At 35.3% G+C, this 104844-nt stretch overlaps 14 protein-coding genes, 1 long non-coding RNA gene and 2 pseudogenes across 23 annotated transcripts; 10 read left to right on the plus strand and 7 right to left on the minus strand.

Moving 5' to 3' along the window:
* The first annotated feature begins 2376 nt into the window (after positions 1-2376).
* On the plus strand, positions 2377-4705 carry LOC125577257 (annotated as a pseudogene).
* Positions 4706-15764: 11059 nt separating this feature from the next.
* LOC106424125 lies at positions 15765-17428 on the plus strand (annotated as a pseudogene).
* Positions 17429-17638: 210 nt separating this feature from the next.
* Positions 17639-20830, plus strand: LOC106424124. Its single transcript, XM_022690608.2, has 2 exons — positions 17639-18474; positions 18558-20830. The coding sequence occupies exon 2, from the start codon at positions 19160-19162 to the stop codon at positions 20828-20830; it is 1671 nt and encodes a 556-aa protein (XP_022546329.2). The 5' UTR covers positions 17639-18474; positions 18558-19159.
* A 2092-nt stretch (positions 20831-22922) lies between these two features.
* On the minus strand, positions 22923-26653 carry LOC125577264. Of its 2 annotated transcripts, XR_007315623.1 has the most exons (10): positions 26055-26653; positions 25875-25973; positions 25344-25793; positions 25213-25269; positions 25062-25142; positions 24931-24987; positions 24622-24839; positions 24454-24535; positions 23935-24321; positions 22923-23803 (listed from the first exon to the last, which is right to left on the minus strand). XR_007315623.1 is itself a non-coding variant. In XM_048738533.1 (9 exons), the coding sequence occupies exons 1-9, from the start codon at positions 26142-26144 to the stop codon at positions 24139-24141; spliced, it is 1317 nt and encodes a 438-aa protein (XP_048594490.1). In that variant the 5' UTR covers positions 26145-26653; the 3' UTR covers positions 22923-24138. The 2 variants fall into 2 exon arrangements, 1 of the variants encoding a protein (XP_048594490.1); XM_048738533.1 differs by having other exon boundaries at positions 22923-24321.
* Positions 26319-27826, minus strand: LOC125576943. The gene is made up of 3 exons (XM_048737492.1): positions 26951-27826; positions 26454-26867; positions 26319-26357 (listed from the first exon to the last, which is right to left on the minus strand). The coding sequence occupies exons 1-3, from the start codon at positions 27824-27826 to the stop codon at positions 26319-26321; spliced, it is 1329 nt and encodes a 442-aa protein (XP_048593449.1).
* Positions 27827-28639: 813 nt separating this feature from the next.
* LOC106424123 lies at positions 28640-35188 on the minus strand. Of its 3 annotated transcripts, XM_022690021.2 has the most exons (19): positions 33679-35188; positions 33188-33589; positions 32947-33087; positions 32814-32861; positions 32668-32736; positions 32505-32579; positions 32340-32408; positions 32123-32272; positions 31961-32032; positions 31811-31882; positions 31610-31744; positions 31443-31511; positions 31263-31349; positions 30826-31185; positions 30314-30742; positions 29925-30178; positions 29756-29837; positions 29248-29632; positions 28640-29151 (listed from the first exon to the last, which is right to left on the minus strand). In XM_022690021.2, the coding sequence occupies exons 1-19, from the start codon at positions 34528-34530 to the stop codon at positions 28886-28888; spliced, it is 4017 nt and encodes a 1338-aa protein (XP_022545742.2). In that variant the 5' UTR covers positions 34531-35188; the 3' UTR covers positions 28640-28885. The 3 variants fall into 3 exon arrangements, with proteins under 3 accessions (XP_022545742.2, XP_022545743.2, XP_048594489.1); XM_022690022.2 differs by lacking the exons at positions 31961-32032; positions 32123-32272; positions 32340-32408; XM_048738532.1 differs by lacking the exons at positions 31811-31882; positions 31961-32032; positions 32123-32272.
* A 219-nt stretch (positions 35189-35407) lies between these two features.
* LOC106424206 (protein YIP4b) lies at positions 35408-37893 on the plus strand. The gene is made up of 3 exons (XM_013864961.3): positions 35408-36075; positions 37206-37280; positions 37384-37893. Exons 1-3 carry the CDS (start codon positions 35566-35568, stop codon positions 37642-37644), a joined length of 846 nt encoding a protein of 281 aa, XP_013720415.1. The 5' UTR covers positions 35408-35565; the 3' UTR covers positions 37645-37893.
* Positions 37894-38420: 527 nt separating this feature from the next.
* Positions 38421-40301, plus strand: LOC106424100. 2 transcript variants are annotated; one of them, XM_013864843.3, is made up of 6 exons: positions 38421-38728; positions 38922-39036; positions 39130-39633; positions 39718-39817; positions 39905-39933; positions 40017-40301. In XM_013864843.3, the coding sequence occupies exons 1-5, from the start codon at positions 38646-38648 to the stop codon at positions 39922-39924; spliced, it is 822 nt and encodes a 273-aa protein (XP_013720297.1). In that variant the 5' UTR covers positions 38421-38645; the 3' UTR covers positions 39925-39933; positions 40017-40301. The 2 variants fall into 2 exon arrangements, with proteins under 2 accessions (XP_013720297.1, XP_048594491.1); XM_048738534.1 differs by lacking the exons at positions 39905-39933; positions 40017-40301 and having other exon boundaries at positions 39718-39891.
* Positions 40302-40731: 430 nt separating this feature from the next.
* On the plus strand, positions 40732-42035 carry LOC106359805 (probable small nuclear ribonucleoprotein F). Its single transcript, XM_013799436.3, has 5 exons — positions 40732-40889; positions 41106-41193; positions 41297-41334; positions 41461-41525; positions 41758-42035. Exons 1-5 carry the CDS (start codon positions 40884-40886, stop codon positions 41825-41827), a joined length of 267 nt encoding a protein of 88 aa, XP_013654890.1. The 5' UTR covers positions 40732-40883; the 3' UTR covers positions 41828-42035.
* An 858-nt stretch (positions 42036-42893) lies between these two features.
* LOC106361150 (NADPH--cytochrome P450 reductase 2-like) lies at positions 42894-46705 on the minus strand. Its single transcript, XM_022690030.2, has 15 exons — positions 46273-46705; positions 46134-46193; positions 45748-45824; positions 45611-45668; positions 45462-45545; positions 45327-45363; positions 45169-45238; positions 44899-45084; positions 44723-44815; positions 44436-44658; positions 44129-44364; positions 43954-44050; positions 43644-43871; positions 43338-43574; positions 42894-43262 (listed from the first exon to the last, which is right to left on the minus strand). Exons 1-15 carry the CDS (start codon positions 46630-46632, stop codon positions 43182-43184), a joined length of 2127 nt encoding a protein of 708 aa, XP_022545751.2. The 5' UTR covers positions 46633-46705; the 3' UTR covers positions 42894-43181.
* Positions 46706-51439: 4734 nt separating this feature from the next.
* LOC106361152 (VIN3-like protein 2) lies at positions 51440-54595 on the plus strand. The gene is made up of 3 exons (XM_013800859.3): positions 51440-51641; positions 51818-51891; positions 52503-54595. The coding sequence occupies exons 2-3, from the start codon at positions 51873-51875 to the stop codon at positions 54455-54457; spliced, it is 1974 nt and encodes a 657-aa protein (XP_013656313.2). The 5' UTR covers positions 51440-51641; positions 51818-51872; the 3' UTR covers positions 54458-54595.
* A 242-nt stretch (positions 54596-54837) lies between these two features.
* On the minus strand, positions 54838-57763 carry LOC125577266. Of its 3 annotated transcripts, none has more exons than XR_007315625.1 (4): positions 57517-57763; positions 56011-56803; positions 55162-55910; positions 54838-55058 (listed from the first exon to the last, which is right to left on the minus strand). It is a non-coding gene; the product is annotated as an uncharacterized LOC125577266 (long non-coding RNA). The 3 variants fall into 3 exon arrangements; XR_007315626.1 differs by having other exon boundaries at positions 54838-55545; positions 55758-55910; positions 57517-57730; XR_007315624.1 differs by having other exon boundaries at positions 54838-55910; positions 57517-57723.
* A 5863-nt stretch (positions 57764-63626) lies between these two features.
* Positions 63627-69317, plus strand: LOC106361151 (ATPase 2, plasma membrane-type). 2 transcript variants are annotated; one of them, XM_013800858.3, is made up of 8 exons: positions 63627-63799; positions 65405-65524; positions 65612-65848; positions 66205-67339; positions 67422-68101; positions 68176-68349; positions 68583-68947; positions 69042-69317. In XM_013800858.3, exons 1-8 carry the CDS (start codon positions 63761-63763, stop codon positions 69133-69135), a joined length of 2844 nt encoding a protein of 947 aa, XP_013656312.2. In that variant the 5' UTR covers positions 63627-63760; the 3' UTR covers positions 69136-69317. The 2 variants fall into 2 exon arrangements, with proteins under 2 accessions (XP_013656312.2, XP_048594493.1); XM_048738536.1 differs by lacking the exon at positions 63627-63799 and adding an exon at positions 65169-65319.
* Positions 69318-70026: 709 nt separating this feature from the next.
* Positions 70027-71580, minus strand: LOC106359801 (transcription factor bHLH146-like). Its single transcript, XM_048738537.1, has one exon. The coding sequence runs from the start codon at positions 70683-70685 to the stop codon at positions 70203-70205; it is 483 nt and encodes a 160-aa protein (XP_048594494.1). The 5' UTR covers positions 70686-71580; the 3' UTR covers positions 70027-70202.
* Positions 71581-76072: 4492 nt separating this feature from the next.
* Positions 76073-82167, minus strand: LOC106361144 (villin-4-like). 2 transcript variants are annotated; one of them, XM_022690024.2, is made up of 22 exons: positions 81922-82167; positions 81146-81256; positions 80954-81053; positions 80803-80871; positions 80483-80719; positions 80233-80410; positions 80021-80153; positions 79771-79933; positions 79548-79695; positions 79198-79454; positions 79050-79118; positions 78899-78967; positions 78665-78802; positions 78443-78571; positions 78217-78364; positions 77979-78130; positions 77761-77889; positions 77604-77669; positions 77172-77511; positions 76836-77077; positions 76615-76762; positions 76073-76530 (listed from the first exon to the last, which is right to left on the minus strand). In XM_022690024.2, the coding sequence occupies exons 2-21, from the start codon at positions 81199-81201 to the stop codon at positions 76649-76651; spliced, it is 2937 nt and encodes a 978-aa protein (XP_022545745.2). In that variant the 5' UTR covers positions 81202-81256; positions 81922-82167; the 3' UTR covers positions 76073-76530; positions 76615-76648. The 2 variants fall into 2 exon arrangements, with proteins under 2 accessions (XP_022545745.2, XP_048594495.1); XM_048738538.1 differs by having other exon boundaries at positions 79548-79933.
* A 7332-nt stretch (positions 82168-89499) lies between these two features.
* LOC106359807 (GDSL esterase/lipase At4g30140-like) lies at positions 89500-92244 on the plus strand. Its single transcript, XM_013799438.3, has 5 exons — positions 89500-89898; positions 90269-90393; positions 90470-90694; positions 91566-91809; positions 91889-92244. The coding sequence occupies exons 1-5, from the start codon at positions 89646-89648 to the stop codon at positions 92092-92094; spliced, it is 1053 nt and encodes a 350-aa protein (XP_013654892.2). The 5' UTR covers positions 89500-89645; the 3' UTR covers positions 92095-92244.
* A 2237-nt stretch (positions 92245-94481) lies between these two features.
* Positions 94482-96975, plus strand: LOC106359808 (GDSL esterase/lipase At4g30140-like). Its single transcript, XM_048738539.1, has 5 exons — positions 94482-94872; positions 95322-95446; positions 95516-95740; positions 96279-96522; positions 96603-96975. The coding sequence occupies exons 1-5, from the start codon at positions 94620-94622 to the stop codon at positions 96806-96808; spliced, it is 1053 nt and encodes a 350-aa protein (XP_048594496.1). The 5' UTR covers positions 94482-94619; the 3' UTR covers positions 96809-96975.
* The last annotated feature ends 7869 nt before the right edge of the window (positions 96976-104844 follow it).

The raw sequence follows: 104844 nt of genomic DNA on the forward strand, positions 1-104844 counted from the left end.
TTCGACGGCGTAATCTGAACATTACCTGGTAACTAGGTAACCAGTATCCTGACTTGACTGTATAGATTCCAGAGTCGTTGTAATGCCATCCTAAAAAATCATGTTCTGCTTTGGAACAAAGTTTTAAGGATAGTATTACCTCTGCATCCTCTTGTGTAACCTGTGATCTGATTCTTTCTTCATTCCATCCAGTTCCTGAGGTATTAATCCATTGTTAAACGAGGCATGGTTGAGGTTCACCATGTAAAGGTTTTGGAGGCATCTTTCTTCTTTTGTTATAGTTTGGCTAGTGGTTTTATTAAGAGTGTAATGTCATTTTATCTGGATCGAATTATATTTTTATGCAACAATCTAAATGTGTAATATGCCATGTTTTCATACTTCATGGGGAAATTATAATGTTAGCACAAAAACAATAATAATAAATTAGCATTCGGACAAATGATATTAGTGGAAAAAATTTCCTATATATTAATAGAGAAACATTTAAAAAGTTATAACATGTAGTTTGTACTAATTAAAAAAGTGTTATGCTCAGTTGTCACGTAATTTGAATGCTAATTTTGTTTACGTGGTGGCGGTTTGAGAATCAATTGAGAATTTTGTTAGTCCAAAATTAAATTGCTAAGGAATGTTTATTATATAGTATGTCAATTATGGAGCATTCATTTATCAAATTGAAGTTATTATATATTCTTTCCTTAACTAAAACTTACGGAATTACCTAACGTAATTATGATATATATATATATATATATATATATATATATATATATATATATATATATATATATATATATATATAAATTAATGATTTTAAATAATAAAATTTTGCTAACAATCTGTATACTTTCTATCACTTTTGCTTAATTATTTATTATTAAAATAAATTACATAATTATATTAATCATATAATAAAATTTAGATTTTTTTGTATATGTTATATTTTAAAATTTTCAAAACGAGTATAAAGTATTAAAACTGTTAAAAGTCTCACAAAAACTTTTGTCACCAAGGTTTAATTTTTTTTCTATAATAAGATACAATGTTTATAAAATCATATGAAGAAATAATTTTATTTAATAGGTAATTATGTTAATATATATATATATATATGTTTCATATCGTTTAAATTAAACTATACATCATATGAAAATACATATTTTAATTTTGAAATCTTCATTCTTTTTTTAAATGATTATAAATTATTGAAACCACTAAACATTCCACAATTAAAAAAAATCGTTGGTGTAAACTTTTGTTACACAAATATGCAAATAATCATAAAATCATATGAGTACTAACCTCATTTAATATATATTCATATTAAAATTATACTATATATCTATGTTAATATCATTTAAATTTAATTATATATCATATACGATAGATAAAATTGATTATTTTGATTTACTTACCCTAAAATGATTGTGAATAAACAAGAGCGGTCGTTTAATTTATATGTGCACGCTAATTTATTACATAATTGTAACTAATTTCTTAGTTATTTAATATATAATTATTATTTTATTATTTCATAATATGCATAAAACATAAAATAAGTAATAAATATAAAATATTTATTCTGAACAAGGTACAAATCTTAACTTAAGTATGTATCTCTTTAATAATTTTAAGTCTTAAATATTTTCTAAATCTCATGCCAAAACAAAATAACGAAATGAAAATAAACTCAAAAATCAATATTTATATCGAGTAATAACCAAAAATAAAAAAAAAAGACACAAAAATGGGAAAAATATTGAAGATAGATAGGATTGGCACGTCAACGTAAACTTTCATAAAAAATTAACTTTTAATTTGCTAAATCATTATATAAAACCGACTTGACATAGTTTCATTGTAACTAAATAGTTGGCCTGAGATTCTTCGGTCAAAACGTTAGGTTATTATGCGATAAGTGATTTTTTGACCTAAAATATTTTTAAAAATGAGATCAGCCCATCATTAAACAAATAATGTAATTAACAAAAAAAATTAAAAGAAATTATTTAAGGGCCAAAAATATTAATTCGATCAAAATATATATATTTTTTCATAAATATTTCTCAAATAATTTTCATATAAAATCACCATCCGCTTCTTATCCTAGTATATTATTAAGATGTAAATATTTATATATCTGAACCCTCTATGCGGTCGGGAGGGTTTGCGCTCATGACAAAAGCCGAAGCCGTGTTGACAAGATGACTTCATTACTTTCAGTGACCAACATATAATACGCAAATTATATATGTACATTATTTTCTCTGGTCTGTAACAATAAACGAGTAATGAAATTATATTTTATTGGATTCTTCTTCTAACAACCAAATAAGAGTTCGTATGAGCCAACAAGAATACAGCACACACTATCAACTAATCAAACCCATGAAACTTCCTTCTCTTTTTTTCCTTGCCATTTTCTAGCAGCTATATAAACTCATATCACATACCTCAGTTTCAATCAACAAATACATCTAAAATATCATCAATACCTATAAAACATGAAGTTTTCTTGCGGCACAAGATTTGCATTCTTGGTTCTCTTTCTCTTTGCAGCACAATCTGTGGCTGTCTACGCGGGTAGCTTCCACAAAGATGTGAAAATACACTGGGGTGACGGACGTGGAAAGATTCGGGACAGAGATGGAAAGCTTCTTTCTCTCTCACTCGACAAATCCTCCGGTTCAGGTTTTCAATCCAACCAGGAGTTTCTATACGGTAAAGCCGAGGTTCAAATGAAACTTGTCCCTGGTAACTCTGCTGGAACTGTCACAACATCTACGTAAGTAACATAAAATTTTGAAAGCATCCTTTCGCATCTTTCCCTATTGGCTTGATTACAAATAATTGATTAGTATGTTGGTGTTTTATGATTACTTTATGTAGCTTAAATCGCCCGGAACTACTTGGGATGAGATCGATTTTGAGTTCTTGGGAAACATAAGTGGACATCCATATACTCTTCATACTAATGTTTACACACAAGGCTCTGGAGAAAAAGAACAACAGTTTCATCTATGGTTTGACCCAACCGTTAACTTTCACACTTATTGCATCACATGGAATCCCCAAAGAATTATGTAAGAATATCCATCCATCCCTTGTACATTGATCTTATATGGACTATAGCCTCATGAACTTATTGCTAAGGTTCATGGACTTCCAACTAAAATCAATGGAAAATTAGTAGAATATCACATGTCCTTAGATATAATTCTAGGTCTCAATACATTTTTTTCAATGTTGGATTCCTAATGATTCTGTTTAATTTGTTTCCTCTCTTCTAGTTTTACAGTTGATGGCATTCCTATTAGAGAGTTCAAGAACACCGAATCCATGGGAGTTCCTTTCCCAAAGAACCAACCAATGAGGCTCTATGCGAGCCTTTGGGAAGCCGAGAATTGGGCCACGAGGGGAGGATTGGAGAAAACAGATTGGTCAAAAGCTCCTTTCACTGCTTTCTACAGAAACTACAATGTGGAAGGATGTGTTTGGGCTAATGGTAAATCATCTTGCCCCGGGAATTCTCCATGGTTCACTCAAAAAGTTGATTTTGAAGGCCAGAAAAAAATGAAATGGGCACAGAGTAAGTACATGATCTACAACTATTGCACCGATAAGAGAAGGTTTCCTAGAGGTGTTCCTGCAGTGTGCACTTAAATTGTTTGTTCTTTTGATTCGTGAATATGTTACTTGGGATTGTCATTGTTACTGGAAAGAGTCTTATCTATTATTTTCATTTATTTGTTGCTCATATTATGTGTGTGTGGTGATTGTGTAAGATTTTTTAAAGTAATAAAAAATAATAAATTATGGAAACAAGAGTATTCGCTACTAAAACTTAATGAAACTTTAAATTGTTTGACTGGATTTGTAAGATTCTTAAACATTAAGAGAGGTTTAATCTACAACAATGCTTGAGAAGAACATAACGGGGACAATCCAAATTTCAACACATTATTCTGAGGTGTTTTATTGCTCACCAAAAGAAAACATTTTTAGGCTTGGTTTCAAGCTTGTTCGTAGAAATGGCTTAACTTAGCAGTAAGATAGAAATGGATTGGCTTAGCAGGTCCTAACTTTTTGGTGGCTAGAAGCGAATAAAAAAAAGGCTGGTTCATAATTTTTTTTTACTAATTGTTTTTAAATAACTAAATAAAAAGTCTTAAACAAAAACGTTTAAAAACATGAAAACCAATACATTACTGCTGAAACGTTAGACGTTAAACGTGGTATATATGCTCATACTCGATCCTTACCAAGAAGAGTTTACGAAGAGAAGATCCACTATAGATCGCGAACACTAACTGTAGTCAGAACCGTAGCTCACCCTTGTAAAAGAAGGCAAGAGCCATGGAAAAACTCCATTGCTAGTCGGTATACTCAATTTGGCAGGAAAGAAATGTTCATCGAATGCGAGAACGTAAGTTAACTCCAGCTCAGCTGCTCAAGTTATCTCGTTTTATATACAATATACTATAAGAAGAATATTGTGGAAAATTATTTAACAAATATAAAAATCCTGTATTCTCAGATTATAAAAACGAGATTAGTACTAATTATTATTACCCGTCCATAATTATCACTGAAATTTCCCCAGCGGCTGTTGAGCTTATTATTGTTTTTGAAATTGTTGGTTCTCGCAATGCAAACCCATATATATCCACCTGAAAGTTCAAAAGTTTTCTAGGTCAGACTCTTCTCGGATTGGCTGTTAGATGATAAACAAAATATTAAGAAGTTGATTTTTAGTGTTTAGGCAAGAATATATACAATAAAAACTTTATATAATTAATACTCGATAAACTAATAAACACAATAAATTAATAAATTTATTCGGTTCCAAATTAGACCGGTTCAAAATATGACACAAATCGATAAGTAATAAAATAATCATTTTAGGAAAATTCTATGTAAATATATAGTCCCATTAAAATCACAAATTAAGAATTTATATATCTATATTTTGTTTAGTTATCTCTATTTTTAATATTTTAATAGATTTTAATAATATTTAATAAAATATATCTAAATCAAATTTAAATTCTCTGAAACATATTTTATATATACTAAATAATATAATAACAACAATATGAAAGATTTCTAAAATTTGATTAAAGTATATATGGTAAAATCAACTATTTCTTATTTTACATAAAATATATTCCAAAATATAAATATCTATATAAGGAAATTTTTATAAATTAATATAATCCCATAGTTCTAGCATTATAGAGTTTTTATTCTATATATATAGAATAATAAATGAAATTTGTTGATGATTATCCATTGAAATAGTTATGGACATATGTGGATAATAACAATATTGATAGTTAATTAGTGAAGATTAGAGTACAGAAAAGTGATATCGTAGTAAGTAGTAACATTATTATTATATTATTATTGGCCATAATCAATTATGAAAAGGACTTGGAGACTTTCTTTTTCTTCGAGTACTTGGAGACTTTATGTCTTTATAGGACAAACCAAAATAATGGGTGTTAATTGCTAATTGCGCTTATCCCTTGAGATCAGCTGGTTAAATGAAAATGACATCCAGCCAATGGTTTTAGGGAAAAAAAAACATACGAGGATATTTGGTTAGGCACACAGTGTGTTCTGTAACAAATGTCGATGAATAATTTGGTTCTAAATAATTGTGTGGTTATGTGGCGTGACTACACTCTCGCTTCTATATTTTGCATTCTTTGACGAATGCATCGTCATCAGTCATCACTCTTCAGTCTCATCTTCTTTGACACTTCACCAATATAGAAAACATCTAAACGTTTAAACATGTAATGGTGGTGATAAATACGACCTGGAAGGCTGGAACATTGATTGATCCCGGAATTGACAAGACCATACATAGCTGTCCGAGTTATGGGTTCGTTAAAATGAATTATATAGTGAACTGAATTAACAGTGAGATTAGGCCCCTGATTAAGAATTCTGATGAGCCATCACACTAAGAAATTAATTTCGTAATGGTACAGCTGTAAAGCTTAGTAGGACCAAGTTGATGTTTGGTTAGGCAGTCCAAATCAAAATTTCCATATCGATCTCATCCAATGATTCCTATTCATATGTGTATATATAGCTTTAGTTACGTAGCTACCCCATCTTAGTTCTTATGGTCCATACTATATATTACTTAGGTATTCAAAACTCAAAAGTATATACTATTATTAAAAACTAACCTGTCTTTCGCACTTAACTCAAATCATGTCAGTGTAATAATGAAATTGAATTTGTTTAACAAATGTTACTGTTTTATTAGTGGAGTTTTTTTCTGCAAATACTTTTCATTAGTGGAGTTCGTATATCATGCTTTCTATTAAAGAATTTTAAGCGATGGTTCTATAATGTGAGTAGCTTGACATTCAATCTCAAGTTATCAATATAATAAATATACAAAAATTATCAGGATATATTTCTTTGAGTTAGAGATACTTCTCGTCGACCCAAATTAACTAGTTATTCAAAAGTTGTAACAATTACATTTGTCGATAACCTATAGTTTTATGATATGATTTGGCAATGATATGAAAACTCAATATGAAAATTTGGAAAATGACCATTTATTAGTAATTTTGGCGTGGAAACAGAAGACAAAATTAGCAAAAAAAATTATTGAGATACTGATCGTTACTTGTTCGTTAAATCGAACGAAAGAGGAGGAAACTAGCTTTGGTGCTTGAAGAAAAATAGAAAAGAGCAGTTGAGATTGGACCAGTCATTTCCAATAAATATTAATTAATTGTTCTATTTTAATTCAGCTGTATTTTTTGTTGAGTCCTTTTTTCATATAATATATCAATTATCATATAATTTACAGAATTAGAAAGTTAAATTAGACTTATAGGCATGGTTGCACATATTGATTAGAAATTTTTATTTATTTATTTGTTGCATGGAACATCTTTATCTAGTCCCTTCATTAATTAGTGACCAACCAAAAGAAATTGTCCTTTTTGTTTAAAAAGAGAGAAAAATAAAGCGTGTCTATTGCACTACAAGAAAACAGCGGTATTCTGACGGACGATCCGACGGAAAATGAATTCCTCGGAATATACCGAGGCATTTCCGAGGCAATTCCGAGGAAATACAAAATTTTGCTTCCTCGGAATTCCGTCGGAATATTCCGACGGAATTCCGAGGAAAACACATTTCGTCGGAATATTCCGACGGAATACCGAGGAAACTAGTATTCCTCGGAAAAAACCGATGAATTCCGAGGAAATATTATAGACGTTAGAGAGCCGTTGGAGAGCCGTTGGGGGATTTTAAAAATTCCGAGGAAATTCCGACGAACTAGCCGTTTGCATCGGAATTCCGTCGGAATTTCCTCGGACCGTCGGCAGGATTTCACCTATAAATACAAGCACCCCTCTTCCTCTTCATTCACACCATATCTTCATCCTCCCTCTCACTTTCTTTACACACGAATTTGATTCATAAAAAACATGTCTTCTTCCAATTATTTTCGTTCTTGGATCGATCGACCTCATTTGGATCCGAACACGAGATTGCTTACGGAAGAATACCAACAAGGTATAACCGAATTCATGGGGTTAGTTCACCGACAACCGGAAGCAAAAACAGGTATGTTAAGATGTCCTTGCTCTAATTGTAAAAATAAAAAAGTTATTAAAGAATGGGATGTTTGGACTCATTTATATTTGAGTGGGTTTACACGAAGTTACAAAATTTGGTATCATCATGGAGAAACTGATTATGAACTTGGTAGTACTAGCGAACCTCAGCCACCGGTTAGATTAGAAGATCCAATTAGAACGGATGTAGATTACGGTGTAGGTACTGAGCAGATGGTAAATGATCATTTTAGAGGGGAAGATTTACCCAATGCCGAAGCTAGGAGATTTTATGATATGTTGGATGCTGGAAAGCAACCATTGTACGAAGGTTGCAGAGATGGTCATTCAGCTTTATCATCTGCTACAAGATTGATGGGCATTAAGACGGATTATAATTTGGCTGAAGACTGTGTGGATGCGATTGCTGATTATGTAAAAGGTATTCTACCTGAAGATAATGTAGCTCCTGGCTCATACTACGAGGTTCAGAAACTCGTAGCTGGTCTTGGTTTATCGTATCAGGTAATAGATGTATGCAGAGACAACTGCATGATTTATTGGAGGGCGGATGAACAGCGGGTTTCATGCAAATTTTGTGGGAAGCCTCGTTATAAAGATACGAGTGGAAGAATTCCAGTACCATATAAAAGGATGTGGTATTTGCCTTTGACGGAAAGGTTGCAGAGGCTGTATCTGTCTGAACGCACAGCGCAACCAATGAGATGGCATGCGGAGCACTCAACAGATGGTGAGATCAGACATCCTTCAGATGCAAAAGCGTGGAAGCATTTCCAATCAAAGTATCCCGACTTTGCGTATGAGAGAAGAAATGTCTACCTTGGATTATGTACTGATGGTTTCAGCCCGTTTGGCAAGAGTGGAAGACAGTATTCTCTATGGCCAGTCATTCTTACACCATACAACCTACCCCCAAACTTGTGCTTGCGACGAGAGTTTTTGTTCCTCTCGATTCTCGTTCCCGGACCAGAGCATCCTAAGAGATCACTTGATGTGTTTCTTCAGCCACTAATATATGAGTTGCAACAACTATGGACTCAAGGTGCTGAAACATACGATGTTTCGTATAAAGAAAACTTTCAAATGCGGGCAGTACTAATGTGGACAATAAGTGATTTTCCAGCATATGGTATGTTATCTGGATGGACAACGCATGGAAGGCTATCATGTCCATATTGTCAAGATAACACTGATGCTTTCCAACTAAAACACGGAAGGAAAACGTGTTGGTTTGACTGTCACAGGAGATTTCTACCACCAGATCATCCATATCGTAGAAGTAGGAATTTGTTTACGAAGAACAAGAGGGTGTTTGACAGTCCACCTCCGGAAATTCGTGGGAAAGATTTGAAGACACAACTTAGAGATTTTGGTGCAGAAAGAACGCCAGACGTCGGTGGACATGAGCATTTTCCGGTAGATGGTGTTGGAAACCTACATAACTGGCACAAAAAAAGTATTTTTTGGGATCTGCCATACTGGGAGGATCATCTACTAAGGCATAATTTAGATGTCATGCATATCGAGAAGAACTTTTTTGACAACCTGATGAACACGATCCTTAATGTTCAAGGTAAAACAAAGGATAATTTGAAGTCAAGACTGGATTTAGTCGATATATGTGCTCGTTCAGAACTTCATGTTGATGAGAGTGGTAGGGCTCCTTTTCCCATATACCGACTTGATGCAGCGGGAAAGGATGCGTTCTTTGATTGGATTTCAAACGATGTGGAATTTCCAGACGGTTACGCATCTAATTTGCGTAACTGTATCGACAGAAAGGAAGGAAAGTTTACTGGCTTGAAAAGCCATGATTGCCATGTAATGATGCAGCGTCTCCTTCCGTTTGCCTTCAAGGAACTATTACCACGAAATGTTCATGAAGCAATTGCAGGGATAAGTGGTTTCTTCCGCGATTTATGCACAAGATCAGTGACTCTTGAAGGTATTGAAAATTTGAAGACTAACATAGCTGTGATTCAGTGCAACCTTGAGAAGATATTTCCTCCCTCATTTTTTGATGTTATGGAGCATCTTGTTATTCACCTGGTAAGAGAATTGGAGCTTGGTGGTCCTGTGCAGTATAGATGGATGTATCTGTATGAGCGGTATATGTTCCATTTGAAGAAGATGGTGAAAAATTTAAGTAGGGTGGAAGGGTCTATAGTCGCACAGATGATCAATGAAGAAACTTCAAACTTTGCCGAGTACTACTTTCCAGCAGAAGTTCAGACCAAAAACAGAAGACCTGCTCGGCATGATGATAGAGGCGAACGGGCAACATATCATTGGAAGGTTCCAGACATTTTCACAGACGTTGGACGACTTAGCGGAAAACCAAAAGACCGTCGACTTACTGATCAGGAGCGCAGTCATTTGCAAACATATTTACTCACCAACTGCGAAGATGTTCTTCAATATGAAAGGATTTTCATGGCAGAAAAGCGGTTAGAATATAGATACGCCACAGAGGACGAACTAGAAGAAATGAAGCAGAGAGAATTTGGTGGATGGATGTTTACCTATGTGAGTGATGGTTTGGCCAGAGGTGAAACATTTGACGATTGGATACGCGAGATGGTCGTTGGACCAAACTTTGTTGTGAAGTCATATCCGAGATTTTGTACTCGAGGATATGCATTCACAACTCAGAAGAGGAGACGTTCGAGTACGACTTACGATGCTGGTGTTTGTTCTGCATCAGGAGATGATGTATACTACGGACACATAAATGAGATTTTGGAAATCAAGTATTTGGGCATGGTTGGATTGCGCTGTACTGTTTTCTATTGTGACTGGCACGACAACACTCCAGATCGAGGTGTGAGAACAGATGCATTTGGTGTTACATCAGTAAATTCAAGACGGAAGCTGCAATATTATGATCCTTTCATTCTTGCTTCTCAGGCCGATCAGGTTTGTTATATCAAGTACCCCCGGGTAAGGAACAGAGATGATCCATGGGTTACTGTTACAAGACTCAACCCGAGAGGCCGAGTTCAGGGAAGTTCTGAGCTGGAAGACCCACTACAACCAAGCACATCCGGCAACTTAAGTGCAGCAGAAGATTTAGGTGGAGTTGGCCTTGTAGTCGATTTAACTGACTTCGGAGAAGAAGCCGCCGTTCACGAAGAGGATGAACCAGTGATTGGAGAGTTTCACCAAGATCCAGATTCAGATTCATCTGGTGATGACGACTCGGAAGAAGACTAGCCTCGACCTTTTTTTTTTTTTTTTTAAAGGAAAATTTCGAGGAAATTCCGAGGACAGATAGGTTTTCCTCGGAATTTCCTCGGAATAGATCTTCTCGATTGAAAACCCCAAGTTCCTCGGAATTCTGTCGGAAAATTCCGAGGAAATTCCGAGGAAATTCCGACGAACATAAGGATTTCCTCGGAATCTCCTCGGTATATTCCGAGGAAAATCCGAGGAACTGGGGGTTTTAAATCGAAAACAACGTTTTACGGATTGAATAACACGTATATAACCTTCATTAAGTGTCATAACCAGATTATGATGTTTGGAACTATGAACTTTGGTGTTTTATCCAATAACAAACACTTTTACGATTGCATGAACGAAAACCACACAACGTAAGAGAAACACTTATACACTTTAATAAACGGTAAAGGGAATACTTAGAATTATTTTTGAAATTGTGTTATTTCATGGTTTATGATCATCTATACAAAGAATCCTCAATGGTATGCATTATAATTGTATAAGAAATGAAATACGGCGAAAATAATCGATGTTTTAAAACCCCAAACCCTGGTTCCTCAGAATTTCCTCGGAGATTACCGAGGGTATTCCGAGGAAACTGGATTCGTCGGAATATTTTCATCTAACCGGGTAAACGAAGCCGCCAAATATTTCGGGAAAATTGAATCATAGAATTCCGAGGAAATTCCGACGGAAGTATAAAATATTTCCGAGGAAATTCCGACGGATATTTTCCGTCGGACGCCTCATAAGATTAGGGCGAGCCCGATCTTCTTCCCCATTTCTCTCTTTCTCTCCGCGCCGCTGCACATCTCCTCTCGCGATTCCGGCGATTTCCGGCGATTCCACCGTTCTCTCTCCCGTTTTTCCGGCGATTCTCCCCTAATCCTCCCCCATAATCATGTAAGAACCCTATCCCACTCTTTTAGGTTAGATTTGTATGGTTTTTAAGTAGATTTGATGATTTTGGAATGAGATTTATAGATTTTGTTAGGGTGAATGGTAGATTTGTGTAAAATGGAGTTTGATTATGTATTTCACTTGATTTGAATTTTTTTTTTAGTTTTTATCAATTTTGTGGTTATAAAAATCGAATTTGAAATTATATATATATATATAAAACTTTTTTTAAGATTAAAAATCATTTATATAATATTTAAAAACATTTTTTTTGTATTTTATATGTAAAATATAAATTTATATATTTATTAAACATTTTTAAAATTTTTAAACTATTTTTTATTTATTAAAACTTTTTTTAATTAAAACTGTTTTTTTTAATTAAAATTATTAGAACTAATTTTTAAATATGTTTTTTTTTAATTTACAGGTCTAATGATGATCAGATCCGGCCTCGCCAGCGTCGTAGCCGGGGTGGTATGGGGAGCCAGTCTCGGGGTTCTTCCAGCCATGTTCAGGATTCCGTTTCGCCCCACAGCTCATACCAAACATCTCCCTCTCCATTACTCGCTCCTGCTGCTCCCTCTCCCGCTGCTGCACCCGCTCCTGGTCCCGCTGCTGCACCCGCTCCTGGTCCCGCTGCTGCACCTGGTCCTCTGGGAGTGATGAGGGTTGCGGAGTTGGTTCGACAGCCCGGTCGTGACCATCTTCCCTATCTCACTGAGTATCCACATGGACATGGTCAAACATGGTAATTTAAACTTTTATTTTTTAAACTATTTTTAATTTTTAAACTATTTTTTTATTAATAATTTATTTTTTTTGTTAGGTTCAACCGATCCGGGAACGGGATCAGCGCATGGATCAACCGTATGATGTACTCGGCCCTCGACAGCGGACATCCGACTTTCACTCACTTCCCTGTCGAGAAGCAGCATCTGTGGTTTCAGCAGTTTGCGGTAAGTATTCTAATTTTTAAATTATATTTTTTATATTATTAAAACTATTTTTTGTAATTATTAAACTATTTTCTATATTTATTAGACATTTTAAATATTATTAAAACTTATTTTTGTAATTATTAAACTAATTTATATATTTATTAGACATTTTAAATATTATTAAAACTTATTTTTGTAATTATTAAATTATTTTTTTAATTATTAAACTATTTTTTATTTATTAAAACGACGATTTTTGTAATTTTTAAACTATTATATTTTTGTGCTTAAAAACTATTTTTAAACTATTTCAGCAAGAATTCAACTGGAATGCCGATGATACGCTCTCTATCTATCACCATTTTGTCCATAAAGTTATGGACAACTATGGGAAGCAGATGTACGAGTGGAAGAAGAAGTGGGAAGTAAACAAGGTAGTTTTTAATTTATTAACAATTTTTAATTTATTAAACTATTTTTAAAATTATTAAACTTTTTTTTTTTAAATTAAAAGGTCCCAAAGTCGATGAACGGCACGGTCTGGAAGGAGTTGTGTGCGCATTGGGATAAAGAAGAGACGAAAGAAACTTCTTCCACCAACTCCAACAACCGCAGGAGCGACCGTAAAGGAAAGGGCATCTACAAGCATAACTTGGGTGCTCAATCTATTGCCACTCTGGCGGATCGCATGGTAAGCTCAACCGCTTTTTCTTCAATTATTTAAGTTTCAGAATTTTATTTTTTTTGCATTTTCAAATCTCTAATGTTTGTCTAATTTATTTTTTTTCAAGGCGGAAGAAAATGAAGGCCACCCAGTTGATGATCTCGCCCTTATGAAAAGGGCGTATACCAACAAGAAGACCGGCCAGATTGATGATGGTCTTGTGAGGGACGTGGTCGACCTGGTCCAGACTCAGGTGTATGACGAAGTGTCTCAGCTTCAAACCGATGATGACGATTCGACGGCCTCGACCAACTTGTCTCGGGTTCGAATCAACGAAATCGTTGAATCGGTAAGTTTTTTTTTTTAAAAGTTCAATTTAATTATTTCTTGATTTTTATTTTATCATCAATTTAAATTATCTTAACTTCGTTTTATTTATATTTCAGTCGGTTCCAAAGAAAAAGGGACGTTTGGTCGGTTTGGGTCGTCGCTCCCGGTCGGCTGCTCCTTCTTCTGCACCACATGCGTATGTTGATCCAGAAGTTCTTACGGCTCAGCTGAAGGACAAGGATGATCGGATATCTGCGTTGGAGGCTCAGATGGCAGCTCAACAGGCGGGCTATGAGACCCAGAAGAGGCTGAACGAGCAGATGATGGACATGATGAAGAGGATGTACCCGAACGAGACGTTCCCGAACATTCAAGACCCGTAGTTTTTTTTTTTCCAAAAACTCTGAATGTTTTATTTAAATTTGAATATTATCTACTATGTTTTATTTTATGTTTTATTCAATTTTAATTTTAAATTTTAAAAATTTTAATTTTTTTCCAAAAAAAAATAATTTTTAAAAAAAATAAATTTTTTAAAAAAATAATTTTTTTCAAAATTCCGAGGGAATGGAGGTCCTCGGATAATTCCGAGGAACTTTTATCCCTCGGTAAATTCCGACGAACATTAAGTTTCTCGGAATTGTCTGAGGGAAAGGATTCCTCGGAATTTTCCGAGAAACTCAATTCCCTCGGAAAATTCCGAGGGAAGAAAGTTCCTCGGAAATGTCCGAGGAACAAATGTTCCTCGGAATTTTCCGAGGAACAAATGTTCCTCGGAATTTTCCGAGGAACTTTCTTCCCTCGGAATTTTCCGATAAATATTCCGAGAAATATTTCGTCGAAACTTCCGAGGATTGGACCATCGGAATTCCTTCGGTATTTTCCGAGGAACCTTCCGACGAACATTGTGTCCTCGGAGTTTCCTCGGAATTTTGTTTCCTCGGAATTCCGTCGGAAAATTCCGACGGAATTCCGAGGAATTATGAATTTCCGAGGAGTTATTTCCGAGGACTTTTTTCGTCGGTATGTCCTCGGAATAACGTTATTCCGACGACATACCGACGATTTTTTCCCTCAGTATCCCGATGTTTTCTTGTAGTGTTGCTGCTCCTACTTGCACCTCCGTTAACGCAATCATATCTTTAACTCATACAACTAAACTCTTACTTTTCGTCGTTGCTTCTACTCCTCAAATCACACAACCCCCAATATAGTTTTTTTTTATCACATCGTAACAATATGGGGCTGCCAAAAAAAATATGTACGATTAAAAAGCTTGATGTAGAATGCATGTAGAAAAGTTCGACTGAGTCAAAGCAAGTTGTTTTATTCCAGAAACATGGTCCAGTTACGCCCCAATAATTGGATACATACAAACTCTGAAACAAAACAAAAGAATATAAAAAAAAAATATTTAGTAAAAAAGGAAAAAGTTATATAAAAGTAATATTCTCCTCAAATTTCAACTAAATTTTGAGCACATGAAGTCGAACAATTTCACACGTAATGTTCCTCTAGACCTCTTATTTTTGTCTCTCCTATAGGCCTCTACGTAGTGATTTAGGCTGTACTAAAACATTTGAATTTGGTAATCTTGTGCAATCTATAATAAACATATATACAAAGCATGCACCAGTTATATAGCAAACGATTATTCAATATCCTCAGTAAGAAGTTTTAACCCAAATTATAACCCAAAGAAAAGTTTATATCAGTTTTCAATAAAAGAATTTTAATAAAAAATAGAGAATTAATATCTAACGATGTGCCCATATATAACTCTTTTTTTTTTTGGTAATCATAATGATATATAACTTATTATCTCTTTTCCAAAAAAAAAAACTCATTATCTCTATAAAAACTTTTAAAGGATGGTAAAATAATATGTTTACCAAATGATAGAGGATTGGAGGTACTCAAGACTCCAGCTGTGATACATCTTGCATGCAATATTGCAATGTCTTGATATGAGCCTCCTTTTGTTTACCCACTCTCTTCTCGTTTATTTTATTAAGTACTCTTATTATTACTTCTCCTCCCACTATATATACATGTCTTCCCTCTTATCTCTTCCTCACATTCCTCACCAAACACAAAGATATGTCTTCTTTCAAATTAAATATTCTTCTTCTCAGCTCTACTCGCGGCTGTGTTTTCAGCCTCAGCAGCTGACTTCAACAGCGACGTCAACGTAGCATGGGGAAACGGCCGTGGGAAGATACTCAACAACGGCCAGCTTCTTACTCTCACCTTAGACAAGTCCTCTGGTTCTGGTTTTCAATCCAAAGCAGAGTATTTGTTCGGAAAGATCGATATGCAGATTAAGCTCGTGCCCGGTAACTCGGCAGGAACAGTAACAACTTTCTACGTAAGTAACTTAACCTAGGAGTGTTTTAATGTGATTTGGATTGATAATCTTGATTGTTTGTCTATTTTTATAACTTGCAGCTGAAGTCAGAAGGATCGACTTGGGATGAGATTGATTTTGAGTTCTTGGGTAATATGAGTGGAGATCCTTATACTTTACATACTAATGTCTACACTCAAGGTAAAGGTGACAAAGAACAACAGTTCCACCTTTGGTTCGACCCAGCCGCAAACTTCCACACTTACTCAATCCTCTGGAACCCTCAAAGAATCATGTAAGTAAAAAATATCTCACATTTCTTGCTCCGCAAGTAACACTCAACAAAACCCTAACTAGGGTTTATTTATGTTTATCCGCAAATCCTAAACATAGCTAAGTAAAACATTGGCATTGCGTCTCCAAATTTTTTTAGATAATACTCTATCTGTTTCATAAAGAGTGCTAGATTTCTTTTTTTGTTGAAAAAATATCATTTTACAATTTCAATGTAATTTTATTCATTAAATCTATCTTTTTGTCCTTTTGGATATCCAATAGATTTTTATTTAAATCATTTTCATTTAACTAAACATACATTGAATAAGAATATATTAGTTTAATATACAATTTTCTTAATCTCAGTAAAAATGTCAAAGTGACACTTTACAAGAAAGGGATGTAGTATATATGAAGATAAGTCCTTAAATTGTTTCTTAAAAAATTACTAAAATTCTTAGTAATTTGTTTAAAGCTTACAGGGTTAACACTTTATTATTTAATGTGTTGTGTATATTTTCTTTGTTTTGCTTAGATGGACCGTCGATAATACACCGATTAGAGAGTTTAAGAACTCTGAGCCTCTCGGTGTTTTGTTTCCAAAGAGCAAGCCGATGAGGATGTACGCGAGTTTATGGAACGCAGATGATTGGGCAACGAGAGGCGGTCTGGTTAAAACGGATTGGTCCAAAGCTCCATTCGTGGCTTCTTACAGGCACATTAAATGTGATGGGTGTGTTCATGCTAACGGCCGGTCGTCTTGTAGCTCGACGAGACCAACCTCTAATTGGTACACTCAACAAATGGATTCGACGAGCCAAGCTAGGCTCAGATGGGTCCAGAAGAATTATATGATATACAATTATTGTACGGATAGTAAGAGGTTCCCTCAGGGAATCCCTCGGGAATGTGCAACAAGCGCATAGACTTTTAAATTGTTCTATATATATTCTCTATGTTCCTCTGCTTTCTTTGTATCCTATGTGAATGCTCTGTTACTTCTTTTGTTACTTGTGTTTGATTCTTTTGATTGTATATCGTTGTCCAATAAAGCAAAGGGTGTGTCTACATATGTAAGAGATGTTTGTGAAAAAAAATATGTTCTATGAAAATGATAGTTCTTTTATATAGATAAAAAAAGATGATTTGTGCGTCACTTATATTGTAAACAATATGAGAAACGTGTTAAATGCATCTCAAAATGCAATGGCTGGAAAAATGTCAATATAAAACTAATCAAATTTTGTTATTACTCCTTCCATTTTTAAGGATAAATTTTTAATACATAATTATGCTTATTCAATTACTATTATTTTATTTTGATGCTAAAAAATTAGGCATCATAGAAAAATATAAGAGAAAATGACACAAAGAACACTAAATGAAGTTTTCCTCCCCAAACTAGCACTCAGGATCAGAATTCACAAAAATAGGTTTCATTAAAGGGGCAATTTACCCTTATGCCCCCTTCTTTAACTAATTTAAAAAACAAATTTGAAATCAATTTGTCGCCGTCCTCGTTTCATCGCTTCTTCTTCTCGTCTCTCAGTCGTCGTCGTCGTCGTCTCTCCGTCGTCGTCTCCCCGTCCTTGTCGTCGTCGTCTCTCCGTCGTCGTCGTCGTCGTCGTCTCTCCGTCGTCGTCTTCGCCTCTCCGTTGATCCGTCGTCGTCGTCTCTCCGTTTATTTATCGTCGTCGTCGTTTCTCAATTGATCTGTCGTTTCTACGTCTATTCATCTCATTCTCTCTCTCGTGTGTCTGATTTGATTAAGGTTTGAATCATTTCATTTTGTTATACATTATCTAGGTTTTGTTATATATTATTCATTTGTTGATGATTTGAAGTTGATTTTGTAGAACAATGGAAGTTTTGTGCATCTGTGGACAATGGATCTCAAAAGAATCTCTCCAGTGGGAGTTTCTTGTTGATTTGAAGAGGAATGCATCAATCATTTCCATAGAAGAAGATCTACTGTATGAAGATTTGATGAAGATTGTCTCTGAAGATTTTAGTGTTAAAGAGGAAGAAATCAGTTTGAGTTATGGTTTTTCATTGGATATGAAATGTATTATTGAAAGTTTCCCCCCACTCTCGATAGGTAATACTCGTCAGCTCAGAACTTTCATTTCCAAGACTAGAGCATTTGATGGAACCTGTCGTTTGTGTGTTAAGGTTTGTATGATTTTTTCTTAGACTTTTCAGGATATGCTTCATAACCAAGTATTATGCCTTACAGAACTACTTGACTTATGCAGGTTAGTACTGATCCAGTTAGCTGTAACACTCAAGCTTCTGATACATTTGCTTCTACTGTTCCATTGAATGCCAATCCAGCGATTCTTTCTACTGTGCAGAGTGAAAAACAGGTACATTGTCCTTAATTCCCTTTTTCTGTTTGTGTTTGCATGATATGCTTCATAATCAAGTACTATGCCTTACAGAACTACTTGACTTTTGCAGAGTCTTCTATATGAAGGTGTTTCTACAGTTCCTCTGAATGCTCTTCCGGATTTTAGTACTGATTCAGCTAGCTGTAACATTCAAGCTTCTGATACATTTGCTTCTACTGTTCCATTGAATGCCAATCCAGTGATTCTTCCTACTGTGCAGAGTGAAAAACAGGTACATTGTCCCTAATTCCCTTTTTCTGTTTGTGTTTGCATGATATGCTTCATAATCAAGTATTATGCCTTACAGAACTACTTGACTTTTGCAGAGTTTTCTATATGAAGGTGTTTCTACAGTTCCTCTGAATGCTCTTCCGGATTTTAGCCCTGTCCATATTGGACTTTCACCAAACACGAGAGTAGCTGGCGATATTAAGGTGAATAGCTATTTTAAGACAAAGAGAGAGTTGATGTTGAGGATGAAGAAATGGGCTTTAGAGTGGAAGTTTGAGTACAAGACTGTCTCTTCTAACAAGTCAAGAGTGCTTTTGAGTTGTGTTGATGAAAATTGCACGTGGAGGATGCGTGCTATCAAGCTACCTGTTTCAGATTTTTTCGTTGTTAAAAAGTATGTTCATGAGCATACATGCGATACAACACACAGGAAAGCCAACCACAGACAAGCATCTGCAAAGTTGTTGGGTTCTTTGATTTCCAGCAATTATGGAGAAAAAAAGGAAGGTCTCAAACCGAAACAGATCATTGAACAGGTCAGGATGCTGCATGGTGTTCACATCAATTACAAACAAGCTTGGAGAGTGAGAGAAGAAGCTCAGATTTTGGTTAGAGGGACTCCTGAAGACAGCTATTACAATTTGTCTAGGTGGTTGTATAAAATCACAGAAACAAACCCTGGTTCCTTGACTTATCAACATGTTGATGCTGCAGGAAAGTTCAAGTATGCATTTGTGGCTTTTGGTCCATCGATAAGGGGATTTTCATTGATGAGGAGAGTTATTGCAGTAGATGGTACATTTCTGAAGGGAAAATTCAATGGGACTTTATTGGCAGCTTGTGCTCAAGATGGGAATTATCATCTATATCCTCTCGCCTTTGCAGTGGTTGACGCAGAAAACGGCGCCTCTTGGAAATGGTTCTTTAGAGGTTTGAGCCAGAAGATCCCGGACGCTTCGGATCTTGTTTTTGTATCAGACAGGGCTAACTCCATTTCTTCAGCGTTGGAGGATGTATATCCCTTATCTCACCATGGAATTTGCAGGATCCATCTGCTCCGCAACATCACTCCTACATATGCGAAGACTGGGTTGCTACCTCTGGTGGAAAGCGCTGCTGATGCCTATACGTGTCACGAGTTCTGGTTAATCTTCAAGGACATAAAGGATAAATGTCCTGAATTGGCTAAGTATCTGGAAGAGTCTGATTTTAGGAAGTGGGCACGAAGCTATGCGCCTGCGAACAGGTATAATATCATGACTACCAACATTGCAGAGTCTCTCAATTCTATGTTGAAGATGCCTCGTGAGTTGCCCATTATCTCTCTCCTTGAAACTATCAGATTGACGATGACCACTTGGTTTTTTGAGCGACGCGAAGCGGCTGCGAAACATAAGCACCTGGTTACTCCAAAAGTTGTTCAGAAATTGGTATCTAGGTTAGGGGCCGCAATGTTGTTGAATGTGTATCAAGTTGATCGAAGCGAGTTTGAGGTGAAGAATGAAACAATGAAGTTTGTTGTTGACTTGGAGAAGCGGCATTGCACATGTAATGTTTTCGACATTGACAAGATCCCCTGCATCCATGCCATCGCTGCTGCTAAGCATATCAAGAGAGATGAAAACCGTTTTGTTGATGCTTCTCACTTGACAGAAACGTGGGCTAAAGCTTATGCTGAAAGCATACATCCTGGTGGAGAGTTGTCAACGTCCACCTATCCAGAGAATATTGATGAACTGTCTTGCCCACCTCCAGCTACCAAAAAGAAAAGTGGACGCCCTCCTACAAAGAGAAAGAGATCCGTTGGCGAGTTTGGGGTTCCTGGATCTAAATCTCAGTCCCACAAGTGCAGCAGATGTGGCACAGGAGGGCACAACAAGATCACATGCCAGAGGCCTATAGGATGAAGTTCTACATTTTTACATTTTTATCGATTATTATTTGGATGTTTGGCTATTTGATGGTTACATGATATGCACAAGACCATATACATTTTTTCTTTTGGAACCCTATCCTGAATAAGTATGATTTCTTACAACTTTTGTAATATACAACATTATCTTTTGATCTCATTTCAATTTTTAGTTTAAACTTCTTTGCTAGAAAAAAACACAGTAATATTCAACTATTCTGGAATCCCATCCAACTTTTGTAACATCCAACTTTTGTAATATACAATGTATTATACTATAAATTGTATGGGTAAATTCAATTATGTGGAAGCAACTAACAGATGATTCTCCTCAGCCTAGCGGCTAAACCACGAAACCTATGATACCGAAACATTTGATCGACCCGGGTTCGACTCTCCTACGAGTAATGGGTGATTTTTTTTTTTTGTTCAAACATATATCTCAGGAATCACATTTGTCGCAATCGGAAGCCCATCCTGAACTATCAAAGATCTTTCCAATGTATTATACTATAAATTGTATGGGTAAATTCAATTATGTGGAAGCAACTAACAGATGATTCTCCTCAGCCTAGCGGCTAAACCACGAAACCTATGATACCGAAACATTTGATCGACCCGGGTTCGACTCTCCTACGAGTAATGGGTGATTTTTTTTTTTTTTGTTCAAACATATATCTCAGGAATCACATTTGTCGCAATCGGAAGCCCATCCTGAACTATCAAAGATCTTTCCAATGTATTATACTATAAATTGTATGGGTAAATTCAATTATGTGGAAGCAACTAACAGATGATTCTCCTCAGCCTAGCGGCTAAACCACGAAACCTATGATACCGAAACATTTGATCGACCCGGGTTCGACTCTCCTACGAGTAATGGGTGATTTTTTTTTTTTTGTTCAAACATATATCTCAGGAATCACATTTGTCGCAATCGGAAGCCCATCCTGAACTATCAAAGATCTTTCCAATGTATTATACTATAAATTGTATGGGTAAATTCAATTATGTGGAAGCAACTAACAGATGATTCTCCTCAGCCTAGCGGCTAAACCACGAAACCTATGATACCGAAACATTTGATCGACCCGGGTTCGACTCTCCTACGAGTAATGGGTGATTTTTTTTTTTTTGTTCAAACATATATCTCAGGAATCGAAGAGTCTCTTCCAAACGACATCATGTAACTCAGTAACCGAAGAGTTTCTTTTCGTCAAGATTGGGTGTTATATGATTGGTTATTTCAGTAACTGACTTCAATAATCGAAGAGTTCCACAATAATCAAGAGTTTATTTTAACTGACTTCAATAATCGAAGAGTTCCTTTTTGTTCTATAAATATAAGGGACGATATCAGACCTTTTATTCACTCACTTCATTTCGCTTGATATATCCTTTTGCAATACAAGTTAGTTTTCGATTTTTCTCATTTTCCATTCAATTCATGAACTTTTTTCTATTTCTATTTTATCGTAACATCTTAGTTTCGATTTTGTTGCAGGACAAAGTTTCAATGGAAGGAAGTTCAAAGAAGATGATGAAGCGTCCCATAGAGGAGGTTTACGGATGTGATGCCGCCGAAGGTTTCAAGAAGGGGAAGAAGGAAACTGTGGAACATTACAGGGCTCTTCTTCGTTTGTCCAACGAATACAGGCTATCTGAGAATGATTGGAATCTTGCATCCAGCAAAGCAAATTCAATTGCTGTCCAAATCGAGTTGCTTGAAGATATTATCAAAGCTGATGGAAAATTTGATTTAACTGCTGAGTTGGAGAAACTCAAAGAAGAGCACTCGGAAGCGGAAGGAATGCTTGCTGATGTGAAGGTCAAAGTCCCTGATTGGGATAAACTTGGCGAAAGTTGGCTCCATCATGAGTAATTTCATGTTATCGTCTTCTCTTTTTATGTTTTTAAGGACCACATTATGTTTGATTTTCAGTTTTTATTTTAAATGAATAAGCACTTTTGTTTCTCTTGTGTTGTTTCTTCAATTAACAACCTAAATAAAAAACTTGTTCAATGTTTTTCACTATTTTGTAATGGTTTGGCCTAGTGTTCTTATAACTTGGTTATCTGATTTGCTTATTTGTTTTTGGAAAGCCATCCTGAATACATAAAATGATATCCAGATTATATAAATCTATCGTCTGTGAATAAATGAGTTCACATTTACTCTGTTATCGAATATCCAACGTAGCCTAGTGGCAAGCCCTTCTACTCTTAGTGTACCCTTATCACACAATAAGCCGTGTTCGATTCCCGTTGTGTATATTTTCACTTTTTTCTGTTTTTAATTAAATATTCAAAAGTTACAAGTTATTATCGTTTTATTATATCTTTTGGCAAGTATAACACCCTTGGCACAGCGGCTGCACACTTTGATTCATCTTTCGAGAGTTCACGAGTTCAATCAACATCGGATCACTTTCTTTTTCATTTTTTTTGTAAACTTTAAAGGAATATGCTAGGCTTTGGTGCATTTTGCTTTCTCACTCTTTTTCTGGAAACCCATCCTAAAAGTACCATAAGCATTTGACAATTCATCAATACATCCTAAAAATTTTTCAATAACAATCTAAATGAAAAAAACGTTAGGGATAATTCATTACAAACTTAAACTTAAACGTTAGGGATAATTAATATCAAAGTAGAAAAACAGTGTAGAAAACAGAACAAATATGACATTTTCACTTCCTTTGACCTTCCTGGAAATCTTTATCCATAAACTGGTCGAAGATCTCACAACATAGCTTGCTTCGTAAGTCCATCGCAGTTTCATCATTTATATTAGCCATGCTCTTCAATCCCAGTGACCTGCATTCCAGCATCTTCACAACAAAAATACCACAGTTGTATGGAAATTTTGTCTTTGGAAGCCCTTCTGCAAACTTAACTTCAAATGGACTGATATCTTCGAAATTAACCTCTTCACCAAGAAGTTCCATCTTTATGGCACTAATCAACACTGTCATAAATACCCAAAATTATACAATAAATCAATCACCAACAGACAACAAAATGAATATGTAAAAATGCATCACAATCACAAGCAGCAAGTGACAAACTTTTATTTTCTAAATTAGCTAATATTTTTACCTGCCAGTTCTTGGATTTGATTAAGAGCACGTTTGATATTTGCTTTTGGAAGACCACAATGGAAGAGTGTGATTGTGTTGTCCATCAATTGTATCTCCACCCCAATATAGTGACAGCTCAACTTATCTTCAATGACACCATATATAACATCAACATCTTCCAGCCATACCTTCTTTGGATGTATTAAACCTTTCACAAGTTCGCCTACACAGCCCTCCAATAACTTTTTTTTTTCTTATGTGGCTTCCTGACAGATTCATAAGCGTACCCAACCACTTCTAAGAATTTGACTGGTACAAAGCATGCTGCTGGAAGATTGTTGTTGCGGAACCAAGCACCTTGCTCAACCCTCTTACAATTTAGCATTTCAAATGCAACATTTATGTGCTGCCAATGTAACAATATAGTTAGAAACTTCATATAGAACTGCTATAACATGGACATCTAGCATAGCTCAACTCAACCTCTTCCTAAACATATGACACAATCAAATAGAAGACAGAACAGAGTGTTGATTACCTCTTTGTTGAGATTGTTTTCTGCATCGTCCATTTTTTGAAAGAACTCTTTTTCAATTTCTTTTCCATTGATATAAAACGGTCTGTAGTTGATAAAATTAACTAGTATCAATCGAAACTTTTACAAAATAAATTAGGAATATTTATGCGAGGACAAAAAGTTGCTTACACACGATATATGCCCCGTAGATCCATCCAGTGTGCAAGCCTTGAAAACCGAGGAAATTCAGGTGTCACAAATGGATCAATTGGAAGGATTACCTCAGGTGTTACAGGTATAGGAGGGTTTCTAGGTCGTATTGGCCTCTTCTCTTCTCGCTGTAGAAAAGGAAGCAAATCTACTGGCTGAGCATTTGCTTTCTTCTTCTTACCAACATGTGGCTTCCCCTTTAATTAAAAATAAAGACAAAAATTCAGGATCGTTTTTATCTTTATACTTGAATGCCTTCCTAATATGAAGTAAAAATATTTTTTATACCTTTTTTGCATGATCGTCTTGACTTGGTTTCACACTCTTACCCTGCTTTACTTCCATCTGTGAAACAAAACCGATATATCAAACTATTGACCTGAACTTCAATTCAAGTGGATCTTATTCATTTTTATTACCTCTTTTGCCATTTTCCCAACACCATCTTCTGATGGACCAGCTGCTTCATTTTTCTTACAAGCGACAGCCTTCGCCTTCCCCTTTTTGAATGACAAAAATTCAGATACATTTATATCTTAATTCCTAGTATGATGTATAAATATTTCATACCTTTTTATCACCATCTCCTTCACTTGGATTCACACTCTGCGTCTGCTCTTCTTCCATCTGAAAATCAATACCGAGATATTAAACAAATGACATTATTTTTCAATTCAAGTGATCCAAGGCATTTGTTTTACCTTTTTTGTCATCTCCCAAACACCATCTACCCATTTTCTTGGTTTTCGCATCTCAGAATGGTGGAAGTAAATTTGTTCTTTAGAATTGTTCAAAGAGACAAAACACGAGCCATCAAACAAAATGACTTTAACTTTTCCAGCGCACCAGGCACCATTGTCGAACGCCTCCACGTCCTGCATTAGCTCATAACTTTTCTTCGCTCCAGATCTCTCAGGTGGTGGTTGAGGACGTATTCTGTCAATTGATACACGTGTCTCAACACTCCTTTTCCTCTTCTTTTCGTCCAGAGACGGGACGAAGTACTCAACTTTCACCATCTCAACCCCATCAACCAAATATGTTGCCAACACATTTCCTGGATACCATTTATGACAAGTATTGTCATCTTGTGATGAAATCTCCACATTTGCTCCGATCTCAAAGGGATTTTGAACTCTGCTTTCTACATCCTGTGATGGTTTAGATTCAAGGATATCCAGTCATTTTGATAGTTGCTGAGTATTTATTAAAGGTTTTAATGAAAGTAATACCTTATTTTGCTCTGTTAAAAGATTTCTGCGAGCTCGGGTATTTGGCTGTGTGTCGGAAATGTTTGGTGAAATGATCTCATTCATAAGCTCGTGAGTCTCCTGAATTCAGGAATGGTTGAATGAACACGTACAAGGGCTTCCAAAAATTACTTGAAAAGTCCAATTTTTTAAAGAAGGTACCTGCTGCGTCTGAATTGGAGTAAGGACTGGAGTCTCAATATTCTGTTGAGCTATTGGAGAACCAGGTGTCTCTTTCGTGATCTCATTCATAGGCTCTCGTGTATCCTGATGTCAGGAATGGGATTATGAACACGTACCAAATTCATAATTTTATAAATACCAACAGTTTTCAAAATTATACTTGCCTCATTGTTAAGTTGTTCATCTGCTTGATCTGCATTGGCTTCACCTTGTCTGGAAGCCGTCTCATGAAATGGAGTTGTGTCAGTCTGTGCAAGTACAACAAAAATTAGGAAGGCAAGCCTAAATATGTATAACATCTTCCAAAATTACTTGACAACTCAAAACTGAATCAAGAACTAGATAAACATTAATTTTAATTTCCGAAAAAAAAGTTACCTCATTGTTTGGAGTTTCATATGAAGTAACTCTTTGTAGTTTCTCTAGGTTTGTCACACGTTCTTTAATCTGTTTCCTGTCTTTTTCAATCAAACACAAACGATCGTTCATGATCCTTAAATTATCTCCCACCATCTCGCTGATTCTGTTGATCTTTGATTCCAAAGACTCCTCCTGATACGAAGTAGAAGCTTGACTCATCCCTCCATTCCCAAACAGTAAAGATGCTCTTCTTATTTCTTCATTAGCACCGTATAGGTCTACTGACATGTTTCGCCAATCTCTAATTTTAAACTTATAACCTCTCTTGGATAAATCGGCCATGTCATCCAGATCTTTATTAGCTTCGTCTCCCATGCAAACATCATCTTCTGGATCATTAGAAATAGGAGGTAGGATGCATGTGACCTTAAGCTGAAACCATAAAAATAATTAGCTTTTAAATGGAGAATCATAAGGCAAAACAGAAACAAGAAAAAAATAATGTAAAAACTTACATGATCTTTGATTTCAATTAGGAGAACATCTATCAGCTGTGGAGAAGCTATTTGAAGGTACTTCTCACACAAAAATATTGGGGTAGACGGTTGAACGCTCAGAATAGGAACAACTTGACTGAATGCATACTGTAGCAAAGGTACTGACTCAAGTATCCATATAAGAAATGCCATAGGGAACCCTTGCAAATCATAATTGTTTTTGTCGAGGCTTTTGTCGACAGCTCTCTGAAGTGATTTTAACAGCAAATTATAAGCTGTTCTCCCCCATGGGTATGTCATCAAGACATCCATATCCTGCGCTATTTTCACATAATCCAAAGTAAAAGTTGTGCCACCGTCGAGAAGGCTCTTCTGTAGTAGTATGCTCTCAATCAGGAGGAGCATTGCAAGGCAGAATCTCTCATCAGAAGCATCTTCTCTTGTGTTTCTGAGCTGCTTCTCCACGTCCTTTACTGTATGAGTACGCCCTTTTAGGAAGTCCCACTTAAATTTCTCGGTTCCCTCTCGTGGTTCTCTTGCTTCACCACTACATTTCAAACCAGTCACCATGTGGAATTCTCTTATAGAGAACCTCATTGGCTGAGCACCAAAATGGAACCATGCTTCGTGTCTCTTCACTGTCTTGATGCTTTTGGTGAGAACTGCGTGCACTATCTTAGCTGATAATTTCAAAGACCTCTCTCCAAGCTTGATCACCGGTCCCAAAAACGTCCCTCTTATTCTGTTGAACTCATCATTTCCTAGAATTTCCTTAACAGTTTTGATATAAGCAACTATCGAGTGTTGGTTTATCGATATCGTCTTCTCTGGCTCTGATCCAATCGGATACCTCAGCTCAGGCAGTGCTAGTCTTAATGGTAATGGATCTCCCATCTTGTTTCTATCCTGCGTAAACAAGAAAAATTTTATTTGTCTAAATTAATTAAAATCCAATTTTCAGGAAGGGTTTCCTGAAAAAAATACAAATCCTTCCCGAAGTCTATACACATGCTTTCACATGAACTAGAATTCTACGAATCATATTAGGTTAAAACGAGCAAGTCTATACACAAGCAAAAACCAGGAGACCAATCTCTCAGAAAGAAAACACACATAAGGTTGAATCTGCAACATACCTTCAAGAGATAGAGCTCTAGAAATGGTTTTTCTCGGAGAATAGAGAGAGCTCGCGTAAAAGATCGAGAGAGAGAGAGTTCTGGAGATGGGTTTTCGTCGGAGATCGAGAGATATGGAGATGAGAGAGAGATTCGAGAGGCGGAGACGAGTGAGATTCGAGAAGTTTGAAACGGCGAGAGTGTTGAGACGGCAAGAGTTTTGTTTTTTTTCAATCGAAATGTATTGTTTTGGAAACCTATCCTATATTAATTGGGTTAAGTATGCTTATGTAATATTCTTTAACAGATGATTCTCCTCAGACCAGCGGTTAAACCAAGGCTTTTTATAACTCAAAAGTCTCTCTATCCCCGGGTTCGATATGTGGTGGATTCAAAATCTATTTTAATTCTTTTTTGTGTTACAGTTTGGAGTTAAATAAAATTAAATGTAATCCATAACAGATGATTCTTCTTGGCCTAGTGGCTAAACTCCCACACTATCCAAATACGCAGACTCTCTCCCTCTGGGTTCGATCCTTTGTGGTTCTAAATTTTTGTTGTCTGTAAACATCACAATTTTAAGCTTACCATATACATGTCCAATCCTTAGTATATAATCTCATTTCATTCTTTTTTACATTTGAAACACTTAACTTTTTTTCTGGAAACCCATCCAGAAACAATATTTTAACCTTCCAAGATATATGATACCCAAATAAAATACTTGATATCCTTCCAATCTTTCTTATGTAACCAGACGCCAACAACATAACAAAATAAACAGTCATAACTAAAACCGAGTCTTAACTAAAACAAAAAATGTTTTCATGCATCATTCTCATTTCCCAAAGCTCTCATCCACAAATTGGTTGAAGATCTCACAAGACAAGGTTCTCCTTAGCTCCAATGCATTGTCATCATTAATCTTTGTCATGTCTCCTATCTTCAATGACTGGCACTCCAGAATCTTGACAAGAAATATCCCACAGTTGAAAGGATGTTTTGTCTTGGGTAAACCTTGTGCCTGCTCAATCTCAAATGGAATCATCTTCACCTTATCTACCTCATCACCAGAAGATTCCACCAGCAGATTAGAAATCAACACTGTCATATTTAAAAATCAATATCAAGATAGAATCAGTTGAATATTTCAAACCAAGAAACAGATGAATACATCAAATACAGATTGTTTATACATACCTGCCAACTTTTTCACTTGAGGAATATCAATGCTGTTGCTTTCCTTTTGAAAACAATCATATACTGTGATTCTTTTCTTCTTCAAATGAATTTCCATCCCAATCCAGACATTGCTTTTTTTTCCAAGAGTAATCCCATACACAACATCAACATCTTCTCCCCATGTCTTCTCTGGATATACCTTCCCTCTCACAGTATCTTTAAATAAATCGTTGAAAATCTTTTTACCTTTGACCTTTTCTTTCTTGTAAGCCAAATCATCAGAGAGCAAGCAATGCAAGAACTCCATAGGTAGGAAGCACGCCTTTGGAATCTTGTAGTTGTGGAACCAAGCAGCATTCTCATTTCTTCTGCAATTTAGCATTGCAAAGGCTCCATCAATGTGCTGCAAAAAAAAAGGCAAACATTATCTAATTTGTTACTATATAATTTCCTGAAACTAAACAAATCCTTCCTGAATTTTTTTTTAAAAAAAAGCTCAAGGCAAGAACATATGTAAACAAATTACCTCTTTCTTAAGGTCCTTTTTTGCATTTTCCATGCTTTGAAAGAAAGATTTCCTTATCTTATTATCATTGATTGATAGGGACCTGCAGTCGATTAAAGATTCAAAGGAATTACCAAACCTCTTATACATAAATATAAGAATATATAGACAAGGACAGAAACATGCTTACGTTTCATGCATGCCGGGCTTTAATGTCATCCAATTTTGAAGCCTTGAAAGCTTATGTTCCGCAGGAGTTGAAAACGGATCAACTGCAGGTATAATCTCAGGTATTACAGTTAAAGCCGGATTTCTGTCAGACTTGAATGGAGTTTTTGTGTCTCTAGATCGTTTAGGCACCCTCTCGCTCCTTCTTAGGAAAACATTATCCATTCCTGAATTTTGTGATGAGGCAGCAGCTTTCCTTTTCTTATCAGGCTTCACCTTTAATCAAACAATAGACACCAAGCAAAATATTATCAAATTTGTTGCAATCGGAATTTCTGGAAACCATTCCTGAAACTAAAATGTATGTATATCAAACAATTCACGTGAAGTATAATTCTAGTTATGATTTACCTTATCTGCCATCTTCCAGACTCCATCTTTCCATTCTCTATGAATTCGCAAATCTGAATGTTTGAATAGAATAGTTTCCATAGAAGTATAGAGACACACCGAGTATGTGTTATCACCAAGTACCATGCTAATTTGTCCGCTGCTCCAGCCATTGTTGTAGAAGGCTTCTACCTTATCCATCATCTCAAAGGATTTTTGGTCACTAGTTGGTGTTGCAGGACGTATTTTGTCAGCCGTGATAGTATCCTGAAGTTTCTGAAGTCTATGTTGGTCTGTGAAGAGTGTCGTGTACTCAACTGTCAGCTCCTCTAGTCCTTCACACAGTTTAAGATCAACAACCTTTCCTGGATACCATATTTCGTCATCAGTAGACAAAATTTCAACCTCTGCGCCTATTTGAAAGTGAGCTAGAAGCCTGCTTACTTCAACCTATTAAAAATGAAGATTCAGTAACATCAGCGGTTTTAAATTGTTAGAATAATAATTAAAGATCAAATATACTCGATGCATACCTCGTTTTTTTCTGAAAAATCTATAGCACTTGTCTGAAGATGCTCTGTTTGCTGAGTAATAGGCGGCATCTTCGAAACATATGTGGAAACTAGCTCAGTAGTAGGTTCTGTAGTATCCTTGAGATTTTCTTCTGCTTGATTCTGCTCTGATGGTGTCTCATCGGATTGATCTCCCTCACTTGTCTGAAGGTGCTGTGTTTGCGGAGTAAGAGGCTGTGTCTTCGAAACATCTGTGGAAACTAGCTCAGTAGTAGGTTCTGTAGTATCCTTGAGATATTCTTCCGCTTGATTCTTTCTGCTTGATTGTGAATGCTCTCCTTCACTTGTAGAAAAATATTGGGTCGCAGTTTCTGTCTCACTCTATAAGACAAAAGTAAATGGTAAGAGTTAGTTGAATAGAAAAATATTACCTAAACATTTTAAATATTTCTTCTTACCAAAGCATTCTTATTTTCTTCAATAACTAGTGCAATTAGTGAAGACAATGGAGAGGAAGGTCTGTAATGCACAGCATGTGTATCCTCCTGTAATAACAGTAAAATAAAAGAGGTAGTTATGAAGAAGTTTCTACAATTTAAAATTCAAGTTGTACTTATGAAAGACATTTCTATGCTTACCTTTTTATTGTTTGCTGAAATGATCTCAGTCAATGGCTGTGTAGCCTCATACGTTTCCTCTGTTACCGTCTGCAAAAAAAACAAAAAAAAGTCAGGTAGGGGATCAAAAACACGTACAAAAGCTTTCAAACATTACTTGAAATCTCCAAGATTTTTTGAACATTTACCTGCTGTTTCTGAATTGGAGTAAAAACTTGAGCCTCAATACTCTTTGGAGATATTGGAGAAGAAGGTGTCTCATTCATTTCCAGTGTTTCTTTTTGCAAAACTTGAGTCTGAGCAGCAGGTGACTCAATCACAATCTGCAAAAAATATCAGGAAAGGCCATCATGAATACATTCAATTATAATTTCTAGAGTAAATATTACCTCATCATCTGGTTTTCCTTCTCCTTGATTAGTTTTGGGTGGCGTTTCATCAGTAGAGGTTTGTGTTTCCCTCTGCCAAAAATTAGAAAGGTCTATATATGTAAATCACCCAAAACTAATTGTAAACTCCAACTGTCATTGAGCATATACCTCTTTTGTCAGATTAGGAGTAAAAACTTGAGTATCAAGGGCAGGCGTGTCATCCGATGGCTCTCTCTCAATCTGTAAAAATTATCACGAAGTCAATCCAGAGTACGTTCTAAAGCTTCCAAACATTAACTTAAAAATCCAAGATTTTTTTTGACCATGTACCTGCTGAGTCTGACTTGGAGTATAAACGGGAGTTTCAATACTCTTTGGAGCTATTGGAGAAGAAGGTGTCTCATTCATTTCTACTGTTTCTTTCTGCAAAACTTGACTCTGACTAGCAGGTGACTCACTTGTTAATTTCTCTCTCACAATCTGCAAAAAAATATCAGGAATGGCCATCATGAATACATTCAACTATAATTTCTAGAATAAATATTACCTCATCATCTGGTTTTCCATCTTGATTAGGATTGGATGGCCTCTCACCGGTAGACGTTTCTGTTTCTTTCTGTCAAAAATCAGAAAAGCCTTTATATGTAAAAAAAAATCACCCAAAACTAATTTGTAAACTCCAACTGTGAAAACAATATCATTGAGCATATACCTCTTTTGTCAGATTAGGAGAGAATACTTGAGTATCAAGGGCAGGAGTTTCATCATCTGATTCATTCATTGTGTCCTGCAAAAATCAAGAATGCATTCTAGAATATGTACAAAAGCTTCCAAATATTACTTCAAAACTCAACAATATTTTATTGGTTACATACCTCATTTGTCAAATTAGGCTGTTGAGACATTGGAGATAAAGGCGTCTCACTCGATGATTGCGTGTAATCCTGCAAAAATCAGGAAGGCATTCAGGATTTTGTACAAGAATTTCCAAATATTTTCTTAAAAATTTTTGAGCATATACCTCATTTTGTTGAGACTTTGGAGATGCAGCTGATTCAATCATTGTCTCCTGCAAAAATCAGGAATGCATTCAAGAAGTACAAAAGCTTTCCAAATATTACTTCAAAACTCAACAATATTTATTGGTTACATACCTCATGTGTCAAATTAGGCTGTTGAGACATTGGAGATAAAGGTGTCTCACTCGATGGTTGCGTGTGAGACATTGGAGATAAAGGTGTCCCACTGGATGGTTGCGTGTGAGACATTGGAGATAAAGGTGTCCCACTGGATCGCTGTTTGTCAAATATTAGGAAGGCATTCAAGAATATGTACAAGATCTTCCAAAAAATACTTGAAAATGCAAATGTAAAAGAAGATGTTTTGAGAATTTACCTTTTGTGTCACGTTAGTGGGAAAAACATTGCTGTTTCCTTCCAACTCTGACACACGAGCTCTAAGATGTATGTTTTCTTCTTCCAGTAATGACATTCGATCCTTCATGCTCTTCAGATTCTCCTCCATTACCGTGATGATCCTGTTCACTTTTTCATTTACTGAATCCTCATCAATCGGAGTAGAAGCTTGGCCAGTCTCCTTATTTGCCATCATTTGAATAAGAGCATCCAATGTGTCAAATGTGTCTACACACCTATTTTCCCAGTCATCGGCTGTAATCTTGTACCCTTTCTTTGTTACATCTTTCACTGTTTCCAACTCGTCACTATATTTGTCTTCAATGGAGATATCATCTTCTGGATCATGAGGAATAGAAGGTAGTATGCAATGGACCTTCAGCTGAGAATATTTCAAAAAAAGACCAATGAGAAACATATTAAAAAGAAGAAGCCAAATAAACTGAGAAACATATACTTGGAAAAGCTTACCTTTGTATCAGCTTCAACCTGTAAAACCCTATCAAGTGATGGATTCTCTATCTCAGTGTATTTTTCACACAAGTAAGTCGGCCCAGGAACCTCAACTGTTGGTACACACTTACTGAACTTATTCCTTAGCAAAGGAATCGACTCTAGTATCCAAAGAAGGAATACTAGAGGATAACCTTGCAACTCAAATTTGGATTTATTCTCCAAATGATTCGCGACAGCGTTTTGAATTGACTTCAGGAGCACAATGTAAGCCTCTTTTCCCCATGGATATGTCATATCCTGTGCATTTTTCGCATATTCCAAAGGAAAACTCCCTCCTTTGCTCTTCCGCAATAATATGCTCTCTACCAGGATGAGCATTGCGAGGCATATTCTCTCCTCAGAAGCATCTTCTCTTGTGTTTCTGAGCTGGTCCACCACGTCACTTAACTTATGACTACGCCCCTTTAGCAATTCCCAATTAAATCTCTCGGTTTCCCTTCGTGGTCCTTCTAATGCACCACTACATTTCAAGCCTGTCATCATATGAAATTCTCTTATAGAGAACCTCATTGGCTGCGCACCGAAATGGAACCAGGCTTCATTCTCCTTGACAGAAACGATGCTTCTAGTGAGAATGGCGTAGACTATCTTTGCTGATAACTTCAATCCTCTCTCACTGAGCTTCATTACAGGTCCCAGAAATGATCCTCGGACTCTTATCATCTCATCTGGTTTTAGGATGCTTTTGACAATAGAGATATAATCTGAACCAGAGTATTGGTTGATTGCTGACTTTTCTTTTGGCTGTGAACCAATAGGATACTTCAGCTCTGGCAGTGCTAGTTTTAGAGGTACTGAATCTCCCATCTTGTTTCTATCCTGCGTAAACAAGGAAAAAAAAAATTTCAAACTTTTCTGGAAGGCTTTCCTGAAATAACACAAATACAAAACAACACAAAAGTCTTCATTTGCTTCGCTTGTTAATAAGAACGAGTAACACACAAATCAAAATCAAAACGCAAGCTTCCCAAATTTTAATTCAAAAACCCTAATTTTAAAAAGTTACCGATTTTGAGAGTAGAGAGTGTGACGCTGATGATTAGATAGCCGGAGAAGATGATTATCGAGCCGGAGAAGATGATTAGCGAGCCGGAGAAGACGATTAGCGAGCCGGAGAAGATGATTCCCGAGCCGGAGACTTCGATTCCCGAGTCGGAGAAGATGATTCCCGAGCCGGAGACGACGATTCCCGAGTCGGAGAAGATGATTCCCGAGCCGGAGACGACGATTCCCGAGTCGGAGACGACAGTGCCGGTGAGGGTTTGAAGATTCCCGAGAGGAGACGACACGATTCGCGATCGAATGAAATGAAATGTTTTTTTTTTCTATTCTTATAACAAAGGGTATAAAGGTAAATTACCCCTTTAATGAAACCTGTTTTTGTGACTTCTGATCCTGAGTGCTAGTTTGGGGAGGAAAACTTCAAAAGGTGCTATTATTGACAATTGCCCAAAATATAATGTGCTACTAACATGTGTAAAAACATGAAAAACTACATATTCGAAACGGAAATAGTAAAGAATTCATCAAAACTTACAAATAATTACATCAATATTGATCTTTTATATCAGCAAATTTATTTATCAACCACATGATTACATAGAATGAGATTGACAATTGGTCTTCTAAATTTAAGATATAACAATAACAAAAGTACAAAACTTACTTAAAATCCCATTAGAGTTGAGATCAACACATAAACGACGTCGCATCGTTTTCATCTACCTTCTTCCTTTTTAGTACTCCGCTTCAATCGTCAGATCTGATCAAATCTCTTCACCGACATCAAAAAGAAGCTCCGGCGAAACCCAAACAAATCGGCATCTCGAAACCTCCAGAAGAATGTCTCACAACGATACGATTCCGCTCTACCAATCGTCCCAATCAGACATCGACGAGATCGAGAACATGATGAACGCCGGATTCCAATCGGGTCCCGGATCCGTCCTCCCCGCTCGTCCGCCGAGCCCGATCCGTCCCTCGATCCCCGTCTCGTCCTCCCCCTTCGTCCAATCCAACCTCCCTCCGCTTCCGCCGTCTTCCTCCTCCGCCGCCCAGAAAGCGACGCCCGTCCCAGCCCCTCCGTCGCTTCCGCCGGCAGTTAACTTCGGCAGCTCGGAAGGCTCGAAGACGACGGGATTCGGGTCTCCGCCGAACACGTTGACGGAGCCGGTGTGGGATACGGTGAAGAGGGATCTGTCGAGGATCGTGAGTAACCTGAAGCTGGTGGTGTTTCCGAATCCGAACAGGGAGGATCCTGGGAAGGCGCTTAGGGATTGGGATCTGTGGGGTCCCTTTTTCTTCATTGTTTTCTTGGGGCTTACGCTTTCCTGGTCTGCTTCGGTTAAGAAGGTAAATCAAAATCTTAGCTTTAAGGTGCCCGTGTCGTTAAAGGTGACATCTTGGCTTGATTGAGAGTTTCTATAGACATTGCTGCACTGATGTTAGATTTTGTTTTATCATATAGAACTGGTTTGCTCTCTTACTTGTGATTTTGAGTTTCATTGCTCTCTCTCCCCTGTCTTAACCGAAGCAGCATTTTATGTCTAAACGGTGTTGTAAAATTTAACCTTTAACTGAGGGAGTAGTTTCTTATTGGTGGTACATAGAGTGACGGTTCTAGTGGCATTGCTCTTAGGCTAAGGCATCCCTAAACACTGCAATGCTGTCAGATTTTGAATTAACACGTAGAACTGATTCAGTGAGCAATAAACAATACATGTGGTGCTCTTTAACCTTTAATTGATCTAGTTACATAAGCTTACGTGGCCAAAGCGATGGCTGTGGTTGGTACAATAGAATGATGAATCTTTGAGAGTTTCTCTCGAATGATGCTTCTAGAGGCATTGCTCCTAGTTTTGATTTCTTAAACTAAGGAACCCCTAGATACTGTCAGGTTTTGGTTTTAACACGTAGAACTGCTTCAAAGAGCAAAAACCAACGCATATGGTGCTCTCATGCTTGTAATTTTAGGTTTCATTACTCTCTCATGTCTTGCCTTAGCAGCATGTTATGTCTAGGATCTGATTTATGATTAACCATATTGTAAATTTTAACCTTTTAGTGGTTGTAGTCACGTAAGCCAATGTGGGCAAAAGGATGGTTGTGGTCGGTCTTTCAGATATTCCTGCTTGTAAAATGGTTTATGAACGTACTGAATAAGAAAATGTGAAATCAATAGGTTAGAAGAAGGCTGTTTTGTTATTTTTGTTGTTTTTGAATAGGCTGCTTGATATATGCGTGATATATCTGAAAAGATATCTCGGTTCGCTTTGGGCAATGTCTAAATGTTATTAACTTTTAGTCATATGGATATAAGCTACATCTGTGTTTTCATTGCCATCTAAAATCGTCCTTTCTTTGCATTTCCATCCCAGGCTTGAGTCCCTGAAGTCACAAAGCATTACATTTTTTCATATCTTCTAGAAAAAAGAACCGTTCAATTGCATTTGGTCTCACTTCTGTTTCTCTGTAATGTTCAGTCGGAAGTGTTTGCCGTGGCATTTGCACTACTTGCAGCTGGAGCAGTGATCCTCACACTAAATGTACTGCTCCTGGTAAGTACACATCTGATTCATGTAGTAATACAAGCCAACATACTCTTCACTTTCTTGTCACAACTTTGATTTTCGCTTTCCTGAAACAATATGCAATAAACAGGGAGGACATATAATCTTCTTCCAAAGCCTAAGCCTTTTGGGATACTGTCTATTCCCACTGGACGTTGGAGCAGTGATCTGCATGTTGAAGGACAATGTTATACTGAAAATGATCGTAGTCACTGTGACCCTTGCCTGGAGCTCGTGGGCCGCTTATCCTTTCATGAGCGCCGCCGTGAACCCAAGAAGAAAGGCTCTCGCACTTTACCCGGTCTTCCTCATGTATGTGTCTGTTGGATTCTTGATCATTGCCATTGATTAATTCGATCTTGAAAAATGGAAAGTCAGAGATACGTACCATATATTTCAGTTTGAAATCGTTTGGTATACAGAGTAGTTAGAAGTTTTCCCATCTGCGTTTTAATCTGAGTTTCAATGAGATCATATGTATAATATGTTCTTTAACACCTTTTTCTGTTAAACTCTGGACTTAGTTGATTTGTTTTTGCTCCGTGTGTGAAACTTGCTGTTTCTTTTTGAGAAGGTATATAAAATATGTAAGACCTTGATATATCATATGCTTCAAATTGGTCATTCATACTATTATTAGAACATTTTCAACCCATAGCTATTTTTAATTCCAGAAAAATAAGGTATCCTCTTCTAAAATAGAATGTTATTTGTAATAATGAACACAACTCTATTAAGAAATTAATAAAATTATGTTTTTTTTTGGGAGAGGGTGTGATTAGAATGGTTTTGTTTTATATCACAAGATAAGGATAAATACAATAATTATTATATGAATTTCTCACTGATATCAATAAATTAGTTGTTATCCCATGCATTACACAAGCCACCCTCCATAGTTTAAATCAACTAAATCACATTGAGTTTGTGTTTATATTAATTTGTGAAGAAAACAATCTCAAAGATGAGTCATTAGCATTTGACTCTTCTGAACCATTAATTAAAAGAAAAAGAGTTTATTATTTCATTTGTGTTGGCAAACAGTCAATGTTGTTGGGCCACAAGTGGGTGGACCGAGAAAGCTTTGAGATGACTATATTGTCTTCCCATTAAAAAAAGAAATAAATCATTTCATAAAGTATGGTCGATTATTAGCCTAGTGCAGGCTACCCATCTTCAATAAACTACTTTTTTAAATTGAAAGTGTGAAGAAGCGGAAAAGATTCATTCTTCTTTCTTGCGGAAGGAAAAGGAAAAAGAGAAGAGTAGCAGAATCTGTTTTGGGTTTTCTCCTCTTCGCCTAGCTCGAAGACCCTTTCGTTGAATCTTCGTAATTGAGGGTTTCGAAGGAGGATGATGGTAGCTAAAAGCTTCGATCTTTGGCAAAAGGATGTCTTTTTCTCCGCCGCCGAGGAGGTTCAACAATCTGCTGATACGTATGTCCTTTTCATTTATTGATGCTTTGTGAGGTTGAAAGATGATTCCTTTTAGACTAGTAATTCGTTTTTGAGATTGGTTGGTTCTAGCATCATCTAAAGTGATGCCTTATGTGTATTTGAGCCGTGTTTGTGTTGTTTTTTAGTCTGTGTAGTGCCATTATCTGTGTGTCTTCTTTCCTTGTGTTTGCAGGATGGAATCTGCATATAGGCTTTGGGTTAAAGAGAAGAGAGAAGGTCGAGTCTCTGTAGAATCAGACAACCTCTGCAATGAACTTCAAGCAGCTTTGAGCACAGCTAAATGGCAGGTTTGGTAAAACAGCTTCACACACAATTTAAAATAAAAAGAACATAAACTTTTGAATCATTCCCATGAGTGGTGTTGTGATTTTTGCAATCAGCTGGAAGAGTTTGAGAGGGCAGTGAGGTTGAGCCATGGGCGTTGTCGAGACGACACCACGTTGACTAGGCACAAACAGTTTGTCTCCGCTATCGAAAACCAGATTCATCGAGTGCAATCTGCTTTGAGTGAGAACGGGGAACAGCCTTTGCGTTGGGTGGATCTTAACAAAGAGGAGCGTGATGACCTTGCCATGTTTCTGTCTGGATCTTCTCAGACATCTGAGAGTTTCAGCAGTGAAAGCATCAACGTGAGTAGATGTTACGGTGAGAGGACTCCTGACTGTGTGATAGACATTGACGACGAGAGAGGTAGCCCTGAAAGTGCTGGTAATAGAAACGGTGCAAGAAGAACATGGAGTTCACCTGATATTAGCGCGTTGAGGATTAATGTTCCTCTTGAAGAAGAGGAGAATAAGAGATATGTGTCACAAACAGAAGCTACTCCTAAAGAAAAAGGATATAAGCCTCTGTTTTGGATGCAGAGATGTCGTGATTATAACCAGGTAAGGCTTTTCTGGAGTTGAAAGATCATCTCAATACGATGAGATTCGGATTATAAGTCTCTTCGGTGTTTACTATTTTTGCAGCTCTTTGACAGAGTCAGATACTATCAAAGGCGGTTTGGGGTTCCATTTAACCGAGGAGTTCAGCTCGTTCTTTCGTTCACGCTACTATTGTTTCTTCTATGTGAGTTCCGTCCATCTTCTCATATAGGTTCTCATATTGTTTCATCAGAGTCTCTTTAACTTCATGTCTTTGTTTCTTCCCTTGCAGTACTCTTTCGAGCTTATTAATCTTGACAGGTGAATAATTTTCTGAAAATCTAAAAATTATAAGTTCCAAGTTTTCTACAACAGGCTTTTCAAACGTTACATCCTTCTTCCAGGTTATTTTTAACGGATTCTTGCGTGTTGGTGGTGGTCACACAACTTAGATGCTACATGATATTCAACATCCCTTGAGAAAGATTAAAAAGGCTTTGTCAAGAACCAAAGGAGAACGAACAAGCCTGCTTTCTATTTCGCTTAGTCCTGAGGGAACATGTAAAGTTGTATACCTATTTGTAAAACTTGAAGCTATGTTTTCTGAGGTTTAGACGGTGTTTCTAAAGAAAACCAATGTGTGTTGTTGTGTTCAGCCATATATCTCAATTCTCAAGTGTTTATGTGCCTCCCTCAAATATTTGTTTGGAACAAACAATATCTGTAGTGTCTTTGTAGACGATGATCCTTTACTTCCACGTCAGCTACGGTTCTTAGAACAATGTGACATCGCAATTCTAGCCTTTCCCGTTCTTACTAAGACCCCAAAGGCAGGCCTAGTAAGCAATTAAAATGTTTAGGGGAGTTGAAAATAAGTGTAGATGGGGAGATTCCTGAATAGGTAGGTTGCTAACAGTTTCACATACATCACACTAACCTATCTTTATCAAAACCCATATCAGATGTTCCTCCTTAGTTAAAAATATAGTCTTAACAACATTATTTGTATAGAGTTTTTGGACAATTCGAAAATAATCAGAGTTGTTTTGGTCTGGACACATAAACATATCAATTAGCAATGATGGTTACTAATGGGCCGTAATAATCTACTAATGGGCCTTTGGAGTAATATCACGAGGCGCACACTGTTGCTGTTTTAGCAAAGAATCTTGAAATCCCCGAAACCAAAAACCCTAAGCAGAGATCGAAGCAGAAGGAAGGAAGGCGATCCCAATCCTCCTCGATTCATCTCTTCGCTCCCCCCAAAACCAATGGCTGTAAGTTTCCATCTCTTTCATTCGAGCTTCGATTCCTAAATTGATTTCTTCGTAGGTTAGAATCGTACTTGTTAAAGTTTTGTAAAAGCTCCGAACTTTTGGTGTTTCTGAGCTCCTCCGCCTCGAGACTTCTCTGCCCTTTCTTATCATGAAACTTTGGTTTGTAATTGACCTGTTGAAGTGTGTTATTGACATGTTTGGTGAAAATTGTTGCAGACCATACCAGTTAACCCTAAGCCCTTCTTGAACAATCTGACCGGGAAGACGGTTATCGTTAAGCTCAAATGGGGAATGGAATACAAAGGTATCATCTTTGTTCTTTTTTTTTAAATCCATTATGAGTTGATATGATAACCAAAGCTTGTGTCTTTAATGTTCTTTACATGAATCTTATCTCTTAATCACAGGTTTCCTCGCCTCTGTTGACTCCTACATGAACTTGCAGGTACCCTCTTTGTTCCCTTCTAATAAATCTGCTTACAAGTTTTAGAAAAATTCCTGTAAACGTACAAGTGATAAAGATCGATGATTTATAATTTTATATCACTGAGATTTGGTTACTGTTTCGAAGCTGGGGAACACCGAGGAGTATATTGATGGACAGTTGACAGGAAACCTTGGAGAGATCTTGATCAGGTAACAATAATATAAACCTCATTTGTCTCTTCACTGCGTTTTCGTTACTGTAAGTGAATCAGTGTATGTTGTTAACTGTCATTAGCTCATGGAAATTATATTAAGAGTTGGACTTGGTCGTTAACTAAACGCACATTCATCATATTAATATTATGTTACTTATGTTTATTCATTGCATTGGAACTTTTGGATCTCTTCTTGGTTTGATTTGCTGGCTTTGTTGTTCACACAGATGCAACAACGTTTTGTACGTCCGAGGTGTGCCAGAAGATGAAGAACTCGGGGACGCTGAACAAGACTAGTTTGTACCAAGGAAAGTAGAAATCGCCAGTCTGTTTTAAGTCTTTTTGTATTCTGTGAGCATCTTTAACCCAATTTGCAGTTCTTGAATCTTTGTGAGATGGTTGATACCTTTAAACTAAAACGTTGCAAGCTGTTTTTCTCTTTATGAGAAACCGAACTTCTTGGCGTTTTTCTGTTATTGGAAAGGAATGCTTGTCGTTTTTTATCTTTATCAGACCTCAATCCAAGGCCCTCTATGTGGCGCTATATGAGTGTAATCAACTGGCCACTTTCATAGAAACTCGATAACCCAATTGTAGCAGACGTATTATAATAAATCCACGTGCTATTTCAGTCATATTATGAAAAAAGTTCACCAAGAATTTTCAGTCATATTCCTTAAATTTTGTAAAACACATATTGAACGAAATAGATCCCATTTACTTTAATTTTTTTTTTTCAAATTTCAAAATCAATACTTTTAGTGACGTTGACAAACATGTGAAATACTTTATACAATCATACAATCATGTGGCATCGTTTAAACATGTATCACCTACCATGTCCACTTGATTCTTCGTTCATGTGACATCATATGTATCACGTAAAATTCTACAATTTTTTAATTTCCCTCTGGTCAACGGGTAATAAATTATACTACTATTCTTAGAATTTTTATATGTTATAGAATTAAAGTCGTGCTTCTTTCTCAAAAGCAGTACAGATAGAAAGAAACATATACTATCGTTTATGCAATAGTAATCCCTTATTTGACTGTAGTTAACGAATACTAATTTTTGGTAGAAATGATTAAAAAAAGACTAATTGATGAGAAAACACACAAGAAGCAAGTAGAAGTTGAAAGAGGAAAGAAACATGTTATTGTTGGAAAGCTTTTACTCCACCTACTTAATGTATCAATATAACTCATGTGCTCTCACCTCACCTACCACACACACCATACCATTCGGTCCATTCATCTCATATCTCTTTTCTCAACCACCAAAAATCACTTCCGAACCAACTAGAGGGTTTCAGCAAAATGCTCCATCACATCATTATCAATCATTTGGCTATGGAGGCATATAATCCACAAGAACATAGAGATAATACTTTTCCTAAAATGTTTCTTGCCACATAAAATATTCATACCATAGGTACATACTTAACTGTTCCACAAATACACCATCTCACACCTAATGCAAATTTTATTTGTATATAACAAGAGTTTAAAAAAAAAAAAATTTGTCAAAATATATGAAAAGAAAAATAGAAACTCATTTTGTCTGCGATCACAAACTTAATGATCATCTTGATGTGGCATCTCTGTGCCGTATACATATACAATATAATACACAATGAGTGTGTGCTTGGTTACCATACATCTCTGAGATATCTTCCACTCATTTGCAAATTCTTCACAAAACTTTCTGCTTTTGTTGAATCCATTGATCCCTGTAAACAAAAACAATACATAATAAGTAAACATATGTGAGAATCTAACAGTTGAGATTGATCTCTTATACAAACCTGTTCTTGTGCTATTGTGTGGAGAGACCTGTGAACGTCTCTTGCCATGCCTTTGGCGTCACCACAAACATATACATAACCTCCTTGAGAGATCATGCTCCATATATCACAAGCCTTGTCCATCATCTTGTGCTGTACATATTCTTTGGTAGGTCCTTCACGAGAGAAGGCCACGCTTAACTCCGAGAGTGCACCACTCTCAAGAAACCGCTGAAGCTCTTCCTCGTAGATGAAATCCTACATATACATGTATGAGATACTAGATTATGATTGGTTTGATTTTTTTGTGAAAATTGCTTTAGTTACCATTCTGCGGTTTCTACATCCAAAGAACAAAACTGATGGTCCAAGTTCAACACCAGACTCCACCAACGCAAGCCTTTCTTGAAGGAAACCTCTGAATGGAGCCAATCCAGTCCCTGGACCAATCATGATGATCGGTACCTTGGAATCCGTAGGAAGCTTGAAGTTTGATTGCCTCACAAATATAGGCGCTGAGGAACAGTTTTCACTCTTCTCATAAGGCACAGCACTCTATCATTACAATACAAGAGTTCACATGTTTCAATAAAATATTCCACAAACAGCAAAAAGAGCACACTTGTTTTTTTTTTACCTTCATCCAAGTGGAGCACACTCCCTTGTGAATCCTCCCTGTTGGCATCTTCTCATAGACAAGTGCACATGTGACGTGGATTCTTGTTTCACCAATCCTATGCAAAGTAAACAAGAAACGGTTCAATACACTAGAAACTACTCTAGGAGAGAATGAGAAGAAGTACTCTACTCACTTGGGAGATGATGATATTGAATAGAACCTAGGCTGCAACCTCGGAGCGACTGCAGCAAAGAAGACACCTAGTGGCGGCTTGGCTGAAGGAAACTCAGCCATCACCTCCAGGAGACTTCTTTGACTCTCTACTATCCACTTTGAATATTCATCCTTTCCAGCAGGGGAAGCAAGGTGTTTTAATCGCTCTGCTTCTGTAGGATCAGATGCATGTGCTGCCAAAGCAACCAAAGCTGACTGCAAAGAAAGCAATTGAGTTTTGAATACAAAGGAACCTGATGATCATAAACCAACCACAACCAACCAACCTTCTTAGGAGAACTCAAAAGACATGCATATCGTGTAAGCGCTGTTCTCAAGTTGCAAGGAGGGAATGGAGGAGGAAGCGAGCTGCTGATCGGTGTGCCGTCTTCTTTATCAGAGTGAAGGGAGAAATAAGTATCAGGTGACATGTCCAGCAACCTAAGCGCTTCCTCTACGGTTTCGTTTAAATTGTCACAAAGCACACCAACATGATCTCCAGTTTCATACCTGACAAACAAAAAAATATATTCAAGACTATGCCCTGTGATACTGTAACAAGTAAAAAACTCACGTCAGTCCACTTCCGGCAATGTCAAACTCCAAATGTGTGCATGAACGGTCAGACTCTGGTGTGTGAAGCTCCCTTCTCACAGCAACATTTGCTCTTTAAACACACAAAAAAAAGCACCGATTAGATCAACTGATAAGACAAAGATTATAAGAGAAAGAAAGAAGAATCTTGCGCACCTGTAAGGATGTTGAGCATCAAACACGACGTGACCATTCCCGTTGGCAAAGTGTTTCTCACTCAAGGCATCTTCGGAGCTGTGAATAGAAACTCTGTACTCTAACACAGCTGCAGTGTATGGTGTAACAGCTGTATCACCTTCTTCCCTCAGTAATGTATCCAGTTCAGGCCACAATGCTTCTCTCCTGCAAGAGACAACAAACTAAGTTCAGAAAAAAAAAAAAAAAGGAACAGATGTCGAAACAGTAATAGAAGAGAAAAGGTAATACCAAGCGGTGAAGTCATCTTCAATACACTGATCATCATCTCCAAGACCAACATGTACAAGACGCTGTGCACCTGAACAAACCACTCATCAAGTTAGAAAAAAAAAAACAATAACATAATACATCAAGATCAGAGCAAGAGAGCAAGACGAGAAACGAACCTTGTTCAACAAGGATGTCATCTACAACTTTGGCAACCTGCAACACAGATTTACAACAACAACAAAAAATATTAGCTCGGTCAAAAAGTAATGAAAGGAAAAAAATAAAATAAAGATTTTTAAATTATTTAAAACCTTATTAAAATGTTCGTATTGTCTGTTTCCTAAACCAAACACACCGTACTTCAAGTTCTTAAGCCATTCTCCTCTGTCACTCCCCTGTAACCACACATGTGATGAATGAGACAACATCAGAAACAAGAGAATGAGAATGAAAGACTAACCTCGGTGAACCATTTGTAGAATCTCGCTGCATTATCTGTAGGCTCACCATCTCCGTATCTACACACCAAGATTTTTAAATCAAGATCAGCCACAAAGAGAATGAGAGAAGTTTCGATCAAGAACTAATAAAACTAACGTGGCTAAGAAGAAGAAAGCCACGTCCTCTTTCTTTAACTTCTCCTCGTACTCATCATCATCAGCCGCGTAATCATCCTGTTATAACAAATCAATTACCAGATGAAAAAAACAACAAAAAACGCACCAAGCATTTCAAAAGGGTGCTCCCCCCTTAAGATATAGTTTTAGAATTTTTATAAATTAAAAAAAATAAAATTACAGTACCAAAAATAATCATACTTTAATATATAATTTACACACAAAAAATTATTATATATAGTAAGTGATTTAAGTAATAAAAAAAAATTTAGTAAATGGGTTAAAAAATTACATTTAAAATATTGTAAAACAAATAAAAATTTCAAAACTATTATATTTATGGAAGGGAGGGAGATAGTATTATACCAAATCAACAATCTTGAATCTAGTCTTCTCGTATCTTGCTCTAGCTTCTTCTCCTAAAGCCTGTAAACATTCAAAAGTGATTTAACTTTAACTGCATCATCATCTTCATCTTTTGAATCACTGCAAGTAATGCTCAGACCTTAGTAAACCCTTCGGCAGTTCCTGTCTGTGTTCCGAAAAAGATGGTCACTTTCTTCCGACCATCTTCAACTTCATCCTCACGAGGGGGTTTGATCACTAACGGCTTAAGCGGCTCGCCGGGTTTGGAGTTCCCGGAGCTGGATTTTCGCCATACGATCATGACGATGCAGCCGATGAGAACTGCTATGGAAGTGGTTATAATCATGGCGAAGTTACGATTCTCGGTGAGCATAGAGGTTAGCTCCGCGGCGACTGACTCGTAAGCTGAGGCATTGGCCGGGTCGGAGACGTCCACTGGTTCTCCTTTGAAGATGGCGGACATGAGATCGAAGGGAGAAGAAGAAGAAGAAGAAGACATGGCGTATTGGTTAGGTGTGTTGTAGCCTGTAGGTAAGAGAGAGACTCGTTTGAGAGAGAGAAATAATATGAACACGAAGATGAAATATATATAATTTATTTAAATAATCAAATTTAGTTTTTTCGTGATGGGAAGGTGAAATTATTATTACAAAGCGCTCACCAAACCAGACCGGTCAAACCGATATACCGTGTTTGATTTTTTAACCGTGGTTAAATTATGTTTTATGTTTCATATAGCTCATATTGAGCCAATATCTATCGACCACTGTGGCCTTGGTCTTGAGTCGGTCAAGCTCTTGGTTGGTCAAATTAATATGACATGAACTTTGACTCTCTTTTATTTTAGCAAACAGTTTATGGTATATTCTATGTAATAGGACATCAAGTATACCAGATACTGTACAGTAATCCCTTATATACTAAAGCACAAGTCACATAACCACTAAAATTTTGACACATGGCAAAGCTTTAAAAAAAAATTAAATTTGTATTTTCTTCATCTCCTATTTTTGTGCAATCCAAATCTTCAACTACCTAAATTCCTGATTTTTCTCAAAATTTTCATCTCACGTTTTAGTTAACTTCTTCGTTCTCCAACTATTTTCTTCTCTATAAAATTTAAAAACTTACTGTTTTCTTCTCTACGCTTTATCTATCACCAAAGATTGTGTAATTTGTAAATGATTTATCAAAAGCAGGAGCCAGTTCACATTATCAAAAAGGATACGGTAAGTGCTTCATTGTTATTATATAGCGATGGAAAAATATGAGCAATCAATCCCAAGTGTTCTTGCAACTCCAAGTCTCCTAAGTTAAGTTTCATGTCTGTTTTTGTCAATTATATTTTAAAATATTATGTTGCCTATTTCTTACAGATGGAGAACACATATTTGAAATAAGATGACAAGGGATTTCTACTATGTTTGCCAGTAAAAAGATTTCATGAATCATCAACAAACTTGAAGCAACATCAAATATGACAGAAGGGGAAGTTGCTAACAATGAAGAAATCTGAAGAAACAAACCATCAATTCATTTTCAGTAAGCACCAGGGAAAAAGTTACAGCAATTTATATCTAAAATTAAGGTAACAATAAAAACTTTTCTTTTACTATAATCATATTGTCACGAATCCATTCAGTTTTTTTTTTTTAATATGAATATAGGAAACTACACATGAGGATGATAATTTTCACAATGTTTTAGAAAAAAAGGCAAATCAAACTTCATATATTTTTAGAGTGGACAAGGTTTAATCAACTACAAAAATATACTAGGTTAGTGATATTTTGTTTCCTATCTTTCAAAATGCTTATAATGCTTTTTCTTTGAACTATGTTTTTCTGTGTTGATATAAATGTTAACTTTTTATATTTCCATTTAAGAAAGAAAAAAATAGAGTATTTGAAAACATGAAAAATACAAGTATCTGATTCCAACCATATAAATTGCTGCACATAATAATATATTCTTTAAAAAAAAAAGCATTATCATGTCACGGAAGGTTCAAAATCAGGAATGGTGTATTAACACCACATTATAAAGTCAAAAACTTATGGACAATTACCACTACATTTGTGACTCGGGATATCAATGAAGAAAAACATAAGTTGAATTGTTAGAGGATAAAATGTAGTGTTAATAGAGGTTTTAATTAATGGATACAGGCTGTAGATTTCATACTACTTCCTCTGTAAAACAAAAGATCATATACTATGTTTATAATTTATCTACTGATCACATGCTTCTGTAACGAAACTTGATTAATTCAGAAAAATAATTGTACCTTAATGGCTTCATGTTTTCCATCTATACTCCCACTACCTCTCCGATATTAGAATTTCACCCGTTATTCTTGGCATAAGTTAACTGAGACGATCTTCAAATGAGTAGAATAAGATAGATAAATAACCATCATTATTTTAAAAACAACACATAAATTTTGTTTTACAGTTTCTAACCGCTTTGTTCCAATGCAACAACCCTCATATTACAATAAATACTAATTTTTTATCAAACGTTATGATAAAATAATTTAAAACACAATAACTTTGACCTGTGCGTAGTACAGGAGTAACACTAGTATTATATCATTCAAAAGACAGGATGATATTAACTACATATTTGAAATGAAGTATGGTATTGGTAAGAAGGCTCATAGCGCAGACTAGACATTTAGTGAGATGGTCAATAACTCGCATGTCAAAGTTGTTCAATTGTCACTCCAACTATTTGGTCGAGCTATTTTATGTTTAGAAGATCTTTGAAACCGTGAGATGATCAAAATATAAGAGCATAAGCAGCAGCGAACTTGCAATTCCCGATTTCCAATGTTTTTTGTATTATTTTAATTTTTTTTCGTTTGACTTTAAAATGTATATATATATATATATAAACGAATCTATCGCGGGCCGCCACGTGTCGTGGGGCCTGCGGACACAGTAACGAGACGGTATCATTCCAACGAACCTGTACGAACCGAGTTCATTAAAATTTGATTATTTTAATATTTTTTTGCCTCGAAAATCGTGTGAACTTTACTCTTGATTCTTCAATGCGGATGGTCTAAAGTTAGTAAATAACCTTGTGACGTTTTCTTGATAATGGAATACGAGTTTATACTGAAATGTAAAATAATGAGTTGGAACATGCAGCTGCTAAGACAGTAAGAAGCTAATTTGAATTATGTTACTATAGAGTGAGACTAGGCATAATAAATCATTACTCGATTATCAATTTATCATAGCTTAGTTCCAAACGATTTCAATATCATGATCCTGCCAACACAAGAGATTTCATACACGTGCATGATTTTAACGTCTCATCCCATAACACATGCTAATAATACCTAAAACCAAGTTTTCATCTTTACGAAAACACATCCCCCAAAAGAAATAAAAAATGCGAACTGTGAAGATATAGATTAAAACTATAAAACTTAATTTTTGTTGGTCTAGAGTCTAGAAATAAGAAATTCGAATAATATATTACTATTCCCTTACAATTTTCAGTTTTGTTGTCATCAAACTTTTCTGCTATTTATATAAACTGGTTTGTAAAGAGACAGTTGGAGTTATGTTAGGCTCAAATTCTAAATGAGATAATGAGGTTTCCAACATTTTTTTTTGAATGAATGAGGTTTCCAACATTTCATGGTCCACATAGGAAACTGTCGATCATATGAATCCAACACTTCCCACGTGGACACACATTAACCATTTGCTTCTTTTTTTTTTGGCATCTATTGAGTTTTTATTAATTTTGAATATATCCTTAAACCAAACCCAACAATGATAGATAATCTTCCCAATCATAAGCCAGTGGGATAAACATTACCATCCAAACCAAAGACTGGAACTAACATTGACGACCACATAAACTAACTAACAAACAAACAGGAGAAAAAACTCAAAAAAACAAACTGAGCAACACCAATAGAATTTTTTAAAAAGCAAAGCTGAACGATACCAAAAAGCAAGCGTTGAAGGCCTAGATGTTTCCAACACAACATATATGTACTTTGTAATTGATTTTCTCCGTAAGATATAATTTTTACGATACTTTTCTTTTTATCTTCTACAATACTTACATGCCTTTTCCTAAGAACATCTCTAACATAAGGACATATTTCTATAGTTTGAAACATTCGCTATATTTTGAAAACAATTATTATTGTAAATTTGTAATGTTATCAGTTATCATACTTTTCTTCACAATTCACACATTATTGCTTCTCTTATGATACTTTTCTCGACAATTCACACATATTTCTAATAACAGGCTCCGTTTATTGGGCTGATTAAGCCCTAATGTTCAAAATAGGCCTGAAATTTCTCAAATATTTGCAAGGCCTCGCATAATCCATGAAAGTAGCACATGAAGAAGCTTAACTTTCGGAGTACGAAAGAAATGGTCAGACTCTTTCAGCACATAAAGAATCTCCTTTGCGACCATCTTTATATGCAACTACGTGCATGTGTCATAAAATAAGTGGATTTGTTGTCGACAAGCAATAAGCTAAAGATGGCTGAGAATTCACGATATATTGCTATAGAACTCTGACTTTTAAGTTTTTAAAATATGTATTTATTTATAGTATGACATGTCGCGGTTGGTGTGATACGTTTATATTGCCATAAAAGTGCAACAAAATGCATGATTATGTTAATCTGATGGACCATATATGTACCCAATTACAAGTATGAACCCCTTTTGTGATAAAGTTTTGATTGATTATAATGCTGAATTTTTGTTGTAATCATCATATTTTATATACTCAAGTTTCTACCGACGTAAATAAACTGTATTTACGGTCTAGTGCCAACCTACCCCTTGCAATGATCTATTATTATTTTTGGGGCAAAGCAGTCACAACTGAACAACTCCCTTAAGGACCACATGAGATGATAACATTAAAAATTGTTGTGTTGTAATGTTTTATGTTACCACTTGCCACCAGTCCACAGTAAATAGTTCTTTAGCTCGCAACAATGTTACCCATGCACGACTTCGGCATAAAATATTTTGGAAAATGATAGTAATATCTTATTCTAATATTAAAATACGAGAGTTAGTTACCAATCAAAAAACACTATTTCTTTTGTGTGTCACATGGAAATAAAAATAAATAATTCTTACAAAAGAGAAAAAAATATACATAATAATAATAATAATAAAAAAAAAGTAAGAACACTACACCAAACCGAAATCACAGAAGTAACGTGAACAAAAAGAGGTTAAAAAAGGAAATAAAATAACTATTTAACTCTTTTTTGATGGGCCCACATCTAATCTCTATAGGCCTCTCTTGTTCTTTCCCATAGTCCCAATCTTCTCTCTCTAAAGCTGCTCTCTTTCTCTCTCTTCCCCTTCTCTCACACACAGCGACTCTCTCTATCTCTCTCTTCTCCTCCTCCGGTTTCTCCGTGCTCAGAGGGAGAGAGAGAGAAAGACCCGACCCGTTTCGGATGATCTCTTCTTAGCTCGGCGAATAGCTTTCCTTTTTCGGTAAGCCATCTTTCTTATTCTCTTGTCTTTTCTCCCCTTTTTTCGCCGATCTCTCTTTCTCTCTCTCTCTCTCTCTCTCTCTCTCTCTCTCTCTCTCTCTCTCTCTCTCTCTTTCTCTCTCTCTCACAAGTTTTATTCTTTTTTCGTTGTTGTCCTTTGTCTTCTTCACATCACAGGTTTTTGAAGATAATGTGGGTTTGATTACTTTCTCACAACGTTCTTCTTAGCTCAATGGATTCTTCTCTCGATGGTACTTTTACCGTTACCATTCTGTGTTTCATTTGTTTGCTTAAGATGTATCGAACTCCGTGTCTCTTTGTAATGCTCAAAGTTGTGTTTTTTTAATTCAATTAATCTCAAAGTTTGAGACTTTATTATTTCACTTCTGATCTAGATTGCTAGCTTCTGTTTTTCTCATTGTTGATTGGTTCTATGTTTTCCTCCCCCACTATCATTGGTTGCTGTTAAAAATTTGGGTGTTTTCTTTTAATATAATCGTGCGTCAAATGACTACCGAATAAGATTCCATGAGATGTCACTACTCTATTAACTTATTTATAAAAAAAAGGATCCTGCTTTGATTTTATTCTCTTAACTTAACCACTTAGTCTTTGATGGGTCTTGGACCTTTTTGCTTTTCGGTCTTGTTCCATTCCCAAAGAACATCATCCTCTTTGGTTCCTCTCTGATGTCTGTTGATTCGCGGTTTGGTTGATCCAACCTCAACATTGTGGTGTTGACTTGTAATGGTAGCTGAGGCAGATTCTTGTATTAGTCTTTTAGATGATGTTGTGTGTGTGTTTTTGGATACGACATTGTTCTCCATTGCCTTTTCACTCTCCCTTTGTCTTCTATACACAGGAGCTGCAGGTGACTCATCGAAATGCAGTGAGATGAGTGTTGAAGAGAAGAGACAGCTTGTTTACGAGCTGTCAAAGCAATCATCACATCTAGCTCCTGAAGTGTTGCAGGCATGGAGCCGCCAGGAGATTCTACAGATCTTATGCGCTGAGATGGGGAAAGAGAGAAAGTACACCGGCTTGACCAAAGTCAAGATCATCGAGACTCTTATGAAGATTGTGTCCGAGAAAAACGCTGGAGAGTGTGATGAGAACAAGAAGAAGAGAGATTCTGATTGTTGTTTGCCTGTTCAGAGAAGCGCAAAGAGACCAAGGAAGGTCGATAACCCTACTCGCTACGTGGCTCCAACGAGTATCAACAATGGCTCAGGTGAGGAGAAGACTACCTACTGCAAGAACCTGGCTTGCAGAGCTGTAATGAGACAGGAAGACGCGTTTTGCAGGAGGTGTTCTTGTTGCATTTGTCGTAAGTACGATGAAAACAAAGATCCTAGTCTCTGGTTGACTTGCAGCTCAGATCCTCCGTTTGAAGGTGGTTCCTGCGGATCTTCGTGTCATCTAGAATGTGCTTTCGAGAGTGAAAAGTCCGGTCTGGCAAAGCGAAGCGAGGAGTGCTGCTTCTACTGCGTCTCTTGCGGTAAGCCAAACAGCTTGCTTGAGTGTTGGAAGAAGCAACTGACGATTGCTAAAGAAGCCAGGAGGGTGGACATACTCTGCTACCGTCTCTTACTAGTCCAGAAACTTGTAAAGGGATCGAGTAAATATCGAAATGTATGTGAGGCTGTGGAGAAAGCTGTGAAGTGTCTTGAAGCTGATGTGGGTCCTCTCACTATGAAGATGGGTAGAGGGATTGTAAACAGACTAAACTCAGGACCTGATGTGCAGAAGCTTTGCTCTTCTGCTCTTGAATCTCTTCAAACACTTGAAACTAAGCCTCCTGAAGTTGCTGCATTGCCTTCTCCTCGCAGCTCTAACGGGTTGAGCAATGAGATATCTGCAGATACAGCAACCACAGTACCACCAACCAAGATCAGATTTGAGGATGTTAATGCGACTTCACTCACGGTGATTCTAGCATCCAACGAAGTCGACTCGCCTGCAAACATCGTTCATTACAGTATCTGGCATCGTAAGGTCACTGAGAAAGAGTACCAAGAGAAGTCCACTTGCACATTGTTCACTCCAAACGCGAGATTCGTAGTCTCTGGACTAGCTCCGGCGTCTGAGTACTGCTTCAAGGTTGTGTCCTTCAGCGGAACACGAGAGCTGGGAGTGGATGTGATCAATGTGGTGACGCGTAGCCCTGAAGAAAGAAGCGAAAGCCCTCTCACAAACTGTAGTACATTGTCTTCTAACCCTTCTTCTGTTGAAGCTGAGTCCAACAACGGCAAGAAAGACTCTCCGTCGACCGAGGAAAATGCTGCGAAAAGGACTGTTGAATCAGACCTTGTGGAGGCCGAGAAGAACGTTGAAGGGGTTGTGTTGTTGGATGAGGTGGAGGAAGAAGCTGTTCAGGACAAGAACGTTGCGGTTACTACAACCAATGGAAACAGTTCTCCAGTTACTCCCTTTAAGTCAGACCAAACCAAGAACCGTCAAGTGAGAAACAAGAAATTAGTTAAAGATAACGGTAATAACGGAGATCATCATTCAGCAAACGGAGGAGCAGAGAGTGGACTAGAGCATTGTGTGAAGATCATAAGGCAGCTCGAGTGTTCAGGTCACATCGAGAAAGACTTCAGGCAGAAGTTTCTGACTTGGTATAGCTTAAGAGCTACGCCACAAGAGAGCAGAGTTGTGAAGATATTCATTGATACGTTTACTGATGATCCTGTGGCTTTAGCTGAGCAGCTCGTTCATACTTTCAGCGACCGCGTTTCTGTGAAGCGTTCTGCGATTGGTGGTGGTGCGTCTGCGGTTGTTCAGTCTGGATTCTGCATGAAGTTGTGGCATTAGAGATGGAGATTTGGGTTTATCAGTTTTATTTAAAGTTCTTTAGCTCTTTTTTTTTAATTCTCAAAATCATTTTCAAAACTTTATTTATCATTATTGGGAAACTTGCATTATTATTGGAATATTTCCATGTTGTCAGAAGTCTAAACCATACATAAGTATATTAGCACAATTGTAAACTTCCACAAATCTGACATATTTCAAACTTGTCTTGGACCTTCTGCACTGCATCTTCTTTATCCTTCAGTTAGAGCTTCCTGTACACCTAAAATCTTAACATAAGCTAAGATTTGTTCTTTCCTGTTGTAATACCAATGTTCACGTCAGAAATTTAGACAAATAATATCTTTTGGAAATGAGTTCAAAAATAAATCGTTGTAAGCTTAAAGCGGACAATATTATACTAATCGGTAGAAATATATTTGGACATCATCTTATAAATCTCAACATTTCCAAAGAGTGTAATCTATTTTCCCATCATAGTTATATTTGTACTCTTCCCATCAAAGTGCAAGCTTGCCAATTGCCATCATCTGGTATTCTGGTTAGTGAATAGAACCCAGCTTTAACAATGTAGTCTGCTTCTTGAGTTGGGTTGGATTTCCTGTTGGCCTCACAGCCCAGTAAGATATATTGCATGAGTCATTCTAATGAGCTTTTAAAATTGGCAGAGACAAACGCAAAAGATATAAATATATAACTGTTACCTTTTTTATTAAAAGTGATAAGATGATATATTGATATGCTTGTTCTTCTTCATTGAGGTGTTATTCATCTCATGAAACATTATAATTAAAGACTGATTATTATTTCCATGATTGTACGGTTTAAGCTTTATTACATATATATATATATATAATTATTTTACCAAAATATGTGTTCAAAATGATCTCTACAAATTTTTATTTTATCTTGTCATCTAAGGTAATTTTTATTAATATACTTCCAACTAAGAGATTTGTATGACTGGTACTGTAGGGTTACGCTTTGTGATTTCTTTCATATAAGGTGATTAGCACTTGCCTGTTTGGTATTTCACCAGGAAGTTCCATAAAACGAACTGCACGTTCTTTATAACTAGCAAAGACAGACTGGAAATAAACACTTAGAAATTAGAAATTGAATGAAAGAAAAGCTAATTCACATTTCCACGAGATCATAGATATGGAATCAACACGATCTAACAATGATATGGTATCAAGCGTAACCCTGCAGTATCTATTTTTAGTTAAAAATAGATATTGGAAAACAAAGTTTTGGCAAAAACCGAAAGAGGGTTGGGACTGAGGGATGGAAACATTACAACTAGAGCGTCAGCAAGGATATCGTGGGCAAACTGTTGCCTTCCAAAAGCCGAAGGAGGGTTGGGACTGAAGGATCTCATCTTATGGAACAAAACTCTGAACCTGAAGCTCATCTGGTTCCTGTTCCAAGAGAATGAGTCCTTGTGGGCTTCCTGGTGTAAAGAACATCGTTTAAAAGGAGTCAGTTTATGGAGCCTCGAAGAGAACAAGCAAGGATCATGGATTTGGAAATCAATATTAAAATTGCGTCACCTTGCTGTTCGGTTTCTTAGATGCAACGTTGGGAATGGTCGCTCAGCTAGCTTCTGGTATGACCAATGGACTCCATTGGGACCTCTCATCAACGTCCTCGGCCACTCGGGCCCTCGGGCATTAGGAATCCCACTTCACTCGTCAGTTGCTGAAGCCTGTACAGATATAGGATGGAGGCTCAGACATGCCAGATCACCTGCAGCAGAAGCTCTCCAGCTTCATCTATGCACGGTACCTCTCCCTTCTACCTCTACTACCTCTGATGCTTATGTGTGGGAAGTAGATAATGAGGTTGTAGAGGCTTTCTCATCGAAGTCAACCTGGGAAGCTATCCGCAACAGAAGAGAACCGCAGTCATGGACTAAAAACATTTGGTTTAAAGGTGCTATACCTAGTCAAGCTTTCATGATGTGGATGACGCATCTTAACCGTCTTCCCACAAGGGAACGCACTTCCATATGGGCTGTAAACACACTTGATGCATGTTGTGTTTGCAATGTGTACTTGGAATCAAGAGACCATCTCTTCCTGCGGTGTGAGATCAATGAAAACCTTTAGCTGCTAGTGCTTCGAAGACTGGGCTATAACCCCTTCTGGTTTCATACTTGGATGGCTTTTACGGAGTGGCTTGGACACAAAAACAATGTTTGCCCGATCACGCTTCGCCGGCTTGCGGCTCAAGCGACCATTTATTCTATCTGGTGGGAGCGGAATAACAGACTGCACAACTCGATCTCCACCCCGGTCTTGATTACCTTCAAAAAGATTGACAGGCTTGTTCGCAACTCCATCACTGCAAGGAAGAACCGCAAGAAGTTTAAGAATCTAATGGAACTTTGGCTGAACTATGAATGAGCACCTCAAGCCACCATAATCACTTGTAATCGTTCTCTGTTTTTTTTTTTTCGCCAGAGGAAGATTACCCCGCTTAACTTTTTTGTATTTACAAACCTTCTCATTTTTTAATGAAATTCACATACTTAGCAAAAAAAAAAAATTTTGGCAAAAGGGAAAGCTTGATAAGCAGATGCACAAGCATGGCCATCTAATAAATTCAAAAAAGGAAACATATGCATGATACCGCACTTATCACGGAAATTAAATAATACCTAACACTTAAACTCAAAAAAAAAAATATATATATATAGCATGACTGAAATTAAAAAAAAAACTGTATATAAATTATTACAAGAATACGAAGAAAATTAGGTCCAGTGATACTGATAATGCCAAACTGTATTCTAAGTAGAGTTGTCCCTTTGTGTCTAGTGCGCTTGTGAATTATATAAATGTGAATATAAATTCCCATAACATCTTTATTTCTTTATCCGTACATGCCACATGTTCACATGTCATCTTTGGGAAAGTTTCCTTTCATAAAATACTTCATATGTCGCTTTATGTCTTATTTTATCTCTGTGTATTTGTTTGCGTATATTACCATTTTAATAATCAGTCTATTTGGATAAATTGGACTATGGGGGAAACATAACCAAATTAACTGACCTCGGTAAAATGCAAGAGGCTTTGATCGATGCGAATACTTTTAAGTTTAGCCTAGAGTGCTTAAACCTCCCAAAATGAATTATCTTGAAGAAAGCGTCGTCATCTCTTTTCGTATGATCTTTGTCACGTTAGTAGTGGACTTCGAAGGCCGATAATGTCTTGACCAAGTCTAATTAATAGGCGACAAACCTTTAACCTTCTACGCAATGCCTTCTTTCAATAGCGTGGAAGCTACAAACTAAATAAATAAAATATGAGTTGATATATACTTCCTCCGTTCACAATGATAAAATTTTTCATGTTTTCACACATATTAAAAATATATATTTTAAATCACTATAATAAATGTTTCATTTTTGTAATTTTTAATTTCCAATAATTTTTAACCAATAATAATTCAATAAAATCATTTTTTTTTAAATCACATTTTTCATAGAAAATACAAAAAATCTATCTTTGTGAAACAATTTTTTTTTCAAAAACATTTAACTTAATGAAACAGAGAGAATATATAACAGAAGGTTTAGCGTTAACATAACAATAATGATGTACCTAACTATTTAAAAATAATAATTATATTTATTCATTAGAATTGTTCTACACTTTTTCTCCGAAGCAAATGCGGGACAGACATAAAATTTAGCAAGAAATATAAAATGTAGGTGAAGAAAAGAATAACACAACATATATATTATCTTATATTCTGCAAAATGATGATGTATACAAAGAAAGTCTTAAAAATTGATTTATTTGGTAGGTACATGCTTAACTTAAAGAAGTCTTCTAGAAGAAATTCAGATGCAGTGCAGCTTTGGTTAAAGCTCAAATCTATCAAATGGTTTGATTTTGGCTCAGTATAATTTAGTTTGGTTAAAATCAAACTAAAATTGAGGCAACTTGAAAGCTAAAGGATGGGATTGTTCTCGATTGTTAAAGATGCAAGACGAGGCAACTTGAAAGCTACTACTGAATTTTTTTCATGTACTATTAATATAATCGACTGATGATCATTCATATTAGTTTTCTATAAAAAATATTACGGTGATTATATTTAGGACATTTCCAATAGGACACAAAAACTTTCTCTATATTTTATACTAAAATAGAGTAACTTTATTATATATTCAAATTGCTTCAATGATTCACTTTAGAGTTACTTTATTATATAACGGACCATTGAAAACAAATCCAATTCTATAATAGAATTATTTTATTTTAGAAATTGAAATATAGAAGAAAATTTTGTGTACCATTGGTGTTAGGAAAAAAGTTATGAAAGCTACGAGAAATTGGTTTGTCTTTCAAGGGTAGAATCCACTCTTGGTATCGAATCATTGCCAAATGATGATAAAATCCAGCGCACCACAATTACTTATACAATTTGGTCTCTCTGTAAGAGAGAAGCTTTAATGAACATGCACATGGATGCATGTGTATATGTTGTTAGTTGTATTAGTGATATGTATTTGTGCGTATATACGTGGATCCGAATGTATTTAATCTAGTATATGTGTGTGGATTGGCTTACAAAAACGCACAGCGGTCCAATGACACCAATCCTCAAGAAATTAAATTTCAATTGTTATTAGTTTAATGGATTTAAACTAGTACTGTATTACTTTTGTCTTTAAGAGTCTTAGTACGATTGGTACGACAAAAGTTAATTTCGGCTAACGAATATTAATTTATGATAGCTTACATTTGTTAAGATGTTCTAGTAGCTCCGGTTATTCTAGAAATTTGATTTTTCTTTTGTCGGCCAAATTTTATTGATAAATTATATTGTGAATCCTTTTCACGTCTCTTTTAATTATTCAAAACAAATACTATTACTTTATTTCACTTTAGGTGGTAGTCTGGTAGAAAGAAAAATTACATCACGTGTTTAACATAATTTTCGTAAAATGTGCGATAGATTTATTTACTATTTCACCCAATTGTTTTCTTACTGAATTCATCTGTTAATATACGCACCAGTTTCCCGTTCTTTACCAGAACTTTCGAAAGTTATCAAAACATGCACCAGTTTTCGTAAACTCCAGCAAAAGGAAACAGTATTTAATATGTTCTTTAACAAATAAAAATATCTACTACGTTTAATAAATCTTTCTATATTTTTGTTTCCTATATTCTTGCAACCCGTATAAAATTTATTTCTAGCCACTCGCCAGTTTGTTTATTACATGTGTGGTTAGTTTTTACTTATTAGAGCATTTCCAACGTAAAACTTCATTTTTTCCTCCAAAATAGAATAAAAGTGAAAATAGAGTAAAATTGTTCTAATCATATTCTATTTCCCACTCTATAATAGAATGATGAACAAAAAAAAAATAGATTACTCTATTTATGGAGTAAATTGTATTATGGAGTGAGATATGAAGTTGGGTTGAAGCATTTCTTACTCCATATTCAATTTTATTCCATCTTAGAGGAAAAAATGGAATAGGGATAAAGATGCCCTTATACTCCCTCCGTTTCTTAATGATAGATTTTTTAGAAAAAAAATTTGTTTCACAAAAATGAATTTTTTGTGTTTTCTATGAAAAAATGTAAACTTCAAGAAAATTAATTGACTTTATTGAATTATTATTGGTTAAAAATTATTAAAATTAAAAATTACAGAAAATAATATATTTATTATGGTAGTTTAATGTGTTTTTTTAATATATATGAAAATACTAAAAAATATATATTTGTGGAACGTAGAGAGTACGTTGTAAAAGAAATAGATTACTAGTTTACATTATATTTTCATAAAAATGCAGGCTACTACACAGCTCACAAAAATTGTACAGTTTACACTGTTGTTCAATACTATAGAGTATACGGGTTTGAATGTAGATAATGATAATTATTATAAACATTATAATTACAAAGCATTATGATACATGTCACAGTTCATACAGTTTATTTCACTATGTAAAGGAGAAGGTATATCAACTGTGAATGTCACAGTATTACAGGATTTCTACTCTATAATTTTAATATTATCAAAGAAACAGCATAAATTATTAGTGTATATAGTACGGCATACACTCACTCGTTTTATAAACGACATACTTGCAGCATCATGACTAGGAATCTTGGTTATACAATCTCAAATGCTGTTGGAATTAACTTGGAAGGAAGAATATTTATGTTTTCAGGATAGAAAAAATTCCATCAATTTTTTTAATCACAGTTGACATGTAGACGACATATACAGGTTTTCAAAGGTTATATATATGCAGAACGCATATTGATTCATTAAGCGATATGCAGATGAGCTACTTTTTTTTTGTCAAAGGCAGATGAGTTACTAATAGTGAAAATATAGTGGGAACATATTTGCAATGACAAAATTATAAAGGTTATGTGAAACTAAAACATACATATATATATATATATATATTTTTTTTTTTTTTTTTTGCTTTAGTAATTTCAAAGAGGGTTCAAGAAATAAAATACGGTTGGTGTGATTCTTTCGTTTTACTAGTATGGACCTTGTTGCCATCTCATTCTGTACATTCTTGTTAGCAATTGAACCACCATAATCGATTTAGTAATATAAAGTCAAACTGAAGTTTTGTCGACAAAAAATTAATTTCTCCCCAATGTTTAAAAGTTAACATAATACTTACTTGTTTTGTGGTCAAGCCAATATTGTGAGTATTTAACTTCACTATCGTGAAAAACAAAACCTCAGCAATGAGGAGGTTTTGATAATTTCAGAACATGGTCGGTGGTTAGAAGAAAAATGGAGGCGGCTGAGCAAAAAGTGAGAAAAAGGTTGGTTCAAGTGGTTCACACACACAAGGTTCAGTGGATTTACATTTTATCCTGAACAGAGAAAGCAGTTGCAAGTAGCAATTATATTGTAAGTAGAAAGTAGACGTGGCTGGAAATGATAAGTATTTCATGTCTGCCATGTACATAAAAAGGACAGGTTCTTCTTCGTAACAGGTACCGGTGGCGTTAGTTTAGGTGAAGTCCCCCAAGTCTCACCACCAATTGTTCTCCTTCTCCTCGCCTCTCATTAAAGCCAGTTCGGCGTTCAATGAAAAGTTCACGCCGGTTATTAAAACAAATACTGTAGTACTTTAATGGATCCAAATCTATTCTTTTTTTTTTTGTAGAAAGGATCCAAATCTTTTATATACATGTTTTTTATACATATTCCAAAAAGATGAATGGAACCAAATGTTTAGAAATTCTTGGTTATAAAAGTTGCTAACCAAGGAACTGTTAAAAGAACAAGGATTTGAATGGCAACAGGTGTTACTTGTAATGTAAAGAAACAAACATGTGTTTCTTATGTGTCTTGACATAACTAGTATAGACAACTAAACATCATATCAAAATACAAATGAAAACAACGTATTGCCAAAAAGACTACAACTGGTGAAAATCCAACTCCCGTATAATTATTCAAAACACCTGTTTTCTTTACTGAGTGGACCGTCGAAAAGAGTTTTCACCTAAGGTATCACCAGTTGATTAAAATGTATTCCATAATCGAAAAGGAACATAATTGCCCACTAATTTTGATATCAGAGATATTTCCTGTAAAACTTTATGTAACTCCCTAGCAAAATATGTTTTTAGGAGTTAACGAAAACAAAAAGTGTATACGTCCCCAAAATCTAAGAGAATATTAAATTTTGTGTTATCGATTAACCAAAAATAGAAAACTTTTTTTTTGGACATATGACAAACTGAAATGATGTGATCACGATTTCTTTTATTTAAGTTATTCTGTTTACAGTTATTTAAATTTTGTAACCGCTTTGTCTAAACATGATTACCAATCGGACATGTACTTCGACTAATATTTATTTTGTTGCATGTAACGGCTACAAATGTTAGGTCCAGGTTCAACATGTCTTCTTTTTCATCAAGTTCAACATGTCATACGTTTTAATCTGGTAACTGTTTCCAAATAAAAAGAATATTTAAAAATTTCTTAAGCTTCACTATATATCTATAAATTAATATCTATATAAATTAATAAAATTTCAAAAGTCTAATTATTAATTTATAGAAGTTTTATTGTATATAATGAATCACTGGGAGGAATAACTCTTTGATTTTTTAAATTAAAAAAGACAGTTTGCAAACTAATTTTCTCTTGTTAGCTATTTCACAACATCAAGCAGAAATTTTGAAAAATAAAACAAAATCTTGCAACTCTTTATTTGTGTGTGTGTAATACTAAATAACTAAAAATATAAAATAATTCATGGTGATTTTTGTGTTGTGACAGCACTGATAATATTTAATACGTTTCTGTATAATTTTAGTAAGAACTGGGACACAATAATATTACAGTGATTTCATTTGGGGTTTGGTTTAATAATGAATTTGGACGATATTAAGAGCCAAAACTAGGCCTGGACGTTCGGTGTACCATTCGGTTTCGGTCCGGGTGATTTGGATTTTTGGATTTTCAGTGTTATGTTCAGAAGTAACATTCGGGTTTTAATAATTATCAGATCGGATTCGGTTCGGTTTCTTTCGCGTTCGGTTCGGATCGGATGTAACCAATGTTTAAAATTGTCTAAAAATATATTTTTTAAACCTTTAAAATTGACAATTTTTTTGTTCAAAATATATAAATTGTTTACAAATCTAACTAAAATTAATTAAACTATCTAAATTAACTAAAAAGTATTCAAAATAACAACTAAAACAAGCTAAAAAATATTTTGAATATTCTGAAATATCTAAATCATCTTAAAATATATAAAAACATTAACATATTTAACTAATTTCGGATATTTCCGGATCCTAGTTCGGATTTCGGTTCGGTTCAGGTTATTATAATCAAACACCAAAGTACTAAGTTCATAAGTCCCGTTCGGATATTTTGTATAACAGTTCAGATTCGGTTTCGGTTTTTCCGGTTCGGATTTAGGTAGGTACTTCAGGTTGAAGTAAAAACGCTCAGGCCTAGCCAAAACAAACAACAAAATAAATAATACAAAAATCAGAGAATGGGTAAACAAATGGAGGTGTTCAAAAAAAAAAGGGTAAACAAATGGAGACTACTTGTTGGGACCCACAAGAACTAAAACGGTGGAGAAATCCGTCGTTTCTAGTGGTATAAAAGGAGGAGTCCTATCGACTCTGCAAACAGATAGCTCGCTCGCTCGCTCTCTTCATCTAATCTTTCCTCCTCCTTCTCCTCTCTCTCTCTCTCGAGTGAAACGGCGGACATATCTGTCGTTTATAGTGCAACTTCGGCGCCGTCGTTTGGAGGGGAAAGATGAGTCTCGAGGATATCAAGAACGAGACTGTTGATCTGGTAAAAACTCATTTTTAACTCTCTCTGTTTATGATCATCATTTTTTTTTTTGAAAAGTTATGATCATTATTGCCCACAAACTGTTTTATGATTCTACCTCAATGGAGGTAGATCTATACACTGGGGGAATTTGATTTTGGTTTCTGTACTGTCATTTTCCAATAGATGTTCTGTCTCTTTGCATGTAGAGTTTGTTCATAAGAAAAAAATAGATATACCATCATGTGAATAAATAAATACTATAAAGTTGTTATAGCTGGCCAGACCACTTAAAACATGTTTTGAACCTCCTTTAAAAATCGGAACGGGACTGTTCATCAGTTTTATCTAGTTGAAAGATTAGTTGACTTCGGTCTAGACACCTCTGTTCGTAAAAAAAATAACTGTACAAGTTTCTTTTATAATAGTGGAGCTAAGCTAAGTCTCAGTAAAATCTAGTTATTTTTATTTCACTTTTATTATTGAGAAAAAAGACCAAAATAGCACTAAATCAAGTTTTTGTTCCTAAACTAGCATTTAAGGCCAAAAGTCACAAAAATAGCACTCAAGGGGTGGGGTTTAGAATTTAGATTTTAGGGTTTAGAGTTTAGAGCATCTCCAAAGGCACTCTATTTTTTCCTCTATAATTTACACTAAAATAGAGTAACTCTATTATAGAGTTGAATTTGCTCCAATGGTTCACTCTATAATAGAGTTACTCTATAATAGAGTGAAATATAGAGTATTCTTTTTTTTTCACTCTATATTTAGAGTGAAAAAACAAGAATACTCTATATTTCACTCTATTATAGAGTAACTCTATTATAGAGTGAACCATTGGAGCAAATTCAACTCTATAATAGAGTTACTCTATAATAGAGTTACTCTATTTTAGAGTGAAATATATAGGAAATTATAGAGTGTGATTGGAGATGGTCTTAGATTTTAGGGTTTAGAGTTGAGAAGTGAGGTTTTGGGTATAAGATTTCAAATTTTGAAAAATAAAAAAATTTAAATTTTTCAAAAAGATAAATTGCTATTTTGGTCATTTTAATTTTTGAGTGTTATTTTTGTGATATAAACTTACAAATGTGCTATTTTGGAGATTTGCCCTTTATTATTCTTCACTACTAGTATAATGTTTAAAAAAAAATTGATTAGGACAGCGAAATATTTAGTATTACAGTAATTCGGTAACTTTAAGGATTTTGTTTTTAATCTTGTCTGAAAACAAACAAGAAGTTCAGATTCTCTTTTCAAGTACTTTTCCGTGGTACGTTCAACTTCCATGTCTTTACCAACAGAAAAAAAAACACATGTTCTGTGCAGACGTAACTTTACGAATTTCTTTAGACAATGTATATATATTTTTTAAAAATTGAAAATACGACATTTTACATTTCTTTTACGATTTTACGCAACGAACCGGTTTGCGACCCCGACTCACTGAGTCAACTCGCAGCTAACCTCAGTTGCAGCTTGTAGTCACTAATCACGATCATCTACTGCGTTCTCTCTTTTTTTTTTTTTTTCAAACAAAGGTTTCTCATTTTCAAAATCAAGAATCTAACTCGTGTATGTAAATTGGTTATCTGATCAAAATTTGCAATAATTTGAATTTCGCAGGAAAAGATTCCGATAGAGGAAGTGTTCCAGCAGCTAAATTGTACAAGGGAAGGTTTAACAACACAGGAAGGGGAAGAGAGGATCCAGATCTTTGGACCAAACAAGCTCGAAGAGAAAAAGGTCTCAACTTTGTTCTGCTTTTCTCAGACAAAACAAGTAGATGTTCTTTGTTTGTTTACTGAATAGTGTCTGGTGATGGTCTTGCAGGAGAGCAAGATTCTCAAGTTCTTAGGGTTTATGTGGAACCCACTCTCATGGGTCATGGAAGCTGCTGCCATCATGGCCATTGCTTTAGCCAACGGTGATGGTCGGCCTCCGGATTGGCAGGACTTTGTTGGTATCATCTGTCTTCTCGTTATCAACTCCACTATCAGTTTCATTGAAGAGAACAATGCTGGTAATGCCGCTGCTGCTCTCATGGCTGGTCTTGCTCCCAAAACAAAGGTAATGTGTTGCACAAAGAATATTTGGAAATATTCCAATATTATGATTATCTAGTTTATTGTTTATTAACAGAATAATTAATTACTTTTGTTGTCTAATAGTTTTTATGGTTTTATTAAATATAACCATTTAACTTAAGTTTCTAGGCAGTTTTTTATTTGATTAATTATATGAGTTTTGTTTTTATAAACCACTTAGAAGAGTATTTTTAAACCGGTTATGGTGCATTGATCTCAATGAACTCAAAAGACATTGATGCTTAGTATTCTTTAGAATAAATACAAATCTTTGTATTTATTTTGGCTTCGGCTACATCATAATGTCACAAGAGACCTAATGCTGTGTGTCTGTTTCAGGTTCTTAGAGATGGGAAATGGAGTGAGCAAGAAGCTGCTATTCTCGTCCCAGGAGACATCGTCAGCATCAAACTTGGAGACATCATCCCTGCAGATGGTCGTCTTCTTGAAGGTGATCCTTTAAAGGTAGACCAATCTGCTTTAACAGGAGAGTCTCTCCCTGTAACCAAGCACCCTGGTCAAGAAGTTTACTCTGGCTCAACCTGCAAACAAGGAGAGATCGAAGCCGTTGTTATCGCCACAGGAGTTCACACTTTCTTTGGCAAAGCTGCTCACCTTGTGGACAGCACCAACCAAGTTGGACACTTCCAAAAAGTTCTTACAGCAATTGGAAACTTCTGTATCTGCTCCATTGCCATTGGTATGGTGATTGAGATTATAGTCATGTACCCTATCCAGCGACGAAAGTACAGAGATGGGATTGATAACCTCTTGGTTCTGTTGATTGGTGGTATCCCCATTGCTATGCCTACTGTCTTGTCTGTCACCATGGCTATTGGCTCTCACAGGCTCTCTCAGCAAGGTGCGATCACCAAGCGTATGACTGCCATTGAAGAAATGGCGGGGATGGATGTTCTGTGCAGTGACAAAACCGGGACGCTGACTCTAAATAAACTGAGTGTGGATAAAAACTTAGTTGAGGTTTTCTGCAAGGGTGTGGAGAAAGATCAGGTTCTGTTGTTTGCAGCTATGGCTTCAAGGATTGAGAACCAAGATGCCATTGATGCAGCCATGGTTGGGATGCTTGCTGATCCAAAGGAGGCTAGAGCTTGCATCAGAGAGGTTCACTTCCTTCCGTTTAACCCTGTGGATAAGAGAACTGCTTTGACTTACATAGACTCAAGTGGTAACTGGCATAGAGTTAGTAAAGGTGCTCCTGAGCAGATCCTTGAGCTTGCCAAAGCCAACAGTGACCTTAGCAAGAAGGTGCTCTCTATCATTGAAAAGTATGCAGAGCGTGGTCTCAGGTCATTGGCTGTTGCTCGTCAGGTGGTGCCTGAGAAAACAAAGGAAAGTCCAGGTGGACCATGGGAGTTTGTTGGCTTGTTGCCACTTTTTGATCCACCAAGACATGACAGTGCTGAAACCATTAGAAGGGCTTTGAATCTTGGTGTTAATGTCAAGATGATCACTGGTAATAATAATCTTGTCCTTGTAAATATACACACCTAACTACATTCCCCTCCTTTAACATTCTCTTGTATGATGTGGCTTAGGTGATCAACTTGCTATTGGTAAAGAAACTGGACGGAGACTTGGAATGGGAACAAACATGTATCCATCTTCAGCTCTTCTCGGTAGTCACAAGGACGCAAACCTTGCATCCATTCCTGTTGAGGAGTTGATAGAAAAGGCTGATGGTTTCGCTGGAGTCTTCCCAGAGCACAAATACGAGATTGTGAAGAAGTTACAAGAGCTGAAACATATCGTTGGAATGACTGGTGATGGTGTGAATGATGCTCCTGCTTTGAAGAAAGCTGATATTGGTATAGCTGTGGCTGATGCCACTGATGCAGCTCGTGGCGCTTCGGATATAGTCCTCACTGAGCCTGGACTTAGTGTTATCATCAGTGCTGTTCTCACCAGCAGAGCTATATTCCAGAGAATGAAGAACTACACTATTTACGCAGTTTCCATCACAATCCGGATTGTGTTTGGTTTCATGCTAATTGCTCTGATATGGGAGTTTGACTTCTCAGCGTTCATGGTTCTGATCATTGCCATTCTTAACGATGGTACCATCATGACAATCTCGAAGGACAGAGTCAAGCCATCTCCCACACCTGATAGCTGGAAACTTAAAGAGATTTTCGCTACTGGAGTTGTCCTTGGAGGCTACCAAGCCATGATGACTGTTATTTTCTTCTGGGCGGCACATAAGACTGACTTTTTCTCGGTAATATATACATTCACTTCTCATCATTCTTGCATGTGATTGTATGTAAACTAACTTTCGCTTTGGTTCCACAGGACACGTTTGGTGTGAGGTCCATTAGGGACAATAACAACGAGCTAATGGGTGCTGTGTACCTGCAAGTTAGTATCATTAGTCAGGCTTTGATCTTCGTCACAAGATCAAGGAGTTGGTCATTTGTTGAACGTCCTGGGGCGTTACTGATGGTTGCTTTCCTCATTGCACAACTTGTAAGACCATCAGAACTCTACATTTTGAAGTGTTTCTTCCTCGAAGCTACCTGTTTTCATTCATTGAATCCAATGTTCAAAAAATCGCTAGACGGTGGTTAGACCTCTTATAGAGGATTAATGTTGTAGACGTGTGGCTAGAAAGAATTTTTTTTAAAAAATGAGTTTGAAAAAAATTGTTTCGTTCAAATTCGATTTGCCGAGTAGAACTGATTGAATACTTACAAATGCAGGTTGCTACTTTGATTGCGGTTTACGCTAATTGGGAGTTTGCAAAGGTTAGAGGTATTGGATGGGGATGGGCTGGAGTGATCTGGCTATACAGTATTGTAACATACTTCCCACAAGACATTTTCAAGTTTGCCATTAGATACATCTTGAGCGGTAAGGCTTGGCTCAACTTGTTTGAGAACAAGACGGCTTTCACAATGAAGAAAGATTATGGAAAAGAAGAGAGGGAGGCTCAATGGGCACTTGCTCAGAGGACACTTCACGGTTTGCAGCCAAAAGAAGCTGTTAACATCTTCCCTGAGAAAGGAAGTTACAGAGAATTGTCTGAGATTGCAGAGCAGGCTAAGAGAAGAGCTGAGATTGCTAGGTAATATAAGAGCCTTTATCTCAATCTTGATATAGATACATGTTCCTTGTCTGAAATTAAAACACTTAATTGAATGTATGTGTGTTAATAACAGGCTTAGGGAGCTGCACACACTCAAGGGACATGTGGAATCAGTAGTGAAGCTAAAGGGCTTGGACATTGAAACTTCAGGACACTACACTGTCTAATATGTTCTTATTGTTGTTCTTCACCACCTCTTAAGGTTACTGTTTATATAGGGAAAAATCTTTGTTTATTGCTATAACTCTTTCCCAAATCATATTGTTAGTGTTCTTGTTTCTCCGAGTTCCATATGTAATCTCTTTCGAAGAATCAAGGCATGCCTTTGTGTTTGGCACTTTACACAACACACACCACAATTTTCTTTGCTCTTATTCCATGAGCCTACATATAACCTTATCTTCTTACTTCCTAAACAAATTTTGTAGCTTTCTATTTTCATTTGCTTACCAAAAACAAAATGCAATTGTGGACCTTAATGTTGTAACTACCAAAGGGCAAAGACAACAAACAATTTGCAATTTTAAAACAGGAAAGTATCTGACCATATTGAGAAAATAATCCAAAATAAGTTTGTTGTTTTGTTTCCACTGAAAAAAAATAATTCAGTTAAAAACATTTTTTAAAAAGATCTCAATTAAAAACATGACATGAGACAAGTTGTGTAGTAGTAGTACGGCAAGAATCTTAAGAGAAATAGAGATTTGGATGAGCGCGAGTGATTTTGAGACACGTGCAAAGATATGGATGATGTAATATTATGTAACTTCGCATACTTGCATTATGTCATCTGACTTGCCTCTTTTTCATAAGATTCTGATGCTGAAATTATTAAGTATTAATTTGTTTTACTCAGTAATGGTGTACTGGTAATCTAACGGATCGCTTTTGTGATATATACTTCACAATCTGTAGTATCTTTTATTTAGTTGAAGAAATGTAAATGGTAACCAGTATTGTTTTCAAAAGAAATGAAAAATGAAAGTTCAAAATTTTTGACTCAACGAGAAAAACTGAAAATATTGCATCACAACCAATATCAATCAGATTTTGATCGATTCACACAATTGTTTATTCATTAACCATAAGAGAAGAAAATAAAACCACTATAATATTAATACATATGCTCTCGTTCTTAAAGAAAATGAGAGAATTAAAACAGACATAGATGACTTTAGTTTAAAGACAAAACATAAAAACAAACTAAAAATTATACAGAGGCAAAAACTAAAATTCAAGTAGTATCTTGAACAATCGACTTAAGAGCAATCGTCTGTAACTCAAGACATTTAATGTAATTGCCAATCTCACTCAACATTTCTTCCACATTCATCTCTTCTCCACCTGGCAAAAGCTTCTGTAGTTCACTCAGTTTCTCCTCTATCTCTCCATCTTCGTCTTCTTTACAGGCTCCTTCTAGAATCCGAGTTCCATTGGAAGAAGAACTTGTAGTAGTGGTTGGATTGTTCGAGGAGGATAGCTTCTGTAGCAAGAAACCGCTCCATGCAAATTCTTGAGCAGACAAAGCCAAAGCCTTGTCTACTTCATGCTTCACGGTTAGTTGGTTGATTGGTGAAGGGTTCTTGTCCATGTTGAGCTTCTTGAGTGCAGGAACTAAGTGGCTTGTGTATTTCCTTGTGAAAACTTCACTAGGGGATAGTTTGGTTGGTTCAACAGAGAATAGTCGTTTCTTGTTGTTCATGATTTGCCTCTCCATATGAAAAAGTTATTCTTGCTACAAAGGAAAGTTTAAAGGGATAAGCTTACATATATAGCAAACTTAGAATATGTGAAAGAGAGAAAGATAAGAGTGGGTCCTAGGTTTGTTTGTATGTAACATTGGCTGATGATGTAAAAGTAATTTTGTGGATCATATTTTGAAATTAGTTTTCGTTGTATATACATATATGAGGTAATATGTTTTCATATACAAGAAAACAAATATGTAATATTTTCTTAAAACTATTTCTTAAAAAAAAAATCTTAAAACTATTGAAAGAATGTAATAATATTCTTTTATTGTTTTCAAAGTATAAGCGAAAAAGACAAGGATGTAGAATATCCCAATAAAGAATATTATATATATTACATGAAGGTAATTATATAGATTCTATATAAGAGAAGAAGAAGGCAATATAAAAAAGGCGAGGGAGGAAAAAACACATGGAGTCACATGCAAAGGCTCTTATTTGGCTGCATCACAACTACCCCTAAGATAGGTGCTTTGAGAGTCCCTCTTACCATGTGGCTCCATTCCAAGAACAAGACATCAATACAAACCCCACCATCTCTTAATGCCTTCACATGTTCCTCTCTTCATAGCCCTCTCTCACTCTCATACCCACACACTGCACACCACTTGGTATATGTATATATGCATGTGTCCTTGGATTTCCCTAATTTGGATCAAACTAAAGTAATTCCTACCAATATTACGTACATAATCTAAATCTCCCTCATATATTACATTTGACCCTTTATATTTTTGCACGTGTGATGAATTTGGTTTGGTCAGTATCCAATTTTTTTTGCATTCTTTTGATATAAATTTGGGATGCAGATGGTTACTTTTTTTTTTGTTTTGATTTTTGCTAGCTAAAAGCAGATGATAACTTTTGCTGGAAATTTGATTATAAATCAATAATAGTAGTTCAACCGGTTATCTGAGGTGCAAAACGTCAAGATACATCCGAATTTGACTTTTATTTGCTACTGTGACTAATGTGGCGTATACAAACTTAATAGTTCAAGTTAAGATAAAACAATGGTCATTAGCTGGATTTTGAATGATTTTTAAAGGACTTTAGGTATTACTAATACATGTCTTCCATCTTGTGAGATTTACAGAGTATAGTTTATGTTGATAAAAAGGTAACTATATTGAGAATAATTTATTCATATGCTTTTCGTTTTAACTCTATCTGCAGAACAACTATTTAGTTCTAACAAAGTAAATATTAAATTAAATGTCCAAATAATAGTCTGAGAAATTACTAAACATGGTCGGTTGATAGACACTATAAGTTGTCTCTTAACGATAAAACATGCAATACATACATTACTAGCTTTTGATGTTAACAGCAAAAATTGAATGTTCTCTTATTGGTTTTGTTGTGCTCTTTATCCAACCGCAGAAAAAGTCAAGGGTTAGTAGATTATTAATTAATCCGCCAAGGAAATCCAATTTTGCTTCTAGCTCTTTTGGGTATTCTTATTTTCGTTAGAATGCGATGCTTTCTATTATATTTGACTGCAATCCCATAATCTTTGATTAAACGTGAACAACATGTGTTTACGGTAACCATCTAGATGCTTCGATTACTTTATTCAAATTACCTTATGTATACTAGATTGTTTTTTGGTCAAAACCTTACTTTTATAAAAAGATCATACTCCATCGAAAGAAAATTTGTTTGAACTAAACAATAACAAAGCAAAGATGGCTAAAACACAGCTATAATACCAAGCGACGAAACATAAATAATAGTAGAACCAACATTCACACTTAAATAACTAACGTGGAAAAGTCTTTTAACCTGGTGTAAATCACACTAAAAAGTGAAGTGATGCAAAAGGAATCAAAGAGCAGATACAGTGGTTTGAAACACGGGATTGTAATAGCAACTAGTGTTGTTAAGGCAAAAGTGACAAATCACCAAATCAGTAAGCCGTTAAATAAACCAGATGTCGAAGCATTTGTACTCATTGACACAATATTATACTAGATTGTTATATGAAATAGACATTGAACAATAAACCATATTATTACCAAAGTTTCTTGGAATTTTGCTTAATGGTTTTCAACCTTAACTATTTCAACAACTCACGTTGAAAACATTGACAGAAATAAATGTATGCTTTCCTCCAATTACACAACCAAGCTAGGTAAAGACAAGAATAGTAACCATTCAATACTAATATCCTTATACTAAAAAATAAGATACAGCGAATACAACCAATGCAACTAATATTTAAATACAGAACTATTATGTCCGAATGAATTAACCACAAAGAAATTGTACAAAACTGTCAGAATAAATTTGTCAGGTCTGTAAAGACTGATATCGAATATTGTAAATGGCATATTATGACTTGTTCGCGCTGTTATTCAATTTTGTTTTCTTATATAATAGCATTTTAATTAGTTAAACTACGTAAAAATGTAAGCGATAATAATGGTTAAAAAAGCGGACCCAGATAGAGGAGAAAAGATATGGCTTGGAATTTGGGAGGGACACATCTCATGTGGGTAGGGTTTGAATTCGAGTGTTTTGTTTTTATTGTTAGTTTGGAGCTTTTTCACCAATGTCCCCGCGTTACCACGTGCACTCACTAACACTTTTTTCTTACAAAACGTTGCTCTACATATCTCAAGTGTAATATCCCTTCTTAGTGATCGTGATCAATATTTTAGTATTACGAAGAGTTTACTTTCCAAAGGAGGTTGAATATTAAACTGCGAGATTACAACAAGACATATACAACTGATATATAATGATTTTTATACTCCTTTCCCGACCATTTTGCATTACCATGTGCCCCCCTTTTTTTATCGTATACTGTTACTGTTGTTTTATTGATAGCGTTTAGATTTGTTGATTTGTATTTTTTTTAAACTATTTTTTTATACTGAATATTATAAATCAACCGGTTAGACCGGAATTTCAATTTCGGTTACAAGTTTAATTCAACCAAAATTTTCCTAATTCAAACATTATACATCTAACTTCGCTCGCCCACTTAACCGACGCCATCCGCTAGACCGCTCCGAAATCTTTAGAAAACCAATCCCTGTTCTCAACTATTAATGTTTACCATAAGAAGGTGGAGTTTACCTTGTTGCCTCGAATGTTGGACTTTTCGTGACATTGCAGGAGTAGCTAGGTATTGATAATATCCTCAAACTTATATATAAAGCTCTAGACTCGATGATTAGAGGAAGAAGGATAGCAAACCTTGCAGTAAGCCAAACATTGATTTATATATATGTACGTTAGTTGTAAATATGTTAACTTGTTTTGGTGGGTTTTCTAGCTCGTTCAGTGTTTTATACTCCCTCTGTTTTTCTTTATTTGACGTCTTAGAGATTTCACACAAATTAAGGCACTTAGTATAGTTCCTTTTCTATCCTTCTAAATTAATTACTATCATGTCTTGTAATGCATTTAAAGTAACGTAGATATGGGTAAATAAAGTCTTTTTGTCATTTATTTTACATTGTTTTCAGTAAAACGTCAACTAAATTGAGACTAAAAGAATTTCCAAAACGTCATTTAAATAAATACGGAGGGAGTACTAGTTATTTGTTTCAATGTTTGTAACTAGTCATTGATAACACAAGCTTACATTTCTAACTAAAAACAAGAGATAATTGATATATATATATATATATATATATATATATATATATATATATATATATATATATTGCAGCAGTTGACATAATGTTCCGAAATAATAAAAAAGGAAGCAAAATAATTATAATGGCAAACCTTTTTAGCAAGAACTTCCATATATATAAAAAACTTTTGGCAGTACAAATAATGAAATAAAAATTATAGAAAAGGACAAGAAAAACACAGTAAAGATTACTTATTTGGTAGGAATTGCAACTACGAGTCTCATCCTCTTTCACATCTTTTCCTCCTTTTAACTCTTTTCTCTTAACATGTATAGTAAAGTAACATGGAAGTTTTTTTTGTTTTGCCTCCAAAAGGAACTAAATTATACAAAAAAAAAAACAAATAGGAGATTTGGGTTTTCTGAGTAAAAAGAAAAGATTTGTTTTCTCTTTTGTTTTGGTCGGTCTATGAAAATATCAACATGCTAGTGTTTTGGTCGGTCAATCAAAATATCAACATGCTAGTGGGCATGACAAGATTCTGTGAAGATAATAAATAAATATATAAATAACCATAAACTTTCACTAAATTAGATAACTAAACGTAGTTATCTACATTTTAAATTTCGTTTAGTTATCTACATTTTAAATTTCACTCCGTTGTTTAAGAGTTAACCAATTGCGAGTCAAATCTTCAGTTACAAGCACAAGTGGTTTGACTGCAGTAACTAACTAGCTTAAAACCCGCACAATTGCACAGAAATATTATATATAAAACTCATTTTTTATCTATTATTATTTATTTGTATTCTTTTACGTATTATGTATATAATTAAATTAGAGTAAAAACATAAATCAAAACAATACATCTTATTTATTTACAATATTTTTTGGTAAATAAAACAGAATAATCATTTTATTTATTTTATATGGTATATAACTAAATTTTAATAACATAAACATAGATATATAGTATATTTTAATATGAATATTTATTATTGAGAATTCATACTCATATGATAAACAAAAAATTTCTCATATGCGATTTTTTTAATACAAATTTGAAAATTAAAATATTAAAGTTTAAATACATTTTCAATGCAAATTTAGAAATTATCATATTTAAGTATTTTTCTATGTTATATAGTTTAATTTTAAACTATATTAATATATAATATGAATGTCTAGTAAATGAGACTATCATATTCATACGATTTATGATCATTTGTATCTTGTTATTACCAAAAAGTTAAACTATTGATCACAAATTTTTAGTGTGAGACATTTAACATTTTTAGTAATTTATAGTCGTTTTAAAAATTTAAAATATAACATATAAGAAGAAAGTTAATTTTTCATCATATGATCAATGTGGTTGTTGAATATCTTTTAATAATATAAAATTAAACAAAAAGAACTAAGATACAAAAATTATTATCAAATATTTATTATTCATAATCATTGATTGTCTTATATACGTTAATCATATTAGGTAATTTCGTAATTTTTATTTAAGGAAAGTGCGAGAATATTATTTTGTATACTATTTATCAGTTTAGTAGTTAATTTAATAAAAAATATAATATAAATTAAAATGTACAAACTTATTTTTCTAAAAATTTTAAATTTCATTTTCGTGAAATACAAAATAATGTTGTAATGTTTCTCAATTAATATATAAGTGATTTTATATATAAGAGCACACCTCACGTCAACAAGCAGTATTTCTGTAACTATGATAAAGTTATTTAATTGTAATAACCTGAAATTAAACAAGCATTTAATATAACGTAACACAATTTAGTTTGTACACTTTTCTGTACACACAAAAAACACCCAGCTCTCAACTTCGACAGTCTCTATTTGTTTTAATGAAGTCTCTATTTTGCAACCAAATTTCCTTAATTTGGAAGCAAAATAACCCCAAGAATAAATAAATCAAAGACTCAAGGCCAAACCCTGTGACCTGAGTAAGAAACAAACTAACCTCAACCCATCACACTTTGAAAAGAAAAAAAAAGGAGAATTTGGAAGAGAGACAAACAAGTAGATGATGAAAGCAAAGGTGAAAGATTGAAGGAGAAAAAAAGAAGGAAAATGAACTGATTTGGGTTGTTTTTTTTTGAACAAGCCATAAACAAATGTTATTAAGCCTCTCATGGGGAGCAGAAACAGCTTAAAATGCACTGACACTGTCCCTTGAATCTTCTCCTCTTAATCGCTGAAACAAAGAAAGAAAAACCACAAACAAAACTTCAATTTCTATGTATGAATAGATGTTTTATGTTCTGTGTTTGTGTGTTACCGTGCTTTTGATGGAGAAGAAGAAGGATTATATCTCAAAAGAGTTGAACAGCCATCTTGAATTTGTTTTGTTTCCATTTAGGCAGCTTGTAGAAAGCTTCTTTAGTCATACCAAACTTCTCTTTGAACTCCTCTGGTGAAAGGTAAGCCTATAACAGAGACCAAGAACAGTAAAGATCTTCTTTCCATAGAAAACTTTCTCACTTCTTTGTTGGTACATACCTCTCTCCTTGTTACATCAATGTCTGAGACAGGATCAGATGAAGTTGTCTTGAGACGTTCATATGGGTGAGCTGGTAAGTCTTCTTCATCTTCCACTCCTTCTTTAGCATCTTCTTGAATCGTCAGAGATCCTATCCTGCTGCTCATTGATTTCTCCTCCTCCTCCTTGTCATTTTCCTTCTTCTCTTCCTTCCCTTTTGAGCCGGATTCTGGAGCTGGAGACTCAGGTGTCTTCGGGCTCGCTTCATGCCCAATAAAGTTCAAAATGTCAACAATACATACAGAAAAGCAAAATACATAAGAAGCGAGATGAATCTCTAAACCAATATACACTACCTTTGGGTGGTTTTGAAACTGAAGGTTGTTCTTGGGGAGGTGTTTTTAACCGTTGTTCGAAAAGGGCACTACGAGAAGCAATGGCTGAAGACTTGGGAGCAAGCTTTGATGAATCAGGAGTGACAGATCTGGGGTAAAGTTTTCTAACTACTGGCGGAGGAGTTGAGAGGTTTCTTGCATTTTGGCTCTCAAATGTTGCTGCCAGTGCATTGAACGCTGGAGATCTTCCCCTCACGCGAACCCTCTCTGGACTAAACGACATGCTTCTCGTCCGCTGCTGGGACTTGTCAGGAACGCTGGCTCGTCCACTATATGAAGCTGGAGTTCTCCGTTTCGGTTTCTACTCATCAAAGAAACAACAGAAGAGATAAATAACAAAACATTTTCAGAAGAAGAATCAATTAAAAGGAAAAGCATGAGGAGTGTCATTACTTCTGCAACTGGAGCTCCACCATTTTTGACAATTCTGAGTTTTCTTTGGAATGAGTTTCCATGCATCTGCAAAACAAAACAAAACAAAACAAAACAAGAATGTTTTAACACTTTGTTTTACTTCTAATAGATATCAATTGAAGTGTTCAATACTTACAGCTGATTTAGAGGAATCCCAAGAAGTGAAAAACCGGGTGAAGAAACTTGGCTCACCACCTTCCATGATCACATATATAGGAGCTTCAGGGGATAACTTTTCCAGGAGAGAATCTTTCTCTATGAATTTCTAAAAGAAACAAAAGGTATACTTGAGAAACTTATACTCTCAAGAGCTAGGTAAGGGTTTTGTTTGCAATTGTATCTAAGAAACCTGACCTCTCCAATAGTTAAAGCTTGCAACTTGTTCTTGGGGGCTACTTCTTGGCCAACCCAGACAAAGATCTCTGAGTGACAGTCAACAATAAATATATCTTCGGTCATCAAGTCATCTTGAGTGAAGTTATAGATCTCTGTCACTTTCAGAATGTCTGAAAAGAAAAAGAAACAGAGTCATTGTGTGCATATATCAGCTTAGGCTTAAATAATTTATGAAAACATATATGATCTTCTGTACCTTTAGTGAACGAGCAAGAGAACAAGTGAGGGTCACTCTCTGGTTCTTTTGTGAGCTTTTGGCTCCTATATTCGGTTTTGCCTCCTAATAACTCCCAGAACTGTTCTGATTCTGAACCTTCCTTTTGTGCTCTAGTCTGAACGTTTGGCTGAACAGAAAGAAATAAACATAACAGATGCATTTGTGAGTCTTATGCTTATATCAATTAAAGAAAAACTTATCTTACCTTAATAAGATCAAGCTGTCTCTCAACGAGTTCCTGGTCAGTTGAGGTTGCTAGATTCCCAATCCAAGTAAAGACAGAAGAATCATTATGTAGTATGTAACAGTATGAGGAGTTCAATGATGAAGCAACCTGTTAGTATGTAGTTGTGACCTCAGAATGGTTCTCACTTCGGTATGGTTTCTAAAGGTTTTATAGGATGGAGAATGAGAAAATAAGATATACCGGGTCAACTTGTATGGCTTGCATATTCTCCGGACCAGACCCTTGAATGCGGAATAGAGCAAGACCATTCTCATTGTATGTATCATCATCAACTTCTTTCTCTGCTAGATATTGCTTATATCCGCTGCTAATACCACCCTGTAATGATTCAATCAAAATCAGCAGATATGTTTATAAACAAGAACATGGTTTGTTAAAACTAAACTGCAGAATGAAACTACATTTTCGCCAAACCTTGAAAACTATAAAGCTTTGCATAATCACAAAGAACTGAAGAGGTTCTTTTCCTTCATAGATGCGAGCCTAAAGACATGACAATGAAAATATTCAGAAAAAGATAATGCCAACAGCATAGACTTTTGGAATGACTGCAGATAATGATTACTTGGGCTGGCACAAACTTCATTGACTCAACCAATTTGCTAGCCATAGAGACTGCAGAAGCTCTTTCTTCCTACACATGATCACAAGCAGACAATTTTAAACCTACTTGCACCTTATAAGAACTTGCTTTTGTTAACTGAAGAGCTCACCTCCACACTTTGCTTGCCGAACCAAGTTCCTATAAGAACTTCTTCCTTTTCTTCTCCAGGATAAGAATACTGGAAAACATAGCAATCTCCACTGTAGAACTTCGAATGATCAGCAGCTTGAAGGAGAACCTTTTCCTGACCATTCACACGCCAAACCTGCAGATTCCCCGTGCAATCAATGAAAGCTTGAGGCTCTTCTTTAGGTGGAGCAGCTTTCATTAGCCCTCTCACATTCACTCCTTGTCGTTGCAAAAGTGCTACAAAACATTCAATAACGATAATAACAGTTTTAGCTGCTAGTATTAAGTATTTAGAATCATTATCGAAATTTTGAATATAAATTTACTGACCAGCAACTCTGCCTCTACCATCCTCTGACACGGTTGTATTAGTTTCTTGAGTCCAGGTATCAAACTTTGATCTGAATGTCACGGTTTCAAACCCTTCTATTATGCGAATCATTTGCGATTTGGGTCGTTCAGATGAACGAATCATTTCCTGCATGATTCTTCTAACATCAACAAAAAGATTGTAAGAGTTTCTTTTGATTTGGTAAAGAAGAAAAAAACTTACTTCAGCTGCTCCACTCGCAACTTTTCTATCATCAAGAGATGTGGTTCTACCCATCCAAACAAACACTTCGAGTCCACAATCAAGAATGTAACACTTGCTTGTATCCAGCATCTCTCTTTTCAAAGAATCTCCTTCAACAGGATTTGCTTGTCCCTTCTCCACACTTCATTTTCAGATAAGAAAACTGTGTTCAGTTGAAGCATTATAGGTTCAAATGATATGAATTATTACAACAAGAAGATGATGTTACCAAAATAGTTTTGTGATATCTGAGTTGTAAGTTTTGTCTTCATCATTAGCTGTTTTTCTAGGTAACGGAGCGAAACCACCAAAGAAACCCCAAAACTCTCCACTCTCAGCATCAGCCATAAGTCTCCCATCCTCTGCAAATGAAACACATATGCAATTAGAGACCAAATCAAAAGAGATAGTGAAGATAGTTAAACCGATGGGCTCACTAACCAACGGTAGCAACTTCACATGTGCCATCATGGTAAGTATCTTTGATGTATTGAACCACTTCCAATGCTTTTGCTCTCTCTTGGATACTTGAATTTGATCCATTGAATTGGAAAATCTTGGACTTTGTGTCAAGAATGTATATATCGTCATGGTTTAAAGAACTCCTAGCAAACGGAACCTGTGAAACAGTTCAGAGCGTTAGTGTGTGACCGACCACAAAGTGAGATCAAAGGAGCAATGTGAGACTTGCCTCTTTGACATGAACAACATGCTTTCCTCTGCAGACGAACAAGCGGGTAATATGCTCTTCAGCTTCCACGTGTTTGAACCCTGAAGCTACACCACCTTCTTGAGGTATGATACATGGCTTAAAATAAGACAAGAACTTCTCGGTTTCGTGGCCTTGAACTTCCCGATACTGAACTGCACGACCTCCTAGAGCTGCATCTAATTCAACCGTCTTAACTGCAGCAGTCCCAGCTTCATCCTGGTTTTTTTTTAAGAAACCATTATCATCTCTCAAAATTCTCTGTTCATTCTACTTAACATAATGTTAAAAGAGTGCTTTACCTGAGAGGTATCTTTACCAAGCCAGTAATGGATATCATGGCGCAATGCACCTGATTTCAACGCCGTTGTCTGATCACCAAGAGTAGAATACTTCAGCCAAGCCCGAGTAAAACGGCAGTAAGAAAAGTAGTTGCTAAGCCTTATTAGTTACCTTCAGTACTATGTAAGAGTCTCCGGTGAAAAACTTCCCAATGGAGGACTTAGGAATGGGTGCAGGGCTGAAATTCTCTATACGCCATACCTCAATACCGCTAAAGTTACCGTTAAGGAGAATCAAAATAAAAACCGAAACCCAAAGGATCCTAAAGAAAACTAGAGTAAGAGATTAGTGTTTGAAGGATACGCTTTTTGTCCAGCTCCTTGGAAAGCTGGATCCAAATCTCTCATGGAAACAGACATGCTTAAGCAGTTTTTACCACTCTTTTCCCCGCAGCGATAGAGAATACTAAGAAACCTATGAGGCAACCATCAACTAAGGGTAAATAAAAGTATTCAAGAATCTACAAAAATGCAAACCAGTTCAATCAAGATCAATCCAAGAACACATTTCATCTCAGACAAAAACTAAACTAAAGCTGAAGAAAATAATCTCTATTGGACTCAGCTGATGAGTAGAAGAGAAACCAGAAACAAAGTGGTGTGATGAATTGAAATATATACAACTTCAGAATCCAAACCGGTCACATCATCTCAAGTCAAAATCAGTCAAAAATGTAAAGCCGTTATCTCTCAGGTAATCCCAAAAAGCAATAAACTCTCAAATTTATGTTACATTGGAAATAGAGTTAATGTAATTTTGCAATCCCCAGACAAAAACAAACAGATGAAACCAAGGCAGAGAGACCACCTGAGGAAAAATAAAAAATAAAAAGGAAGAACCTTTCTATTCAAACATCATCATATCTCTCACCAAACCCAACATCTCCATCATCAGAAAGCTCAAGAATTTATAACTCTACAAATCCATTTCACTAATTAAACTAAACATTTGCAAGAAACAAAAACCATATACTTCCCCAATCAGATCACTACAACTCTTAGGAATAAGCTAAGTCTACAACAGAACCCAGAAACTGAAAAGTTTCAGAGACAAGATTAAAACATGGAATATGTACTTACCTACGCTACTCAGCTCCAAGGCCAGATCTAATCTGATAAGAAATAATTGCAAAAAAAAAAATACAATCTTTTTAGTCAAAGTTGTTTCCTTTCAATAGGAGAAGACGGAAGAGATGAACAGAGGCAGAGGAAAAAGTAACAGAGAGAGAGAGAGAGAGAGAGAGAGAGAGAGAGAGAGAGAGAAGCTGATTAACAGTTGAAGTCTTTTAGAGAGAGAAAGTAACAATTTTTAAGAGAGAGAGAGGTTGGAGGGAATGATGAGAAGCCAGGCGTGCTTATCACTAACTCACAAGACAACCCCATCACTCTTGTTAAAACTCTTTTGATTCTTCACCCAAAAACGAAAAAAAACAGAGTAGTCAACAAAAAAAGATTAGACCTTCCGAGAAAGACGTAAAATTTATTTTTTATAATTCATCAATGTTTTGATTCAGGTTTAGACACACAAAAAATGCCAGCAAATTTTTAATCTTTTTGTAATGAAAAATAATTAATTTAATTGATTACCTAACATCAGAATTAAGCACTAAAATAAAACACATGCACAAAAATAAAAGAACAAAACAAAAGGTCTCTCTCTCTTTTTTAATGATTTATTAGAAATGGATTATCTTCATGAATTTTTTTTTGAGAATTATTATTTCCATGAATTGGGAGAAAGAAAGAAAGAAGGAGAAGTTTGATGAATTAACTTCCTTAGGGTGTTTTTCTTTGTTGTGGTTTTATTATTAACTTAGAAAAGTTTTTCCTCCAATTCATAATTACTGGTTCTTTTGCAGTTCTAACAAATATTAAGAAACATTTGATAATTGACTTCTTTAATATATGTATAACTATATTTAAATTAATTTTATAATGTGTGAAAGCAAAATAATTTTATAATTGACTTCCTTAAGTTTAATTTTAAATTCTTTAGTTTAATTTCTTGGAATTTCTCATAAATGTGAAGAAACATTGTATAATTGACTTCCTTAAGTTATTTTATAATTGCAATTTCTCATAAATGTCAAGAAACATTGTATAATTGACTTCCTTAAGTTAATTTATAATTGCATGTATAAATTGTTTATTTGAATTGAAAATTGCTAATTACCTAAACTAGTTTAGTTGGTGTGATGTAATCCAGTTTTTTTTTTTTTGGTAAAATGTTAAATGATGTAATCCAGTTTAGTCTTTTTTTTTTTTTTTTTTTACAACAAAAAAAAAAAAAAAAAAAAAAAAAAAAAAAAAAAAAGAAGACCACAACGAAGACCACAACTATAGATAATCACAGAAAACATATCTAATCTATTAAAACAGAAGTACAAATAGTACTTAACCCTAAGTTTTCCTCAATAATTACAAGAGAATGCCACTGGAATTAAAACACAATCGTTTCTTATACAATCATTAATAATCCTTTCCTATCATTAATAATCATTTCCTTCCGTGGTCAATTGATTGTGCTAATCTAATTGTTCGCCAGCCCATCAATTTGCCAAATACGAATAAATTAGTTTAGGTTAGGCTTATTATAACTTTATGGCCCATATAATATTGACTATTTATAAAATTCAAAACCAAACCAACAAAACATATGACCAGTATTTTTATCCATTAGCTAACCTATAACAAATGAAACGATTGATCTAAGTTTACAAAAACATGAAATTTGCAATTTATATGAGATTATGTGTTTAAAACTTACAAAACACGTTTTCCTTATCTTTAATAAGGTATATTCTGTTTTTAATAAAGTGTATAGGAAAAAAGGGTATGGATCTGTAATAATTTAAATATATATTTGGTTTGATTTTAGCCTACCCTTTCCAAAGTATATATATCTCTTAGACCTTGATTGGTAGAGCATGAACATTATCATTATGCTTTACATTATCCAATCAACAATTGTTAGATAAGCATTTATTAAATACTAATGCTCTCCAAATGCTCTTTTGGCCAATGCTCTCATATGAAGCTTTTAGAAGAACATTTGCATTTATAATTTAGATAATTAAAGAAAATATATAATTAATTCATTTATTTTATTTAATAATATCGTGAAATTATTTTTATATCCAGAAAATAAAATTTTGAATTCTGAAATTAATTTACAATAAAAAAAATTTTAAATTGTATTTCACATTTAAATATAATTTAATTTACATAATTTAATTTATTTTAAATTTCAGAAATTATTTTTTTTAAATATATATTTTAATTATAAAATTTATTTTAAAATAGTACTTTTTTGATAAAACAAAAATATTTTTCAAATTATTAAATAAAATAAATTAATTATATATCTTTTAAATTTAATGTTAATATATATTATAAATATATTCATTAAAAATAAATATATTATATATTATATGTTATATATTAATTTTTATAATAATTTTAAATAACATACTCATACTGCTCTTTTAATCATCCTATTAAACAGTTTAGCAAAAACACACAACTCCTGCAGCATACTGCTTCTATAACATACTGCTACTGCTAATGCTAATGTTCTGCCAATCAAGGCCTTATATGTATTGTCAAACACATAACAAAAAAAATATCCACAGTTTTTACTCATCTCACAAAATGTCATGTGCATATATAAAAAATATGTAATACTATAAATATTATACATATATAGTATTAAATATATGTTTTATATAATTTATATTGAAAAAATTATATCCGCGCGGGCGCGCGGGTCAAAGGCTAGTACTTATTACGTAATGAATAATAGATTAAACTTTAGCATAACCTTTACATGTTCGTGCCAGCGCTTATATGGGACCGAAATGAACAGAAGTTTTGTGTTGTGTTTCCACCGATTAAGTTTTTTCCACCTTATTCATGTATACAAAAGAATAATATTTGAACACTCAATAATTGTCTTGTACTCAAAATGCCCGTTCGACGTAAAAAAAAAAGTTGTCATAAGATTAACCAAAGATGATTCACATATTATATGGGGCCAGCCAGTACAAAACATGAATCAAATTCCCACATAGACAAACCAAATAGTTATTGGAATGTTTGGATCAAAATCGTTGGTGAATATTTGTAGCATGCTTATGACTCTGGGATGACGAAAATACTATGATATTGATATATATATATATATATTTTTTTTTTTTTTGTGAATTCAAATGATTTCTATAGTAAATACCAATCGTCGCCTATGAAAATTATACGTCTTTTATAAAAAAAAATTATGTTAAACCTTCAACAGATGCATTTGGTTATAGCATGGGAGAAATTGACTTTTTATTTTATTTTATTTTTATAACTGTGGAAATCTCAAATGCTTTTTATGTCCAAAAACTAATTTTACGAAGTTCATAGAAATCCGGATTTTATTGTCATGTCAATGGGTATAGTTTTTAGGTAATGTATACATGAAACTAAAATTTCAGTTTATCATAACGGTTGATATATCAAAAGCTGGCCATAATAAAGTACAATTTCGACTAAAAGACAATGACTTTGTCTTTTTCATTACAACTATTGCCGCTTAATTCGACCTCAAAAATATGTCAGCATCCCCGCCGGCAATATTGAAGCTTGTGGTTTGAGCCGCTGCAGAACGGCTGAGATACGGTGGTCTATATAGCTTCACAATTATTGGGCAATTTTTATTCTAGTTGTTTTTCCTTTGTTCCTAGAAAAAAAATGGGTCTGTGGACAATCTATCAAAAACCTGCTTGTATCATGCTGCTACCATTTGGGCCTAAGCCCGGTTTGAAGTTTATAAAATTCCAGTTGTTCAAAAAAAAAGTATATACTATCAACTTTCTAGCAAAGTGTGGTTGGATAGTGGCAGACGAGAATGAAAATATATTTTTATAGTTTTGTTTTAATCGTATCTTAATTAATAATTACCGATTATTGAAGAAAGTATATTCCCCTTGCCAGTACCATTACTATCAATAAATGCGCAAACCTCATTAGCCGTTTCTAACAACATTAGAGGTAGAAAAGCTAATAATTATGACTTTTTTATAATTTTCCATGGTACTTGAATTCAACTTGTAGTCTTCTCGCAGAGTTGCTAGAGAATTTCTACAAGGACCTTGGCTTCTGGAGAAGAACAAATAAAGACCAGGAGACTAAAACAAATTTACTTCAAAAATCAATTCTATAATTAGAACCTTAGAGTATCATTAACCCTAGAACTCCATTAGAATCTTTTAATGACTTTTTTAGTATTAAATAGTAATCAATAATTTAGTTAAGAGACACCAACATTTTTGTGCTCCAATACTAGGGTTCTTAAAGATACTCATTCACATGTATTCCTCTGCGATCAAGTTTACAACTAACCCATATTGTATAACTGCAAAATTCACAACCCTCAAAAACTAAAAACCGAAACCTTGAATTCACATTCATTAATAAAAATTCAAACTTTATAGCTAACCATGACCAGGTAGGACACTTGAAGACGAAATTATCACGGGCGAGAACGAGACGCTGAGGACTCCCTTCTCTTTGAACGCCGAGGTCGTACGAGAGCCACCGAGAGACGCTGACCGATAATAATCAAAGAAAGATCAAGGACGAGAGCCGGAATCGCCGACTGATTCATCGAGAAGAGATCAATCACGACATTTTGGAATCAAACCCGACTGATTTCACGAAGTTGGGAGAGGGATAGAGATGAGAGAGAGAGAGATAGAGAGAGGAGGAGATTTCCATGTATGATGCGTGTCCCATAAGCGACGTATCTTCTTCTCTTAATTAAGCGACGTTTCTTCAATTAAAAGGTAATTTTCTTTTTTTTTTTAAATCAAAATGAACTTAAGCAACCCACTTACTCAACCCTTCATGCTCTTAAAACATGAGACAGTAAAAAAAGAGAAGATATTTACCACCAAATACTGTATGGATGTATGAAAGATCGTTCGGTGAGTAGAAGTCTATAAGAGCAAACACACAAGACCTTAAAGCTTCATCTATCTCCCTGTAAAAGTTGCAAAATCAGTAAAGTCTTATCTACTTATTTAGATGTAATCCTATAACTTCAGAACACAAACACCATCTCAAACCATATTTGCAGTAGACTGTAGCTAATGGAGTCTGATCTTGAAAGATGCAACTTGAGCATAGTGGCGGACCCATAATAGGTTTTAAGGGGTGTCACTAATTGGGCTTGGCCCAAATTAAAAGTGAAATAAAGGGAAAAAAAACTGACAAAGAGGTTTGAATCCAAATTTCTAAGTTAAAGGGGTGTCAAGAGGAGAGTAAATACACCAACTGAGCTATGTATTTTTCCGTTACTTGATACAAACTTGCTGGTATATAAATTTAACCTGTGTCAGGTGACACCCCTTTACCCAACGTGGATCTGCCTCAAGCTGCTTGAGCATGGTCTTTTCTGGTGTGGAAGTAGCTTCGATTTTAGAATTCTAATTTACATTTCTAATTCAAATTTCAGTTATAGTTCAGCTTACTTCAACAAATTACACTGAATAATTTTGCTACAAGCCTTTAACTAGCATGCATGCTTAGAAAATCAAGATAATAAATCTACAAAAATAATTTTTCCAAATATTCACACATAATAATAGTTTATCAAATAAATTATGTATACCGATCACTCAGAACTAACAATCCCTAAATAGAAATGAAAAAAAAAACAATGAAAAGAAGCTCAGTCTTGTAAATGTTAAGTCGTGAAGATATTACATTATTGGTATAATCTAAGAAAACTAAACCAAATAATCTAACTTAAAATTTTCGATGATTTAGATTTTTTTATAGGAAGTTGAAATAACTAAACTAGCTAGTTTACAGAACAAATTCAACAAAGTTCATATAAATATAAATAACCGATTTGAAGATCTATATAATATAATCATTGATTTGAATAGAATGTACTAATGTAAGGTAGACTTATCTTATTACCAATTATAAATCTATAACGAAAACTATGTAAACATAAAAAAATGTGTTAACACTGAAGTTATTTAAGTAGAATGTTAGTAGAATTAATAATGTATGACTTTTTGTAAGAAACATAACACTTGCTAGAGTTTACAAAGTACAATAATGTATTGGTTGAACTGAATTATATCTAAGTTCAGTTACAAAAAAAAAAAAAAAATTATATCTAAGTTTTATTAGATTGATTATAATCATGTTGATTTTATCAAAAATGTTAATATAACTCAGACATATTGCGAAATCAATGGACATTACTAAAACTTCAAACTAAAAGCATTATATGTTACCATCGGTCATCAGATTATGAATGGTCGAGAGTTAAAAATGGACAACTGCTATATCATATATTATATTTGTAAGCATTCACTCATAATTTGTTTTGAACAAAAGGGTCGTACAACTAATTATGGTTCTTTTAATCTAATACCACCTGATTTATCTCTACATAAAAATAACTAGCTAGTTGCATCATTAATAAGAAACAAAAAAAAATCGTCTATCGAAGTTTCTGGTTATAAAGTTGACCCCCAAAAAAGGTTAACGGTTACTAATTGTTTTGTAAAAGTCGCAAATGGCAATCTCCATCATAACATTCAACTTGTTTTTCTTTAGTTTACCGAAAATGTAAGGCATTAGTTGACTTTATTGATCCCATTAGACACGGGACTAGCATATAAAATACAAATATGTGGAGTTTACTTACTGAATACGGCAATTGTTACCATTTTTGTTGGTATATTATATGCAGTGGGGAAGCTACATGCACTAAGGGAGGGCCAATTTCCCACCATGACTTTAAAAGAAAATATTTAGTGTAATTTCTTTAAGTTTTGAATGATACCACTGTTTATATACTATATTTTGTTAATCTAATTATTTTTTCTCCGCGGATTCAAATAAATTTTAGATCCACCACTCACTATATATATATTATTATATTCTTAAAAGAAAGTATGAAAACATTTACAAATGGAGTTGTAAAGTTTTTTTTCTGTAATCAAATGGAATTGTAAAGTTGTAGTCCTATAGAAGTATTTAGTTAGTTACTAAACTCTCTATGGGAAATAAAGATAAGCTATTATTAGTGGATGGAGAGAAAGAACAACTTTAGTGGATAAGTTTTGAAGTTACAATTCAAAGTATTTTTAGTTAGGTTTTATTTGCATTTGGTGGAAATCTGGCATATGTTGACCAAACTTTTGCATGGACTCGTCGTGCATGGTGTTGTTTAGTTTGGGAGTTTTTTTTTTTTTTTAGTTTGGGAGATTTTGTCTAAGCTAGCATTCTTAGTAAAGAGAGAACCTTATTTATTTGAGCTTTATGACATTAATTTTGAAATAGTATTATTACTAATACAGTAAGCTTTTATATATCAACAATAATGTTGAATTTGAAAATAAATTGTTTTTAAAATATTATAAATTTCTCAAAGTAGTCATTCGCCTTGGTGAAAAATATTTTGTGCTTAAGAAAATTATAGTAAACGTAAACTATTTTCAAACGTGTCCACCTCAAGTAGACAAATATTAAAAAGAAAATATCTCTTAATTCATGCAAAACAATATATAGTTTTCGAAGTCTCCCCTTAATTCACTCATGGCTTCATCCTTTATATAGTCTTTTTTTTTTTTTTTTTTTTGTCACTAAATCCTTTATATAGTCTTACAGTCTCCTATCTGTCGAAGCACTTGCATCGATCTACTCATCAGAATTTGCAAATTTCCTCCATATATATAAGCCAAACTTTTCTCTCTCTTCAACATTTCTCCTCATTTTTCGTATAACCCGATCTTTGAAAAATGGTCGAGGGAGTGTCCAAGATAATGTGGATTGTTGTGGCCACCGTGTTTGCAGCAACAACGGCGGCCACACTAGTGGCGCATGGTGAAGAAACGCCGTGTTACTTCGTGTTCGGAGACTCTGTCTTCGACAATGGTAACAACAATGCGTTAAATACCATTGCAAAGGTCAACTATTTACCTTATGGTATAGATTTTCCCGAAGGTCCAACCGGTCGGTTTAGCAACGGACGTATCATTCCAGACGTTATCGGTTAGTTTTTAACCGGTTTTCTTAATCTTAATTTAGTTCAATCCAATTGTTTGTTCGATTATTACATGTTGTGTGCATGTTATGTATATACCCGATCATGCGGGATTCTTTATAAAAAATTGCTAGTTTACAAATTAAGTTTTCAAAACGTTTTATGCATAATATATGATTAGATTATTACCGTAGTGTCTCGTCACTTTCTTGATTTTAGTCAATGTTTTGAAAACCAGACCAAACACCTATTCATTATTATTGGGTGACTCCGTCACTGGTGACAAGTTCAATCAGAGTTTCAAAGTTATATATATATATATATATATTGTTTATATATAGATTTTAGTATAAAAAGTTCTGAATATTTTTGTTATAGCTGAACTAGCGGGTTTCAATGATACCATTCCACCATTCGCCGGAGCACCACCAGCACAAGCTAACATCGGACTCAACTATGCTTCCGGTGGCGGCGGAATCCGGGAAGAAACCAGCCAAAATTTGGTGACAACCTAAAGAACATAATACTTTTATATCATTCGAAAATAACCTAACTAAATTTATGTGTATATATTTATAGGGTGAAAGAATCAGTTTGAGAAAGCAAATAAACAACCACCAGTCGGCGATTATAAACGCGGTGGTGCCACCGAGTCAGCTACGGAGATGTCTATATACAATCAGCATCGGAAGTAATGATTACCTCAACAACTACTTCTTGCAACCTCCTACCCCAGCTCGTCGTCAGTATACTCCTGAAGAGTTTGCTGAATCTCTCATACGCTTCTACAATATTTATTTGAAAGTAAGTATTATTTTAAGAAAGAAACCAAACAAACCTAATTCATATGTTATCTAAAAGTCTAAAACATATGGAGAAATATTCTAATGAGAATTAATTTTGGAATATAAAATTATAAAATTGAATTGTATAATTTCAATAAATCTAAAATCTATTTTCACACAAATATATACTTAAACCTGATATATATACACTAAAAACAAATTTCCAGTTGATACAAATCGTCAAAAATTCATCGGTTTAAAAAAAGAAAAAATTCTCTAAAATATCATTTTTAGTTTATTTTCACAAATATAGCTCTCAGTGAAGAAAATGAACAAAATAAATTTTATTAAAAGGCAAAAATATAAGTTATATATTTATACCCTATGGTTAATAAATCTAGACTTAGAGTTTAGAATAAGGGGTGAAGTTTTGGGGATATGGTTTCAAATTTTAAAAAATAAAAAATTAATATTAAAATCTTCAAACTAAAAAGGTTATTTTGATCATTTTCTTTATTGAAAACTATTTTTGTAACTAAAACTTAAAAAAGTTATTTGAGACTTAAAAAAGTTATTTGAGAAAATTGCCCTGAAAAAATCATTAGTTAATTAACACTCCCTTAAATTTGTATTAAAAACAATTCCAACGACTCTATTCAATGCCAATATAAATAGATTTCCATCAAAATTACGTCAATTTCTTTTGAAAAGGATAAAACGATCTTATTTAAATAAAAATAAATTAAGGAAAAATTACTAATCCATTGGAAATCGTTTGAATTTTTTGACAGAAAAAAATTGAGCGGAAGTTATGTCCAAATCCCATCTTTCTGTAGTGATATACTTCTTGTTTCTACCAAATATGAAAAATGTGTGGTTTATATGTGTAGCAATTGTACCTACTAGGAGCGAGGAAGGTGGCTTTGTTCGGAATCGGTAAGATTGGGTGTATACCACGTATTGTTGCTACCCTTGGTGGTGGTGTTGGCTGTGCAGAAGAAGTGAACCAAGCCGTTGATCTCTTCAACAATAAACTTAAAGCCCTAGTCACAGACTTCAACAACAAACTCTCTAGTGCTAAGTTCACTTACGTTGACCTCTTCTCTGGAAATTCTGAAGACTTCGCCGCTCTTGGTAATACCATACTTGAAAAACAAAAAATGAAACTGTTTAATCAAGAACTTGTAATGATTCATTTTTGTGAATATTGTAGGGATCACTGTTGGTGATAGGAGTTGCTGTACGGTTAACCCGGGTGAAGAGCTTTGTGCGCAGAACGGACCGGTTTGTCCTGACCGAACAAAATACATATTTTGGGATAACGTGCATACCACGGAAATTATTAATACAGTGATAGCTATCGCAGCGTTTAACGGAGACATAACTTCTCCCTTCAGCATATCTCAGCTTGTGAATTAGCTTATAATATGGACATGACTTTACTAGTTTAAGCTGTAAACTGGTTTGGTCATGGAAACCATATATATAATATACATATACTATCAACTGAAAAATGAATAAAAGGATTGTAATAGTTTCCAGTAACAATAATAATAATATTTTCACCTATCTGATTGTTCTTATTTCTTGTATTTCACGTAATCGAACTTTACATGCTGTTCTCTGACGTGACGTCCTCTGGATGGTTAACGAGCATCGAGTGTTCATCAGCTGAGGTGATTGCAAACTCAGCTAATGAGCTCACTGCAGCAGACACTCCCTGCCAGACTACTTTAACTGCAATCTCAGCCAACTTCTCAACATTCATCATCATCTTTCTTCTCCACATTGTCAGCTTCAACAAGCTCCATGCTCTCTGGTGTTCCTGAGTATGGTTCTTCTTTAAGCTGTCGAGCAAAGATTGAACCCATCCCAGAGGCAAAGAAGTCGAGAAGGCCTGGCGTGAAATATTTTGGGCCGGAAGCCCAAAAATAATAGAAGTAACAAAACGTAGTGAGAACTTGATAGAAGAATAGCTAGTCTGTAAAACGTTATAATCAGTGTCAGTTACTTACTTGTAAATGAGAGACGTTTCAAAGCCACAGCATACCCTTAAAGAAGCTCAAGAATCTGTGGAAGCAGTTCTTGGTCGCGAAGAGACTCTATCCTTTGGGAGATAGACTCTATTGAATGTATAAAAAAAACTTCATCTGATGATGAGTGTATAGACCTCTGACTATAAATCTTGTTTTATCAACTGAGGAAGAGTCATCTCCTTTTACATATGGTTCCTTCGAGCCAAACATATCTTCTCATATGCAATATATATATAACGAAACTATTTATACATAAGAAAAATGTGTTGATTAAAACTGAAGTTAATTAAGTAGGACATTAGGACAATTAATAATGTAAGACTTTTTGTAAGAAACACAACACTTGATAGAGTTTAATTACGAATTTCAATAATGTATTGGTTGAACTGAATTATATCGAAGTTTTATTAAAAATGATTATAGGTATGTTGATTATATTAAAAATGTCAATATAACTCAGAAGTATTGCGATATTAAAGGACACTACTAAAATTAACTAAATTCATTATATATAAGTTATCACCGGTCATCAGATTATGAATGGTCGAGTGTTAAAAGTTGACACTGTTATCATATCCTATTTTGAACATTCATTCACACATAATATGTTTTTAATAATTGGTTTTCTACAACTAATGGTTCTTTTAATCTATTATCATCCGATTTATATATCTCCAAATACAAATAACTAGTTGCATCACTAATATGAAAAATCATCTATCGAAGTTTATGCTTACAAGTTGACCCCTAAAAAGGGTTAATGGTTGCTAATTATTTTGTATTAAGTCGTAAATGGCCAACTCTATCAAAACATTCAACTTGTTTTTCTATATTTTACCGCAAAATGCAAGGCATTAGTTGACCTTACTGATCCGTATTATTCAGGGATTCCCTATTAAATTAATTACATATAGTCTAATAAAAATATGTGGAGTATACCTTCTGAATACGGCAACTGTAACCATTTTTGTTGGTATACTATATAATTTTATTATTGTTATTATATTTTTAAAAGAGTATGAAAACATTTACAAATGGAGTTATAGTCCAAGTATTAGAAGTATTTAGTTAGTTATCTAAACTCTATTTGGGGGAAGAAAGATAAGCTATTAGTGGATGGAGAGAAACAACAAATTTAGTTGATAGTTTTGAAGTTACAATTCAAAGTATTTATAGTTAGGTTTCATTTGCATTTGGTGGAAATCTGGCATACCTTGACCTAACTTTTTGCATGGACTCGTCGTGCATGTGTTTAGTTTGGGAGATTTTGTCTAAGCATTGTTAGTTTTTTTTTCATCGAAAGGCTATTCTATTATCCAAACTTGAGGTGGTCTGGTTAACCAAACCGGAATAGAACAACCAATGAAATAAAATAATTTATGAAAAGATCTCGCAGTCCCAGCTAAGAAATCTGAGATGCTCTAAGCATTTTTAGTTAAGAAAAGAACTTTTATTTTATTTGAGTTGTATGACATATTAACCTTGAAACATTATTATTACTAATGCAGTAAGCTTTTAGAATTTTAGAATTGCATGTATATGCTAAAAGATTATTATATATCAACAGTTATTTTGAATTTGAAAATGAATTTTCAAAAATTATTATAAATTTCTCAAAGTATTCTTTGGCATAAGTGAAAATATATCGTGCTTAATAAATATATAGTAAACGAGAATTAGAGTAGACACGTATTAATTCATGCAAAACAATGTATATAGTTTTCGAAGTCTCCTTTTAATTCACTCATGGTTTCATCCTTTATAAATAGTCTTACAGTTTCCTAATTATCAAAGCACTTGCATCGCATCTATCTACTAATCAGAATTTGCAAATCTGTTTCATATATATAAGCCAACCTTTTCTTCAACATTTTCTTCTCATTTTCCGTATAACTCGATCTTTAAAACATGGTCGAGGGAGTGTCCAAGGCATTGTGGATTGTTGTGGCCACCGTGTTTGCAGTAGCCGCGGCGATCACACCAGTGGCTTGTGGACAACAAGCACCGTGTTACTTCGTGTTCGGAGACTCTCAATTCGACAACGGTAACAACAATGTCTTAAACACCACTGCAAAGGTCAACTATTTACCTTATGGTATAGATTTTTCCGAAGGTCCAACCGGTCGGTTTAGCAACGGACGTAACATTCCAGACGTTATCGGTTAGTTTTAAACCGGTTTTCTTTAGCTTAATTCAGTTCAGTCCAATTTTTTATTCGATTATTACATGTTGTCTAATATTTACCTCTTATGTAATTTAAGTTTTCAAAACGTGTTATACATAATACATAGTATATGTTTATTTTCTTGATTTTAGTCAATGAAAACTAGATCGGACACCAATTAGTTATTATTACTGACCGGTTGGACCAATCCAACAGGTTCAACCAGATTTTCAGAAAAAAATTATATATAGAGATATATATGCGTGTGTGTGAAGATATGATAAAATTGAAAAGACTACTTCTGATAACTTGCAAGAAAAATATGATAATTCATTATCAAATTTAAAATATTGGTGACTATTGGTTTATGTCAATTGTGATCACTATTGTTTATATATAATTTTCAGTATAGCTAATTAGTCTAATTTTGATTGTTTTTGTTATAGCTGAACTAGCGGGTTTCAATGATTCCATTCCTCCATTCGCTGGAGCTTCACCGGGACAAGCTAACATCGGACTCAACTATGCTTCCGGTGGCGGCGGGATCCGAGAAGAAACCAGCCAAAATTTGGTAGCAAAAACTATATAGTATTACGATTTATCATCTGAAAATAATCTAAGTATATTGATACGTATATAGGGTGAAAGAATCAGTTTGAGAAGGCAAATAAACAACCACCAGAGGGCGATTATAAACGCGGCGGTGCCACGGCGTCAGCTACGGCAATGCCTATACACAATCAACATTGGAAGCAATGATTACCTCAACAACTACTTCTTGCAACCTCCTACCCCAGCTCGCCGCCGTTATAATCCTGAACAATTTGCTGAATCTCTCATACGTCTCTACAATATTTATTTGAAAGTAAGTATTCTTTAGAGAGAGAAAACAAATAAACCTAATTCATCTGTTATCTCAACATATGGAGAAATACTATAATGGCAATTATAATTTTGGGAAAACTAGGTATCCTAAATTTTGAATGGTATGTTTCCACTAAATCCAAAATCTATTTGCACACGAATATGCACTTAAACCTTCTATATATATACACTAAAAATCAAAATATTCTGACAGGTGCATATCATCAAAATTTTATAGGTTTCTAAAAACATTAGACGGTTAATATTTCTGCGCCTTGAAATTTGCTTAGAAACCTAATTTCGGTGACCATATTCAATAAAAATATTTTGATAAAATTTACCAGCTTTGTTTTCGCCAAAAAATTCTGGCAAATATCGGACATTATGTTTATCAAAAAACCGTTGAATTTCTTTTTGGAAATTTCCGACCGAAAAAATTGATCGGAAATATTAATGGAATCCTCTATCTTCTTAGTGATACATTTTTTTTTATTTCTACCAAATATAAATTAGGGTGTTGTTTATATATGTGTGTTTAGCAACTATACCTACTAGGAGCTAGGAAAGTGGCTTTGTTTGGAATCGGTAAGATTGGGTGTACACCACGTATTATTGCTAGCCTTGGTGGTGGTGTTGGCTGCGCAGAAGAAGTGAACCAAGCCGTGGAGCTCTTCAACAATAAACTCGAAGGCCTAGTCGCAGACTTCAACGACAGATTTTCAAGTGTTATGTTCACTTACGTCGACCTCTTCTCTGGAAACGCTGAAGACTTTGCCGCTCTTGGTAATAACATACTCAAAAGCAAACATTTAATCAAGAACTTGTAATGATTCATTTTGTTTTTTTCTTGTGGAACGCTCTAGGGATTACTGTTGGTGATAGGAGTTGCTGTACCGTTAATCCTGATGAAGAATTGTGTGCGCAGAACGGACCGGTTTGTCCTGACCGAACCAAATACATATTCTGGGATAACGTGCATACCACGGAAACGGTTAATACCGTGATAGCTGTCGGAGCGTTTGACGGAAACATAACTTCTCCATTCAGCATAGCAGAGCTTCTGAATTAGTTAATAATGGACATGCCTTTACTAGTTTAAACTGTAAACTAGTTTGGTCATGGAAAATACCATATAATATACAGACAATATCAACTCAATAATGAATAAAATGATTGTAACCGTTAACAAATAATAATAATAATATTTTCTTATTGTCAGTTTCATCAAAGCTCCATCCTCTCTGTTTTTCCTAAGTATGATTCCTCCTTAGGGACATTTGCTAAAACCAACCCAAATATTCAAGTCAAATGTAAAAGTATACCCCACTTTCAGTCAAATGCAAAACCAACCTAAACACTACAAGAAAACGTAGCAGTAACAACGGCGTTTTACGAGGAAATAATTTCCTCGTAAATTTACATACGCTTTACAACGCAATTACGACGAGACATAACTTCGTCGTAAACTCCATGGTAATTTACGACGAAACGTTTTCGTCGTAAAGTCAATGTAAGTTTACGACGAAAGTACGTGGAATGCAAAATAGTTGTAAACGTTACATCGACATTACGACGAATCGTGTTACCGTTATATAAAGGTGAAAACGTGTATTTAATGTGCTTTAACTTACCTAAATTCGTTGTAAACGCGTTGTAAATTTTCTATGTAAAATCCATGTAAAACTTACCATATTTCTCTATATATATGTCATTTCCCACAACTCTCTTCCTCACAACACACAACTCTCTTCCTCACAACACACAACTCCTCATTCAGCCACCAATTACTATTTCGAAGATAACGATAACGAACATGAGTCATTCGTCTGTCTGCCAATTCAGTGGAGCGACAAGGAGAAAATGGAGGGAAGTGCAGTTGGTTTATACTTGAGTGGAACCTCCGATCATCGTCAAAGGTTCCTCTCAAGTACAAACCAGCTGCACTTCCGTCCACTTTCTCCTTGTCGTTCCACTGAATTGGCAGACAGACGAACGACACAGGTTCCTTATCGTTGTCTTAGAAATAGTAAATGGTGGGTTAACAACGCAATTACGACGAAACCAACGAAACCAAATTTCGTCGTAAACCCCATGTAATATTACGACGTAAGTACGTCGAAAAGAAAACTTTACATCAATATTACAACGAATCATGTTACCGTTATATTTAGGTGAAAAACTTATCGAAGTTCGTTGTAAAGTCGTTGTAAAAAAACTATGTAAAATCCATGTAAAAGTTTCCTTGTAAAATCGTTGTTATATTTCAACTACCCAACTCGAAAATTTCTCTATATATATGTCATTTCCCACAACTCTCTTCCTCACAACACACAACTCTCTTCCTCACAAGACCCAAACGGAAAAAAAAAATTTAAAAAAAAAATAGAAGAAAAAATGGTCGGTGGCGGTAGTATTTACGAGTTACGAAGTTGGATGTATTTGCACAAAGATTCCGACGGGAGAGTGACGAATGCATTTCTGAACGGGCTAGAGACATTCATGCACCAGGCGGGCTGTACACCGATCACGCAGGAAAGCGGTAAGATGTTCTGCCCCTGTTCAAAATGCAAGAATTCAAAATTTGCACGTAGTGAAACTGTATGGAATCATTTAGTAAACAGAGGATTTACACCACAATACTACATTTGGTATCAACATGGAGAGGGTTATGGGGGAAATGAAGCTAGTAGTAGTAATGCTAATTTTGAGGATGCTCATCATAATGAAGAACTGAATCATGTGCATAATGAACATAATTATCATCAAGAGGAGCAGATGGTAGATCATGATAGGGTTCAAGATATGATTAGTGATGCATTTTTAGAAACAACTACAACAATAGCAGATGGAACTGGAAATGTAGAAGAACCTAATTTGGATGCAAAAAGGTTTTATGAAATGCTAGATGCTGCAAATCAACCAATCTACACTGGTTGTAGAGAAGGTCTCTCTAAATTGTCTCTAGCAGCTAGGATGATGAATATTAAAACGGATCATAATTTACCTGAGAATTGCATGGATGCATGGGCGGAGTTGTTTAAAGAGTATTTGCCAGAAGACAACGTGTCTGCTGAATCTTATTATGAGATTCAGAAATTGGTTTATAGTCTTGGGTTACCCTCGGAGATGATTGATGTTTGCATCGACAACTGCATGATCTACTGGAAGGAAGATGACAAGTTAGAAGAGTGTCGATTCTGCAAAAAACCACGATTCAAACCGCAAGGCCGTGGGAGGAATAGGGTACCGTACCAAAGGATGTGGTACCTACCAATTACAGACAGATTGAAAAGATTATATCAATCTGAGAGGACTGCTGCGTCGATGAGGTGGCATGCCGAACATGTCCAGAGAGATGGTGAGGTTGCACATCCATCAGACGCAAGAGCGTGGAAACATTTCAACAAGGTACACGGAGATTTTGCTACAAATATTCGGAATGTCTATCTTGGGTTATGCACCGATGGATTTAGTCCATTTGGAATGTCTGGTAGACAATATTCTTTGTGGCCAGTCATTCTTACGCCGTATAATTTACCGCCGGATATGTGCATGGAACAAGAATTTCTATTTTTGACCATATTAATCCCAGGGCCGAAGCATCCAAAACGGTCTCTTGATGTTTTTCTTCAACCGTTGATAGAAGAGCTAAAGCAATTGTGGTCAGAAGGGGTGAGGACGTACGATTGTTCCTTGAAAAACAATTTTACGATGCGAGCAGTTCTGATGTGGACGATAAGTGATTTTCCTGCTTATGGGATGTTGTCTGGCTGGACAACACATGGAAGATTATCTTGTCCGTATTGTCTTGGATCCACGGATGCTTTTCAACTGAAGAATGGTAGGAAGAGTTGTTGGTTTGATTGTCATCGTCGGTTTCTTCCACTTGCCCATCCGTACAGAAGAAATAAGACATTGTTTCGACACAAAAAAATTGTGAGAGACAGTCCTCCTCCATATCTCACCGGCCAGCAGATCGAAGCGGACATTGATTATTACGGAGCTCAGGAAACAGTTAAGGTTGGAGGAAATTGGCATGTTCCTGGAAATATGCCTGATGGGTATGGTGTATCTCACAATTGGCATAAGAAGAGTATATTTTGGGAGCTACCCTATTGGAAGGATCTTCTCTTACGCCACAATCTGGATGTCATGCATATCGAGAAAAACTTTTTTGAGAACATCATGAATACATTACTTAACGTCCCTGGGAAGACAAAAGATAACAAAAAGTCAAGGATGGACTTACCTGATATTTGCTCAAGAAGTGAGTTACATATCAAGAGCAATGGAAACGTTCCTGTTCCCATCTTCCGGTTGTCATCAGCAGCCAAAACAACCTTGTTTGACTGGGTTGCATCGGAAGTTAAGTTTCCTGATGGTTATGTTTCAAATATGTCAAGATGTATTGAACGAGGTCAAAAGTTCTCCGGAATGAAAAGTCATGATTGTCATGTGTTTATGCAACGACTGCTTCCATTTGCTTTTGCCGAGCTCCTTCCAGCAAATGTCCACGAAGCACTTGCAGGTAATTATAAATTTATATATATACATATGTTACGAAATGTTATTAATTTGATTCCTTTTAAAATATACAGCCATCGGAGCATTTTTCAGAGATCTTAGCACACGTACGTTCAAAGAAGAAGTCATCGAACAACTTCATCAGAACATTCCGATCATATTGTGCAACCTGGAGAAGATATTTCCTCCTTCATTTTTTGACGTCATGGAGCATCTAGTTGTCCACCTACCGTATGAAGCATTGCTTCGTGGACCTGTTCACAACGGATGGATGTATCCGTATGAGCGACAGATGAAACATTTGAAGGGGAAAGCAAGAAATCTTGCAAAGGTAGAAGGTTCAATATTGCAGGGAGTTTGACAGCCGAAACATCTAACTTCACATCATACTATTTTGCTCCAACTGTTCGTACGAGAAAAAGAGTTCCTAGGAGATATGATGATGGTGGAGTACCGACATCATATCCAATTGATGGTGTTCCTGACATTTTCTGCGAAATAGGACGGTTTGGTGGTAAAACGAAAGAAGTATGGTGGTCATGTGAAGAAGATAAACATAGTGCCCACACTTATATTCTGCTCAACTGCGAGGATGCAATGACCCGTTACTTTGAAAGGTAAATATTTTTGTGAATGTTAATTATATGAATTAAAATTAATTATGTATGATTTGATTATTTGTTCAATTTGCAGGATGTTTGTATCTCAAGTTGAAGAAGCAATACCAGGAATATCTGCAACTGATGTGGATACACGTAAAGATAAGCACTTTGTCAAGTGGTTAAAATCACAGGTAATATATCTCATACTATTATATTAATTAAGTAAGTGTTTAAGAATATATATATGTTTTTTGCAGGTTGATTATGACGATCCTTATTATCCCGTATGGTTTCACGAATTGGTTCAAGGTCCAGTTGCAAAGGTCACCACATCACCTATGTATTTCACACGAGGATTTACCTTTCACACATACGAGTATGGGAGACATCGGGCAACGAGTAACTACGGAATATGTGTGAAAGGTGAAACAGACTTTTACGGGATATTGCAGGAGATTATTGAAGTGGAATTTCCGGGTTTATTGAAGCTAAAATGCGTCCTCTTCAAATGTGAATGGTTCGATCCTGTTGTGAACCGAGGGATTCGGTATAACAAATTTGGTGTTGTGGATGTCAATTTTGGGAGAAGATACAACAAATTTGAGCCTTTCATTTTAGCTTCACAAGCCGAGCAAGTTAGCTTCCTTCCTTATCCTCGGCTTCGAACTTCCGGGATAAACTGGGTAACTGCTATCAAAGTTACACCTCGTGGACGCATTGTCGTTGGAGAAGAACCGCCCTTGCAAGAAGAAGACGCTATCACTGAAGTTGAGGTACCAGAACAACCAACTGATGAAATCCTTTTGATCGACCCGCAAAACTTTCAATATGAAGATATTCCCGAAGATGCGACAGATGAAGCACGTGAAGACGAGTTCGAGAGAAGCGACGATGATGATTGTAATGATAGTGATGAGAACGAAAACGATTTAGAGTGATGTAATAGTGATGAGAACGAAAACGATTTAGAGTGATGTAATATATGTATCAAATGTTGGATTTCTCTATTGTAACATTTTCTAAAAGAAAGAGTAAGAAGTAGTATGAAATAAGATATGATGTTAGATGATATGTGACTTTGGGGTTTAGGGATTTCATTCTCGGTGTTTAGGGTTAAGCGTCGTAATTTCGTCGTAAATGGAAAAACGCGGGCCTGGTAATTTCGTCGTAAAACGAAAAACACGGGCCTGGTAATTTCGTCGTAAATGAAAAAACGCGGGCCTGGTAAATTCGTCGTAAATGGAAAAACGCGGGCCTGGTAAATTCGTCGTAAAATTACGTCGCTTTTACGACGAATCCTAATCTATATAAGGAGACGCCGAGAGCGAGGCTGCCTCGCTCATTCCTCCCAAATTCCTTTGCTCTCTCTAAGGTAAACTCTCTCTTCTCTCCTTTTTTTTTTTTTAATTAGTTTAGGTGATTAGTTAGGTAACGGAATTAGCTTAGGTGATTAGTTAGGTAATTAGTTTAGGTGATTAGTTAGGTAACGGAATAATATTTTTATTATGTCGTAATTGATTAAATTTATTTTAGTTTTTTTAGATGGCTCCTAGAAGAAAATCCAGAGCACCTAGCTATAGAGATTTGTTTGGCGACGATGGTTCCGGTACATCTTCTTCCGGTCCATCGTCTTCCGGTCCATCATCCTCCACCGCAGTTCCAGACTCTCAGCCTTCTCAGAGAGTTGCTTGGAGTCCTCCTCCACCGCATATGCCTCCACCGCAAATGCCTCCACCGCATATGCCTCCACCTCCTCCTCCAGCGGCTGCACCTGAGCCTGTCCCAGAAGGTGCAGTTCATCCGGATTTGCGTGTGCCTTCATATGCCCCATTCGCGAGATATACGGTAGAGGATTTGCTTGCCCAGCCTGGACGGGAGGGTTTGGATGTTCTAGACCCCGATAGACCCCGAGGAACTTATTGGTAAGTTATTAATTTTTATTACATTAAAATTTAAATTATTTTTATTTTTTAACGGTTAAATTGTTTTCCTTTCAGGTTTGGGGCTAACAACCGTGTTGGCCGGAGCGTTTCGAAAACGATTAAGGGTTACTACGACGGGGCATATCCGAACTGGAGCAAGACTCCAAATCACGTTAAGATCACTTGGTTTAAAATGTTTGCGGTAAGATTTTTAAATTTAATTAAATTTTCACTTTTAAATATGTATATATTTTTTAAATATTATTATTAATTGTAATTTTTCAAATTTTTTGTGTTTCAGCAAAAGTGGCATTGGTCTTTGGGAATCACCGAGATGGTGAAGGCGGAATTCGTTGCAAAAGCAAAGATCCGCCTCTGCAACACAGTCTCCGATTGGAAGGACAAGTGGGAGCTCGACGGGTATGAGGGAAGCCCACTGAGCTCACGAAGGATGTGTGGGATGGCCTCATCGCCTACTGGAAGCACCCCTCTTCGATCAAAAAGGCCAATTCGTGCTCGGCTTCTCGAAGAACGAAGGATAAAGATGGTAATTTGCCCATGCTTCACAGAACCGGCCAAAAACCACATGCAGGCATCCGTCTAGAAGTTGTAAGTTTTGTTTTTAAATATTTATTTTAAAATATTCAATTAATATAATTTTTAATATTTTTTTTTTGTAGTTGGAGAAGACGGGAGTCTTACCATCTCTGTCTGACCTATTCAAGATGACTCACGCCACATCCGACGGAGTTTTTGTGGATCCTGCATCTGAGAAACTCGCTCAAGCAGTGGCTACTCGGATTGAAGAACGGGAGACGCAACTAACTCAGGAGTCTCCCGATGGATTACCCGTCACATTGTCCACCGAAGAAGCCGACAGAATCTTCGAAGAGGTAGTACAACTAAAAATTTTTGTTTACATTATTTTTAATAACTATATTAATATATGTTTTAATTTTATAGCTGGCTCCTAGAAAGAAGGGACGAATAGTCGGTATAGGCTCTGTTAACCAAGTTGCAAGGGCAACTTCGTCATACACTTCGAGACGGGATGAAGAGACTTCTCAGATGAAAGCTCGAATGGATAGCCAGCAGGTTCGTTTAGACTCTCTTGAGGATTTGCTAGACGTGATGGCCGTGGGAAACCCGGTTATGCAGAGAATGTTGAGTCAGAGACGAGCCGCTCTTGGGTTGCCAGTACGAGATCCCCAAGAGTCCGATCCAACCCGTCAACAGCCGAGCAACCCCACCGACTACTTCGATGATATGTAGTTTTTTTAATATTTTGGTTTGTATTATGAATTTAAATATTATGACTTTTAAATGCTTTTTTATAAATGTTTTTTATTTTCATATTTCGTTTTAAAATTAAAATTATTTAAAATTCAGAATTTTAAATAAATTCAAATTTATATATATATATTTGAGGTTAAAAATAATATTCAAAATATATTATAAAACGAAACGTCGATGTAGGCTCGACGTAAACATTTACAACTGATTACCGTCGAAAATAATTACGAGTCTTTTACATCGAAGATTTTACGTGGTATTTACATCGAAATGTTACGTGGAGTTTACATCGAAACATTTACGAGGGTGTTACAACGAAAATGTTTACGTGTGCTTTACATCGAATCCATTACGTGGAGTTTACCACGAAATTTTACGTGTCGTTTACGACGAATCTCTGCCCTGTGCTTTACGAGGAATATATTTCGTCGTAAACTTAACAAGTCATTTACGACGAAACGTCGGTTACGACGGGCGTTTTACGACGAAACGTGTTTCGCGGTTCATTCGTCGTAACACCCCGTTTACGACGAAGTTACAACGTATATTGCCCTCGTAAAAAATATGTTTTCTTGTAGTGAAAGGAGTAGTGAAAGTACTATTTAACCCTTATGACCAAACAAAAAACAGAAATGTATTTTACGTTTCTATCCTTTGGAAGTCTACACGTAATAAAAGAAGTCTACATATATATAGACTTCCTACGAAGTCTACTTTATAGACTTGTTTTGTAGTCTACACTCTAATTTGATCTAATAATTTAA

This window comes from Brassica napus, chromosome A8 (assembly GCF_020379485.1).
Source record: "Brassica napus cultivar Da-Ae chromosome A8, Da-Ae, whole genome shotgun sequence".
Lineage (NCBI taxonomy): Eukaryota > Viridiplantae > Streptophyta > Magnoliopsida > Brassicales > Brassicaceae > Brassica > Brassica napus.

What these genes read in the sequence shown, in the direction of transcription:
- LOC106361144 (XM_048738538.1), bottom strand. Translation starts at nt 81,201, where the DNA reads ATGTCTGTTTCCATGAGAGATTTGGATCCAGCTTTCCAAGGAGCTGGA. An exon ending in TGGTAGAGGCAGAGTTGCTG is followed by an intron (nt 79,455 to 79,547) that starts GTCAGTAAATTT and finishes AATGTTTTGTAG; the next exon opens with CACTTTTGCAACGACAAGGA. An exon ending in GGGATTCCTCTAAATCAGCT is followed by an intron (nt 77,670 to 77,760) that starts GTAAGTATTGAA and finishes TTTGTTTTGCAG; the next exon opens with ATGCATGGAAACTCATTCCA.
- LOC125576943 (XM_048737492.1), bottom strand. Translation starts at nt 27,826, where the DNA reads ATGGGAGATCCATTACCATTAAGACTAGCACTGCCTGAGCTGAGGTAT. An exon ending in TAATTGAAATCAAAGATCAT is followed by an intron (nt 26,868 to 26,950) that starts GTAAGTTTTTAC and finishes TTATGGTTTCAG; the next exon opens with CTTAAGGTCACATGCATCCT. An exon ending in ATGAAACTCCAAACAATGAG is followed by an intron (nt 26,358 to 26,453) that starts GTAACTTTTTTT and finishes ATACATATTTAG; the next exon opens with GCTTGCCTTCCTAATTTTTG.
- LOC106424124 (XM_022690608.2), top strand. Translation starts at nt 19,160, where the DNA reads ATGTTGAGGATGAAGAAATGGGCTTTAGAGTGGAAGTTTGAGTACAAG.
- LOC106361150 (XM_022690030.2), bottom strand. Translation starts at nt 46,632, where the DNA reads ATGTCTTCTTCTTCTTCTTCTTCTCCCTTCGATCTCATGTCCGCCATC. An exon ending in GATGCTCAACATCCTTACAG is followed by an intron (nt 44,816 to 44,898) that starts GTGCGCAAGATT and finishes GTGTGTTTAAAG; the next exon opens with AGCAAATGTTGCTGTGAGAA. An exon ending in TTTTGAGTTCTCCTAAGAAG is followed by an intron (nt 44,365 to 44,435) that starts GTTGGTTGGTTG and finishes CTTTCTTTGCAG; the next exon opens with TCAGCTTTGGTTGCTTTGGC.
- LOC106361151 (XM_013800858.3), top strand. Translation starts at nt 63,761, where the DNA reads ATGAGTCTCGAGGATATCAAGAACGAGACTGTTGATCTG. An exon ending in GTCTTGCTCCCAAAACAAAG is followed by an intron (nt 65,849 to 66,204) that starts GTAATGTGTTGC and finishes TGTCTGTTTCAG; the next exon opens with GTTCTTAGAGATGGGAAATG. An exon ending in AGAAGAGCTGAGATTGCTAG is followed by an intron (nt 68,948 to 69,041) that starts GTAATATAAGAG and finishes TGTTAATAACAG; the next exon opens with GCTTAGGGAGCTGCACACAC.
- LOC125577264 (XM_048738533.1), bottom strand. Translation starts at nt 26,144, where the DNA reads ATGAATGAGATCACGAAAGAGACACCTGGTTCTCCAATAGCTCAACAG. An exon ending in CTCCAATTCAGACGCAGCAG is followed by an intron (nt 25,974 to 26,054) that starts GTACCTTCTTTA and finishes TCCTGAATTCAG; the next exon opens with GAGACTCACGAGCTTATGAA. An exon ending in CTACGGGGCATATATCGTGT is followed by an intron (nt 24,536 to 24,621) that starts GTAAGCAACTTT and finishes TATCAACTACAG; the next exon opens with ACCGTTTTATATCAATGGAA.
- LOC106424100 (XM_048738534.1), top strand. Translation starts at nt 38,646, where the DNA reads ATGATGGTAGCTAAAAGCTTCGATCTTTGGCAAAAGGATGTCTTTTTC. An exon ending in GTTCAACAATCTGCTGATAC is followed by an intron (nt 38,729 to 38,921) that starts GTATGTCCTTTT and finishes TTGTGTTTGCAG; the next exon opens with GATGGAATCTGCATATAGGC. An exon ending in GATGTCGTGATTATAACCAG is followed by an intron (nt 39,634 to 39,717) that starts GTAAGGCTTTTC and finishes CTATTTTTGCAG; the next exon opens with CTCTTTGACAGAGTCAGATA.
- LOC106359805 (XM_013799436.3), top strand. An exon ending in ACTCCTACATGAACTTGCAG is followed by an intron (nt 41,335 to 41,460) that starts GTACCCTCTTTG and finishes ACTGTTTCGAAG; the next exon opens with CTGGGGAACACCGAGGAGTA. An exon ending in CTTGGAGAGATCTTGATCAG is followed by an intron (nt 41,526 to 41,757) that starts GTAACAATAATA and finishes TTGTTCACACAG; the next exon opens with ATGCAACAACGTTTTGTACG.
- LOC106424206 (XM_013864961.3), top strand. Translation starts at nt 35,566, where the DNA reads ATGTCTCACAACGATACGATTCCGCTCTACCAATCGTCCCAATCAGAC. An exon ending in GGTCTGCTTCGGTTAAGAAG is followed by an intron (nt 36,076 to 37,205) that starts GTAAATCAAAAT and finishes TGTAATGTTCAG; the next exon opens with TCGGAAGTGTTTGCCGTGGC. An exon ending in CACTAAATGTACTGCTCCTG is followed by an intron (nt 37,281 to 37,383) that starts GTAAGTACACAT and finishes TGCAATAAACAG; the next exon opens with GGAGGACATATAATCTTCTT.
- LOC106359807 (XM_013799438.3), top strand. Translation starts at nt 89,646, where the DNA reads ATGGTCGAGGGAGTGTCCAAGATAATGTGGATTGTTGTGGCCACCGTG. An exon ending in AAGAAACCAGCCAAAATTTG is followed by an intron (nt 90,394 to 90,469) that starts GTGACAACCTAA and finishes ATATATTTATAG; the next exon opens with GGTGAAAGAATCAGTTTGAG. An exon ending in TGAAGACTTCGCCGCTCTTG is followed by an intron (nt 91,810 to 91,888) that starts GTAATACCATAC and finishes TGAATATTGTAG; the next exon opens with GGATCACTGTTGGTGATAGG.
- LOC106424123 (XM_022690021.2), bottom strand. Translation starts at nt 34,530, where the DNA reads ATGGGAGATTCAGTACCTCTAAAACTAGCACTGCCAGAGCTGAAGTAT. An exon ending in ATGGAAAACCAGATGATGAG is followed by an intron (nt 32,273 to 32,339) that starts GTAATATTTATT and finishes ATTTTTTTGCAG; the next exon opens with ATTGTGAGAGAGAAATTAAC. An exon ending in CTCCTAATCTGACAAAAGAG is followed by an intron (nt 31,883 to 31,960) that starts GTATATGCTCAA and finishes AATTTTTGGCAG; the next exon opens with AGGGAAACACAAACCTCTAC.
- LOC106359801 (XM_048738537.1), bottom strand. Translation starts at nt 70,685, where the DNA reads ATGGAGAGGCAAATCATGAACAACAAGAAACGACTATTCTCTGTTGAA.
- LOC106359808 (XM_048738539.1), top strand. Translation starts at nt 94,620, where the DNA reads ATGGTCGAGGGAGTGTCCAAGGCATTGTGGATTGTTGTGGCCACCGTG. An exon ending in TAACATTCCAGACGTTATCG is followed by an intron (nt 94,873 to 95,321) that starts GTTAGTTTTAAA and finishes TTTTTGTTATAG; the next exon opens with CTGAACTAGCGGGTTTCAAT. An exon ending in TCTACAATATTTATTTGAAA is followed by an intron (nt 95,741 to 96,278) that starts GTAAGTATTCTT and finishes ATGTGTGTTTAG; the next exon opens with CAACTATACCTACTAGGAGC.